The sequence below is a fragment of the Callithrix jacchus genome, chromosome 13 (genome assembly GCF_049354715.1).
Source record: "Callithrix jacchus isolate 240 chromosome 13, calJac240_pri, whole genome shotgun sequence".
NCBI classification, from domain to species: Eukaryota; Metazoa; Chordata; class Mammalia; order Primates; family Cebidae; genus Callithrix; species Callithrix jacchus.
Genome location: NC_133514.1, coordinates 48,689,878 through 48,792,703, shown reverse-complemented (window position 1 = coordinate 48,792,703; position 102,826 = coordinate 48,689,878). Strand labels below are relative to the sequence as shown.

Genomic DNA, 102,826 nt, shown 5'->3' with positions numbered 1-102,826 from the left:
GTTTACGTCTGAATTTGTTAAGAAATCCTGAGTGAGCCGAACACAACACTAAGAACACAGAAAGAAGCTCAATGTGTCGAATATACAATTTCCTTCTTTTCTTCAAGCACTTTTTTCTCAAACTATAAAGATCTTTAGAATTCCTAGAATTATCTAAGATCCCTTGAAACAAGAGAGCCAGAATCTATCTCCATTTCATCCTGAGCATAAAGCACTTGTAAATAAGCGGAGGCAGTGTCTGTGACAAATAAACACAAGATTATTTGAAGGCATAATTTTATTGTTTTCACTACTGGGAGGTAGGTAATCTCAATATAAGCATTATTTTTCTCCTTTCTTGAAATCTGTAAGCGGCATCCTGTTGTATGCACAAAAGGCTGTCTCAGTAAAATACATTTTTTTGATGTCATTGGTTTTGTTCTTATTCCTGAATAAATTATGCTCTAACCTGATCCATCTGTCATTTCAAATATCAATTTGCTTAGCAAACCCTTTTTGCGTATTTTATATAGGCGAATCTCAGTCACAGCTCCCTCCCCACCTGGTCCACACACCTCGCATAAATGCAGACATGAGTTTAGCCAGGTGTGGTGGTGTGCACTTGTAGTTCTAGCTACTCAGGAGGCTTAGGTGGGAGGATCATCTGAGTCAGGAATTCAGGACTGCAAGTGAGCTATGATCGTGCCACTGCACTCTAGCCTGGGTGATGGAGTGAGACTCTGTCTCAAAAAAATAAATATAAATGTAGACATTCATGAGACATGGGGCTGCTTCTGCTTTACTCCCAGTTCACAGAGGTTATAGGTGAATTAATCCCAAGTATAAGATGTACTGTAAATGAAATGAGGTCTGTTACATGTAGCAGACTATATTTACTATACATATTCTCAATTATTTAACTCAACATATTGGTACTATATTGTTAGCCTGCTATTAATACTCCAAACTCAGCAGATTACAGGGGTCCCCAATTAAACTATTTGAAGCTTGTTTAAGGACTAGGTTAGCAACATGCGAGAAACAGCATTTTTGTGTCATTCCTGGTGCCAAGTCATGCTACAGAACTTCCCACATCTTCAGAGAATTTTTTACGAGAGAATTTCAAATCACTCGAGCAGTCCCTCATTGTCTATAATCAGCTAAACACAAATGATTATGAAACTGGACGGCAACAAAACTCAAATGGACTGAACAGAAAATGTCCACGCAGAAAAAGCAAATTTTAGTCTCAGGATTATTAGTAACTTCTAAGAACCTCCAATTTATCCCTATTAGGAAATATGCAACATGAAAAGTAAAAGGAAATTGTTTTAGAAGAATTCCATGTAACACAAGATTTTAACATGGGCAGTCTCCAGTGGTTAAGAAGAAACAAGAAACGTGTTTAATATCTTAAAAAACAGCATTTGAATCTGCAAAAATGTGAATTATTTAATACTTAAAATATGTTAATCACGTCTAGATTTGAAAATGTGGCATCAATGTGAAGTAGGGCATTCAACCCTGTGTATCAGGAGACAGCAGTGCCGCCTGCCCAAGACTGCAGAGAACAGACACAGCTGCTGCTCTCAGCACTCTCCCGGCCCCCAGGAAGAAAGATTCCAATCACGGCATATTCATTTAAAAACTATTCTAATAATAATTAGACTCATCAACTGCAAAGTTTTTTTTCCCCTTTAAACTATTCTCTAAATTTGGCCAAACTAAGTACTTGATACAAAAATCCTGGCAAAGAGCAGGGGTCCCTGCGGGACTGTGTGGCAAACTCTGACATTCTCTTGCCTTGGCAGGTAAGTCAAAACAAGGACAATCTAAAAAGAGGCCATTCCCTCCTCCAATGAGCAATTCAAGGATTAGAACTGAAATAATCGCAGTTAGAGCATAGGAAACAGACACACACATACTCAAACATAGCCCCACCACCACAGCGATGCTCATAGCTGACAATGGCTGAATTTCATTACAAGCAAATGATCTGACAGCTCTGTCATTAAAAAAAAAATCAAGTAGAGGGCTGGGCACAGTGGCTCATGCCTGGAATCTCAGCCCTTTGGGAGGCCAAGGTGGGTGGATCATCTGATGTCAGAAGTTTGAGACTAGCCTTCCCCCTACCCCCCCAAAAAATCAAGTAGAATGCTTAAGTGAGGGTATTTCCCTTCAATGTAAGACAAAAATCAGCAGCCACAATTTAAAAATTTACTCCATAAGGAAATCAGCATTAATTCTGAAACTAAGACACTGGGAAACTGCAGTGGTTTGCTGCGGCAAGGACCGTGCCTACCCCAAGGAGTCAGCCAACTCCGTGACAACCTGACTCCATTTTTAGTCTCCCAAACCTTTTTCTGTTTGAGAATCATGAGCTTGAGTTGCTGCTGAAAAATACTTGATTTTAACAATAAATTTAAGGTGTAAAGATTTTGTTACCTTTCCGCTGAAAGATTAGTTGAAAAGGACACAAATGATTCACAATAAAGGTTTATGTTTTAGGTGATCACCACCAATACACACAGTTGAAAAGTACCATCACCCCATATATATTTGCTTTAAAAAAATTACAAGCTTCAGGTAAGAATAATTTTTAAAGGATCAATTTTTCATTTACATACAACCAATACATCTTATTTACATATAAATGACTAAATCTTTATTCTATTTTCTTCATATAAGGTATTTTAACTGGTAGGTAACTGTCCTATTCTGTTTTTATAGAAAGACTAAATAACCTCTTATTCACAGGCAGTTTGGATGATGCTAGTTTGTCTCCAAATTACATACTGAATACAGTTAAAACCTTAATGAAGAACATAAAAATTAAGATTCAGTATTAAGAGCCTGTTTTATGGGTCACATTGGTTATTCAAGGAGTCAGCTGCCATACCAGGCATACCAGCATAAATTACAGCTGCAACAAAACAGAAATCAAGCGTGCTTCTGAAGACCCTGAAAAAGAAGTCTGACTTCTAAGACATTACCTACTGCTTAATACTGTTATTGATGGGAAATTCTTATATTGGGTTCATTTTCTTTCCGTATAAAAACACTGATTTTTCTACTGATATTTAACTTTAAAAAGGTATTTTACTTCTTTAACCCTCAGAGAACTAGTATATTTCGGCAACTAACCAAAAAAAGGGAAAAAAATTAGACATGTATCTTTGCCTGGTTTCCAAAGGGTTAAAGTGCAGGAATTTTTCTATACTGTTATATAAGGCACTTATTCCACTTTTTTCTTAAAGGAAACTTTTTCTTTGGTTTCTTGTAACTTTTCAGTAAGTCTATCTTTTGTTTCTTCCATTTTCTCTGTGATAAGCTCCTTTGTCTCTTCCATCCTGTCCTGCAGATACTCCTTGACGGGTGGTGGTGTGGACATGTAGCCATGACTGCGCAGATACTTCACAGTGAAGGATGTTCCTCCCAGAGTCACGGTATACCGGGCAGGTGTTGCAATCTTAAGCAAAAGCAAACAGAGGCAAATCAAAACCTGTTTATTACCGCCATCTTAAGCAAAGACAAGTTAAAATTAAAATTAAAATTATTGGTAATAACCAATCAGCTAATCACAGAGCTAATGTAGTAACATCCTATATGGTTTTCCCTAACAAGAGACACTTCTGTAAACTCATTTCATGAATGTTTGTCCCCTACACAATCCAGACCCAGATAACAGAATCATAGCACTGATGTCCCTAATCGAAGGCTGTGTAAACCTGTGGGGCAGGTCACCCTGGAAATCAGAAGGAGGGCTCAGTATCACTAACAATAACAAAGAAGCACATGTTTCTATTCCTTAAAACCCCTGCCACCCTGCCAGATGCTTTCTATCTGGAGCTGAACTAGAACTGAACGTCTTCAAATGGGGAGAGGTAGAGCGTGAATCCGCTCTCTGCTGGATTTAGGTTAGCTTCACTTCAAAGTCCCTTTCCCTTGACTTTTCCAGACCTATGCTACCTTCTCATCACAATCTACCCTGAGTCTCAAATCCTAGTCAGTCATTTACATGAGGCCAAAAGTGGTAAAATGGCACACCTGCCGCAGACATACACAGGTTTAACGTTAATCAGAGCTTTAAGGACCAATGCTAAATAGAAGATGACTAGTCAAAGAGAACCATAAAAGCAAAAAAGGCTGCATCACATTCTGAGTCAAAAATGAGGCAGGGCGCAGTGGTTCATGCCTGTAATGCCAGTACTTCAGGAGGCTGAGGTGGGCGCGTTACCTGAGTTCAGGAATTCAAGACCAGCCTGGCCAACATGGTGAAATCCAGTCTCTGCTAAAAATACAAAAATTAGCCGGCTGTGGTGATGGGCACCTGTAATCCCAGTTACTTGAGAGACAGAAGCAGAAGAATCCCTTGAACCCAGGAGGCAGAGGCTGCAGTGAGCTGAATCGCACCACTTGCTCCAGCCTGGGTGACAAGAGTGAAACTACACCTCAAAAAAGAAAAATTATAGGTGTTGGCAGGTACAATAGCTCACACCTATAATCCCAGCGCTTTGGGAGGCTGAGGCAGGAGGATTACTTGAGCTGAGAAGTTCAAGACTAGTCTGGGCAATATAATGAGACCCTGCCATCTCTAATAAAAGGAAAAAAAAAGAAAAGAATAATTAGCTGGGAGTTGTGGCATGTGCCACTACAAGTCCCAGCTACCTGGGGGCTGATGCAGGAGTATTGCTCAAGTCTGGAAGTTCAAGACTGCAGGGAGCCGTGATTGCACCACTGTACTCCAGCCTGGGCAACAGAGCAAGACCCATTCTCAAACAAAACAAAACCCATAGGTGTGCTGTATAACAAAACTCTGAAAGAGCTGTCTGCTTTATCTCTAATTTCTCTCCTAAACTCACATTAAACAAGCTTTCACCTCTACCTCTTCACCAAAACTGCTTTCAAAGTCACAGTGACCTCTACAAAACTAAATCCAGTTGTCAATTTGGAATCAGCCCCTGGACCAGTGGAACCATCTGAGACAGCTTTCACTTCCCTTCACTTGGCTCCAGGTCCTCAATTTGCTGGGGCTCCTTCTAGTTCATGGCAGCTTCTCATTTTTGCCAATTCCTCCCCATTCACCCACCTCTGAACATGGTGTGACAACAATCAAGCCCTGGACCTCTTATTTTCTCCACGTATCTCACTCCCTTGGTTGTCTTTAGTGCCATCTACACATCGATGGTTCTTAACTTTAATCTCCAGACTGAACCTTTCCCCTGAATTCCACCTCCACTTGCATGTCTAACAGGATCTCAAAACTTAATGCAGACATGAGTCACTTAATAGGGATACGTTCTGAGAAATGCGTCATTAGGTGATTTTGTTATGTGAAACATCACAGTGTACTTATACAAACCTAGATGGTGTAGTCTTCTGCACACTCAGGCTACAAGGTATAGCCTATTGCTCCCAGGCTACAAACCTGTACAGCACACTACTGCGCCGGATACTGCAGGCAATTATAAGACCAGGGCATTTGTATACCTAACCTATCTAAATATAGAAAAGGTATAGTAAACATATGGTATTTGTAAAACATGGGACCTACGGGACCATCACTGTCTATGCAGCTCATAGTTAGCCGAAATGTCAATGGGTGGCACATGACTGCATGTTCAAAACTGACACTTGGATCTTCATCTGTCCTACTTCAAACCTGCTCCTCTCAAAGTCTTCCTCATCTCAGAAAATGGCAATTCAATTCCTCCAGTTGCTCAGGCCAAAACATTACAAGAAAGCTTCAATCTTCTTCTTTTTCCATAATTTATATCCAAATCATCAGAAAACTGCAGCAGCCATGACTTTAAAACATATCCAGAATCCAACTACTTCCTGCTACCACTTGGGTTCTGGCCATTATTGCCTCTCACCTCAAAATAGTCTAAGCACCTCAAACAAGGTCCCTTGGCTTTTCCCCTGATCCTGCCATGGTCTGTTAATATAGCAGCCAAAGTAATTTTGATGGAACAGAGGCAGGATGCTTAAAATTGTCCAATGGCTTTCTATGTCCTCAGAGTGAAGGCTGAAGTCCTTGTAAGGACCTACAAGACTGCCCTGATCTGATGACAGGCCATTCTCTGCCCTATTCACCGACTCCAGCCACACTGGCTTCCCCACATCCCTGAAATTCTCCTGGGATCCTGCAGCCTCAGAACCTTGCCTTTGGGGTTTTCTGTTTGGAATGCTCCTCCCCCTTGGAGGAGCAACTCTCTCACCTTCTCAGCAAGGGATGTTTTTCATCTCCCAGGGAAAAACAAACAAATACCACAAACACGCCTCCATCCCTGGTTTCCTTTCTTAGCACTTACCATCATCTATGTACACATACTATGTGTGCACATGCACTTTTAACTTTATCGTCTCCCCACCCCACCACCATTCTCTACACTATCAGCTCCACAAGGAAGGTATTTTCCACTGTCTTTGATTAGTTTATTCCCAGTACCGAGAATGGTACCTGGGCGTATTTCAAAGAGATTGTGAGGTAGTCAGCGCATACACCCTGCAGCCAACTGCCACCAGACCATTCATGCCATAGTTCATTTTGGGGCTTTGTCTTGATGATGCAATAAATCTGTGTTTGTTGTTCTATTTGAGAAACTGTGGGTTACAGATAATACACAGGAGAATCCCCTCTGTATCTCCTACATTACAGAGGAATAGTGAGGGGAAAACACCGCTGGCACTCATCTCCCTACCATGAAGCCTACAGCTTCATTTCCAACCCCAACTCTACAAACATGCACTGAGCATTGTATTCACCTACAGAACACAATACCGGGCGCAAGTGAAAAAGCAAGAAAGAAGACATGTTTCTGAATTCCTGGGAGCTCCTAATCAAATAAAGAAAACAAACAACACCTAGCACAGAGTGCGCTATCAACTGTTATGCTATGGGAGTGGCATAAAAGCAATTAAATTAGGGAAGGTATACATTATCATGGTAGTTTGACTTATTCAACATTATACCTACCATAACTAGAAACTTGATAATTTATTAATTTAATACACTTTAATGTAGAAAAACTCAACATTAAGTGTTAGCCTTCTCATCAAAATTATAATAAAAGAGGAAATCTACCAAAATTTCAAGGATGCTAATAAGGATGACAGAATAAAACAATGCTACTTTTGAGTAATGCTATAAAACTGTAATTCTTAGATATTCTTATACAACAGAAGTAAAATAAAATAACATCTAGTTTCTAAGTGTTTTCAACTTTCTTAGGTAAAAGTTTCATAGACTCTCATAAATATTTGTCAATTCAAAGAATGATATTAATATGGCTAAATTCCACAATTTACAGTGAATCTTCCCTTTCAAAATAAAAACACACAGGCACAGAAGCTATCAAGATGATGTCTGAATCCAGAGAATAGTTATAAAGATTACAACTTCTAAAATAAAACATATGTTGGGTTAAGATCTAACAAAAAACAGTTTATCATGTAAGACATAAGACAATTTGGATTAAACCTATTTTACTTGCTAAGAAAAGATGAGCTATTCTAAACAGTAAAATAAATGTTTAATTTTGCTAACAAGTCAGGTGGCACGCAGATCACTGAATAAGGAAAAACAAATATAATTATGCCTTAAAATAATCCTATCTCCATTTATCAATGGGAGCAATGTCCGACAGATGACCGCTACCACGAAAAAACACAAAAGCCTACCAATTATCTGATCACAGCAAGTTATGAATGATCTACCAATTTTTAAGACATTTCTTCCTAAAACCACATTTTACTTCCACTTTAAAATTTTGTTCTTTAAATTAGTCACCAGACACATCAGAGATGAAATACAATGTTTTAAGTTACAAAACAAGATTGAGAGCTAATGTGGAGTCTCATAGGGAAGTGAGCAAGTCACTGGTGAGGTCTGAGGAGCAATGGGTTTCTAACAGTACCCACCTTAAACATGGCATACGCTGTCAGTGCATTTCCACTCTGGGAGTTTTTCAGGATGTTTACCACACTGTCAGGTATCCCAATGAGTTCTAGAAAAGGAACGAGATTCACTCCTCTATGAGAAAAAAAAAAGGTTATTTTCATATATATAAACTTCAAGCTATTTTCCAAACTTATCTGAAAATACCAAAACTGCACTATAATTTTATTGATTACATTTTGCTTAAAAGTTGATTGTGCATTATCAAGCCCTTTAACTTCACCCTAAGAGAGCATCTTACTTGATGTACAATACAATATGCAGCATACACACAAATATCACATCATGCGGTATCTTACTGTCTACAACTTGTATTTGCTTCTGCATGTGGGCATCCCAGTTAGTATGTTTAGAAAAATAGAAGCATTTATTAGAGTAAAATTGACAGCTTTAAGTAAACTATGAGAAAGGATGAGAATCATTTGCCTGGTCTTAGTTTCCTCAACCTTAGATTGCTCCAACTCACATTTTAAGACCTAAGATTTTTACCTTTAAAATTACATGTAATTTTGTGTAAAATTGCATTATAAACGCAAAGGATATTTTAACATCACTTATTATTATGAGAATGTGTTACTATGCAAAAAAATATATGGTACTATGGGTTTGATGAAAACTTCAATTACTCTTAAATGATGCTTCCATTCTATTAACAGACTTAAGGCAGGTGAAGAAGAAATTACTATATATTGTGATAAATTTATGGAGGAAGGAGAGGCAGAGAAAGTCTCCAACCTGAGCCACAACTTATTTCCAGTTTCTGGATTATCAACATTCCTCATCCCTGGCTTCTTTATTTCCAGTTTCCTGATTATCAACATTCCCATCCCTGGCTTATTTCCAATTTCCAGATTATCAACATTCCTCATCCCTGGCTTCTTTATTTCCAGTTTGCTGATTATCAGCATTCCCATCCCTGGCTTCTTTATTTCCAGTTTCTTGGTTATCAACATTCCCATCCCTGGCTTCTTTGTTTCCAGTTTCCTGATTATCAACATTTCCTATCCCTGGCTTCTTTATTTCCAGTTTCCGGATTATCAACATTCCCATCCCTGGCTTATTTCCAATTTCCGGATTATCAACATTCCCATCCCTGGCTTCATTTCCAGTTTCCGGATTATCAACATTCCTCATCCCTGGCTTCTTTATTTCCAGTTTCCGGATTATCAACATTCCTCATCCCTGGCTTCTTTATTTCCAGTTTCCTGATTATCAGCATTCCCACCCCTGGCTTCATTTCCAGTTTCCTGATTATCAACATTCCCATCCCTGGCTTCATTTCCAGTTTCCTGATTATCAACATTTCCCATCCCTGGCTTCTTTATTTCCAGTTTCCTGATTATCAACATTCCCCATCCCTGGCTTCATTTCCAGTTTCCCGATTATCAACATTTCCCATCCCCGGCTTCTTTATTTCCAGTTTCCCGATTATCAACATTCCTCATCCCTGGCTTCTTTATTTCCAGTTTCCTGATTATCAACATTCCTCATCCCTGGCTTCTTTATTTCCAGTTTCTGGATTACCAACATTCCATATCCCTGGCTTCTTTATTTCCAGTTTCCCGATTATCAACATTTCTCATCCCTGGCTTCTTTATTTCCAGTTTCCGGATTATCAACATTCCTCATCCCTGGCTTCTTTATTTCCAGTTTCCGGATTATCAACATTCCTCTTCCCTGGCTTCTTTATTTCCAGTTTCCGGATTATCAACATTCCTCTTCCCTGGCTTCTTTATTTCCAGTTTCCTGATTATCAGCATTCCCATCCCTGGCTTCATTTCCAGTTTCCTGATTATCAACATTTCCCATCCCCGGCTTCTTTATTTCCAGTTTCCCGATTATCAACATTCCTCATCCCTGGCTTCTTTATTTCCAGTTTCCTGATTATCAACATTCCTCATCCCTGGCTTCTTTATTTCCAGTTTCTGGATTACCAACATTCCATATCCCTGGCTTCTTTATTTCCAGTTTCCCGATTATCAACATTCCTCATCCCTGGCTTCTTTATTTCCAGTTTCCTGATTATCAACATTCCTCATCCTTGGCTTCTTTATTTCCAGTTTCTGGATTACCAACATTCCATATCCCTGGCTTCTTTATTTCCAGTTTCCAGATTATTGACATTCCTGGGTCATAACCTCTTTATTTCCAGTTTCCTATTATTAACATGTTGCCACAATGGCTGTTGCTCTCCTGGACACTGTTAACTCTTCAGCCCTAAATCAGAAGGAGGACATTCACCTACATAAACATCAAATTTATAACAGACATCTAGATTACAGTTTCCTAGTTGTCCCAGTGTTTCCCTTATGGCTATTTTTCCTGCCTCTCTAGTCTCCTTTTCTCTAGAAGTGCTTCTTAGCACTCTATGGTGGAGGAGGGCAGGTTGTCTTTCTTGACATTGAGATCTATGAAGCATCCAGACCCGCTGCTTGGTAGGACATCTCTCAACTTGAGTTTGTGGAATTGTTTCCTCAAGATGAGATGCAGGTTAAGTATTTTCCCACAGGAAAACGACAGAGTGGACACTGTCCATCTCAGCACATCACAATAGGGGGCACATAAGGCCAGTCTGTCCTATCCTTGGTATTACAGAGTTTGCCTCTTGGTGAAGGCAAGGTCCATAGAGACCTCCACTGTAAAAGCTGCTTTCCTTATGTCATTAAGAAAGAGCATTGCCTGGATCCATTCTGTAAACTCTTAATTTATTTTTAATATTAATTAGGGAAAAGATGTCCTAGTCTGTGACTTCACCATACTACACAGTCAGGGAGCAACCTTAACAGATATGGCTGATTATCCTCAATAAAGGACTATTAAAATTACTTATCATCAGAAGTCAGAGGAAACCAGAACAACTTAAGGAAACCTTAAAGAGATAAATTGAAAAATAAACTATGAGTCCAATCTCATTTCTATCTTCATTCTTTCTTCTATCTGTAGTTTCAATTAATTTTCAAATCTCTTTCTAGATAACAACTAAATCTCATTAAAGTAAGGTTTAACAGCATAGCCATTACTCAATGAATTTAATCAAGCCACTAAAATAACTATGCATGGTAACATCCTGCCATAACATGCTAATTATGTCTTCTAGTACCAATCCAATTATGAAATTATTCCATTATTTCCTAATTCCAACTAAGCCCAGTATACTAAATCTATATATTTAGCAGCAATCATGAAGGAAAAAAGAACATATGGCCAAATATAAAAGTGAGTTATTAAAACAACCACCACCACCACCACCACCATTTATCACAAAGATCAGACAACAATGTTTTGGGAGGTGAAATGGGTATAATACTTAAGCCCCAGAGGTCATACAACAATGGACTGAGACACCAAGCACAAGCTGTGTCATCGCTGGCATGCATCTTTTGTCAGATGAAGTAAGCACCTAGTTCCACTTATTTCTAAACTGTTGAGTTGATGACTTTTCTTAAAAATAACTTCCATTTCCTCTGGAATTACTGAATGTGAAGTACTAATGAGGGTCTGATTCAAACAAACATCCACTGTTTGTCACATTCTACTCTGAAGTGCCCATGGTCAGCCAGGAATCTGTGCTTCAAAATCTGCCAGCTTTACAACTGTTTCCACAGACGAAGAAACACACAAAGGAAAAGCACATTCACTGTCTGGATAAAGTACAGTAGAAATCAATCAGGGGTTTGCCTTAGAGTGAGTTTGTAATTTTAGGAACTTGAGGTCTCAAACACGGCATCTAAATGCAGGGACCACACCATCACTGGTGAGCCACATTTGATCAACCAAAGCACTTCTAGACAGAAGACATCAGATCTCTGCAAGGCTTTGCCAGATAGGAACAGCAACGAAGCTTGGTTTAAAATAAAATATATTAGCACACACAATTTAGAACTCCCTGAAATAAAGTATTTCAAAAGCCCGAGAACTTCATCACTGTGTTAACTAAATATAGAATGACATTTTGCTCTAGGGTGCCTAGAAAGGCGTGAGCTGTCAGAGTAACTAAGACAAACACTGGTCAGTAATGTGGCATGATGTCAAATGCTCATCTTTCCCGCTACAAACTATTTTTTCTCCCTTTCTTTTAATAGTAAGTAGGCAACAAACAAATAACACAGAACTTTTTCCACCTAAAACAAACAACACTAAAATACAGACGCTTGTCAGGTGAATTGAAAATCTATATTTAGTATAACCAACTTCCATTTTTACAATACAATCATCCTACTGTGAAAATATTCTAATTCCTTTTTCTTTCATTCATGAGTTCAGTTTTCTTAAGCATTACTTGTGATTAAGATCTTCATTTAGAATAAATCAACTTTCAATTTTTGAAGGATCCAATAAAAACTTTAAGAAGGACTGTTCTGGAAAGCAACCCATCCTGCCCATTATAAATTTGCTATGTGATGCTATGACAGAATTGGCCCAGTGGTTGTGGAGGGCAGTAGTGGTGCTCTGGCAACCAGATTCCCATGCTAACAGCCCCAAAGCAAGGTGCAATGAGGAAGGGTATAATTTTAAAGTTGATAGTTGTACCACGATGTTTACATATAAGCATTCTTAAAAAAATAAAAAAGAAGGGGGAAGATAAAACTAAGAAAGTTGCATTTCACAGGAGATGACACAGTATAGCCCACAATTGCTTTAGGTGCCACACAGCATTATTCTGGGTCTACTTTTTTAGTTACAGAACTTTTACCAAAGGGAATAAGAAAAAGTAAAAGGAACAAAAGTATTCTTCTTAAAAGCCTAAATGAGAATATCATAGTCAATTAATTAAAAGCTTGAATTTCTCCCTTTAAGGCCAGCCAGGTGGCTGAATGCCTTGCCTTATGGGCAACCTGACAAGGACAAAAGAAACAAGTATTTTTCATGTCATCTTTCACAGACTGAATCATAAGAATCCTCCATGACTCAAAAAAGAAAATTTAATATGTGGAAATCTATTCATTACAAAGCAGAACTGAATGCCTAGAATAACTTTTGATCAAAATAGTGACTTTATGTTCTGTTAAAAAACTAAGGGCAGTTTTGAAGACTTCTATAAATATTAAATGTGCCCAAAAGTGTCATTAATAAACAAAGAAACAATTCCATAAAATATATACATAAGACTCTTCTGCAAGGAAAGATAAAATTCTTAAAGAAAATGATATGCAATGAAGAAGGATATAATTGAATAAAAGGACCATAAGGTAAAGATATAAAGTGAAACAGAACAGCATCAATTACACGAGATGAAAAAAAAAAATCCTCTTAGAAATTTTGTCTAGAAATCTATGTGATCCTGTATTTCCCCAAAATAAGTAGTTTCTATCTTAGTCTGCAATTGGGTGCTTCTAAGAAGTGAGCTTTATGTACAACACTAACCATGTTTTTTTAATGTCTTGATGTCAGGCTGTTAAATATAATCAAGCATTGAAAATCACTCAACTCTGGAAAGTATAAAATAATTCTCAATCCATCAGGAGAGTACTGAAGTGTCCAAGTCCTTCGTGCACACAAGGACACTGAGGAATGGGCACTCGGCCGACTAGTGGCAGAAATGGGCAATCACCAGTCCTGTGCCTAAAGTAGTGTGAAGCAAGCAACTTACCTTAAGGGAAAGGCACAGTATTAACAAGGGAGATTAAAATTGTATGTTTCAAAACACTGGGAGGCTAGACCTGCAAGCTTCACTTCTGATAAGAACAAAAGACCTTCCATTGACACTTACTGGACTTGCACAATATCAATGCAAACAGATTAGTAGCCAAGCCTTGGCACAATATTCTGAATTTCCCACCAAAACCATACAAATGCAAAATAGGTATCTTTTCACATTTATGAACATTCTAAGAAATATATAATTGTGGAATCATGCTGTTGCCAAATTTCTGAAATTTGATCATTTTATGTCTGTGGTCTCCTGAATGCCAGGATGAAATCTGCATATAGGAGTATGTGCTTTGAGATAACACACACCTAACTGGGTTTTTAGTCCAGGCACCACCTCTTACCAGCTGAGTTATTTTGGGAAAAGCTGAACTATTTTTACTTCTCCTTGCCTAATCTGTTTTCTCATTCATAAAAATGGGTGTAATTGTATAACTTGCTTTATATGGTTGCTGGGAAGATTAAACAACAGTTAAAAATTTCTGCAGATGCTTGCTCCAAACAGTAAGCAAATGTTAGCTTTTATTATTAAAATGTGAAAAAAGCTATGAAAAGTAGTTATCCTCCATTGATGAAAAACATTAAAGCATTTAAAAATCTTTAAATCTAAGGCTATCTGGGCCAGGCACAGGGACTCATGCCTGTAATCCCAGCACTTTGGGAGGCAAAGGCAGGCTGATCACCTGAGGTCGGGAGTTCAAGACCAGCCTAACCAACATGGAGAAACCCCCTCTCTACTAAAAATACAAAAAATTAGCCAGGCATAGTGATGCATGCCTATAATCCCAGCAGCTCAGGAGGCTGAGGCAGGAGAATTGCTTGAACCTGGGAGGCGGCGGTTTTGGTGAGCCAAGATCACGTCATTGCACTCCAGCCTGGGCAACAAGAGCAAAACTAGGTCTAAAAAAAAAAAAAAAACTAAAGCTATCATTAGTACAATTTAAAAGACAGGGAAAGACATTCAACTAAGCAAAAACTTACTTCAAGGCTGCATAATAAAATGTTCCAAACCAAACACCAGAAGTTATTAGATGCACCGGAATCAAAACTTTTCCATACTGTCTAAATGTTTTCTTGAATCGTTGATAAAGACTAATAGATTTGTCTTGTAAAGGATCAGTCTCTTCCTTTTTTTCCGGAGTTCCATGCGCTGTGCCACGGGATGAAAAATCCCTCCTGGATGAAACACACTGCTTCCCTTGCTTATGGTGAAGGACTCCTGGTTGGGGTGGATGAGCATCCAATGGCCTCCTTTCCTTTGCAACACACTGGGCAGCAGATAAATGCAACCATTGTTTTTGAGGACCTTGCACCAAAACCACTTTGGATTCAGCATTGCACAAAAGTAAAGGTCCCTTTACATTTTGACAGTGTCCAAAAAGACCAGCTTTATGTAGTTCCAAGCATGTCCTGCGTGCCAGTTGAGATACAATCCGTGACACAATCCATTGCATTTTGAAGAGTGTTGATAGGTTTCAGCTACAAAGACAAATTTTTAAAAAAATTAGATAATACTTAGGTTTCCATTTTAAATCAAATTCATTTGAAAATCAATCATTAACTATTAGGAAGTAAAAAGACAGACATTGCTACATAATCCACAGAAACTGATATTAGGGTATACAGTTTAAGCACAGTGTAATTTTAAAATCTCATTAAAGGCCAGGCGCGGTGGTTCACACCTGTAATCCCAGCCTTTTGGGAGGCCAAGGCAGTTGAATCATCTGAGGTCAGGCATTCAAGACCAGTCTGGCTAACATGGCAAAACCCCATCTCCACTAAAAATACAAAAAGTAGTCAGGCATGGTGGTGGGTGAAGCTGAGGCAGAAGAACTACTTGAACCCAGGAAGCAGAGGTTGCAGTGATGTGATATCGTGCCACTGCCCTCCAACCTGGGTAACAGAGCAAGACTCCATCTCAGAAAAATAAATGAAATAAAATATGTCAGGTGCAGTGGCTCACACCTGTAATCTGAGCACTTTGGGAGTCTGAGGCAGGTGCATTACTCGAGGTCAGGAGTTCAAGATGAGCCTGGCCAAGATGGTGAAACCCTGTCTCTACTAAAAATACAAAAATTGGCCAGGCACAGTGGCATGTGCCTGTACGCCCAGCTGCTCAGGAGGCTGAGGCATGAGAATGCTTGAACCCAGGAGGAGGAGGTTGCAGTGAGCTGAGATTGTGCCATCGTACTCCAACCTGGGTGACAGAGAGATGCCATCAAGGGTGACAGAGAGAGATGCCATCAAGGAAAGGAAAGGAATGGGGAATGGAAGGGAGCGACAGAGCGACATGCCATCAAGGGGAGGGGGAGGGGAAGAAAGGGAAGGAGGAGGGGAAGGGCAGAGAAAGGAAGGGGAAGGGGAAGGGGAGGGAGAGGGAAAGGGGAAGGGGAAGGGAAGGAAAGGAAAGGAAAAGATTGTTTCCTGTTATCTGTGTAAGAAAAAGGAAAAAAAAAAAAAGAACAGAAAAGAGAAAACAAAGTAAAATAAAATCTCATGAAAGACACCATCTAAATTTGACATGGTAAACTAGTCCAGCATGGGAATGTTTTGAAGCCTCTTATTCTATAAAGAAGTAGTGTAGTATAGTGGGGGAAAAATAAGATCTGGGATCTGATGCTTTGGGTACATAATTCCACATAATTCCCTTTCAGACTCCAAGCCCAGGTCCACTAGTAAAATGAAGATTACTTCACAGGATTGTTACCAGAAATTACACAAAATTTCTGATGTAAAGATGCTTCTGTAAACTAATGAGCATCATAAGTGTTAGTTATGAAAATGTTAAGATCTGATGAATAGTTGATATTAGTATTTATACTATAATGCCTTTGGACTAAGTTATCAAGTTATAAATCACTTATGTTATTGAATGGTGAGAAGAGATAGTCTGGTACTTATCTTCTTTTTTTCCCCACATATCAACAGTGGAGAGAAAAAAAAAAAGTATACAGTGATGTCTCACTATTTGATCTGGCATCAGCATAGAACAAAGATTTACAAGACAGCCAGGTACAGTGGTGTGGGCTTGTGGCTTCAGCTACTCGGGAGGCTCAGATGGGAGGACACTTGAGGCTACAATGCACGTGTGAACAGCTACTCCACTCCAGCCTGACCATACAGCAAAACTGCAAGTCTTTTTTAAAAAAAAAAAGAATTACAGAGACTTTTCCAGATAATTACTTAGACTCTTTAGACAAATGTTTTCCCAGTGGTAAATGTGATTACAGTAGCCATTCCCATATAGTTGATCAGTCCCCTTTTTTGAACATTGGGTGGTGCCACATGCCTCCCCACTCCCAGTGCCAGCTCTATCTTACTACTTCTAACATGTTGAAAATAGACAATCTTATTTAATTGTACACTAAATAAGGGTCAGTGAGATCTGAATTAGCACCCCAGTAAATTAGCACTCCAATAAATACAGATACTCCATCTTACATGAATATTCTTTATCTGGTACACAAAGTTGACTGGTAAAACAAAAACTGCCATCATATAAAAACATTCATTAGTGAATTATCCGCCTATAAAAATTAATCCCCTGACTCATCATCCTTCCTAATCAATAATTAACATCACTCCTAACAGACTCTCACAGATAATCTGACAACATGGTACAAATGAGTTGCTAAGTGAAACTGAAAATCTTGCAAAAATAAATAGGCTCCCAAGAAGTCTTTTAAAAAGTGATACTGGGGCGGTGTGTGGTGGCTCACACCTGTATCCCAGCACTTTGGGAGGCTGAGGCAGGCAAATCACAAGAACAAGAGATTGAGACGGGGTGGCCAACATGGTGAAACCCTGTCTTTACTAAAAATACAAAAATTAGCCAGGCGTGGTGGCACATAATTATAATCCCAGATACTTGGGAGGCTAAGGCAGGAAAATCTCTTGAACCCCAGAGGCAGAGGTTGCAGTGAGCTGAGATTGCAACACTGCTCTCCAGCCTGGACGAAGGAGTAAGACTCGTCTCAAAAAAAAAAGTGATATTGGAGATTAATTTCAGACAAAGCAGACTGCAAACATTCTTTCATTGTTAGTGTTAAAGAGGGGCATTTATAACAATGATAATGAAGACATATCAATCCTAAAAATGTATATACCTAACAAGAGAGGATCAAAATAAACAAGGTAAAAACTGACAGAACAGAAAGGAGAAAAGATGTTCACTTAGAGATGTCAATATTCCAGTCAGCCACCTTGATAAATCCAGCAGGCCGAATGTCAGTAAGGATATAGTTAAACTAAACAACAATGTTAACCAATTTGATTGAATTGACGTTTATAGAATATTCCATTCAACATCAGCAGAATACACATTCCACTCAAGTTCACATGGAACATTCAACAAGCAGACCCCATGGTGGGCCATTAAATATACTGTAACAAATTGCAAAAAATGAAAATTACGCAAAGTTGTGTTCTCAAATTACAATAGAAGTAAATTAGAAATCATTAACATAAAGACAGCTGGAACTTCCACCCACCCTCCAATTACGTGGAAATTAAACAACATACTTCTAAAAAAAAAAAACTTCAAATGTCTAAAAAGAAATTTAAAAATATTTTGAAGTAATTGAAAAAAATACAACTTAACAAAATCTGTGCAATGTGGCAAAGCAGTGCTTTGAGGACTAAACTTTGACCTTTTTCCTTCTACCCAAATTCCCATCTAAGGTATCTGGGGAGTCTACAAACCATGAAATTTCATCAGAGGGGTTTTATTTAACCCTATATAAATGGCTACTTTCCAACTTGTCTCTGGCATAACATCACGACAGATAAAGAAGGAAATCAAAATATTTTACCACAAAATATGTTTGCAATATTTTGAAATGACTCGGCAGAGCCATTTTCTTGGTGGAGAAAAACTGAATTTTTAAAGACTCTATAAACATAACCAGATCCCCGCCTCCAGGTCCTCACAATCCTGAAGCGATTAACTGAGTCTAGCAACTTTTAAAAGGTCTGAATAGGCAACATTTGCAATCTATTGTCTCTAAGGGCGGCCACCTTTGAGAGTTGATCTGTGTATTAAGAACCTTGGTATCCACAACCCTTTATCTTAATCCAGATGCTCTTTTCTATTGATTTCAGGTCTTCCAACCAATTGACAATCAGAAAATCTTTTAATCCAGTTATGACTTATAAGCCCCCATTTTGAATTGTCCTGGCTTTTCAGATCAAACCAATGTATATCCTTCATAATACTGATTGATGTCTTATGTCTCCACAAAACGTTTAAGAAGTAAAGCCAAGCTGTAACCCAACCACCTTAGGTATATGTTCTCAGAACTTCTTGAGACTGCCTTGGACCTTGATTACTTATATTTGGTTCAAAATAAACCTCTTTAAACATTTCAGAGTTCAGTCTTTCATCAAAAGCTTACAGGAAGAATGCACATATTAGAAAAGATCTAAACTCAATAAGCTAAGTTACCTCCTTAAGAAAATAGAGAAAAGAAGCAAGCAGAAAGAAACAATAAAGATCAGAGCAGAATGCAAGCAAGAGAAAAGGGAAACAAAAAATAACAAAACCAAAACCTACTTCTTTGGGGGGAAAAAAATGAGTAAAATTCATGTATCTCTAGCCAGGATAACTGAGAGAGAAAACAAATGACCAACATTAGAAATAACTACTGATCCCATTGACAATAAAAAATAAAGGAATATCATGAATAATTTTAACTCTAAGCTTGTGAGCAAAGAAATGATTTTATCTGAGGAATATGAGCTTTTGTAATTATCAGGCCCAAAGAGACATTAAAATGAGACCGAAATCACGCCTTACCTCTCCTCACCAGCCTTCCTCTGAACTATGCATTCACCTCTTGAAACTGTTATTGCCATAAGTACTATTAATTAACCTAATAATGCTATAATTCATAATCTATAGCTTAACAATGTATAGCCAATAACTAATCAATGCTAATTCTGTAAAACAGTGAGAATTCCTGACAAACAACTCTTTATTACTTCATTCCTGTCCCCTTTAAAAATCCACTTGTAACTGCTGTTAGTAAGTGTGTATATTCAGGGCAATTTGAATCTATGCTCCTGGGTTGCAATCCTCACGCTTTGCCCAAATAAACTCTCTACTTACAACAATTTTGCTTCAGCTTGTTTCAAAGTGACACCCACAAATTTGATAACTTAGATGAAATGAATCACGTCCTTAAAAAGACACAAACTGCCAAAACCCACACAAGGAGAAATAAAAGACTTCAATAACCCTATATTTATTATTCAATAGAGAAATGGAATCAATAATTAATAACCTTTCAAAAAAGAAAGAACGAAACAAGGCTCAGATGATTTGACTAGTGGATTCTACCAAACATTTAAGGAAAAAAACACAATTCAGAACACAAAGGCAGAGAAGACTTACTAACTCATTCCATGAGGCCAAAAGTACCCTAATACCAAAACCAGCTACATATAATCCAAGAAAGGAAGACTACAGACTACCTCTTATAAACACAGGGTAAAAATCCTCAACAAAATATTAGCAAGTCAAATCCAACGATGTTGAAAACAATCATACACCCTGACCAAGTGGGATTTAATCCAGATATGCAAAGGTAGTTCGACATTTAAGAATCAACTGAGAAATAAAAATGAAATTGTCATCTCCCAACTGACTGAATGGATCTCCTCTTGACCAGTGGGACCCTGGGGAAACCCTGGAAGCTCAGTTCAGGTCACACACCTGTTACAGGTAGTTAGGTACTGGGGGGCAGGAGGGGTTTCTGTCTCACCCACTAGGAATGTCAGGTGATGATTCAGCAATGATCACACTGCCTTTCTAAAAGTGATAAATTGGAAACAGGTGCCAGAGAGAGGCCAGTTCCTGATGGTCCACACCTGTTGCACTCAAGTGTTAAATGAATGCAGGCACCAGGAAAGCAAAAAGGGCTTCCAATAAAATCTCAGGTATTGGACAAGTGAGCCCGGGCATACACATTGAGACAAAATGGCCGAGTATGACCTTCCAGGGACACTCCAGAGGAAAAGGGAAGAAAGCCTCAGATAGACATGCATACAACTTCCTAAACACACTGCATGTGCTTACTTCCCAAGTGTAAGGAGGGCACTGTACATGCAGGTGGCCCACCCTAAGGGAAGAATCATGGGAAAAGTGTGCAAGACACTGGAAGTGGGCCAGACTATAAAGTCCTAGGATCATGGTTAAACACTGCACTTGCCCTTCATGTGCCCGCTTGGGTCTCTCCTAAGCATGCTTTCTTTCCTGTTCTAAATAAAACCTTTTCGAATAAATTTCCACTTCTTTTCTGAAACTTGCCCTGGTCTCTTTTTCTTCCTTATGCCCCTCAGTCAAATTCTTTCTTCTGAGGAGGTAAGAAATGAGATTGCTGCAGACCCCAACGAATTCACCACTGCTATCTTTTGGATACCTTTCACCAATAACACACCCTTCAATACGACCTCCCTTGCTTGCACCCCCCCCCGCCCCCACTAACTTCCAATAGGCTTCCTTCCCTAGGAATTAAATAGAAACCGGCCCTTCAAAAGACTCCACACTGATAATGCTGATTACTAGCTTATCTTCCCAGGTACAGAACAAAGATGAGAGCAATTATTCTGATACAGTGATATGAGCAGGAGGCAGAGAAATTCTAGGCAGATAGGGGCAGCCTCCAAGAAATATGGGATTATGTGAAAAGATCTAATATATGCTTGATTGGTGTACCTGAATATTATGGGGAGAATGAATCCAAGCTGGAAAACTCACTCCAGAATATTATCCAGGAGAACTTCCCAAGCCAAGCCTAGCTAGGCAGTCCAAATTTCAAATTCAAGAAATACAGAGAACTCCACAAAGATATTCCTCAAGAAGAGTAATCTGAAGGCACATAACCGTCAGATTCACCACGGTTGAAATGGAAGAAAAAAATGCTAAGGGCAGCCAGAGAGAAAGGTCAGGTCACCCACAGAGGGAAGCCAATCAGACTCACAGCAGATCTCTCAGCAGAAACCCTACAAGCCAGAAGAGAGTTGGGGCCAGTATTCAACATCCTTAAAGATAAGAACTTTCAACTCAGAATCTTATATCCAGCCAAACTAAGCTTTGTAAGTGAAAGAGAAATAAACTCCTTTGCGGACAAGCAATTATTGGGAGATTTTGTCACCACCAGACCTGCCCTACAAGAGCTCCTGAAAGAAATACTAAGCATGGAAAGGAACAAGTTCCAGTCATTGCAAAAGCAAACCAGTTGGCAAAGACCAAAAATGCAATGAAGAAAATGAATCAATTAATGGAAAAGAAAACCAGCCAGTAACAAAATGGCAGGATCAAATTCACACATAACAATATTAACATTCAATGTAAAAGGCCTAAAATGCCCCAATCAAAAGACATAGACTGGCAAACTGGATAAAAAGTCAGAACCCATTGGTGTGCTGTATTCAGGAAACCCATCTCACATGGTTTGATGGGATGGGTTTTGACCCATATAGACTCAAAATAAAGGGATGGAAGATTTACCAAGCAAAAAGAGAACAAAAAAAAAGCAGGGGTTGCAATCCTAGTCTCTGGTAAAATGGACTTCAAACCAACAAAGATCAAAAGAGACAAAGAACACCACATAATGGTAAGAGGATCAATCCAACAGAAAGAGCTAACTATCCTAAATAAATATGCCCCAAACATGGGAGCACCCAGATACATAAAGCAAGTTCTTAAAGACCTAAAACAAGATTTACACTCCCACACAATAATAGTGGGAGACTTCAACACTCCACTGTCAGTATTAGACAGATCAATGAGACAGAAAATTAACAAGGATATCCAGGATTTGAATGCAGAGCTGGACCAAGCGGACCTAATAGACATATACAGAATGCTCCACCCCAAATCCACAGAATATACATTTTTCTCATCAACACATTGCACTTACTCTAAAATTTGACCACATCATTGGAAGCAAATCACTCCTCAGCAAATGCAAAAGAACAGAAATCATAACAAATAGTCTATCAGACCACAGCGCTGTCAGACTAAAACTCAGGATCAAGAAACACACTCAAACCCATACAACCACTTGGAAACTGAACAACTTGCTCCTGAGTGTTGACTGGATAAACAATGAAATGAAGGCAGAAATAAAGATGTTCTTCAAAACCAACCAGAATGAAGACACAACTTACCAGATTCTCTGGAATATCTTTAAAGCAGTGTCAAGAGGGAAATTTATAACAATAAATGCTCACCAGAGAAGAGAGGAAAGATCTAAAATCAACACCCTATTGTCAAAATTGAAAGAGCTAGAGGAGCAAGATCAAAAAAACTCAAAAGCTAGTAGAAGACAAGAAATAACTAAGATCAGAGCAGAACTGAAGGAGACAGAGACACAAAAAACCCTTAAAAAAAAAATCAATAAATCCAGGAGCTGGTTTTTTGAAAAGATCAACAAAATAGAAAGCTAGCTAGATTTAAAAAAAAAAAAAAAAAAAAAAAAAAAAAAGGGAGAAGAATTAAATAGATGCAATAAAAAACGATAAAGCAGATATCACCACTGATCCCAGAGAAATACAAACTACCATCAGGGATTACTACAAACAGCTCTACTCACAGAAACCAGTAAACCAGGAAGAAGTGGATAAATTTCTAGACATTTGTACTCTACCAAGACTAAACCAGGGGGAAGCTGAAACCCTGAATAGACCAATAACAAGGGCTGAAGTAGAGGCAGCAATCAATAGCCTACCAACCAAAAACAGTCCAGGTCCAGATGGGTTCACAGCCAAATTCTACCAGATGTACAAAGAGGAGCTGGTTCCATTCCTTCTGAAACTGTATCAAACAATACAAAAGAAGGGAATCCTCCCTAACTCATTTTATGAGACCAACATCATCCTGATACCAAAACCAGACAGAGACTCAACTGAAAAAGAAAACTTCAGGCCAATATCCATGATGAACATTGACACAAAAATCTTCAATAAAATACTGGCAAAGAGACTGCAACAGCACATCAAGAAGCTTATCCATCATGACCAAGTAGGCTTAATCCCAGGGATGCAAGGCTGGTTCAACATACGCAAATCTAAAAATGTAATGCATCACATAAACAGAACCAAAAACAAAAACCACGATGATCTCAATAGATGCAGAGAAGGCCTTCGATAAAATTCAACAGCCCTTCATGCAAAAAACTCTCAATAAACTAGGTATTGATGGAACCGATCATAAAATGATAAAAGCTATCTATGACAAACCTACAGCCAATATCATACTGAACAGGCAAAAGCTGGAAGAACTCCCTTCGAAATCAGGCGCTAGAAAAGGATGCCCTCTCTCACCACTTCTATTCAACATAGTATTGGAAGTTCTAGCCAGAGCAATTAGGCAAGAAAAATAAATAAAGGTATTCAATTAGGAAAAGAGGAAGTCAAACTGTCTCTATTTGCAGATGACATAACTGTGTATCTACAAGACCCCATCGTCTCAGTCCAAAATCTTCTCAAACTGATAAGCACCTTCAGCAAAGTCTCAGGATACAAAAATCAATGTGCAGAGATCACAAGCATTCCTGCATACCAATAACAGCCAAACAGCCAAATCAAGAGCAAACTCCCATTCACAATTGCTACAAAGAGAATAAAATACCTAGGAATACAACTCACAAGGATGTAAAGGACCTCTTGAAGGAGAACTAGAAACCACTGCTCAACAAAATAAGAGAGGACACAAACAGATGGAGAAACATTCCATGCTCATGGTTAGGAAGAATCAATATCGTGAAAATGGCTATACTGCCTAAAGTAATCTATAGATTCAACACTATCCCCATCAAGCTACCAATGACCTTCTTCACAGAACTGGAAAAAACCACTTTAAACTTCATATGGAATCACAAAAGACTCCACATAGCCAAGACAATCCTAAGCAAAAAGCCGGAGGCATCACACTGCCGGACTTCAAACTATACTACAAGGCTGCAATAATCAAAACAGCATGGTACTGGAACCAAAACAGAGACATAATAGACCAATGGAACAGAACAGAGACCCCAGAAGAAACACCACACATCTATAACCATCTGATCTTTGACAAACCCAGCAAAAACAAGCAATGGGGAAAGGATTCCATGTTTAATAAATGGTGTTGGGAAAAACTGGCTAGCAATGTGCAGAAAGCAGAAACTGGTCCCCTACCTGTCACCTTACACTAAAACTAACTCCAGATAGATCAAAGATTTAAACATAAATACCATAAAAACACTAGAAGAAAACCTAGACAAAACCATTCAGGACATAGGCATAGGCAAGGACTTCATGAAAAAACACCAAAAGCAATGGTGATAAAAGCCAAGAGAGACAAATGAGATCTAATTAAATTCCAGAGCTTCTGTACAGCAAAAGAAAACATCATTAGAGCGAGCTGGCAACCAACAGAACAGGAAAAAATTTTTGCAATCTACCCATCCGACAAAGGGCTAATATCCAGAATCTACAGAGAACTAAACAGATATACAAGAAAAAAACAAACAACTCCATTCAAAAATGGGGCGAAGGATATGAACAAACACTTTTCAAAAGAGGACATATATGAGGCCAACAAACATATGAAAAAATGCTCATCATCACTGGTCATTAGAGAAATGCAAATCAAAACCACATTGAGATACCATCTCATGCCAGTTAGAATGGCGATCATTAAAAAATCTGGAGACACAGATGCTGGAGAGGATGTGGAGATACAGGAACAGTTGGTGGGAGTGTAAATTAGTTCAACCATTGTGGAAGACAGTGTGGCGGTTTCTCAAGGATCTAGAAATAGAAATTCCATTTGACCCAGTAATCCCATTACTAGGTATATACCCAAAGAACTATAAATCGTTCTACTATAAAGACACATGCACACATATGTTCATTGCAGCCCTGTGTACAATAGCAAAGACCTGAAACCAACCCGAATGCCCATCAATGATAGACAGGACAAAGAAAATGTGATACATATACACCATAAAATACTACGCAGCCATAAAAAACGATGAGTTTGTGTTCTTTATAGGGACTTGGATGAATCTAGAAACCATCATTCTCAGCACACTGACACGAGAACAGAAAGCCAAACACCGTATGTTCTCACTCATAGGTGGGTGTTGAACAATGAGAACACGTGGACTCAGGGAGAGGAGCATCACACACTGGGGGCATTTGCGGGGGGCTGTAGGGGAGAGACAGCAGGGGGTGGGGAGGTAAGGGAGGGTGGAGAGGGATAACATGGGGAGAAATGCCAGATATAGTATGCACCTAAAGTAAAATAAATAAATTTTAAAAAAAGGAAAAAAAAAGTAAAAAGGTTGTCCAAGTTTGTTGATAGTATTTTCTGGGTTCTTACTTTCCTACTTCCTAATGCACTGATGGCTCCAATGTTGTAATTTCTACTACATAATTCATCTCCTTCAGCCTGTTCTGCTTTGGGTGACTTTCTAATACCAGATTTGAACCACATAAACAAGCTGAATTAAGGATGCAGCCACTGCTAAATTCTTAATTTTCAGAAAAGATTAAATTATGCCCCCTAGTGAATTCCCATGGAAGTTCATAATAATTCCTTAATTTCCAGAGCAGTCTTAAAGGTCAAGTGTACCACTTTAAAAAAAAAAATCAATGATTTTTTTTCCACAATCACTAGATAAATCTATTCATTTACACATATTTATATCTTTGTATCTTTTCAGAGGATCCAAATTTAAGGCAAGCCATGGTTATTATCTGTAATGGTGACATAAACTCAGAATCTACAGTTCCCTTCCATCCTTTCCTTTTCCTTCTGGCAGGTCGCAATAAGAATGGAGGCTTTGGCATCAGAAAGACCTGAGGGCTAACATTTTCTTAACCTTCTCCTTATCAGTAAAATTGAGTTATTCTTTTATCCTGTGTCGTTTATGAGATATATGAGATAGTTAACTGTCTAGTACTTACTATGCTATACCAATAATTATTTGTTCTAGCTCCTGTCTTCATCTTCTCATCTATGACCTTGTTAAACCAAGCTTATATTCTTTCATCTAAACTTTAGTCATTATTCAATTTGGGTGACCATGCAAAATCCTACTCTAAGGGTAAAAAAAATTCTTTTTCTCTCTCTACTCTCACGCTCAGTATAGAATACTTCTACGACTAGATGTGAAGGAGTTTTCCTCACACACAAGCAATTCTCCAGAGGACACCAACCAGGTGTCTTATAATTCCATTTAATTCTGACACTGTCTAACTTGAGTTACAGTCAGATTCCACAGATCAAGGGCTCAGTCCCACAAGACTACTCCCCACTTCAGATGCAAATCACAAGCAGTAGGTTGTTACTCATACTTCTCAACATGCTATACATTCAGGTACCCACCTTGGGTTCAATTAATTTGATAAGCTTTCCATTGGAGAAACTACTCTGACAGAGTTAACAAGACTTACAAGCCAGGTTTTAAGCAGAATTATAGTTAGGCTCTGACCAAGATGCACACGCTGGTGCACTCTGGCCCACTTCCCTGCAGCTGCTGTGAGTCACATAGCATGCTGAACCACCCCGTTCCTCGCTGTTCCTATAGACAGAATCTCTGACACTGGCCCTTTTAACCTAAGAATTGCTTAAGGTGTTTTCCAGATCCTGAATTCCAGCAAAATGGCTGACACCAAACAGTCTGAAAACCCCAACCAAGGAACCAACTCAGCACGGGAATGTAGTTTGTTCATTACCCTGTCACACGACTTGTGTCTCTCAGTTCTTGATTAATAAACAATCCCCATACTCTAACCCATCACTTCTTCAGATGCCTTAAAATCTCCATCTCCAAACCTCTCAGGGAGGCAGATTTTAGATTCTTAAAGCAAACTAAACATGGCCTGAGAAGACTCTGTACTTCTGTATTTGAGTCCTTGTGCGTGAACTGTAACCTAGCTTAACAGGCAGACAAAATTGAACTTAGGAGTAGTTGAGTTTTAGTCAATCCCAGCAGCCGACCATACTTAAACCACTCATAGACTACTAAGTGTTTGAATAAGGCAAATGCCAACCATAGGCAATCCAGCTGTTTCTATACCTCGTTTCTGATTTCTGTACATCCTATTCCTTTTTTTGGTGCTGTGAGTCTGGGGCTGTCTGATTTGCAAATAATTCTTTGCTCAATTAAGCTCCTTTAAATTTAATTCAGCCTAAGTTTTTCTTTTAACAGATGGTGTCAATAGTGGGACCCAAAGTAGATCTTCTGACAGCCCCCAGGAGCACTGAACGAACAAGCAAGGTACCTGCTAGACCCATTTGTGTGCTTTGATCTCTCAGAGCAACTGGGGATCATGGTAAGTTCTTGCTCAGATTTCAGAGCTCTATGTATTTGTGTTTTGAGGTTTTGAGTTTCTTTGAGCAAATTTCTGATCCAAACTGGGTCTGGAAGTGACAAGAGAAATTGGACTGAGTTCAGAATTGGATTGGATCTGGTAATTAACTGGTTTGGATCCATTAGAGGTGTCTTATATCTGACTGGGTCAGAAAAAAAGTGGTAGTAAATAGTAATATTACAGGGGGTGTAAAATTTGGCTTTTAAAATTTGCAAGGATTTCTGTGTTCCACCCCTTTGTTTTATTTTTCTTGTGTGTTTAGGTAGGGAAAAAAAAAATCATTGGCTAAATTAATCAAGGGAACCTGAGAGTAAAGCCAACATTAGGTAAAAATGGGATCTGGCCAGGCATAGTGGCTCACACCTGTAATCCCAGCACTTTGGGAGGCCGAGACAGGTGGATCATGAGGTCAAGAGATAGAGACCATCCTGGCCAACATAGTGAAACCCTGTCTCTACTAAAAATACAAAAAAATTAGCTGGGCATGGTGGCACATGCCTGTAGTCCCAGCTACTCGGGAGACTGAGGCAGGAGAATTGCTTGAACATGGGAGGCGGAGGTTGCAGTAAGCCGAGACTGTGCCACTGCACTCCAGCCTGGCGCCTAGCAACAGAGCAAGACTCTGTCTCAAAAAAAATAACAAAAAGGGATCCTTAATTTCTGGAAAACTAAGTTCCTTCCAGCTTATACAGTAGGCACAGAAATCAGCAGTGTCTTACAGAGTGGCAAAATCTTACAGTGGAATGTTCTGAATAAACAATGAATTTAAGTGCATTTAAACATGAGGGCTCCCAGAAATAAAATCTGCTAACCTTTTAGCTTAGTTACTATCCTGATCCAAAGGAAACAGACTGCAGCACCAACTGGCTGACTTTGGATAAGTAATGGGGTACATTTTACCTCAGTAAAGGATGGGACTGGGTTAGAGGCTGTCCCTTCAGTAAAGTCTCTCTTGGTTAAAAATGGATTAAAGTGGACAGGGACCAACCGGGTACAAATCTGAACCTTGCCAGTTCAGTTTTGGCACCCTCATGCAGCTGGTTGGGCATCAACTTGCAAAATCAATAGACTTTTACCTGTGGTTCCACAAAACAGAAAAAGATGATTTTCCTTTGTGTTGCAGCTTGGCCCCCAGGGCTGTGGTGCAGCCAGCCCCGTCACAGGGCCATTCAGGGAAAGGGAACCCAGAAGCCTGGCATGCCAGCAAAAGAGTAAGAATTTCTTACCAGTCAGAGTTCTACCTCTGTCTCCCTGTGTAAACTGGTTGAATGAATGGTAAAAATCATTGTTTATCGCCTATGAAGTTTTGATTAATGCGAAAAAGGATTTATGACGATAGTCTTAAGCTACAGCCAATCTGGTATGCTTGCTTTATGTGTCTTCCTGTATCATTTGTCATAAAAACAGCTACCTTAGAGTAGAACACAGGCTTGAAACCCCATAAGCCCACTGCGCAAGACTGCCCAGCAAGCTGGTCAGTAACAAACTTTGCTGCAGGTCCCCGACAAACAAAACAACTGGATGAGGTCTCTACTTGTTTTATGTCCTTGGGACCTTGATCTTGTGACCACATGGCTATACTTTCTCTTGGTCTCTGCTTTCCAGGGAACAGGAATTTTAAGGTGCACATCATAGGTAGCTCTAAAAATCATCCTGAGTAGTTAAAAGCCTTTGCAAGCTCAAAACTAACTCCTCTAGACTCCTTCGGGAAAGGGCAATAGGGACCGTCCAGTGCTGTAGCTCAGTTGCTAAGGTTTTGTCCTGAAGTGACGACCTGGGTCCAATCCCCAGCTTAAGGAATGAGTCCTTTCTTGTGTGATATCTGTGTAACCGTTACCATTTGTTCATTCTCTCCCCCTCCAGGAACCGCTGAATTTACCTTTCTCAGAGTACCTGTGAGGTTGTTTTTGATAAAGTTTAAAAGCCAGCAGCATCAGCCATTTGGCCTGGCCAAAGTTGGGTGATAGAAAACTTAAAAGGACCTTTAAAAAAACAATGCTATGGTTAAAAGTCAGCTTAATTAAAAGCGGATATTCAAGCTCTAACAGCCTGGGACCCCTTGGGAAACACAGGAGGCGCCAGAGAATCCATTTTGAGAAAAACCTGTTTTCCTCATGAAACCCCAGGAATTGGAAGTGGATAGATTCCTTTCAAAATCTAAAGCTCTGCTCTGTTTTGCATTGCATTATCTAACATTTTTTCATTTTAGGGGTATCAGCAATTACTTCACATTATGAAAGAGCTTTGGGATGTAATAATTAGGTAGGAAATATACTTTTGTCTAGTGGCAGCTATGGGGAAATACTCAGCTCTGCACGTTTGGATCACAGAGGCATGCTTTTGGCCACCTAGAAAGTATGGAGATGTCCCCAATCCCACTGAGAGATAAGACTCCCATAGAGGGTGGGCTAATTACAAAATGGGCTGATTGGTTTTGGGTTGCTGTACAATTAAATGCATGGTAAAAGCATTGCACTGTCTTCTCCAACACTACCTCCCTCTCTTTTGGGGGACCCATAAAAATGGGACCCTTAATTTTGGGGGTCTGTTTTTGCCTTCCAGTTGTACCTGCTTATTAGGATCTAGAAACTGCATCTTGCCCTAGCTAGTTTTTCCAAGGACTCCACCCTAAAGCCAGAAATACAATTAAGAAACTTAGAAACTAGTAAATAAAAAAATCTTACAACTAATTTTCTTCCATCTGTATAGTTATATATATGTGTGTGTACAGTGTTTACATAAAAAAGCTCTAATTAATTGACTTAAAGAAAAACAAGTGCTTAAATCAAATATTTTGAAAGAAAAATAAAAACGCTAGTATTTTTTAGTTCACATAACTTTAGTGATTTTTGGGAAATAAAAACAATTTAAGATTATTGGTAAAATAAAAACATTTGGTCTAAATTATGCAGGTCAAATATTAGGTTTGCTAAATGCTTTAAGGTCATAAACTGCTTCTTTGACTTTTAAAAAAGAGATTTTCCTAATAAAGCAAAAAAAAAAAGAGAGAGAGAGGAGAGAGAGAGATTTTATATAAGAAACAATCCTGTATGGTAAATTCTTTTTCCAAAGTAAAATAACTGGTCGTTAAAAAAGAGGGCTGTTTAGGACAAGTCAAAGTCGAAGCATACCACAGATGGTCTAAGTTGCGAAAGGAAATGTATGCACCAAAAGTAAAAGCTGCTAAGAGTTACCATCATAACATGTAATTAAAAGTACTTAAAAAAACAGTTTTACATGCAAGGTGTGTGAGTAAAGTGAAATGTGTTGTTGATAAAAAATTATAAGAAGGCATGGGAGTGTACATTTTTACCTAGTTTGGAGGGTTAAGGGGTTTTTTAAGTAGGTAACATAACACTGAAGGTGGAAGGATTGTAAAAACTAATCTTGTAGAAGAAATTCTGTTTGTGAACATACTGACTAAATGTAAAGGGGTTACTATTCAGTTTTTCCCATAAATTAAACATTGAAATAAAGTACAATAGAGTTTTTTTTAAAAGCACTGATGTATTCTTTCACAAAAATTGTAAAGGATTATAAAAGGTTTATAAAAATCTCATTTCATGGTCAAACTGTTAAGCATAATATAAAGGGTTTTAAACCTTTAACATTTTTGATAGGCTTCCCCAAATCAAATTTCAGCTTCAAAATTGTGAACTCCTAACTTTGGGATACTACAGAGGGCCAGTGAAGCATCCAAGAGAGGTAAACACAGGATTATCCGACATGTTAAGTTACATGGGAAGAATTGCCAAAATAAAAAAATTATATTTAACCTTCTTCAAGTCACATTTTAGTGAATGATATTAACATATGTTCCAAAATTGTATGGGATTTCTAAAATTAATATGTCTGTGTATATGCTATTAATCATAACTACAGATATTATATTGTTATAGACCACAGAAATAACCACATTTCCTAGTCGACTCTCTTTAACTATAACTATTTAGAGTCATTTTCGCAGTTAATTTCTTAATGCTATTGCAGTTTCTAAAAACTTCATGAGCATGAAAAATCCTAGAATATAGTATCTTTCAGGAGATTCATGAAAGGATGGAAAGGACCCTAAAAAGCACTCTTGAATACAGGCTTCTAATAACCTTAGAATCAAATCATTTAAACTGGGTAAGATTTCCTGGAAATTTAATAAAAAGGCTTACTGGTTTATAAAACTGCTAACCAAAGTAGACGAAAATTAACTGAATACCAAGAAAATACTTTGCCGTATTTTCACATTAAATCAGCTGGTACTGAAATTGTCTAAATATACAATTGAAATGAACTCCATGGTCTAAATCATATTACCTATGACAACCCATCAGTTATCAGTGCTATGCACCTAATTTGAAAAAACAACTGGTATTCAAGAGGACATAAGTCTAATGTTAATTAAGCATGGACACATGGAGAACAAGAAGGACAGCCACCCCGTCCTTCTTGAGCCCTTACAGTTTTTGTTACTAAAAGTTATGCATTCCATGACTCATCATGGAAAATATAAAATAATTCAAATTAAATATATTGGTGTGATAACTTATAAACTGCTAAAACAGTTTTTTTTTTCTTTTCCTTTTTCTTTATAAGACAAAGTCTCACTCTGTCACTCAGGCTGGAGTGCAGTGGCATGATCTCAGCTCACTGCAACCTCTGCCTCCCAGGTTCAAGCGATTCTCCTGTCTCAGCCTCCTCAGTGGCTGGGACTACAGGTATGTGCCACCATGCCCAGCTAATTTTTATATTTTTAATAGAGACGGGGTTTCACCATGTTGGCCAGGATGGTCTCGAACTCCTGACCTCAGGCTATCCTCCTGCTTAGCTTCTTGAAGTGCTGGGATTACAGGTGTCAGCCACTGTGCCCAGCCTGCTAAAATAGTTTTATATCCAATGTTTAGTTTATCAAAACCACATTCCTGAGAAGACAATCAAAGCTTCAGGTATATTTGGCTACCTAATGGGTCATTTAAATATTTGTAAAGGGATTACATTCAACTGTCATTTTCAATGCATGTTTTCTGGTTGTATAAAAGCTTTCCCATACAAGAGGATCGATGTTATAACACTAAGTTACTATGCCACAGTGTATTTTTATGGTTCACTGAGAAAAATCAACCCCTTCACAATCTAGAACCTGAAGACTGGATTTTCTGGGAACATCAGAGAAAGACTGTCCTTCCCATCCATACTGCAACAAAATTTTGGGACCTTGTACTTTGGCTCTGTAATCTCACAACAGAGATTACTCTGGCTTCGTAATCTCCCTCCACAATCTTGGAACTGTATACCCACTGGAATCCTCAAGGTAAAGGCTAACCAGGAAAACTTCTCCCCCACAAAAAATGGCATCCTTGATGTGAACAGTTTTTCCCAAGATCACAGATCAAGAGTTCTACTATCACAAGACTGTTATTTTTTAATACTTTCCCCTTGTTTTTGCCTCTATGAACAGAAATGAAAAAGGGGGAGGTCTGTTGTGTGCACTTATGGGGTATACTTTTATCTGTATTTTGCAGTCAGCCTTATACATGGATAACCTTATGCCTTCATATATAAAACATGAATGCCCAATGTAGGTAAGAAACTTTAATGGTACATGCATTGCCTCATAATCAGTCAGAAACAGAACACTGATTCACTCCCCAATCATATCATGGATTAAAGAGAACATTGTCAGGAGGTCTTCACTCTTCTAGAAGGGCATCATTTGTTAGCTCCTTTTTCCATGGTTTGGAATAAAAAAGGCAATGATTAAAAATGTATCCCTCAAAAAAAAATTAAAACAAACAAACAAAAATTTATCCCTCATGATAGGCTTTATAGCAGTTTCTACTGTAATGTAGATGATAAAAATTCAGTTGTAGGGGATTAGCAAAAAAAAAAAAAAAAAACCACTTAGCTAAGTGAACAGACTCTTCATTTAGCTCATTCTTTGATCTATTTGATTTTAGGTGGTTTGGTTCACTGGGAACCTGGGTAAGAAGCTTACTCCAAACTCATGGTATTTATCCTCCCGATAATCATGGTAACAGTCTCCCTGGTGTGCTGCTGTATTCTCTCAAAGGTTTTAAATGTTTGCATTCAGCCATCACTAAAACGTCAAACGGTCTCTCTTCAACTGGAATGACAAGAGCAGAAAGGAATGTGCAGCTATGAGTATACCATAACCTATATATGACATGCTGAAACTAGAAACCCAAAATAACAACTGAGAGTGGCACTAAAGCCCCTAAGTTTTGGTCACACTCTCACCTAAGTGGGAACCAGAACAGAAGTGGGAATTTTTAAAATTATGAGAGGCCACTGTTTTGGACTGACCTCAGGCACTAGGACCCAATGGACCAAACCAAACAAAATTGGAGCAGCTCATGTTAAATGTGAAATAATCAAACTAAGACTTTAAGAAAACACAGATCTGAGACCAGAACAGACCAGGTTTTGTTTTTCTCTTATGAACAGGACATTCCAGCATAAGGAGGTACCCTTTACTCAGTCCTTGTTTCTGCCTTTGCAAAACTCACTGTCCTACTGTTTTCCAGTGGTTTTCAAAACCAAATAAGTATATTTCTGATGGTAATAGTGACATCAAAGACTAAAGTTTTGGTCAATCTCTGAAAATTAAAAAAATAACCAAAAGTAGGGAACTGTTAAAGCAAACTAAACATGTTAAAGCAAACTAAACTTCTATATTTGAGTTGTTGTGGATGAACTATAGGCAGACCACACTGAAAACCTAATTTAGGAGTATGTGCCTGTAACAACAGCTGAGTCTTGTCCAATCCCAGTGGCCATACATACTTCAACCACTCACGGACTGCTAAGTGCTCAAAATTGTGTTCAAATAAGGCAAACGCCAATCTGCAACCAATCCAGCTGTTTTCACACCTCACGTCCAACTTCTGTACATCATTTCCCTTTTTTTTTTCCTTTGGTCTGTAAGTCTTCCTCCACCACAATTTTTAGATGGCATTCTCTTGGGTGGGGCGCAGAGCCAAATCCTGCCACCCAACTACACCCTTCAGGGCCCAGTGCAAAATGAAAATGTAGTGCCCTTATTCAAATATCACAAGAATTTCTGGGCCTCACTATAGGTGTGTGAGCTCTTCCGAGTGCCCAGGAAAATGGCCCTGTGTGGACTGCATTTTGTGCCATTCCCGAGACTCTAAACCACTGTCTTCATTCCACATGAGAGTGGCCTGGTAGGCTATGGGTGCCCCTCTCACAGCCGCCATGGAAAGGCAGCATGGGAGAGCTGGTCACCTTTCTCAGCCTCAGCCTCTTCATCTGTAGACGCCATTGAGAAACCTACCCCACAACCGTCCTGCTGTGAGCACAAATGTTCCTGCCACTCAGAACCACCCTCAGACCAGCCAGTTGCCTTCAACCTGTCTTCTCCCTGGGGTTTGAGTTTGTCCCAGACTCTCCAGTTGCCGTTCTTTTCCTGCCCCTCACTGGGTGCCCTCATCATCTTCTGCCTCCCAAGCTCTGAGCTCTGCGACCTCCCTCGTCACCCTGCTGTCCCCAGCTTGGAATCTCGCGGCGCACTTCATTTATGTACTGGAGGTCTCCCACCTCTGGTTTCTAGTCTTGATAGAGTTTGGATGGTTGTCCAAATCTCAAAAAAAAAAAAAAAAAAAAAGGTAGAGTTTTTTCACTTTTTTTTTTTTTTTTTTCCACTGTATCCCAAGTGCCTAAAACTAAGGCTTACTGGCACATAGAAGGGATTCAATAAATGTTTGTTGAGGGAATAATTAGATGAAATTATTCCCTCCTTCCTTCAAGTCATTGACCCCATTTTCCTCGTATTTTTCTACTGCCATTCTCTTTCCTGTACCCTCAACTGCTCACTCCATCAAAAGTGCCTTTGCAAAGATTATAACAGTGAGAGAAATCTAACATGGCTGATTCCATCTTGCTGCTAGCCTCACTGGCTGGCTGTCTTCGCTTGTTCCTGAGTACAGAGCAAGCTAACCATGGGAGGAATTTATAGTTTAACTTTGACACCAAGATAATAGTCCCTCCCTAAAACTGATGCTCTCCTTGTTTGGGGACTGAAATTACCTTTGTAAAACTAATGAAAGGCCACAAAATTAGGATTATGGGAAGGGGCCCAAATTCTGATTAAATGTATGCATAGTTTCTTTTTTTGAGAAAAGGTCTCACTCTGTTGCCCTGGCTGCAGTACAATGGTGCAATCTCAGCTCACTGCAACTTCCACCTCCCAGGCTCAAGCAACTCTGCCTCGGCTTCCTGAGTAGCTGCGAGGTGTGCACCACTGTGCCCAGCTAATTTTTGTATTTTTTTGTAGAGACAAGGTTTCACCATGTTGCCCAGGCTGGTCTTGAACTCCTGAGCTCAGGCTGGTCTTGAACTCCGGAGCTCAGGTGATCTGCTTACCTTGGCCTCCCAGAGTGCTGGGATTACAGATGTGAGCCACTGCACCCGGCCTATATATGTAGGCATAGTTTCTATAATCCCTTACTGTTCAGGAGTCATGGGGCCAGAGGTCACAAGATCTGTGACTTCCCTGATGGCTCCTATAGATAACGTCATTATTGTAAAACCTAAGATTGGTCTTCTAAATTTTTGTGGTGGGGGGGGCAGGGGAGGGAATGGAGTCTTGCTCTGTCGCCCAGGCTAAAGTGCAGTGGTGCAATCTCAGCTCACTGCAACTTTCACCTCCCAGGTTCAAGTGATTCTCCTGCCTTGGCTTCCCAAGTAGCTGAGATTACAGGCACCCGCCATTGTGCCTGACTTATTTTTGTATTTTTAGTAGAGACAGGGTTTTCACCATCTTGGCCAGGCTGGTCTTGAACTCCTGACCTCGTGATCCACCCACCTCGGCCTCCCAAAGTGTTGGGATTACAGGCATGAGCCACTGTGCCTGGCCTGAAATATTATATTATACTGACCCCACCTGGACTTGTGACTCATGACTCAACCAGTCCTACTGCCCCCATCCAGAGACAGGCTGGGCACACAAAGACCATTTTCCACACCCCTATGATTTGATCCTCAAAGCAATCAGCAGCACTCATCCCCTAGTTCTCTGCTCACCAAGCTATCTTTGAAAAACACTAACCTCTGAGCCTTCAGGGAGATTGATTTGAGTAATGAAATAACTGTCTCCTGAGTGGGCAGCATCACATTAATAAAACTTTGTGTACTCCAACAGCACAGTCTCAGGGACTTGGTTTTGTCTGTGCAGCGGGCAGGAAGAACCCACTGGGCAATTATACCACTGGCTTCTTTCTTTCATTGTTGTACAGATATGCCATCAAGAAAGTAGGTCTTTATGTGGTATCTGCCCAATTTCTCTTCTTCCTGCTATCAGCAAATTTCTTAAAACAACAGCCTTGGCCTGGCATGGTGGCTCACACCTATAATCCCATCACTTTGGGAGGCTGAGGCAGGTGGATCACCTGAGATCAGGAGTCTGAGACCAGCCTGCCAACATGGCGAAATCCCATCTCTACTAAAAATACAAAAAGCAGCTGGGTGCGGTGATGGGTGCCTGTAATCCCAGCTTCTTGGGATGCTGAGGCAGGAGAATCCCTTGAACTCAGGAGGCGGAGGCTGCAGTGAGCCGGGATAGCACCACTGCACTCCAGCCTGGACAACAGAGAGAGACTCCATTTAAAAAAAAATCAAAAACAAAAACAAAAATAAAACCCCCAAAACCAGCCTCCTCTTTTTCCCTACCTCCCATACCAAAATGCTCCTATTACAACCAGCAATGAGCTTCTCTTCATACATTTCAGGCCCTTCATTCTGTTACACATAATTACCCTCACTACTTGTGTTCTACTTGTTTAAACTCTTTCAGACTTTCCTTTTATAATTCCATCTTCTTTCTTCTGGTGTTCTTACCATGGAAGTTCCTTCCTGGTCTTGATGATAGACTCCTTTTTCTCTTAAATCTGAATGCAGGCTCTATACATTTTTATCTGGGCAATGACCTTTATATCCATTAGGTGATGAACTCCCAATTAATGATTACTGTCTAGATCTTTTTCTGGCTCTCACCATCCACCTAAAAACTAGGACTTAGCCACCTGGATTGTTCAACATGTTTTCTATCTGGGACACAAAAGATACCACATGATACTCAATGATTGCCTCTTCCTCCTACTCCCCAAATATGTGCTTCCTTTGGAGCCCAAGTTGTTCAAGACAAAAAGCAATATGAAAGTCAGCCAAGGATCTTCTTATTCCCTTGAACGCAGCAATTTATCAAATTTCATAAAATCAGTACTTTGGAGAGTACTATGCAAACTAGAGAAGCTGTGTAAGAATGAAGAGAAATGGTCAAGAAGATGAAAATGACAAAAGTTCACAGATACACAAATTCAAAAGAGATCTTAGGTTCCTAAAACTGTAATTAGAAAAATAATGATAAAAAAAGACCAGAGACTGCAAAAACCAATAGGTTTAATATGTTTAAGGCAAAATAAAGTTCCTTACATGAACTTGTTTAAATTATTTAAAAAAATATATCCTATTAGGACACAGGGAAAAACAGCTTATCTTCATAGACCTAACTATCATGCTGGTCTTAGACTTTTCAGTTTTATTAAGAACCAGAAAACAACAGAGAAATTAACTGCAGAATTTAAAAAGAAAGCATGTGATCTAAGAATTGTAAGATAATTCAATTTGACAGACACGTTAAAGACATTTTCAAATATTTAAAAGCCCCCAAATCCCACATACATGCTATGATCTGAATATTTGTGTCCCTCCACATAGGAAGTCCTAACCTCCAAGTTATGGCATTTTGAGGTGGGGCTTTTGGGGAGGTGATCAGGTCATGAGGGCAAAGCGCTCCTGAATGAGAACAACAACTTTATAAAAGAGACTCAAGAGAGCTCATGGACCCTCCATCATGTGAAGTTACAGTGAAAAGACGTCTGTCTGTGAGCCAGGAAGTGGGCCTGCGCCAAACACCTTATCTGCCAGTACCCTGCTTTAGACTTGCCTGCCTCCAGAACCATGAGAAAGAAAGTTCCATTGTTTATGAATCACCCAGTTTATAGTATTTTGTTACAGCAGCCTGAACGGACTAAGACACCACATATCCTTCCTGAGAAAATCATTTCCATTGATAGAAGGACTCAAAAACAAAGAAGTTCAAAACATAAAAGCTGTGGTACACAAAGGATGATAGCAGTGTGCTAACCTGAGAAAGGACAGACAGTGCTTGTGGACTTAGAACAGGCAGGTCACCTTCTGGGAGAGCTCATTTGCCAGCCAGGCTTTCCTCCCGCCCATTTCTATCTTTGGTTGTTAGAAACCCGAGATGTTAACAGCTAAGATGCTCAGATCCTGAAGGGATGACTTGGTGACATTCTCATCTCTACTTAAATGTTCGAACTATACATCTATGAGAAAGCCTCTTTCCTTACAGCACAACTTTTTTTTTTAAATAAAAAATTTAACTTTTTTGATGTTAAAACCATTAACTTTTCCTTAAAGCATAAATTAACTTTTGCTGTTCTTGCCTAAGTCTACAATGTATGTTTGTATGTTAATGATAAATTAATTCAACATAACTTAACAATATAACATAAAATATCCCTGCCTGAGATAAGATTTGATGTTCTGCCACTATCATCCTTTATGACCTTTTGTCCAAGTTAGCATGATATTCTTCTCCACCTTCCTTACTACTGATTTAAAACCTTTTAACCTTCAAAGTACTTCTTAAAATTCACACCAATACTTAAATCACCCTATGTGTACATCTATGTACATAATCCCGAATAAATTTAAACGTGAATTAACACAAATATATTTGCAGTTTCTGAAGGTAACACCTGGTGAGTAAGCACAAGACTACCGATGTGTGAGGACAGAGGAAGCAGTTCCACCTCTTCCCTATCATCACAGTGAAAGGGCAACGATTCCTCTACAGTCATTTCATCTCCAACTGCCAGAGCCCCTCACTGCTTCAGTGGTTAGTAGCAGGAGGTACTTCACTATAAAACACACAAACATACACTATAAAACACACATGCACACATCCACGTTTGGAGACAGGATCTTGCTCTGTCACTTAGACTGGAGTGCAGTGGCATGATCATAGCTCACCGTAACCACCAAATCCTGACTCAAGCAATCCTCCTGCCTCTACTTCTCGCGTAGCATACCACAGCACCTGGCCTGAAATATTTACAAAGCATCTCCCAATTGTTCAACATTACTCCAGGAAATTTAACTCTTAGTTTTTTCAACTGAATTATAACTCCACTAGAGGTAAAACCAGGGGATTTTCTTCTATATCTCCAGAGTACCTAAAATCTACGAACGTAAAACAGTTATAAAAGAATTTAACAGTGGAACCTTTCACTGACCCCACTACCAAAGGGTGGACATTAGACAGAACTGTAACCCTTTTAGCACCTAGAACAAATCAGTATAATATGTTTTCACTGCGCTTAAGCAGTTTACAATCTAGTTATAAATGGGCAATTAAATATTCCCAGATAGGAGACATGTCAAACATGAGTTTTAAGTTTATAAACATACTGTGCATTGGGGGGAAAAAAGAAAAGGCTAACTGAACTACAGTGGTCAGCTGAAGGCTGCAGGATACCTTTGAAAGAAAAGCTTAAGAGCACTGGAGAAGATGGAAAGTCATTCTAGGTTAAAGTGGAAATGCTACTTGAAAAGGCATAGAGTGTCAATATGTAAAGATGGGCCTTTTCAGGGTAATAAGAAATGAGGCTAGAATTGTAGAGTATTTTTTAATTCCTAAGGAGTAACTGAAGTTTTGAGCAGGGGAGTGAGATAATGAAAGCAGGAGTAAAGAAAAGTTAATATACAGCAAGAAGGATAAAATGAACTCAGTTGCTTCTGAAACTATATTTTACTTCAGAGACAAATTTGCTCCAAACAATTAACTAACTGTTCAGTCTTCATTGACCTTGGAATTTGAACACAGGACTCAGCTGAGAACTAAACAGCATGAACTTAATTTAGATCCTGGGTTATTGCTTTCTTTATTACATGTAATTTTGCATTCTTTACCATTAGCTTATGCATACAACATTAAAGAGTCACCAAAAATGAGAGTCTGAACATCTGGATAAGAAACAGTTCGACATTTGAGCTACAGAGAGAAGTTTCAACAGAAAGCCGAGGTGAGTTCTTGGATGAAGTGCTTCCTTATAGCTTCTGGGGACTAATCTGAAGTCATCTAAATTTATTAAGAAAGCCATGATCTGAGGTGCAGTATTCTGAGGATTGGAGCTCTTGTTGAATCCGCGGAGAGAGACCCAATCGAAAAGTCAGCATCTACGCAGATGACAAGCGGATAAATCCACAAAGATGGGAAGAAACCAGCGAAAAAAGGAGGAAAACACCCGAAACCAGAACACCTTGCCTCCTAGAAAGGACCAAAACTCCTCACCAGCAAGGGAACAAAGCTGGACGGAGAATGACTGTGACAAAATGACGGAATTAGACTTCAGAAGGTGGATAATGAGAAACTTTTGTGAGCTAAAAGAACATGTATTAAATCAATGCAAAGAAAATAAGGAACTTGAAAAAAGATATGGGGAAATGATAACAAGAATGGATAACTTAGAGAGGAATATGAATGAATTAAAGGAGCTGAAAAACACAATACGAGAACTTCGCGAAGCATGCACAAGTTTCAATAGCCAAATTGACCAAGCAGAAGAAAGAATATCTGAAGTCGAAGATCAACTAAATGAAATAAAACGAGAAACCAAGATTAGAGAAAAAAGCGCAAAAAGGAATGAACAAAGTCTCCAAGAAATGTGGGACTATGTGAAAAGACCTAACCTACGTTTGATAGGTGTACCAGAAGAAGACGAAGAGAATGAATCCAAGCTGGAAAATACTCTTCAGGACATCATCCAGAAAAATTTCCCCCACCTAGCAAGACAGGCCAACACTCAAATGCAGGAAATACAGAGAACACCACAAAGATATTCCCCAAGAAGAGCAACCCCAAGGCACATAATAGTCAGATTCAACAAGGTTGAAATAAAGGAGAAAATACTAAGGGCAGCCAGAGAGAAAGGTTGGGTCACCCACAAAGGGAAGCCCATCAGACTCACAGCAGATCTCTCAGCAGAAACACTACAAGCCAGAAGAGAGTGGGGGCCAATATTCCATATTCTTAAAAAAAAGAACTTTCAACCCAGAATTTCATATCCAGCTAAACTGAGCTTCAGAAGTGAAGGAAAAATAAAATCCTTTGCAAACAAGCAAGTACTCAGAGATTTTGTCACCACCAGGCCTGCTTTACAAGAGCTCCTAAAAGAGGCACTACACATAGAAAGGAACAGAAAGGAACAACCAGTACCAGCCATTCCAAAATCACACTAAATGCTAAAGAGCATCAACATAATGAAGAATCTACAACAACTAACAGGCAAAACAGCCACTCATCAAAATGGCAGTATCACATTCACACATAACAATATTAACCCTAAATGTAAATGGACTAAATGTACCAATCAAAAGACACAGACTGACAAATTGGATAAAACTCCAAAACCCATCAGTGTGCTGTATCCAGGAAACCCATCTCACAGGCAAGGACACACAAAGGCTCAAAATAAAGGGATGGAGGAAGATTTACCAAGCAAATGGGGAGCAAAAAAAAGCAGGAGTTGCAATTCTCATCTCTGATAAAATAGACTTTAAAGCAACAAAGATCAAAAGAGACAAAGAAGGCCATTACATAATGGTAAAAGGATCGATACAACAAGAAGAGCTAATGATCCTGAACATATATGGACCCAATGCAGGAGCACCCAGATACATAAGGCAAGTTCTTAATAACTTACAAAGAGACTTAGACTCCCACAGAATAATAGTGGGAGACTTTAACACTCCACTGTCAATATTAGACAGATCAACCAGACAGAAAATCAACAAGGATATCCAGGGCTTGAACTCAGACCTGGAGCAAGAAAACCTGATAGACATTTACAGAACTCTGCACCCCAAATCCACAGAATACACATTCTTCTCAGTACCACATCACACCTACTCTAAAATTGACCACATAATTGAAAGTAAAGTACTGCTCAACAAATGCAAAACAACTGAAATCATAACAAACAGCCTCTCAGACCATAGTGCAATCAAGTTAGAACTCAGAATACAGAAACCAACCCAGAATCGCACAGCTTCATGGAAACTGAACAACTGGCTCTTGAATGTTGACTGGGTAAACATTGATGAAGACAGAAATAAAGAAGACAGAAATGAGAATGAAGACACAACATGCCAGAACCTCTGGGACACATTTAAAGCAGTCTCTAGAGGAAAGTATATAGCAATAAGTGCCCATATGAGGAGAATGGAGAGATCCAAAATTGACACCCTATCGTCAAAATTGAAAGAGCTAGAGGAGCAAGATCAAAAAAACTCAAAACCCAGCAGAAGACAAGACATAACTAAGATCAGAGCTGAACTGAAGGAGATTGAGACATGAAAAACCCTTCAAAAAATCAATAAATCCAAGAGCTGGTTTTTTAGAAGATCAACAAAATAGACAGACCACTAGTCAGATTGATTAAAAAGAAAAGAGAGAACAACCAAATAGATGCAATAAAAAATGATAAAGGGGAAATCACCACAGATTCCACAGAAATTCAAACCATCATCAGAGAATATTACAAACAACTCTATGCACATAAACTAGTAAACCTGGAAGAAATGGATAAATTCTTGGACTCCTGTGACCTCCCAAGCCTAAACCAGGAGGAAGCTGAAACTATGAATAGACCAATAACAAGGGCAGAAGTCGAGGCAGCAATTAAGAGCCTACCACTCAAAAAAAGCCCAGGTCCAGACGGGTTCACAGCCGAATTCTACCAGACACACAAAGAGGAGCTGGTACCATTCCTTCTAAAACTATACCAAATAATCCAAAAAGAGGGAATCCTTCCCAAATCATTTTACGAGACCAACATCATTCTGATACCAAGACCCGGCAGAGACCCAACAAGAAAAGAAAACTTCAGGCCAATATCCATGATGAACATACATGCAAAAATCTTCAATAAAATATTGGCAAGCCGATTGCAACAGCAAATCAAAAAACTTATTCATCACGATCAAGTAGGATTCATCCCGGGGATGCAAGGCTGGTTCAACATACGCAAGTCTATAAATGTAATTCACCACATAAACAGAACCCAAAACAAAAACCACATGATTATCTCAATTGACGCAGAGAAGGCATTTGACAAAATTCAACAGCCCTTTATGCTAAAAACCCTCAATAAACTTGGTATCGATGGAACGTATCTCAAAGTAATAAAAGCTATTTATGACAAACCAACAGCCAATATCATACTGAATGGGCAAAAACTGGAAGCATTCCCTTTGAAATCTGGCACTAGACAAGGATGCCCTCTTTCACCACTCCTATTCAATATAGTACTGGAAGTTCTAGCCACAGCAATCAGGCAAGAAAAAGGAATAAAGGGTATTCAAATAGGAAAGGTGGAAGCCAAATTGTCTCTATTTGCAGACGACATGATAGTATACCTAGAAGACCCCATCGCCTCAGCCCAAAAACTCCTGAAACTGATAAGCAACTTCAGCAAAGTCTCAGGATATAAAATCAATGTGCAAAAATCACAAGTATTCGTCTACATCAATAACAGACTTAAAGAAAGCCAAATCAAGAACGAACTGCCATTCACAATTGCTACAAAAAGAATAAAATACCTTGGAATACAACTCACAAGGAACGTAAGGGACCTCTTCAAGGAGAACTACAAACCACTCCTCAACGAAATCAGAGAGGACACAAACAGATGAAGAAACATTCCACGTTCATGGTTAGGAAGAATTAATATCGTGAAAATGGCTATACTGCCCAAAGTAATTTACAGAATCAATGCTATTCCCATCAAGCTACCATTGACTTTCTTCACAGAACTGGAAAAAACCACCATGAACTTCATATGGAACCCAAAGAGAGCCCGCATAGCCAAGTCAATTCTAAGAAAAAAGAACACAGCGGGGGGCATCACACTACTGGATTTCAAACTATACTACAAGGCTACAGTAATCAAAACAGCATGGTACTGGTACCAAAACAGAGATACAGACCAATGGAACAAAACAGAGGCACCGGAGGCAACACAACATATCTACAACTATACAATCTTTGATAAACCTGACAAAAACAAGCAATGGGGAAAGGATTCCCTGTTTAACAAATGGTGTTGGGAAAACTGGCTAGCCATGTGCAGAAAGCAGAAACTGGACCCCTTCCTGACACCTCACACTAAAATTAACTCCAGAAGGATTAAAGACTTAAACATAAGGCCTGGCACGATAAAAACCCTAGAAGGAAATCTAGGCAAAACTATCCAGGACATAGGAGTAGGCAAGGACTTCATGAACAAAACACCAAAAGCATTGGCAACAAAAGCCAAAATAGACAAATGGGACCTAATGAAACTCCACAGCTTCTGCACGGCAAAAGAAACAGTCACTAGAGTGGATCGGCAACCAACAGAATGGGAAAAAATGTTTGCAGTTTACCCATCTGACAAAGGGCTCATATCCAGAATTTACAAAGAACTCAAACAGATTTATAGGAAAAAAACAAACAAGCCCATTCAAAAGTGGGCAAAGGATATGAACAGATACTTTACGAAAGAAGACATATATGAGGCCAACAATCATATGAAAAAATGCTCATCGTCACTGGTCATCAGAGAGATGCAAATCAAAACCACATTGAGATACCATCTCACGCCAGTTAGAATGGCGATCATTAAAAAATCTGGAGACAACAGATGCTGGAGAGGATGTGGAGAAAAAGGAACACTTTTACACTGTTGGTGGGAGTGTAAATTAGTTCAACCATTGTGGAAGACGGTGTGGCGATTCCTCAAGGCCTTAGAAATAGAAATTCCATTTGACCCAGCAATCCCATTACTGGGTATATATCCAAAAAGACTATAAATCGTTCTACTATAAGGACACATGTACATGAACGTTCATTGCAGCACTGTTTACAATAGCAAAGACCTGGAATCAACCCAAATGCCCATTGATAATAGACTGGATTGGAAAAATGTGGCACATATACACCATGGAATATTATGCAGCAATCAGAAATGATGAGTTTGAGTCGTTTGTAGGGACATGGATGAATCTGGAGAACATCATCCTCAGCAAACTGACACAAGAACAGAAACTGAAACACCGCATATTCTCACTCATAGGCGGGTGATGAAAAATGAGAACACATGGACACAGAAAGGGGAGTACTAAACACCGGGGTCTATTGGGGGGAAAAGGGGAGGGCCAGTGGGAGGGGGAGGTGGGGAGGGATAGCCTGGGGAGAAATACCAAATGTGGGTGAAGGGGAAAAGGAAAGTAAAGCACACTGCCATGTGTGTACCTACGCAACTGTCTTGCATGCTCTGCTCATGTACCCCAAAACCTAAAATCCAATAAAAAATTAAAAAAAAAAAACAAAATCAAAAAACAAAAAATGAAACAGTTCATCATCTTGGGGGATATAATACCCCGTAACTGACTTAGTCATTCTCTTACTCTTAGAAACTTAGATTGTCCAGAGTTTTAATGTACTATAAAGAGTATCCTCATACATAACATTTTTGTCTATATTTTAAGTTCTTCGAGAAATTCCTAGTAGTATTACTAGGTTACTGGAGACATAATATATTGGTTATTAAAGATATGTGTGTGTATATATGTATACATGTATATTGGAGATATAACATACTGGCTATTTGTTATACACCCACACATGTATATATATATGTATACATATATATACACACACACACACACAGACATACAACTCCAATAACCAATATATTCTATCTCCAATAATCTAGTAATACTCCTAGGAATTTCTTGTACATGTATATATATATACATGTATATAGATACACACACATCTCCAATAAACTAGTAACATATATATAAAACCTCATACATATAAATATATATTTTTTAATATTTATTTTTATTTTTTTAGATAGCGTCTTGCTATTTTGCCCAAGCTGGAGTACAGTGGCTATTCACAGATATGATCCCCCTACTGATCAGATGAAAGTTTTGACCTGCTCACTTTCTGGATTGGGCTAGTTCACCTCTCTTTAGGTACTCTGGTGGTCCTCTGCTCCAGGGAGGTCACCATATTGATACCAAACTTCATGCAGACACCTGATCAGCAGTGCATACTACAGCCCAGAACTCCTGGGCTCAAGCGATCCTCCCGCTTCCACACTAGCTGAGACTACGGGGGTGCGTAACTATTTTTAAGGTACTTAATACAACAATTCTTTACCCCTAAATCTGGTTGGATAGATACAGCCTCAAAATAGTGGAGACAGGTTATATCAAGCTTATCCACGGTTGCACTAATACACAGTCGTCTATATTCCATGAAAAGTTTTGCCTACTCTACTACAATGACAAACTGGGCAGTCACTTTCATTGTACAGTGAGAATCATTATCATGGGTATGCTACCTCCACATAAAGTTGTTCTCATTACATTTTCCATATTCTGGACTTCAAGGTGTCATCAAGTTTCATAGAGTTACTACATAACAAAAATAATTTGTACATTCTTAATGGAAAAAAAGAATATTTTATAAAACAGCTCTGATATTTTTGAGTCCTAAATGGTATCAAACATTATATTCAATCACCTCAATATAAATAAATTCCTGTTTCCCATTTTGGCTAAATTTCAGATCCTATAATCCCCAACATAAGATGAAAACCTCGTAAAGTAGGTGCTATCCTTGTTTCTACTGTGGCTCAATGCTTACACAAAAACTTTACTTGAAACAATTTAGTGCAGTTCTATTCAACAGATCTTTCTGAAATGATAAAAATGTTCTATATCTGTGCTGTTCAACAAGGTAGCCACTACATACAGTTGCCTACACAATACCGGAAATGTAACTAGTGTGACTTAAGCACTAATTTTTAGTTCCAATTTTAGTATATGTGCTGCTGAAGCAAGCATGAGTACTAATTTTTCAACTTTATTTTAATCACTTTAAGTTACAAAAGTAACAAGTGGCTGACGGCTACTGTATTGGACATGGCTTCATAGTATACAGAAATACTTCCACTGTAAAATTTTCTATAGTTACAAAAAAAACCCTACAATAGATAAAACAGTTAATTAAATTACTGGTTAGACAAGGTAAGGGAAAGTGTTGGCTGCCTACTAAGCAACCACTCCCCTGTTCTCTCATCAGAGGCCCTGTTCTGCTCAGGTAGCTGTCTACCCACCCCTCAGCTTCAATGATGGATCCTGATAAAAGAATAGGGCTCATAGCATTGTGTGGCTGGCTGACTGTTGGTCCAGGGGTGGGCATGTGACTCATGGGAGTCCAAGAATTTTGAGGAGAACTTATATTTTATGGTTTGGGGACCTAATTCTCTCTTCTAAACTGGGGGTGAGAAAGGAACACAGCATACAGATTCTGGGGGTTCTAGCAGCCATGCTGCAACCTTGAATGAAGTGACATGATTTGGCTCTGTGTCCCCACTCAAATATCATTGCAAATTGTAATCCCTACATGTTGAGCAAGGGACCTGGTGGGAGCAACTGGATCGGGGGGTGGTTTCCCTCTTGCTTATCTTGTGACAGGGAATTCTCAAGAAGATCTGATGGTTTTTAAAATGGCAGTTTCCCCTGCGCCCTCTCGCCGCCTCCTGCTGCCTTGTGAAGAAAGTGCCCGCTTCCCCTTTGCCTTCCACTGTAAGTTTCCTGAGGCCTCTCTAGCCATGCCAAACTGTGACTCATTAACTCCCTTTTGTTTATAAATTACCCTGTCTCAGGTAGTATTTTTATAGCAGTGTGAGAATGAGCTAACACAGGGAGCCAGCCTGTGTTAGGACAAAGCTGATTTAAGAGTCTAATTGACTCAGAGTTCAGCATGGCTAGGGGAGGCCCCAGGAAACTTCAATCATGGCAGAAGGCAAAGGGAAAGCAAGGCACCTCTTCACAAGGTAGCAGGAAGTGCTTAGTGAAAGGGGAAAGAGCTCCTTATAAAACATCAGAGCTCATGAGAACTCACTACCATGAGATCAGCACAGGAGAAACTGCCCCCATAATTCAATTACCTCCACCTGGTCTCTCCCTTGACACATGGGGATTATGAGGATTATAATTCAGGATGAGATTTGGGTGGGGACACAAAGCCTAACCATATCACCTAGTTACCCTCCAAAGGCTCCACATCCTAATACCATCACACTGGGGATTAGGGCTTCAAGACAGGAATTTTGGGAGGGACAAACATTCAGTCCACAAAAGTAAGTCTATCATTCATAATTACTCTCTGCATATACCCCCAAATCTAGGCTGCTCTGTCTTTATCACATTAGTTTGGCTGAACCCTAATTGTGTCAAATCCAATCTGACACCTGTGTGTAAGCTGGATAAGAAAATAAACCATGCCGACTGATCTCAACTTAAACTCATACCTACTAACTTCCCTACTCCATTTACTTCCAACTCTCTTATTGCACACCTTATCTCTTTTCAAAGGTCCAATGCCTTCTTCTTATAAGAACTAATACTTGTCAATCACATACAATGTGTCTGTGTCAATGCACAACTGTAGTAAACTAAGCCAGACAATAATGAGATCTTTCCAGCCCTTACTCCACTCTTTCATTCCCAACCCAACACCCAATTAGAATCCCAACATATCACTCCAATGGCAAGAAAATCACTCATCAGAACCAAAAGAAAAGGAACTAAAGCTTTTATTCCCATGAAAAGCTTTTGTATATTTACAAGACTCCAGTCACTAGAAAACAAAACCATATACAGTCATGTGCCCCATAATGACATTTCCATCAATGACACACTGCATATATGGTGACAGTCCCATAAGATTATAATACCATATTTTTCTATATGTTTTCTATGTTTGGATACACAAGTACTTACCACTGTGCTACAACTGCTACACTATTCAGTACAATTACATGCCATATACGTTTGTAGCCTGGGACAACAGGCTATACCATATAGCTTAGGTGTGTAGGAGGCTCTACTATCTAGGTTTGTGTAAATACACTCTGTGATGTTCACACAATGATAACACTGCCTAATGATGCATTTCTCAGAATGCATCCCCATTGTTAAGCCACACATGACTATTCCTGTCCTGGAGCCTGGCTTGTCAGATCAGCACTCTTCCTCCCTTCTGGGTGCTTAAAAGAGCAGAAGGAGGTTTCAATGGAGATTTTCTTCTCCCGTTAAAGCCTGAAACCAAAAATCCCAAAGCAATTAAAAATTGAACTTGCATTTAGTTGAAATCTAGGCAATCAGAAAGCACCTTAATTTTGAAAAGAGGGAGAAAAAAAAGTAATGTCATAGATTTCTTTGTTAAATAAGCACAATAATGTACAGGCATGCCACAATGTCAATGCAGAAATAGTCTTGGGACACAACCCAAGGTGAACCCTAGTGAGCTACATCATTGTAGAATCTTCTCCCCTTGAGTGTGGGTGGAACCTGTCACTTACTTCTAAGCACTAAACAGTAGAAAAGATAGAAAGGACTCCATCTCAGCAGACTGGAGAAAGAGTCTCCCTCCTGCTGGCCTCGAGGAAACAGAGCGCCATATAATGAACTGCCTATGGACAGGGACGCATACAGGGAACAGCCTCTAGTTCCTGAGGGAGGCCACCAGTCAACAGGAACAAGATGGCACCCTCACTCATGTAGGCCAAAAGATGAACTCTGCCTACAACCGGAATGAGTTTGCAAAAAGATTCTTCCATAGTTGAATCTCCAGATGAGATTGTAGCCTGACTGACACTTTGAGATGCTAAGCAGCAAACCAGCTAAGATGTGCCCATATTCCTGACCCAGAAAAGCTGAGATAATAAACCTGTGTTAAGCTGCTAAATTTGGGGGTAATCTGTTACACAGCAATGGAAAACACAAGCCTACTCTCCTTTGGAAATCTTCCCAACCATGGCATGAGTCAGGATTATTTTCATCTTCTCAAAGTCTTTGTTACAGGGACTACAAAAATGGCAGGCTATACAGACCCTGAGTACAACTGTATAAAAGGGCAACCTTAGGTTTAGTCACAGTTGTCTAGACTTGAAAGAAAACTGAGAGGCCCCTTAGTACCATCCTTTATGTTTACAGATAAGGAATGCAAGGACATGTAATAGTTCATAACTTGTTCCTGGATTACTGGGGGGAAAAAAGAGATGTGTGTGGGGGAGGGAGAGAGAGAGAGAAAAGAACTGCTAGACTAATGGATTTCCCACATCTCCACAAATTGCTCATGTGTATAAATTGTCTTTTCCCTGAAAATAAAGGATTGAGAGCCTACCTATAAATTTCATTTCTATCTCCTACACTGAAAAATCAGGTTTAACACAAATTTATTGTTACTAACTAAAGCATGCTCAGCAATAGGAATTTACTTGATAAAGAAAATAATGCCTATGTTTGTTAAATCAAAAAAGGACATATGAGAAATTATACATATATTTTATACCAAGTAAACTGCAATAGCATCTGTTTCACCTTGGCTTTGGTGAAAAATACTCGTAACCTTCTCTGTGGGGTTAACTAGTTTTGTCAGTGTTTACTGTTATCAAATATATTTCAGAAAATGTGATTTGATCATCAGAGTACCAGAAGCCATGTTGTAATAAAGAGAGCACTTGTATTCTGGGTCCAATTTTAAAATATGTCTTTTTAAAATCTTGCATTTACAGTGATGAATATGGCAAGAAAAATAAAAACTTGCATTTAGAACTTGAAATAGGTCTGCTTTATTTTACATGGTGTGCCATACAAATAAACCTTTTCTTAACATTATAGATGACATTCATTTGGCAAACACTACATTGCAAGCCCATCACTGTTTATCTAATTCTTCTAATTTTAACAAATGACTCAAATTACTTAGCAGCTCAAACTATAACAAGAATTTCAGTATTTCGAATAGCAAGGAAGAGTTACTATAATCCATGCTTAGGTTAAAAAATCAAGGACTCCAAATAAAATACTATTTTAATTCAATTTATCAAGTCCAATAAGTTACAAAGGCAATGTAGAAGAAGTAGGTAAAAATGGGGAAGCCCTAATTTTGAAGTCTGCCTTGAAAATAATTTTTGGTTATCAATGAGACTTTCCAAAAGGATTCATCTTGCCATTGGCATCACAAAATCTGAACCACCCACCTCCTCTTTCTCCGGGAGTACCCCTTCCTAATCTCTGATGCTTCTTCCCTCACCTCCATTCTTTGTCCACTGCTGCACATGCTTAAAGCCCAGCTACCCTTTCACCCACAGAAGTTGTAGACCACTGCTACCATGGTTAATTCTCAGAAGTAATAAACTCAGAACTTGAAAGCACATAATGCCTACAAGACTGTTCACTATTTCAAACTTCTGCTCTGGTTTACATGAATTCAAAAAAATCACTCTATTTTTTCTGCTGTACCAAGACAAAAAAATTCTACAATCACACTTAAAGACATGGACTAATGACTTCACATGACACTGTATTAGCAGTTTCAGTTGTATTAAGAGAAGCTAAAAATGAGCAGGTTCTGGGCTAAGCACTGTATCATCTCATTTATTCTACAAAATCACTCCGTGAGAAAATTAAAACACAAATTTTGGTCATTTACTCAAGGATGACACAGTTAGGAAATATAACATAACCAGGATTTGAACACATGCCATCAGCTTCTGCTCTTAACTGCTGAAATACTCCAGTCATTTTTTTAGTCAGTTGCATGACTTGGTGGCCCATGGTTAAGTGTACAGTTTCTACTAAGCCCAGTAGCAAGCCCAAAAGCTGTTTCTTAATACAAGAGCGGTTACCTGCAAAGGTTGGAAAAGCTTTGCTCCAAAATCCTAAGGATCTACACTATATAATTTTCTCCTATAGGGCCTGCCAAAGGTTTCATATAGCATTTCAATCTGCCTCTGACATTTCAAGCACCATAAGCTCTGCTGGGTCATATGGCCTGAGTGGCAGAGCAATTTGCACAACAGCCTGGATCTGTTGCAGAGTTGCCTTTTGTTCTGGGATCCACTCAAAAGTAGCAGCATTTCAAGTCACTCAGTAAACAAGCTGAAATAGCACACCCAAATGAGTAATTTGTCACTTCCAAAATCCAAAGAGGACCACTAGATCTTGCTTCTCTCTTTTTGTTGTAGGTGGTAACATGCCCTACACCACACCAGTGGACCCCTGGACATTTCACTGAGGTGGAAGGCCCTAAATATTTGTTGGAATTATTTCCCACTCTGACACACAAATGTCTTACCAGTAAGTCTAGAGTAGTTGTTCCTTCTTGCCCACCAGGTCCAATCAGCATAATGTCATCAATGTGATGGGCCACTATGATGTCCTGTGGAAGGGAAGGGCGATCGGGGTCTCTATTTGTTTGCTGCAGCTGCTGTAATAGAGAACCACAAACTGAAGAGCTTACGCAACAGAAATGTACTGTCTCCAGCTCTGGGATTAGAAGTCCAAGATCAAGGTGTCAGGTTGGTTCCTTCAGGGGCAGTGAGGAAGAATTTCATGCCTCCTCGCTTGCTCCTGATGGTTTACTGAAAATGTTTGACATTTCTCGGTGTTCCTCTACTTCAATTTCACATGGCATTCTCCCTGTGTGAATATCTGTGTTCAAATTTCTCCTTTTTTAAGAACACCAGTCGTGCTGGATTAGGGGCCCAGCCTACTCCAGTATGACCTCATCTTATCTAATTACATTTGTAACTACCCTATTCCCAAATAAGGTCATATCCTGAGGTACTGAGGGTTAGGATTCCAATATATGAGTTTCTAGAAGACATAATTCAACTCATAACAAGATCCCTATGATCTAAATTACAACACAGAGTTGGAGAGTTGATATCCCCAAGGTAGGACAGTGAAGGTGTATTTCTGGCTTTGTCAGTTGAAAGAACACTGCCTGACCAGGCATGGTGGCTCACACCTGTAATCCCAGCACTTTGGGAGGCTGAGGCTGGCAGATCATGAGGCTAAGGGTTTAAGACCAGCCTGACCAACATGGTGAAACCCCATCTCTACTAAAAATAGAAAAATTAGCTGGGTGTGGTGGTGTACGCCTGTAATCCCAGCTACTCAGGAGGCTGAGGCAGGAGAATTGCTTGAACCTGGGAGGCGGAGGTTGCAGTGAGATCGCGCCACTGCACTCCAGCCTAGGTGACAGAGTGATACTCTGTCTCAAAAAAAAAGAAAAGAAAAGAAAGGAAAAGTGCTTTTGGTGATCTTTACTAATAGATACTTACTAAGAAAAACATTTAGCAGATCAAAACTGCATGCCAGCTACTGGGGATAGGTTCTCAAGCAATGAAATGACATCTGGAACAAAAGCTGCAATTAGTCACACTCAGTTAAGTTTATGATAATTCACTGTCATGTTCCAAGATCAATTTGTTTTCTGCACAGGCCAAATGGGAGAGTTGAATGGGAATATGTCAAGAATCACCATCCCTGCATCCTTAAGTGCACTAATCTCTGCAATTCCTCCGGAAATGTGGTATTGATTTTGGCTTACTATTATTCCAGGAAGAGGCAGCTCTAGTGGCTTCTACTTGGCCTTTCCTACCGCAATAGCCCTCACTCCACAGGTCAGGAACCAGTGCAGGGATTCTGCCAGTTGTTGAGTATGTCTATACCAGTTATTCATTCTGGAACTGGGGAAGTAACCACAAGATGAATGTGGGGACCCACTGTGAGGAGGACCTGGGTTAAACTTCCATTGACCACCTAACCTCAACAAGCCCCTACTGACACTTTGAGTGTCCTGGAATTAGTGTCAGTTCAGAGATAAGTGTTCAGTAATCCATGAGAAATCCGATTATTTCTTTTTCTCCAATGCACACTTACCCTGATAAACCATAGGTCCTTTTGGGAAAAGTTGGGGAAAAAAATTAACAGTATAAATTCTTGGCAGTACAATGGGGTCTTTCCTCAAAAGGATCCAGCCTCCCCTCATTCAAGGAGTTCTAGGACTGTAAAATGACTCAAATCTTGGAATTGATTGAGGGACCATAACTCTTTCTTTTGGTAATTCAAGTAAGGCTTCCATTCACTTGACCTGTAACTCTTCTGCTTATACAGATTACTTCAGAATTCAGTAGACTGCCCATCAAATTCTCTTCTACAGACCCATGACTACCTACCCAATGCTGTACGACTCTTGAGTCAGACTGTTCAGACTGTTGCTTTGACTCCACTGTACCCCATGATGGCAACACGCCCACTTAGTCTTTGGTATCACTGGTCCCTGCCATCCGGGATCCAACCATCCCTGCTGCAGTTAAGGACCCCAGTCAGTGGCAGCAGCTCATACTGCGATCTCAGATCTGCAGAGAAGAGCAATCCCAGAACTCTTCATGGACACCTGAGGAGAACCAGCAATGTCTTGCAAGGTAGCTACCTCAAGGGGAGGCTATTACAGGTTCACCAGGCAAAGCAGGGTTAACCTCCTCAAAAGTGAAAGAATTGCTTCTACTGGCAAAAAAAAAAAAAAAAAATTTATGAGTTCAACATCCCCAGCTTCATCAGGATGTTCCCATATGGCCCTATTCCAAATCTGAGGATCCCATTCTTTCCCAATCAATGCCCTCATTTTAACAGCAGACCAAGGTGAGGAAGGGAATTCAGTTTGCACTGTAATTCAGCCACCTACAGGACGAGACTCTGGGTTTGGTTTTCACCAACCTCAGCTCTGCAACTACAGGAGATAATGGGTTTTAGGGTAGACACAGAAACTTTCAGGTCACTTTTTTGGAGCTTCAATTGGGAATCTGAAGCCCACCCTTCTTTTCTTTCTTTCTTTTGAGACAGTTTCACTCTATCATCCAGGTTGGAGTGAGCGCAGTGGTGTGATCTCAGCTCACTGCAACCTCCATCTCCTGGGTTCAAGTGATTCTCCTGCCTTAGTCTCCCCAGTAACTGGGATCATCCTTTTCTTTTCTCACTTCATCCAGCACAATTAAGAGCAACCAGCCAAGATTATACTCACTGATTTGATTTAAATGTTCTAAGGTACCAAATATCTGATTGCTCTGAATCTTGTTGTCTGTAAGCATGAGTGGGAGTTTCCAATAGTGATCTTGTGCATATCTCTATTACCATATCACACTATGGACTATCAGAGTCCTCTTTTCTACTGGGAATACTCATTATTGCCTTTAAATCTGATCATGTTAGAAAACCAATTCCAGAAACACTATAATCAATTCAGAAAACTCATCCTTAAGATTCTGCTCACTAGACCCAATCTCAGCACCCAAATTTGAATCAGTCAGGGCTCTCCAGATATACAGAACTGATAGGAAAAAAATATAGATGTAGATAAAAATAAAAATATCTACAACTACATGTAGACAGATACTGAGATATTGGTATTTTAAGGAACTGGCTCACACAATTGTGGAAGCTAGCAACTTCAAAATGTGTAGGGTAGATCTACAGACAGCAAACTCAGGCAGGGATTGATGCTGTAGCCTTGAGGAAAATACTGTCTTCTTCAGGACACCTCAGTTTTGGCTCTTTCAGCCTTCTATTGATTGAATGAGGCCCATCCACATTATTTAGGGTAATATTCTTTAGTTCAGGTCAACTGATTATAGATGTTAACCACATCTTCAGAATATTATCACAGCATCACGCAGATTAGATTTGATTAAATAGGTAAACTGACATAATAAAACTAATCATCACACACAGCACACTTCTGGATTTCTCAACAAAATCTTATTTTTAACTGAAAGAACAACCCTTTAAACAAGAATATTTTATTTGCTCCAGAAAGACAATGAAATTTCAGCAGGAATACTCTCCTAAGTGGAACAGAGGAAGTCCTTCCTCCAAAACTATTTAGAGAAACAAAGTTTCCATGAAACACCTCTCTTGCCTGCCTTCGCAACATATTATCTTAGGAAACTACAACATTGTATCTACATTTTCAAAACAATCTTTATGTTTCAAAAGTATTATCTTCAATTCTACAACAGAAATCACACTTTAAAATTATACCTCTAAGAGATGTGCTCTCACTTCTTACAAATGGATTGAAATAAATCCTGCATGTCCTTTCCTTGTGTTGGTGGAGCTCACCTTCCAGCAATATAATCCTTATCTAACTATTCTATCTCTGGACATGATAATCCAGGCATTAAGAAGTATCAAAACACTTTCTGGGACGGGGGAGGTGGCTCAAGCCTGTAATCCCAGCACTTTGGGAGGCCGAGGCAGTAGGATCCCAAGGTCAAGAGATCGAGACCATCCTGGTCAACATGGTGAAACCCTGTCTCTACTAAAAATACAAAAAAAAAAAAAAATTAGCTGGGCATGGTGGCGCATGCCTGTAATCCCAGCTACTCAGGAGGCTGAGGCAGGAGAATTGCCTGAACCCAGGAGGCGGAGGTTGCAGTGAGCCAAGATCGTGCCATTGCACTCCAGCCTGGGTAACAAGAGCAAAACTCCGTCTCAAAAAAAAAAAAAAAAAAAAAAAAAACACTTTCTGAAAATCTAGAATTTGCTAGACAATTTCCAGTTCTGAGTATGACCTTCTAGCCGGCACTGTTTCATTATTAGCAGAGTCTGGCCAATCAGCCAGACTGCCTGAATCCAAATCCTGATTCCACTACTTAAAATCTGCATCATCTTGGCCAAGTTACTTAACCCTCTTCTGTAAAACAAAACACTCATAAGAAGTAAGACCTGAGCGGTGGCTCATGCCTGTAATCCCAGCACTTTGGGAGGTGGGCAGATCACACGGTCAGGAGTTAGAGACCAGTTTGACCAACCTGGTGAAACCTGGTCTCTACTAAAAATACAAAAATTAGCCAGGCGTGGTGGTTTGCACCTGTATTCCCAGACACTCAGGAGACTGAGGAAGGAGAATTGCTTCAACCCCAGGGTTGACACACGCCAAGGAAGTGGAGGTTGCAGTGAGCTGAGACCACACCATTGCACTCCAGCCTGGGCAACAGAGCGACACTCCATCTCAAAAAAAGAAAAAAAAAAAAAGAAAGAAAGTATTAAACGAGTACAAATGAAGTACTAAGCTTGACACACATACAGAATACACAGAAGGTACTAAAGTATTAGCTACTATTATGTTAATGTCCAGAAAACCAGAGATTACTCAGGTAATAATAATGGGGAAAAAATAACACCAATGGTAACTTTTAAATTATTTTTATCTGGCTCATTTACTTCTTACACTAACTACTTTCAAGAAACCTTCCTCTATTCTCAACAGAATTTACATGACTTCTAGTGTTTTATAAAAACTGAAAATATAATATCTATATATCACATGCACAATCCCATGGCGTTTTCATAAACACGTAGTTAAGAGGCTTTTAATCTAATGACAACATGTTTTTAAAAGTCAAAATTACACTCATTTTCTGTAAAACTACAATAGCAATTATCTCAAGAAACTTAACCATCAGAACCAGGGAACCTAATTGCCTGGTTCTAACGCTCGAATATGTGTATAATGGATTCGATCTCTAATACCTACTCCTTTGCAGTTGTCAATATTCATGAAATGAGATTAACTCTCAACCTAGCTCATTTCATATAATAATAAACGCAAGCAGTCATCTGAAATTGATGGCTCATCCTTATTTGTGAAAAATGGGCCTCATTCTTGGTTCAAAGTTTGTAAGGGGTCAACAACCTCACATGGGCTAACGCCCACAATTTACAAGTGACCAGATTGGAAAGTACATGCTGCAAATGCTGACTTCCCCCAAGCCAGGTCTATTCATTAGTATACCTGTGACTACTGACAAGAAGGCAGGCTGGTAAAGCACATTGTCAAAGCTGTTTTAAAGGGATCAATTTTAGCAAAGAGTAATTCAAGACGGATTGTAAATCTGATCACTGTTTTACACCCTTAAGGTGGGGACGTGTTGAGACACGACATTAGTAAGTACACGCATCAATAATCTATCCACAGGTAGTTTTGGCCCTAATCTCAAGTTAAAAGTCCTCAACTATGAAGCTTTCGAGTTTCAGTACAGTAGGCACTTTCACTTCCCAGTAGAAATCTGAGGTGATGGCCAAAAAAAAAGTCTGTTGTCTCCCCTAAACCACACCATGTCAAAGTTCAGCCAAATGCACCGTTACGTATTTTTCAAAAACAGGTATAGATTGCCCCTTTTCTCAGAATCTAACAGGAATGGTCTCTTGTGGCTTCCCAAATACAGCGGTAAGGACCGATGTACCAGTCCCTCGTAAGAAATGACTAATTTTTAAAACCACTCCGACCCCGGGCACTTCAGGTCCCCCTTCAACTGGCTCCAGAGAAAAGGAAGAGAAGACGGTGAAGGGTTACAGCGGAGGAGGCTGAAAAACAGTCCCAAAGCAAGATTAGCCAGGACACAGGCTCCACCCGGATGGGCGGGAGTGACCTCTCTAGGCCGCCGCGGGCGGTGGGGTCGGCATTGAGGACCACCCTAGTCTGGCGGGCGGACACCGCCACAGCTCGAGGAGCGGCGCACGCGGAGCAATTGCCAGGTTAGCGCCGCGAGTCAGCTCTCCGACACACGCCCAGGTTGAAGGTGCCCTCTAGACCCCTCCCGCTGTCCCACAGAGGTCTGGGGCCCATGCTACCTCTTAGGACGCTGAGGCCGCCGCCGCCGCCGCTTCCCACTGCGCAAGCTAGAGAACAACAGCTCCTTGGATGCCACGGTGGTGTCACTCAGCAGAGCAACCCGGCAGAGCGTGGGTCCAGGCGCCGGAACCCGCGGGGCTCAGGCGGACTCTCGCCCCCTACCGCCCCCGGCCCCGCCACCGCGCCCACTAGCAACGTGCTCGCCACCACCCGCGCCCGCTCAGCGCAGCTTCTGCCTGCCGCGCGCGGCACGTCGGGACTCGTAGTTCCAGCGCGGAGGACGTGCGTCGGGGCACTCTAGCCAGAAAGGCGCCACGTGACGCTCGCACTCCCGGAGGTGACGTAACAAGACACGCGTGGCTCGAGCCGCCGTTTCCGCAAACAGAATCGCGTTTGGCTGTGCTGGTGAGTGTGGCCGCTGGAACGCCGGCCCTTCATTTCTTTGTGTTTACCCCTCCGCAGCCGTGGAGGAGGAGGAAGCGGCACTCACACTCCTGACATGGGGTCACTTCACTTTAGCCCTGTGCTTCAGTACCTGCCGCGTGGGTTTGTTTCCTTGTGCCCTCAGTCCCAAGCAAAATGGGAACTCTTTGGGGTGGTTGGGCGCTGTTGATCCTACAGACCAAGCGAGCCCGGGGTGGGAAAATAAGTCCGAAGAGCTGCTCCAGCTCGTGCCCAGGGCTGTGCTGGGGAAGGGTGGAGAGTCCACAGGTTTGTCTTGAGCTGCGCCTCGGAAACGTGAACTAGAGGTTGAGTAAGAGGCCGCGCGAATGACGGAGGGGGTGAACTTGGCTGGAGAAGTTCTTTATCGCCTCTGCGCGCTTCTCAGGCCCGGTACTAGAGGTTGAGTCAAGCGGGCGGGTCGGGGCTTAGGGCTTATCCTGCTTGAGCTTTATCCTGGTGGCCCTGGCGGCCTGCTCTGTCGTACCCTGAGGAACTGAAATGACGCAGGGACATAGCTTGCTTCGGCGGTGTGACTGTGGCACGTCGAAATGTCCATGTGGTTATTTATCGCATATCCATCGATGTCAGTCGACCACCTCTCAATGGTTTCTCCTCGAGGATTCTGAGGGATAGCTCTCTTCCCTTTGGAGTATTTTAATTATTTCACTTTGAGTTTGGTTTGGGTTTTTTCCCCCAGTTGTTAAATTGATACATAGCAGTTGCAGATATTTGGGGGATAGAGATGATACTTTGTTACATGCATACAATTTGTAATGACCAAATCAGGGCAATTAGGATATTTGTCATCTCAAACATTTATTTTTTTCTTTATGTTGGGAACATTCCATTTTTTCTTGTAGGTATTTTGAACTATACAATAAATTACTGTTAACTACGTCCACCTGACTGTGCTATCAGGCACTAGATGTTATTCCTTCTGGGGTTTTTGTACCCATTAACCAATTTATCTTCTTCATCTTCCTCTTCCTGCTACACTTCCCAGTCTGTGGTAATCACCAATCCCCTCTCTACTATCATCAGGTCCGCATTATTAGCTTCCACATAAGTGACAACATGGTATTGTCTTCATGTACCTGGCTTATTTCATTTAACGTAATGATCTCCAGTTCCATCCATGTCGTTGCAAATGACAGGATTTCATTCTTTTTAATGACTGATTAATATTCCATTGTGTATATATGCCACCTTTTCTTTATTAATTTGTTGATGGACACTTAGGTTGATTCCATATCTTGACTACTGTGAATAAACTTGAGACTGCAGATGTTTCTTAGATATACTGATTTCCCTTCTTTTGGATTTGTACCCAAATTTGCAAAACTATTCATCTCGCAGGGGATTAACAACCAGAATATAGAAGAAACTCATCTAAATAACAGTAGTTCTATTTATAGCTTTTTGAAGAACCTCCATACTTTTTCCAGTATGTAAATTAATGATTGTGCTAATTTACATTACCACTAACACTGTACAAGTGTTCCCCCTCTTCTGCATCCGCACCAGCATCCTTTTTTTTCCCTTTGTTTTTTTGAGAGAGAGTCTCTCTCTGTTGTCCAGGCTGGAGTGCAGTGGCTTGATCTGGGCTCACTACAAACTCCACCTCCCAGGTTCAAGCTATTCTCATGCCTCAGCCCCCTAAGTTGCTGGGATTACAAGCACAGACCACGACGCACAGCTAATTTTTGTATTTTTAGTAGAGATGGGGTTTCACCAGGTTGGTCAGGCTGGTTTCAAACTCCTGACCTCAATTGATCTGCCCATCTCAGCCTCCCGAATTGCTGGTATTATAGGCGTGAGACACTGTGCCCGTCTCAGCATCCATTTTTTAAAAATCTTTCTGATAAAAGTCATTTTAACTGAGATTAGATGGTATCACATTGTGGTTTTGACTTGCATTTCCCTGATATTAGTGCTTGTGAGCATTTTTTAAAATATATACCTGTTAGCTTTTTTTTTTTTTTTTGAGATGGAGTCTCAGTCTGTTGCCCAGGCTGGAGTGCAGTGGTGTGATCTCCACTCACTGCAACCTCTGCCTCCTGGTTTCGAGCAATTCTCCTTCCTCAGCCTCCTGAGTATCTGAGATTACAGGCATGTGCCACCACGCCTGGTTAACTTTTGTATTTTTAGTAGAGACGAGGTCTCACCATGTTGGTCAGGTTGGTCTCAAACTCCTGACCATGTGATCCACCTGCCTCAGCCTCCCAAAGTGCTGGGATTACAGGCATGAGCCACCATGCCTGGCCTGTATGTCATATCATTCAGATCTTTTTCCCATTTGTAGTAGGATTGTTTCTTTTTTTCTGCTATTGAGTTGAGTTTCTTCTGTATTCTGGTTGTGAATCCACTATCAGATGAATGGTTTTGCAGATATTTTCTCTCATACTGTAGATTATCTCTTCACTCTGTTGCTTCCTTCACTGTGCAGAAGTTTTTAGCTTGATATAATCCCATTTGTCAATTTTTGCTTTTGTTGCCTGTGCTTTTGAGGTCTTACCATGAAAATCTTCGCCCAGACCAGTGTCTTGAAGCATTTCCACACTGTTTTGCAAGTAGTTCATAGTTTTGGGTATTAAATTTAAGTTTGTAATTCATTTTGATTTGATTTTTTCATATGGTGAGAGATACTGGTCTGGATTTCCCAGCACCATTTCTTGAAGAGACTGTCTTTTCCCCATGTACGTTCTTGGCACCTTTGATGAAAATGAATTGGCTATAAACGTGATGCTTGGTTTTAAACATTCGTACTCATTTTTGTGGTCATCTGGAATGCTGTGTCATTCATTTCTTCTGATCTAATTGATTATGTTTTTATGATGTCACATCTGTGATACCATAAAAGTAGATGATATAAGTAAAATTCATGCTTAAATCTCAATACTGTTTAGTTAATAATGATAGCTAAAGGTAAATCACATCGCTTTAATTGAATTTAAAGCCAGTTTGTATTAGGAAATCAATGGCAGAGAAGGAGAAATAGGAATTTGATAAGGCGGTAGCTGGTTTTTCTAGATAATGTTTTTTAAGTAGTTATTCTGAAAATTACTTTTCTGATTTGTTTTTGTTGTTCTTCTCTGATTCAGTTCTATTTGGCACCTCTTGGTATTTTGTTACCTCAAATGGTGGGTAGTGAAAGCTCGTAACCCTTGAAACCCTTACCCATTCATAGTGACTTGTTACCCATTCCTTTAAGCAACTTACTTTATTGTTTTTCTTTATTCTGAAGGCTTTTTTTTTTTTTAAGCACAAATACTTCCTTCATGACAAAGCTTTGTTTTTTTTGTTGTTGTTGTTTTTATGTGGGTTCTCACTTTGTTGCCTAGGCTGGAGTGCAGTGGCACAATCACGGCTCACCGAAGCCTGGACTTCCTGGGCTCAGGTGATCCTCCTCCTTCAGCCTCCTGAGTAACTGAGACTAAGGCGTGTTCTACCATGCCCAGCTATTTTTTGTAGAGATGGGGTTTTGCCATGTTGCCCAGACTGGTCTCAAACTCCAGAGCTCAAGCAGTCTGCCCACCTTGGCCCCCCAAAGTGATGGGATTACAAGTGTGAGCCACTGTGCCCAGCAAAAGCTTAACTTTTTTTTTTTTTAAAGACAGAGTCTCACGCTGTCACCCAATCTGTGCTCACTGCAACCTCTGCCTCTCAGATTCAAGTGATTTTCCTGCCTCAGTCTCCTGAGTAGCTGGGATTATAGGTGCCCGCCATCATGTCTGGCTAATTTTTTGTATTTTTAGTAGAGATTGGGTTTCACTGTGTTGGCCAGGCTGGTTTTGAACTCCTGACCTCGTGATCTGCCCACCTCGCCCTGCCAAAGTGTTGGGATTATAGGTGTGAGCCACTTCACCTGGCCAAAAGTTTAACATTTTAATAGTGGTATATACGCTATAAACATCTTGAAAATATAATTTATATTGAGCTTCTCTGTAGTAGAAGGTCAGTAAATTTGTTGAATGACTTAATAAATGAACCACCATGATTCTTGCCCAATAGATAGTTCAGTTATTTCTCTCTTTCCCACTTATGTAGGTCCAAGAACATATTTGAAAGAGACTTAATGGACATCAAACTGCTTGCTGAGTCCTGAAACTTTTCTAAAGCCATTTCTTCTCTCCACTTTCAACCTATTTGGGACACCCATTATGAAATATGGTTTCAGAAGTTCTTGCTGTAGAATCCCAAACTTTTTCTGTTCTTGCTGCTTTTAGTGTCCATAAGCCAAAATAAATATAACAGTTCTATTTATTAAGTTGTTTACCCCCAAAGAATTTAAAAGTATTTATGTTCTAACAACTTTCTGTCTATTAAAAAATTAATACACATAAATTGGGGGAGAAGGTAATGTTTGTGTTTTATTCTTGATTAGTCACAATTCCTTGCTAACAGGATGTGTGAACCTATTGGGTACTGTACGACTTCAAGCCTTGAAATCAGATTAGGCACCACCAACCTCATTTCCTGTTTCTCCTTGAATTTCTGTGATACCAAAGTCTGAGCTTCACAAAGTCACTGAAAGGTATGTAGTACAATCTATGTAAAACCTATGTCATTGGAACTGTGCTGTACTTAAACCTGGTAGTTTCTGTGGTTATCTTCCACATGTTAGGTCCTTTGGTGCCTGTTTGTTATGGTGCCAACCATGCAGTTTGGGAACCAGGGTTATAGGGTAAGGATCAGAACAGAAAGGGAACTAGTGCATGTGTATCTCCACTTCATTTGTCAGCTTTAATGCCAACAGTGACTTTTATGAGTAAGATTGTAGAACTTTGGAGGGATTATAATTAGTACTACCATATTCAGAAATTCATACATATCGATTAACATTTTTTAATATTCTCTCTACAATGAGATTTTTAAAACAAAACTCCTAGTTGGTCAAATTCTAGTTAAAATTGTTTTAAAGTCTTAGCATTAGTGTTTACAAGTAGTATAATTTTTTTTTTTTGCCATTCCAGTTTTGGTTCATGAAGTTACACCATCATTTCAAGTAATCATAATGGCGAATTCTACAAAAGCAGAGGAATATGAAAAGATGTCTCTTGAACAGGCTAAAGCATCAGCAAATTCTGAAACAGAGTCTTCGTTCAGTGTTAATGAAAACACAACAGCTTCTGGGACTGGGCTTTCTGAAAAGACTCCTGTCTGTGGGCAAGTAGACACAGCAAGAAAGAGAAAAGTGTTTGAAGATGATTTTGTAAAGGAAAGTTCTAGTTGTGGGGAAGACACTCCATCCAAGAGGAGAAAACTTGATTCCGAAATTGTCCCAGAGAAGAAAGATTATGGTGATGATGAAGACAATTCAGAGAAAAGAAAAAGAGAAACTGAGGGTATTCCAAAAGATGAATCTTCTACTGGAGATGGCACTCAAAATAAGAGGAAAATAGCACTTGAGGATGTTCCTGAAAAGCAGAAAGTATGTTCAGTGTCGTTTCTTTTACTCATAATAGAATATGTAAGTTTGAAATATGGAACACCTGTGGAATCATACTGGTTTTGACATAATAGCTTAAGATTTTTTTTTTTGAGATGGAGTCTCACTCTGTCACCCAGGCTGGAGTGCAGTGGCATGATCTCGGCTCACTGCAGCTTCTGCCTCCTGGGTTCAAGCAGTTCTCCTATCTCAGGCCTCCCGAGTAGCTGGGACTACAGGTGTTTGCTACCACACCCAAATAATTTTTGTATTTTTTTTTTTTGAGATGGAGTTTTGCTTTTGTTACCCAGGCTGGAGTGCAATGGCGCAATCTCGGCTCACCGCAACCTCCGCCTCCTGGGTTCAGGCAATTCTCCTGCCTCAGCCTCCTGAGTAGCTGGGATTACAGGCACGCGCCACCATGCCCAGCTGATTTTTTGTATTTTTAGTAGAGACAGGGTTTCACCATGTTGACCAGGATGGCCTTGATCTCTTGACCTCGTGATCCAGCTGCCTCGGTCTCCCAAAGTACTGGGATTACAGGCATGAGTTACCGCGCCCGGCCGAATTTTTGTATTTTTAGTAGAGACAGGGTTTCACCATGTTGGCCAGGATGGCTCAATCTCCTGACCTCATGATCTTCTGCCTCAACCTCCCAAAGTGCTGGGATTACAGGCACGAGCCACTGTGCCTGGCCAAGAATGTTCTATTTTTAATAGATATGGTCTTAAGACAGAGTAGGCTTTTAACTCTTATGATTTTTGTTAAGTTGCAACATCACCTGCTAATTAGATAAATTTTTTTTGGTTTTTGTTTGTTTTTATTCTCTAATGAGATCATCGTTATTTTATTTTAGAATCTTACTTAGCTAGAAATTTTTTTTTTTTTTTTTTTTTTTGAGATGGGGTCTTGCACTGTCACCTAGGCTGCAGTGCAGTGGTGCAATCATAGCTTGTGGCAGCCTCAACCTCCTGAGCATAAACAGTCCTCTCCTCCTGTAACTAGAAACCTGAAAGCTAGTTTGCTCTTTGTTGGTATTTTTAAAAAGACTTGAGTATGACATCCAAATGATTTACCTATTTTCCTTTTTTATTAGGTGTTCATCTACAGTTTTTTTGTCAGAAGTTATCAATTAAAGGGATAACTTTTAAAATCATACCTGGCTTAACATCTCTTTAATGTAATTCCTTAAACTGTTTTCAACTTTTTATTAATGTATTTAACATACAGTTTTAGTTAAGTGAATGCAAGTGCCTAATATTTAGCAAGGATATCATAGAGCAAGTTACTTTCTTCTGGAAATAGCACATTAGAAAGGAATTTGAGGCAGAATCTGGAGTTAGAGGAAAAGAGTACTTTAATGAGTGAATAAAATTCTACCATTGACCCTTATGAGGGAAGTCTAATAAGTGAGGCTTTTGTCATTAATGGAGTATGAATTCTTGTAACAGAGAGGAGCTTGTATTTTTTGAGACAGTCTCACTCTGTCACCCAGGCTGGAGTGTAATGGTGTGATCTTGGCTCACTGTAAACTCCATCTCCTGTGTTCAAGCAATTCTCCTGCCTCAGCCTCCCAAGTAGCTGGGACTACAGGTGCCCACTACCACACCTGGCTAATTTTTGTATTTTTAGTAGAAATGGGGTTTCACCGTATTGGCCAGGCTGGTCTTGAACTCCTGACCTTGTGATCCACCCATCTTGGCCTCCCAAAGTGCTGGGGATTGCAGGTGTGAGCCACTGCGCCTGGCCAGGAGCTTGTATTTTAAACATAGTTTTCAAACTTTTACTAGCCCCAGAACCCCTTTTTCTAGTGAAAATCTTAACACTTAAACCTGTTATATAAAATGGAGGAAGGATTTGCTGAAAGGCCTTTCAGTGTATCAGTGAGATTTAGCACTTCAGCTGAAAAGGGAAGGAGGAAGATCTGAAGCCCTTTACCTATCATGTCAATTTTACAGGATTCCTAGGGCCTCAGGAAGCACAAAATTGAAAACTGTTGGGTTATATGTAACATAAATAATGGCATTATCATAATAGAAATCACTAACAACTGAAACACTGAATTCTAATCTCTCTCTCTCTTTTTTTTTTTTTTTTTTTTTTTCATTTTTTTGAGACAGAGTCTCACTCTGTCTGCTGGAGTGCAATGGCCTAATCTCGGCTCACCATGACCTCCACCTCCAGGGTTTAAGTGATTCTCCTACCTCAGCCTCCCAAGTAGCTGAAATTACAGGTGTGCATCACCATGCCCAGCTCATTTTTATATTTTTAGTAGAGATGGAGTTTCACCTTGTTGGCCAGGCTGGTCTTGAACTCCTAACCTCAGTGATCCTCCTGCCTGGACCTCCCAAAGTGCTAAGATTACAAGTGTGAGCCACTGTGCCCAGCCCTAATCTCTTTACATACATTATTTAATTGTCACAACAGATTTATAATAATATAATTATAGCTTATTCCTATTTTATTCCCTTGTAGAAATACTGAACCCTGACTATCATTTATTGAACTGAATAAATTAGAACTCTGGAAGAGTACTGGGTTTATTAAAACATTGACACCAAAATTATACAGATGAAAGATCAAAATGAAAATTTTAAACCTAGAGATGTTTTTCAAAATAGGGGAATATGGTTTGGGTGTGTCTCCACTCATATCTCATCTTGAATTGTAGCTCTCATAATTCCCACATGTGTGGGAGGGCCCTGGTGTGAGATAATTGAATCAAGTGTGCTCTTCCCCATACTGTTCTCCTGTTACTGAATAAGTCTCATGAGATCTGATGGTTTTATAAGGGGTTTCCCCTTTCACATGGCTCTCATTTTCTCTTGCCTGCCACCATGTAAGACCTGCCTTTCACCTTCCACCTTCCACCATGATTCTGAGGCCTCCCCAGCTACATGGAACTGTGAGTCCGTTAAGCCTCTTTTTCTTTATAAATTACCCAGTCTTGGGTATGTCTTCACCAGCAGCATTAAAATGGACTGATATATAGGGGCACAGAAAACAAATCTTATGTCTAATGATAATGAGTGAGACTTCTGTGGTTAATTGCCATTACTTAGTGAAGTTTACTAATTCTAGTAGTAGTTTATCCATTCACAGGTCAGATGTTCTGAGGCTTATTTTTACCATGTTCTGATCTTTGATTTTTTCTATTTTCTTTTATTTTCAGAATCTAGAAGAAGGACACAGCTCAGCCGTGGCTGCCCATTACAATGAACTTCAGGAAATTGGTTTGGAAAAGCGTAGTCAAAGTCGTATTTTTTACCTAAGAAACTTTAATAATTGGATGAAAAGTGTTCTCATTGGTATGATTGTTTTTTGCTGTTTAGCTTGCAATTTTTCATTTTAGCTTATGTTTCCTTTTTTTCTCCCCCCTGGTTTAACCAACACCAAGCTACTGAGTTTTTAATTACTGTTCATTTAATTATCAAACCTTGATAGACTCACTCTATCAAGCTAGAGCCAAGACAAGGTCTTGAAGATAAATTCTTTTAATATTTATTTTTGGTTGATTGTGTAAGATTTTACTGAGTGTTTAATTGATTATGTTAATCAGGCTTTCAGAAGGCAATATGCTTTTTTAAGGCACCTTAATTAAGATTACCTAGTACTATTAAGTAATGATTTTATTTCACTGTGATAGTTTTGGAGCAGCTGCATATTGTTGGTTAAACATTCAGGTTTCATTAAGTCAAGAAATAGGCAGTATCTTGATTTTTTTACCTCTAGGCCTTCAGTTAGTTGATAAAGATCATGTGTATTACCCTGAGGATAGACAGACATTCAATTTTATTGAGCCAACATTTTATCTATGGAAACTCACCTCTGAAATTAAAATGAAAGTGAGCAGAAAAAAACATGATTCAGAATACAGTTCTTTTCAGTACCATAAGATAGGGTAAAAAAAGGAATATAATTATTGCTCTCTATATGAACTTTAAAAAGTCACTGTGTTTTAAAATTTTTCATAATAAAGATTTTTTTTTTCAAGCCAGTCAGAGAAGAAATGAGGATGCCTTCTTAATTATGCTGGGAAGAATCAAGTGGTTTTTCCTACTAGTTTTGATGATAATTTACTAATTTTCAAAGAGAAATTACCCATTCTGAGAAGTACTGGGAATAGGACTAACTAGGCTTATTTTGAACACATTCATTTGTTTTTAACATTCATATGTTAATATATGGTTTATTTGACTTTGCCGTGTGTCAGCTTAGGCTAAATGAGTGTTTGGGTTTTTTTTAGGATTAATGTAATGGCATTTTCAGCCTTTACTCACAAGGTTCTCGCTTGACCCCCATCCTAATTTCTTTTCAGCCTTTCTCTTCCTTCATTATCTTCAGTGATGCAGATAACTTATTGGATTTGATTATGAATTATTATTCATGTTTTCTATTGAATAACTTTTTTGAGTTCATATTTTCCATGTTGTTACGTGTATTATTTTTATAATCAGAAAAGAGGTATTTTTTTTAAAGGACTGGAGTCAGACTTGGCAAAATTTTCTCTCAGAATATACAGGGTATTCATTCTTCAGCTGTTCTAGCAGCTCTCTTGATGTATGCTTTGCTGTCTGCACCTGTCTTTAATGTCCTAATGCAGTCAGTGTGACCTGTGCCATGTGTTGTCTCTGGCATTTTCCTTTCTCAAGACTCATTCTTTGTCATTCATTGTCTTTCTTCTTGGTGCTTGTAGCTTGGTAACTAGACAGTTGTCTACAGTTCTTGAATGTGATCAAGGCTCTTCTGAAAGAGTTTCTTGATGATTTCCTTTCTCATTAGTCTTACTGTATAGAAACAGATTTTATAATTGCTGTTTTTTAATCTTTCAGTATTTTTATGCTATTAAGATTCATGGCAGAAAGTTAAATATTATGGAACACTTGTGCTTCTGTTGACATTGAGGTCCTGCAAACAGCGAAAGTACTTGTACAGGATATTTTAACCATCAAAATAGTATACACCTGAGCTAGAAAGTGTTAAGCTCAGTGATAAAGACAAGGAAAATTGATCTAGGATTCAATATTATATCAAATTTTAGAATTGTTGAATACTTAACTTGCCTGAGAATAATAAACCTTTAATTGCTGTTTGAACAATTTGTCTATTGATATTTGTGGGCTTACTGCTTTTATCTGTTGCTGTTAATATCATTTAGTAGACTGGGGTCTACCAAATTCTGATATTGCTAAAACTAAAAGACATAGTGCTTTTTTTTTTTTTTAAACTAGTTCTTACATTTCTCTTGGTAGTAAGCCTGACATCTTTGATAATAATCAAGCTCTTTTATCATTCCATAACAACATTTATTTACTTATTTGTATACTAAGGTAAACACCTAGCTATGGAAAGAGACAGCTACCAAAATATTATGAATAGTTTTTCTCATTGTTACTTAGCTTCTTCTCTCATTTTGATCTAGTATTGTGTTGTGTTGTACTAATTCGAATTCTAAATATCTGCTATTTAAAATTTATTTTTGAAAGTAACATTCAAAATCCAGCCTTAATTTTCCAAAACATCAGAAACATACTTTTTAATGATAGAAGATCAGATTAATCAACCCTTAGTCATATTTTTAGATACTTATCAAAAGTTACAAATCAACTACATAAATGGGTGTGTGATAATTTATGTTAATGTTGGACAAAGATAGTAGGTTAGTAGAGGTAACAGTTTATATTTGAGTAAAATTGAAGAAGAGGTAGTTTATTGTTACTGATTTCTCTCTTTTAGGAGAATTTTTGGAAAAGATACGACAGAAGAAAAAACATGATATCACTGTTTTGGACCTGGGATGTGGTAAAGGTGGAGATTTGCTCAAATGGAAAAAAGGAAGAATTAACAAGCTGGTTTGCACTGGTAAGATAAATAATAGTATGGGATAGTATAATTTGTAGTCAGGCAAGTGGAGAATAATGAGGATCATATCTAATTGCAAGATATCTGGGACTATGCATGAGATAGGGTTTTCAAAATAATTAGGGCCAAACGCTATGGATTACGCCTGTCATCCAATACTTTAGAAGGCCGAGGTGGATGGGTCACTTGAAGTCAGGAGTTTGAGACCAGCCTGGCCAATATTGTGAAACGCTGTCTCTACTAAAAATACAAAAAATAGCTGGGCGTGGTGGTACAGAGCTGTAATCCCAGCTCCTCAGGAGGCTAAGGCATGAGAATCACTTGAACCCGGGAGGCAGAGGTTGTAGTAAGCTGAAATTGAGTCATTGCATTCCAGCCTGGGTGACAGAGCAAGACTCCATCTCAAAAAAAAAAAAAAAAAAATTTAGTTGCAAGACTTTCCTCGTCATTTTATGATTTGATTAATAAGCTTGGGATAACTTTTCCTTCCCAAAAGGAATGAAGCTATCTAAGGTGATTGGAGTCATGTCTAAAGGGCAGAAAAGGTTTCCATTGGCTAAAATAGAACAATTTGAACATTAAAAAAAAAAATAGCAGTTGGACACATCGAATCAAGAAAAAACATTGTTCACCCTTGGAGGTTGCTAAGAAACTTACTATTCTGAAACTTATAAATTAAGGGGAGGGAATCAAACATTTGTAATCAGATGGTTGAAAAAGGCAATTCCTTTTTTTTTTTTTTTTTTTTTTAATCAAATAAATAGAGGAGAAATGATAGAATTAGAAAATCATTTTTTCAGTCTCGATGAAATGATAGCTCTAAGCAATAATTTATTTCTACTGCTGAAGCCATTAGGGGGAAAGTTGATAGGAATGTAATGAATGAATGAATCAATTACCTTAGCCCAGTGATCAGTCTTAACACTGAAGTGGGACAAGCAGACATCAGCGTCTTTCTGATGTGGTGAGTTAAAAGAGATATATAGCCCTACTACTGAAGTACTGCCTAAATTAGCAGCTCTCAAATTTTTTGGTTTATAAGCCCTGTACACTTAAAAATTACTGAGGATCCCAGAAAGCTTTTTTGTATGTAATTATGGTAAGTAGCTACTGATATTTTCTATATTAGAAATTAAAGCTGAGAATTTTGAAAATATTTTTTAGTTCATTCAAATAAAATTTAGTAAGAAGGCTGGCTTTTACATTTTTGAAAATCCCTTTAGAGTCTGGAATTTCAGGAGTCAACTGGATTCTCACACCTGTATCTTCATCCATTATGTTGTGATTTTATTTTGATTGATAAGTAGCTGTAAAATAAAGGAGTATTTAAATAGCCTTTTTTGATAATTGTAGATATTCCTATTTGTTACTACGTCAAAACTCAATAAATAGTAGTTTCTTAAATAGTAGTTACTATATGGAATCTGAAACCTTACTCATGAACTTTTTATACTGTATAACATTAAAATCCATTGATCTGTCTTGTACTTCCTGCATGATTTTGCAGTATTTGGAAAATATTGTTCACTAAGGTTATGCAGATCTTGTAATTGTTGAGAATCAAAAAATCACTGCCAATCAGAAAACTGTTGGGAAGAAGTTCGTCACACAGTGATCAGTACAAGTTTTTCAGGATTGTAGTTCTTGAAAGTCAGTTTTACTTTTGGCAACAAATACACTGTGCATTGTTTTCCTTTAAATCAGCAGTCCCCAACCTTTTTGGCACCGGGGGCTGGTTTCATGGAAGACAGTTTTTCCGCAAAAGCAGGGGATGGAATTCACTTCAGATTATCAGGTGTTAGATTCTCATAAGGAGTGTGCTACTTAGCTTGCCTGCCACTCACCTGTTGTGCATCCTGGTTCCTCACAGGCCATGGATCGGTAGTGGTTTGTGGCTCGAGGGTTGGGGAACTTTGCTTTAAGTGACAGGCTCACTTTGTTCATTTTCAAGAAAATGTGTGTCAGATAATCAAGTCTGCATAACCATAGTTTGTTAGTCATTCAAGTCAAAATGATTTTCTGAGAAAAAATATGGCCAGTACAGCTCAAAACTCAGAACAGGTATATTAGTACTATTCTTGAAGATGACTGTCAAACTTTGTTAGGTTGCAGAAATGTTTTGTTACTTCCAATTTCATCACACAACATTTTTTTAAAGTGTGTATTCAAGAGCCCAGGTTTAATAAAATTAATTTTCACTGCTTTATCAAGGGCATTCTTAAGTAAAACTGGCTTTTCCCCCCTACCTATTGTATAGTGGTGAAGAATACATCAAGTACTGCCAGTACTATTTAGTGCTGCTACTTTGTATTTGTGATAAGATCCCAGTGTTTTACCTAACGTTGCCTTTGCATCATCAGTATGAACCTTAAAACAGGGAAAAGGGCAGTCTGAGCACAGTGGCTCATGCCTATAATCCCAGCACTTTGAGAGGCCAAGGAGGATGGATCACTTGAGGCCAGGAGTTTGAGACCAGCATAGCCAACATGGTGAAATCCTGTCCTTTACCAAAAATACAAAAAGTTAGCTGGGCATGGTGGCACACACCTGTAATCCCAGCTACTCGGGAGGCTAAGGTATGAAAATCACTTGAACCCCAGAGGCAAAGGTTGCAGTGAGCCACAATCACACCGTTGTACTCCAGCCTGGACAATAGAGCAAGACTCTGTCTCAAAAACGGTGGGGGAGTGGGGGGGTGGAGGGGAGAAAAGGGCAAATAACATTTATTTATTTTATTTTTTATTTTTTTTATTTTCTTTTATTTTTTATTGGATTTTAGGTTTTGGGGTACATGAGCAGAGCATGCAAGACAGTTGCGTAGGTACACACATGGCAGTGTGCTTTGCTTTCCTTTTCCCCTTCACCCACGTTTGGCATTTCTCCCCAGGCTATCCCTCCCCAACTCCCCCTCCCACTGGCCCTCCCCTTTTCTCCCCAATAGACCCCGGTGTTTAGTACTCCCCTTTCTGTGTCCATGTGTTCTCATTTTTCATCACCCGCCTATGAGTGAGAATATGCGGTGTTTCAGTTTCTGTTCTTGTGTCAGTTTGCTGAGGATGATGTTCTCCAGATTCATCCATGTCCCTACAAACGACACAAACTCATCATTTCTGATTGCTGCATAATATTCCATGGTGTATATGTGCCACATTTTTCCAATCCAGTCTATTATCAGTGGGCATTTGGGTTGATTCCAGGTCTTTGCTATTGTAAACAGTGCTGCAATAAACATTCGTGTACATGTGTCCTTATAGTAGAACGATTTAAAGTCTTTTGGATATATACCCAGTAATGGGATTGCTGGGTCAAATGGAATTTCTATTTCTAAGGCCTTGAGGAATCGCCACACCGTCTTCCACAATGGTTGGACTAATTTACACTCCCACCAACAGTGTAAAAGTGTTCCTTTTTCTCCACATCCTCTCCAGCATCTGTTGTCTCCAGATTTTTTAATGATCGCCATTCTAACTGGCATGAGATGGTATCTCAGTGTGGTTTTGATTTGCATCTCTCTGATGACCAGTGACGATGAGCATTTTTTCATATGATTGTTGGCCTCATATATGTCTTCTTTCGTAAAGTATCTGTTCATATCCTTTGCCCACTATTGAATGGGCTTGTTTGTTTTTTTCCTATAAATCTGTTTGAGTTCTTTGTAAATTCTGGATATCAGCCCTTTGTCAGATGGGTAAACTGCAAACATTTTTTCCCGTTCTGTTTGTTGCCGATCCACTCTAGTGACTGTTTCTTTTGCCGTGCAGAAGCTGTGGAGTTTCATTAGGTCCCATTTGTCTATTTTGGCTTTTGTTGCCAATGCTTTTGGTGTTTTGTTCATGAAGTCCTTGCCTACTCCTATGTCCTGGATAGTTTTGCCTAGTTTCCTTCTAGGGTTTTTATCGTGCCAGGTCTTATGTTTAAGTCTTTAATCCATCTGGAGTTAATTTTAGTGTAAGGTGTCAGGAAGGGGTCCAGTTTCTGCTTTCTGCACATGGCTAGCCAGTTTTCCCAACACCATTTGTTAAACAGGGAATCCTTTCCCCATTGCTTGTTTTTGTCAGGTTTATCAAAGATTGTATAGTTGTAGATATGTTGTGTTGCCTCCGGTGCCTCTGTTTTGTTCCATTGGTCTATATCTCTGTTTTGGTACCAGTACCGTGCTGTTTTGATTACTGTAGTCTTGTAGTATAGTTTGAAATCCGGTAGTGTGATGCCCCCCGCTGTATTCTTTTTGCTTAGAATTGACTTGGCTATGCGGGCTCTCTTTTGGTTCCATATGAAGTTCATGGTGGTTTTTTCCAGTTCTGTGAAGAAAGTCAATGGTAGCTTGATGGGGATAGCGTTGATTCTGTAAATTACTTTGGGCAGTATAGCCATTTTCACGATATTAATTCTTCCTAACCATGAACATGGAATGTTTCTCCATCTGTTTGTGTCCTCTCTGATTTCGTTGAGCAGTGGTTTGTAGTTCTCCTTGAAGAGGTCCCTTACGTTCCTTGTGAATTGTATTCCAAGGTATTTTATTCTTTTTGTAGCAATTGTGAATGGCAGTTCGTTCTTGATTTGGCTTTCTTTAAGTCTGTTATTGGTGTAGACGAATGCTTGTGATTTTTGCACATTAATTTTATATACTTTTTTTATTAAAATATACACTTTGTATTTCCAAAATTGGGCTTATTAGTAATGTTAGGTTTTAGAATTCAGATTGGAATATAACTTTCTGCTTTTTAGTTTGAATAAGTGTTTAAAAATCATGTTAGAATTTTTCTAGCAGGAGTACCTATTGAGAAGCTTTTAGTTCCTTTTGAAAACTGATAGGGTATTTGCATCAGAACAAAGCCCTTTTATTTTAAAGGAAATAAAACCTTTTTACTGTTACTAAGGCTGACTTCCATGCTAGAGTTTATCAGTTGAGATCAAGGTCTAGATTTCTGGCATTCTGTCTTGATACTTACTAATATCCTTTCATCCTTTCAGATATTGCTGATGTTTCTATCAAACAGTGTCAGCAGCGGTATGAGGACATGAAAAATCGTCGTGATAGTGAATATATTTTCAGTGCAGAATTTATAACTGCTGACTGCTCAAAGGTACAGTTTCTTTGGTTGATTTAGTTTTTACATTTTTAGTTTGGATAAATAATTTGTTTTAAAAATCAACTCATTTTTTACTTTGTAACAAAAATTTTTATTCTGTTTTTTTGAGACAGGGTCTCGCTCTGTCACCCAGGCTGGAATGCAATGGCATGATCTCAGCTCACTGCAACCTTTGCCTCCCAGGCTCAAGCAATTATTCTGCCTCCCAGCCTCCTGAGTAGCTGGGACTACAGGCACATATCACCACACCCAGCTAATTTTTGTGTTCTTTTTGTAGAGACAGGGTTTTGCCATGTTGTACAGGCTGTCCTCAAACTCCTGAGCTCTAGTGATCTGCCCGCTTCCCATAGTTCTGGGATTATAGGCATGAGTCATGGTTCCCAGCCACCCATTTTTTAAAATGTGTTTTGAAACTTTAAAAATCTTGGGACATGCATTTTTACTTTTGACTGGAAATTCTGTTGTGATGAATTCCCTTAAATAATTCATTGAACACTTGTAATTTTTTGCTTTTAATAATTTGAATTGAAATTAGTTGCTTTTCTGTTTGTTTGGACAGCATTTATTTTCCAGTATTTTGAAATATAACTGAACTTATACTTTGTTTTGTTCACCTTATTAGTTCCCTAACATATCAGAGCCTGTTTATTTTTTTCTACCTTCCACCTGTTTCTGAATTTCTTGTAAAGATCTACAGAGGCACTTCAGGGGTGAAAGTCTCACCGTGAACTTTTTGTTCTTCATTGACTTACTGGCTCATTGAACTGTTAAAGATACCTTTAATCATACACATTTTGTTTGAAATTTGAAAGTGAAAGAAATAAATGGGAGTATACTGCCAGAAAGTTGTAATATCTTTAAAACATTTTTGCGTTTTTTAAAAAACACCAAAGGTCAGGTGTTGTTTTTTAATCCAAGTTATTGTTGAATGTCATTTTATTTTAGCTATCAAGTGATGAAAGGATCAACTTGAACTGTTATAATTTGATATATTTTTTAAACATGATTTCAGAATTCCTCGGTTTTTAAATACTGGGAAAAAATAGCCCTGGGAGCTATTTTATTGGTACTACTCCCAATAGCTTTGAATTGATGTAAGTGCTTTTAAATACATTGTGATTTATGAAATATTCAGTATTAAGTAGAATAATTGAGAATCAAATTATTCTATTAAACTAGAATACATGCATGATTTTCATGTGTTCTTTATTGTACACAATAAAGGATAATCTAAATAAGTCTAATCACAATAAAGGGAAAAGATAGGTTGAAGATTGTGAGGAAAAGGAAAAACCTAACATTCTAGAAATTAATTTACTAAAAAAGTGTTTAGTCTGTGTTGTAGTTACCTGAAAATCTTAACTCATTTTATTTGGTTTCAGGAACTTCTGATTGACAAATTTCGTGACCCACAAATGTGTTTTGACATCTGCAGTTGTCAGTTTGTCTGTCATTACTCATTTGAGTCCTATGAGCAGGCCGACATGATGCTGAGAAATGCATGTGAGCGACTTAGCCCTGGGGGCTATTTTATTGGTACTACTCCCAATAGCTTTGAATTGATGTAAGTGTTTTTAAATATATTGTGGTTTATGAAATATTCAGGATTAAGTAGCAAATATTTATCAGAGAGAGATTTTATAAAAATATGCTATTTTAAATAAATGTTGAACACTTTCATAAGATATTTGAGTAGACATTCAGAATTTAAGTTCAAAAGACAAATTTACAGATGAACTTTTAAAAGATCATCTTTATGTGTAAGCTAGAGACTTAAGTTACAGTGATAGACAAACTGCAGGTCAGACACATAGGCATAGAGACTTAACAGCTGTCATGAGACAGAATGATACCTACTTCCAGCTTAATTTTATTGGTGTGACTGTTAGTGATCTTTTAGTATATTGCTTCTTAAAATTAGCTTAGATCAAGAGAGTACAGTGGCTCACACCTATAATCACAACATTTTGGGAGGCCAAGGCAGGAGGATTGCTTGAGGCCGGGAGTTTGAGACCAGCCTGGACAACATAGTGAGACCTTGTCTCTACAAAAAAATTTCCCAATTAGCCAGGGATGGTGGCATGCCCCTGTAGTCCTTACTGGAGAGGCTGAGCCTAGGAGTTGGGGGCTGTAGTGAGTTATCACACCAACACACTCCAGCCTGAGAGAGTAAGATCCTGTCACTTTAAAAAAAAAAAAAAATGTAGCCCAGATCTAACTAAAAAGCTAATCAAATGTGCATCATGTCGTTTTTCACATGCATAGTCTGATCAAAAGAAGTCTAATCACAATTTTAATCTTTTTATTTTGTTTGGGGGATAACCTTGATAGAAGACGCCTTGAAGCTTCAGAAACAGAATCATTTGGAAATGAAATATATACTGTGAAATTTCAGAAGAAAGGAGATTATCCTTTATTTGGCTGCAAATATGACTTCAACTTGGAAGGTGTTGTGGATGTCCCTGAATTCTTGGTCTATTTTCCATTACTAAATGAGTAAGAAGTCATTAATCTGTTCACTCTTTTCTTTTTGTCTTAAGGGAAAGAAAAAGGGGGAAAAGCAGTATTTCTTTTACTTTTATTTTAAATGGGGGCCTAAGAAAAAGTACAATCTTATTTTTTCTTTTGTTTTTTATTTGTTTTTTAAAAAAAGACTAGCCTCACATCTAGGGAATTGGTGCCATAGGTCTTATATAGCCTAACTTAATTAGTTTTCCTTCATTCCTGGACTTTTTTGATCTTATGGGTGAAAAAGGGGGCCAGTTGCCTTCAGCTTGTGGCGCAAAATGCCTGACACTGCAAATAGCAAAAGTTTTTTTTTAGTGACTGCTGGAAACTTTGATGATAAACAATGAGTCTTCATAAATCAAAGATCTTCTTGTTGACAGAGACGAGTATTAAAAGTTGTTTGCATTTTACTATAGCTTTGAAATTGCCTGTGTCTCACAGGCAATGTTGATGATAAAATCCTGATTCAGGAATGTATTCTCCCATGTGTCTGAATTCCTAGAAGTCCTGACAAACTGTAGACACAGGAAAATCTGGTGATAACTGGGCCTTATCAGGTAAGGCTTTAAGGCCTTGTGACTACAACTTGGTTTCCAGAGTTTCCCTGATGGGGAGACTAAAAAAGTCAGCTTAAGTGTAGGCCATGTCATGATTGATTGAACTTGATTTTCTACTTTTTAAAACAAAAATCTTTGTTTTAAATATTAACTGAGTAAAAGAAGAAGGTTATTGTCTGCTTATTTTTGCTTGGTGATTATTTGATTTGTAACTCAGTCTGTAAAGTTAGGGCTACATTATTTTCAGGAGTTTTATAATAGCTTATTTAATAATATAAGAAAGCCAAGTAGTATTGTGACTGAACATGAGGAAAGTACTGTGCATAATTTTGTAAGTATAAACCATTTACAAAATTTAAAAATACTGATTTCATTTTAGTTTTTAATTTTTAAAACTAATAAACTTCGGGGAAATGTTATTGCTCTTCAACTTTATTTTAAAAAGAACTTAATTGTGGAATGTTGTTGAGTATGTTTAATATGTTAGCTTGAGATTTTAGTTAACTGACTTGGTGATTTTAGTATAATTCAAAGGAATAAAACAAAAGATTTGTTTTAAGTGCTAAGCAAGAACTAGCAGTCTTCTTTTTTTGTTTTAACTGAAATTGCCTAATGATGGTAAACCTAAGTCATCACTTTAATATCTGATTTTTTGAAAGATTATTGAAACAGTATTGGAGGAAATAGAATATGAAAATGTGCAGGGGTTTTTGAGATGCCTTTTTGCCATTTCATTAAGAAACTGAACAGAAATAAGTTTTTTATGTGGCAAAACCTATTCAAACTGGGTCTCAATTCTTTGAGTCATGTTATTTTTTTAGATTTAAAACTTGGTTTCATTTCTAAGGGCTTATTTTAGAGATTTACAAAAGAAAATGCACTGCCTGGAATAAAAAAATTACTTTTCTCATGTTGCCTTTCCAAGTAGGGTTAATTGAAGTAACAGAATCCTGCCTTATTTATATCTCTTATATAGAAACCTCAACAGCCCCTCAGCATTTGCCCTTACCCTATCTCCTCAAATGCCACCCTGTATACAAGCCCTCCCACCTAACTTTCAGGATTTCCTCCCTCCCTTCCACTCTTGTTTTATGTGCTGCCTGGAGTCATCGCCAGATACCCTCTTGTTGTCTACAGATACGTAATTATAAACTTGGCAAATGCAGTGAGGAAAAAAAAATACCTGAGAGTCTAACAGAGAGACCTAATATAATTGAAGATTTAAGGAAGACACTTGTAAAGTGATGTTTGAGTCAGGATCTAAAGGATAGAATAGTAGGTGGGCAGCTGAAGACTGGAGGGAAGAATGCTCCTGACAAGAGGACAGTGTGTGTGAGAGCCTTGCAGTGGGAACTCCAGGCTAGTCCAGGATGCTGAAAGAAGGCCCATCATGACCGATCATGGGGGATGTCCCAAAATGAGACAGCATTCCTTTACAGATGAATATCTTAGAGACCATCTTCTGGGTCCTGAGTGCATTGGAGCCCAGTGGAGAGTGTTAAGGAAGGTAGTGACATGACTCAGGTCCATATTTCTGAAAGCTTAATCTGGCTGCGACTGGAATATTCATTGAGGGAGAGTTAAGAATGGAAGCAGGGGACAAGCAAAATGAGTTTTTGGACTGGTACCACTAAGTGGTGATTGTGACTGAAGCAGCAGGATTGTGCCAAATGCAGGAAGTAAGAAGTGGACCTATTTGAAATTGATATTTTCTAGGTAAAGTAGAGAGGACTTAGTGATGTGTGTTGAGCACAGTGGGTAAAAGAGGGGGAGATGGCATGGATCATTAGATTGATTTACTGAAATGGCAGACACTGGCAGAAAAAGAGTAGTGATGTTCAGCCTTAGATGTGGGAAGTTAGAAAGTGCCAGTGACACATGCAGGTGAAGATTTTTAATAAGCAGTACAATCAGTGAGCGACTAGAGAGAGTTGAACTACAGATAGCTCAGAGGTGGAAGAGAGTAGGGCTCTGGGCCGAACTCTTCAGAATCTTGAAGTTTAAAAGTTGGGTTTTAAAAAAAAGAAACCTGCAAGTAAAAAGGAAAAAAAAAAAACACACAAAGAAGCAGTCCATGATGGGGAAAAATTAATAGTGTTTCTTGCCAGAGATGTCCAGAGATGAAAGTGAATCTTTAAGAAAGAAGTCAGCAGCTATTTTCAGTGCTGCTATGAGAGATCACGTAAAGTAAAATGGAACCAGTAGAAAAGAAGATAGCTCTTCTTCCCTATCTCATCGCTCCAGAGACTCTTTCATTTGCTTCCTGACCTATGTGTTATACTAAAAGAGCTATCTGAAACGCCCTGAGATTTAGAATGCATATTTCTTTTAGGTATGATATGTTATTTTTGATTCATTTTTTTATTACTCTATTGTGAATTTATAGGAAATGGTAGCTTTTTTAGTTAAGTCCAGAAGATGTCACTGTTGTACAAAAGTCAGTTGAGGAATTACAAACATTTTGGAAGCTTTTTCATTAAGTATTCTTTTTTGGACAGAATGGCAAAGAAATACAATATGAAACTAGTCTACAAAAAAACATTTCGGGAATTTTACGAAGAAAAGATCAAGAACAATGAAAATAAAATGCTGTTAAAACGAATGCAGGCCTTGGAGGTGAGTTTTTAGAAAAAATGTGAAAATTCCAGTCATGGTGAACTTGTTCGGCTGTTCTTGAGATCCTTGCTAGGCCATCTGGACATGAAGTAATTATGTGTATTACACTCTTCAGCACTTAGGACAGAGCTTGATGCAGAAACTGCATGATGACTGTTCAGTAAATACTTGATGAAAGAATGCTGTTACCAAATTTTGTTTTCTAGATAGTACTGCTTTAAAATAGGATTTCACAACCTCAGAACTGTTGACATTTTGTTCTGGATAATTTCTTGCTGTGAGATGCTGTGCATTGTAGGAGATTCAGTAGCATTCCTGGCTTCTACCCACTAGATGCCTTCTAGTAACACCCTTGTCCTCAGTTATGGTAACCAAAGAACTGTCTCCAGACATTGCCAAATGTCCTCTGGTGGGCAAAATTGCCCCAAGTTGAGAACCAGTTCTTTGCAACAGTGTCTTTTGGTTACAAGAGTAATTTAGAACCTTCCTGGCCAGTGTGCACACAAGCTCATACCATGCATAATTTCGTTGTACGGTAATTGTTTAGCAGGGTTCCAGTCTTTTAGACTGTATTGTTGCTGAGACCTCTCCTGTCCTAATGCAGCAGTGAAGGTATCTATGTAAACTTCAAGCACACAGCCATTGTTTGTTTTTCCTTTTTCTCCTTATCAGACAATATCTGGTCAGACAGACCTAAAATATTCAGTGAACATATTTTTTATTGATCAGTAGAATCATATTCATCAAATGGATATTAAACTTCTTTAGAAAATTTATTCAGTTTAAGTACTTTAAGCACTTAACCTTATAATTACTTCCATGAAGTAGGCAGAATGGTAACTTTTCACTTTTTTTCCGATTCTTTTTTTTTTTTTTTTTTAAATGACAGAGTATTGCTCTGTTGCCTAGGCTGGAGTGCAGTGATGCAATCAGAGCTCTCTGAGGCCTTCACCTTCTAGACTCCAGTGATTCTCCCACCTCAGCCTCCTGAGTACCTATGACTACAGGCATGTGTCACCACACCTTGCTTATTTTTAAATTTTTTGTACTGGTGGGGTTTCACCATGTTGTCCAGGCTGGTCTCAAACTACTGGCCTCATCAAGTGATCCTCCCGCCTTGGCCTCCCAAAGTACTGGGATTACAGGTATGAGCCACTGCACCTGGCCACTTCACATTTAAGTGGGCAGCCTGAGGCTCAGAGGATAAACGACTTGCCCAAGGCAGTATAGCTACTGACCTTTAGAGTTTCCTCAGTTTTTGTAGATGATACTCAAACAAAAGTCTCCTGTTGAAGTTGTTCCTGCACCCAGCCACTCCCACATGTCGAGTGGGAAGACTTTCTGTAAATTCTAAATTGTCTTTTGAGAGACATAATCAATAAAATGTTATATTTTTTATACTTTAGATCTAAGAATGTTTGTATTGGCTTTATCTTAGGAAGGTAGGCTTGTTTTGTTTGTCTTGAGGAAGAGGAGAAAACTAGCAAAACCATGTGTGAATAACTTCCCCACCAACCCCACACACACATGCATTACCTTTAGCATATTGCCTTTATTTGATGGTGTTTTGCGCGACAGTGATCAATTATTTAGCCTTTCTCAGCATACAGGTAATGAAATCACTTGTGTAATTTATGTCAAAATGTACTTAGGTAGTAGGGTATGGGGTAACAAGAATGTTATGGCATGTTATTCCAGTGAATAATGCAGTCCATGGTGGAAATTTTAGTATTACAGACACATTCCAAGTGCAGTGAGTATATAAACGACCTTTTGGGAAGAAAGGAGACTGGAAGAGACTGAAAGAGGGCAGGCAGAGAAACCTGAGAGCAAGGGGATGTTCAACGAAGTAGTACTAATGGCTTTCACATTTTTTCAACAATCTTTCTTCTCTCCCAGTACTGCCCTTGAGGATATGACCTGTTAGCATGGCTGTCTGGGGACAGAAACAGTAATAACATGCAGTTTGAAAATTTATTTGGTTTTCCTACTTCTTGACCAAGTCACTCTGATGGGCCTGTAAAGGACTTGGATCAGGAAAGGACATGACCAAATAAGAGTTAGGACACTAGTTGGGTGGCATAATGGAGGATGTTTTGGAGGGACGTTGAAACCAGACCAAAGGTGGAAAGAGCAGTCGGACACCACTGTTTTCAACTAGGTCAGAGGTTTAAATGGATCTATTTCTTGATATTTGCTGTAAAAAGTCTTCCTGAAGCATTCAGCTTTCATCTGGGTTCAGTACTAGACCCAATAAAACTTTTCTGCTTTCCTAGAGTGTTAGAACAGAGAGAAGAAAGAATGAAAATATGTAGGCCGTGGAACTGTAGGTCCCGATGCCTGTGTTCTTTTTTTCACCAGCAAACGTATGCTAGGGACAGTTCTGGAAAAGTAACCCCTTTTAGAGAAGACACTAAGATACATATGTTTTAAGATGTTTTGGGCCAGGCATGATGGCTTATGCCTGTAACCTCAGCACTTTGGGAGGCCCAGGTGAGCAGGTCACCTGAGGTCAAGAGTTTTGAGACCAGCTGGCCAACATGGTGAAACCCCATCTCTACTAAAAATACAAAATTAGCTGAGTGTGGTGGTGCATGCCTGTAATCCCAGCTACTCGGGAGGCTGAGGCAGGAGAATTGCCTGAACCCAGGAAGTGGAGGTTGCAGCGATTGGAAATTGTGCCACTGCACTCCAGTCTGAGCGACAAAACTGAAACTCCGTCTCAAAAAATGAGTTTTGATAAACAATGATGTTTTGCAGCTTTATAATCATGTTTTGGTTGGTCTTTCAAAATGGTCAGTAGAGGAAAGAAATGGTATCCAGTGATAAGCAGATAATCACATGGAGGATAAGTTGAAGAATAAGTTTACAACAAAATAGTTTGGCAGGCATTCAAAAATGAAGTTCTGAAGCTTTGTGATATAGTAAAACTACAGCATGTGGAATTAAAGTTTAAAAAATCTGACTGATAGTCTGTGTTCTTTATCACATCCCTGCGTTGGGATGTGATGCAAAGTAAGGTGGCTTGTGCTAATGTTATGGCAATCCCAAATAGCTGAACACTTTTAAAACAGTACATACATAGGTTAATTTCTAATGCCTGAACTTGCTGCAGGATGTTTATAAAGGAAAGAGACAAAGATATTGTAAAGCAGATATTCATAGATCATTTTCTTAAAAGTTTATTAGGGAGTTGTAAGTTTAAAGTGTTTCCTTTTTAGCTGGTTTGTTGCAGTAAGACAAAGAATTATAAATGAAGTATATTATTAAATATAAACTTTGTAGAGTAGATGGTTCTATTAACTTTTATGTAATTTATTGTATTTCGATTTATATGTATGTAGTTTGTCTTTTGACGGGGTAGTGGGGGAGACAGAGTCTCCCTCTGTCACCCAAGCTGGAGTGCACTGGCACCATCTTGGCTCATTGCATGTCCTCCCCAACTTCTCCTGACCCTGGTTCAAGTGATCCTTTCACTTCAGCCTTCTGGGTAGCTGGGACTGCAGGTACGCACCACCATGCCTGGCTACTACTTGTATTTTTTTTGTAGAGACAAGATGTTGACATGTTGTGCAGGTTAGTCTCGAACCCGTGAGCTCAAGTGATCTGCCTGCCTCGGCCTCCCAAAGTGCTGGGATTACAGGTGTGAACCACTGAGCCAGGCCTGATTTACATGTATTAAAAGGCATAATGCAAATACTATAAAGGGATATCACTTAAAATGGATTGAAAATAGCACTTGAAGTAATTTGAGTAAACATTTGGCCAGCATTCCCTTAAAAATAGCATGTTTTTCTGACCCTTCTTCAGAGTCTTATGTAAATATGGGAAATGTCTATATTTTGGAGGCTGGATTATTAAACAGGGTTCTATGTTGACTTGACTTTTTAATTTTTATTATTTGTAATTGCCCTTTATGCTTTTCATGGCTATTAAATCACTATTATTTTAATACTTAGCTCTTTTTATGACATTTTTAAGCTCTGTATTTGTGACATAACAAAGCCTTTGGCTAGCAGTAGAAAAGGTGCAAGTGTTTGCTGCTAAATGGTTTTTGGTGGTGACTAAATTATGTAGCTTATTCCAGCTATAAATATCCTAAGATTGTAATAAAAGTTGACCATAAGACTGTATGTGGTGGTTTACACCTATGATATCAGCACTTCCGGAGGCTGAAGTGTGAGGATTCTTTGAGCCCAGGAGTTTAAGACCAGCCTGGGCAACATACTGAGACTTTTTCTCTACAAAAAAAATTTTAAAAATTAGCCAGCATGGTGGCTTTTGCCTATAGTCACAGCTATCCAGCAGTCTGAGGTGGGAGGATCACTTGAGCTCAGGATGCCAGGGTTGCAGTGAGCAGAGATCCTACCACTGCGTACAGCCTGGAAGACAAGAGCAAGACTCTGTCGCAAAAAAGTTGCTGGTTTAAGAGAGGATTCCTCCTTTATTTATTTATTTTTCATATTTCAAAAGTATGTGTAGTTTACATTCCTGAAATAGTATTTATGGATTATTCTCCTAATTATGGTATTTCAGTGATTTAGTGTATTTCTGAATTGCAAATTTCAATGTATTATCGTAACTAGGACTTTTCATCGGTTTCCACAGCCGTATCCTGCAAATGAGAATTCTAAACTTGTCTCTGAGAAGGTGGATGACTATGAACATGCAGCAAAGTACATGAAGAACAGTCAAGTAAGGTTACCTTTGGTAAGTTTTCATTTTTGGAAGTATTTTATAGTGAATGAAAAAACATGCATTATGTGAAGACATAGGAAATTATTTCACTTGTTTACAATACTTGGGCTCACTGATTTACAAATCAGTTCTTTCCCCTAAGTTATGTTGACTTCTTATAACCACAGAATATGGAATAACACTTATTTCAGTGTACTGAGAATGGAGTACTATATCTGAGGCAGTGAGGATAGAGAAAAAATCTTAGTGTGCAAGTTGCCTGCTAATGTAGGCACCAATGAATCACAGCGTTTCATACATAGAATTCAGGGGTCCGGGAATTTAAATGGGAAAATATTACATCTCTTCACTTCTGTGTAAAAGTTTACATTTCAGAAATGATGAATACAACAGTACAACAGTACAACAGCTGCTGCTAAGACTTTGTCATCATTAGAAATTAAAGATATTTTCATAGCACATTTTTGCTAATATCTTAGGATATTGTTTTCATTTATCACATCTGGAAAATTACGTCACTAGAACTGCCAGTAGATCTTGTTGTTATAGTTAATGTGTGCAAAGCAACTCATTTTTAATATTTTGATAGCTACATAAATATAATTTATTTCCTTCGTGTGGTATGTATTTTGTTATTCCTTTGAAAAAAACACAAAAGTTGTATTTTTTCCACCAGTGCTTTTTGATGTATTCATTTTCCAAATTAAGAATATAAGATAGATGCATTTTCCAGTTATACACACACACTGTGCCCTCTTCACACACATTCACTCTTTGGTTGAGAATTCACAGGTTAGAGAATATGGCAAGAGGATTAAAGTGTGAGAAGATGGCTTTAAAAGTTAATCTCACTGATTTTTATGCTCAGATTATGATATGATTAACAGTGAATTCAATGTGTATTTTCAGAGAAGTTAGGGTCTTTTGGCCGTCTCTGCCCATTATTTAGAAATAAGCATATTTTTACTTCCGTATTTGTTCTAAAATTTTCTTTTTCTCTTTTGTAATTTTAGGGAACCTTAAGTAAATCAGAATGGGAAGCTACAAGTGAGTATATCATCAGCATAGGTTAACCGATAATTTCAAAGGTCCTGTTTCAAAGTGGTCATTAAAACCTGAAAAAAGGCTGGGCGCAGTGGCTCACACCTATAATCTCAGTATTTTGGGATGCCGAGACAGACAGATTCCTTGAGCCCAGAACTTCAGACTAGCCTGCGTGACATGGCAAATGCTCATCTCTACCAAAGATATGAAACAATTAGCTAGGTGTGGTGGCATGTGCCTGTAGTCCAGCTACTCAGGAGTATGAGGTGGGATGATTGCTTGAGCCTGGGAAGTCAAGGCTGCAGTGAGCTATAATCACACCACTGCTGCAACACAGCGAGACTCTGTCTCAAAAAAAAAAAAATCTGAAAACTCTGAGTTTTTCTGGCACATTTTAGGTTGTGTTTGTGTTTACACACACATACCTGCGTTTCTACATATGTCTAATCCTTGCTTGCACAGCTGTGTAGTGCCAAGAGAAGATGCATTGTACACAGGGTCTTGCTTAGCATAAACTTTAGTGAGCATATGTAAACATTGTCATTGTCTGTTTGTTACTAAGGAGCCATCTCTATTTGAAGTGTTTACTTCAGATTTCTAGTGAAATTTTTGGCTTATAGAATACTTGCATGTTTTTTTTTATTCTGGCCACTCTGATGTGACAGTGAAGGCATAATACTAGAACACTCAATGAAACATCCATGAGTAGGATGTGTTAGAGGTGTGCACAATAGGGGACAAGTGTGGTGCAGAAATATTCTGAAGTGAAATTTCTGTGTTTAGAAGAGAGGCCAGCAGCACAGCAAATCTGGGAAGGCCTATTTCTTCAGCAGTGGGTGTTGAGGAAGTCAGGTCACAGAGTCTCACTGTTACTATAGGAATCCCCATATATGGTTGTTGTTGATCTTGAGGCACAAGTAGTCATTAAGGACAATCTATTTGATAAACATTACTGATTTACATGAAGTTCTGTGAAAGGTAAAGTAAAATAAAGATGTTAAATCTCTATCTACCTTCTAGAAGTGTACATTCTAATGGAAGGAATAGGCACAAATAAACATACTACTAGGTGAACTTTTAATTGCTAATGTTACTGTAGTGGGGAACAAAGGTGAAGGAATGCTTAATGAAAACTAATGAAATCTGGGAAGTAGTAATAATATTACTGAGTGTTGAACATGTGCAGGCATGTGTAACTCATTTCATCCTTATAATAACTCACATGGTGTAACTCATTTAATCCTCACAACGACTTTATGAGTAGAGTATTATATCTCCTTTCACAGATGAGAAAACTAACAACTTAGCTAAGGTCACAGAGCTAACCTGTGGTTAGCTTACCTAAGTGATCTGTCATCTTAACCATGGTTTCATGGAAGCCTGGCAAAAGGAAAATTTAGTAAGACTTCCTGAGTTGGATAGAGAAGAAAAGGAAAGGAGTCAAGCAAGACCAGTATTTTGAGGCTATTTGTCTCTGAACATTGGTACCATTACTAGAAATGGAACTGGAGGGTGTTTTACACATATGATCATCCTTGACACACTGGTAAGCATTTGCATAAACTTGATTTTATTACTTTTTGCCTGCAGTGGAGATTGGTTACCTGTCTTAGATACCTGCTAGTCCTAAAGTAATAAATTTTGATCAAGGGTCATCATGATGGTGGTACTGGCTGTGGCTTAGAACTGTATTTTTATATTATTAAGTGTGGACTTTAGTCATAATGTACGAATGAAAAATTAGATGGCCCCAGACAGTTGGAAGAGATGGGCTGGACGTGTAAAAAGAGCAATGGCCAAATTGCAGCTAGGATATAGCACCCCAGGATTGTTTGGCTCTTTGGTGAATTGCACTGTTCTATGCTAGAGGACTTTGTGTGTTAGAGCGTATCTTGCATGGCATCATGAGTCAGAAAGGCCCAAGCTACACTTTAGACTTCTATTGGTCTGATCATTAAGCTATCACCAGAGCCACATCTCCTCTAGAAGATAGCTTTAAATGAGAAAGGAGAGAATTGCTGTTGATTCATTTCTGGAAGTGGAAGTGGTTCACGATTTGATTTCTTTTAAATCCCAATTGAAATGCCTGCATAGAAGGCCTTTTATACAATAAGTGGGACTTTTCAGGAGTTTCAAGTTAGAAAGAAAGTTACTAATTATGTATTGAAAATCAGACTCTAGCACATTAGCGGTTTCAAATAACCCTAAATGAAGACAGGACAGGACTGAAGGGTTGTTTGCAATTGGTATGGGCATGTTGGGGGTGGGATTTAGCAGGGCTGGACTGCACAAAGGTCACACACAGTAGGCGACAGCATGAGTTATACTGGGCAGCTGTGAGTGCTGATGTGCTGCAAGTGCTGGAGACTGCTTTTTCTCCTTACCTTCTGGCAAGAGCAGCAGGCTTGATGAACACCCTTTCTGTTTTCTATTCCATCACTGTGCTGCTAGCCACACTTCATTTCAAGTAAAAGAAATTGGAAACTGGCAAATAAGGAGCAGAGAATAGCCTGACCAAAGTAGCATGTTGGAAAGACTGCTGTGGTATTCCTGTACCAGTTGGGTTGAAAGAGCAAGAAGCTGGAGTCTTAGGAGGCTATCAAGCAGTTGGCTGTGTTCATCTACCCTCCCTTCAAAAGTCATCTCAAGGAGTGAGAACTCCAGCTTAGATGGACTTGATCTTGACTCACTGTTGAGTATCCTGAAACATGCCCCAGACATCCTTGTGATGTTTTCAGTATTTGTCACCTTTTCAGGTATTTTCTTGCCTGAAAATCTATTGGCATTTTATTAGAAGATATACAGGCATAACTTGGAGATGTATCTCCAGTGAGCAGTAGGCCTCACTCCTTGAGATGACTTTTGAAGGGAGGGTAGATGAACACAGCTAACTGCCTGATAGCCTCGCAAGACTCCAGCTTCTTGCTCTTCCAACCCAACTTGTACAGGTGTACCATAGCAGTCTTTCCAAAATACTACTTTGGTCATGCTACTCTCTGCTCCTTATTAACCAGTCTCCAGTCACTATCTTTTAGTTTGAAATGAAATGTGGCTAGCAGCACAGTGATAGGACAGAAAACAGGCAGGGGCCTGTTTATCATAGAAAATCAAAGCATGCTCAGCCATGAAGTCATCACCATTATAAGAAGCAAGTCACTGAGATTGTTTAGTCTCCCAGTACCTATAAAACTTATGTTTACACTATACCGTTGGCTATTAAGTGTGCAGTAGTGTTGTAGCTGAAAACAGTGACCATACCTTAATTTAAAGCTACTTCATTGGTAAAAAATGCTAATGATCATCTGAACCTTCAGCGAATCTGAATCTTCTTTGCTGGTGAAGGGTTTTTCCTCAATGGTAGAAATACTCTCAATGGGTGGTGGCTGCTGAAGGTTGGTGTGGCTGTGGCAGTTAAGACAATAAAGTTTGCCTCATTGATTGACCATTCTTTCACAAAAGATTTCTCTGTAGCATGCAATGCTGTTTGATAGCGTTTTACCCACTATAGATCTTATTTCTAAATTGGAGTCACTCCTCTGAAACTCTACTGCTACTTTATCAACTCAGTTTATGTAATATTAATATTCTAAATCCTTTTTGTCATTTCAACAATGTTCCCAGTGTCTTTACCTGAAGTAGATTCCATCTCAAGCTCATCCATGAGAAACAGCTCCTCATTTATCCAATTTTGCTCGTGAGATTGCAGCAATTCAGTCATATCTACAGGTTCCACTTGAATTCTAGTTCTCCTGCTGTTGCTGTCCCATCTGCAGCTCCTTTCTCCACTGATGTGTTGAACCCCTTGAAGTCATACATGAGGGTTGGAATCCAGATCTTCTAAACTCCTGTTCATGTTGATATTTTGAGCTCATCCCATGAAGCATGAGCATTCTTTTTTTTTTTAACTGTCAGTAAGAAATTTACTTGTTTTTAAAAAATCCAAATGCTGGCATTGTCCAGAAAAATTTAACAGATTTATTTATGATTATTATAAAGTTGAACTGCTGAAACTTGTTCACTGAAACATTTTAACTTGCATTAATGCTTTATGTCTCCTTATTTATATTAAAAATTCACGCACAAATGAAAATGCAAAAACCCGTCAATACCTGATTTCTGTCCCCTGTTTTTCCAGTCACAATCATGTATTCTTAGGTACCTTTTGACCCCATGGGGAAAAAATTATCTAATGTTCAGAACTACAAATAACAGGAAGAAGAGAATTTTTTTTTTTTCCTGAGAATGAAATATTTCCCATCATAGTGGATTCTTAAGCACGTTCTCCACATATGCGGTGTGCTAGCTGGATGTCTTGGCATAATTGTTACGTGTTTGGCATGGATAGCACAAAGGTTGGTGTCTTCAAAAACGCCAATGAGATAGGCCTCACTTGCCTCCTGCAAAGCACTGACAGCTGTGCTCTGGAAGCACAGATCTGTTTTAAAGTCCTGAGCAATTTTTTGCACCAGATGCTGGAAGGGAAGTTTGCAAATCAGAAGTTCAGTGGACTTCTGATAACATCTAATTTCACAGAGTGCCGCAGTACCAGGCCTGTAACGATGAGGTTTCTTCACCCCTCCAGTAGAGGGTGCACTCTTGTGAGCGGCTTTTGTAGCCATTGGTTCCTGGCTGCTTTACCACTGGTAGATTTGTGGGCAGTCAGCTTTGTACGAGCCATGGTATAGAGACCTCTTTACTTACCCTCCTTCAGCTGGAGCTTGGTGAGTGAGAGGCAGCACTGGCATTGGAGAGCGACCAGCATGAGCATTCTTAATGGTATCTAGAATGGTGAATCCTTTCTGTCAGGTTTTTAATTACTTCAGATCCATCAGAGAAATCACTATCTATGGCAGCTATAGCCTTACAAAATGTATTTCTTAAATAATAAGACTTAAGAATAAAAATCACTCCTTGATCCATGGGCTGCAGAATGGATGTTGTATTAGCAGGCATGAAAGTAACATTAATCTCCTTGTACGTCTTTGAGCCATTGATCACCACCTGCAGAGGTCTGTCCTGCAGATCCTGACTCATGGTTGTCAACTGCTTTCAGAGGGCGATTACAGCTAACCGCATGACTCCCTGTCCTTGCTTATATTTATTCAGTATAGTTTTAGTAACAGAGGTTCTAAGTCAACATGCTTGTGGCTAATTAACATGATTAAAAGAATGGTTTTACAAATGATAAAAGGTCTTGGTTACTGGACCCAGAGTAAACGCTATCAATAGGTAATTCCCCTTCAACCTGCCCCTGAGACTGCCATCCAGCACAAGGTTTACGTGAGTAAACAAATTAGAGACAAAGGGATGTGGGGTAAACAGACTTTAACTGGGGAATCTTTTATTGTCCGTAATCTTTTACTCTATGACTTAAAGTTCCAATATAATCTATAACTTTCCCTAATATTTCCCTAATATTTTGCAAGCCACCCCAAGTGAATCCCAACATATCTTCATCTGTCCTCCTGGGTGAACAGGCACATTGCCAATGAACAGTAATATTTTGAAAAGAACTTTATTTTTCTCAGCAATAGGTCTCAACAGTAGGCTTAAAGTACTCAGTAAACTGTGATGTGAACAGACAGGCTGTCATCCAGGCTTTTTCCATTTATAGAACATGAGCAGAGCAGATTTTGCATAATTCTTAAGGGCCTCAGGATTTTTGGAAGGATAAATGAGCATTGGCTTCACCTTAAAGTCACCAGCAGCATTAGCCTCTAATAGGATAGTCACCCTGTCTTTTGAAGCTTTGAAACCAGATACTGACTTCTCTCTACCTATGAAAGTCGTAGATGGCATCTTCTAATAGAAAGCTGTCTCATCTGCATTGAAGATCTTTAGTGTAGCCACCTTCCTTGAGGATCTTAGCAGGATCTTCTGCATAACTTGCTGCAGCTTCTACATCAGCACTAGCTGCATCATCTTGCACGTTTACATTATGAAGGTGGCTGCCTTCCTTAAACCTCATGAACCAACTTCTGACTTCAGACTTTCCTTATAGTTTGCTCATCTCTCTCATCCTTCATAGAATTGAAGAGAGTTAGGGCCTCTGAATTAGGCTTTGGATAAAGGGAATGTTGTAGCTGGTTCATCATCTTTGCAGACCACTCAAACTTTTTGTGAAAATCAGTAGGAAGGCTGTTTTCTTATTCCAGTGTGTTCACTGGAGTAGCACTTTTATTTTAAGAACTTTTATAATAAAGTTCTTAAACTTTATTATTAAACACTGGGCGCGGTGGCTCATGCCTGTAATCCCAGCACTTTGGGAGACCGAGGCGGGTGGATCACGAGGTCAAGAGATCGAGACCATCCTGGTCAATATGGTGAAACCCCGTCTCTACTAAAAATACAAAAAATTAGCTGGGCATGGTGGCGCGTGCCTGTAATCCCAGCTACTCTGGAGGCTGAGGCAGTAGAATTGCATGAACCCAGGAGGCGGAGGTTGCGGTGAGCCGAGATCGCACCATTGCACTCCAGCCTGGGGAACAAGAGTGAAACTCCGTCTCAAAAAAAAAAAAAAAGAACTTTTATTATCTTAAGAGCTTTCAGTTCACTTTCTTCACAAGGCCCTACAACACAGTAATTGGATAATTAGGTGAATTGTTAACATGTCATTTTATGTATGGACCTTTAATTCTAGTTTTCTAAAGTATCTTTAATATTTTTAATTCTGTTTTTCTTTGTTATAATTTTATTATACTTTTAATCTAGTTATACTTTTATTTTTCTTACCTTAAACTGATTTTTTAGAGCTATTGAACTGGTTTTCCCATAGGCTACAATGTCGTAGAGTATTATTGTAGGCAGATAATTGTTTTTGAGTAAACATATACATCCCATGTCTGCCTAAAAATTATTCAAGTAATAGAGGAACTCTTAGAATTAACAGGGATTTTTCTCTTCAGAAGCTGCTTGAGAGCCTAAGAATTTTCACCAAATTATGAACAAGACAGAGATTGTTTTGTTTACTGTAATCATATGATAAACTAAACTCTTATTTATTTCCTCTTTAGGTATTTACTTGGTGTTTGCCTTTGAGAAGCAGCAATGAACATGTATGTAGTAGTCCCTGAGTGGCTATGTTCTGTCCTGCACAAATTTGAACAACCCATCTCAATATATTTGACATTTCTCTGTTGATTTTAATTCTGAATGTGCAGGATGCTTCCAGAAACTCCAGTGTAGAAATTCAACATTTTCTGTCTGTGACAGATGAACTTTTGCATGTGTATATAAGAATGAGTCGGAACCTCTGTCGTTAAAAATCTATTTTTAAGTAACATTCTAAGAATTCCATTTGCCTCTACAATCTTAGCTCATAAAAATTATAATATGATTTGTTAAAGCAACTAAACTCTTTCCACAGTGCTCAGATTTGTCCCGTGTGTGTTTACAGTATTAAATTTATTGCAGTTGTAGAATTGGTCAGAGAGCATTTTCATAGTGTGCTCATTTCTATCATTTTATTACATAACATTTTTCAAGATTTAATGGATTGCATTCTGTACAGTTGAATATAAGTGTTCAATATGTATTGCTAAAGTTACTAGTTTAAAACTCAATTTCAGACGTTCATAAAAGTTAGCAAAAATTTTAGCAATTTGTTACATTTTGAAATAATCATTAACATACTGCAATTCAGGAGCTGGTTAGAACATTTTAAGTGGCAGCATAGAATTTTGGAATTTTGGGGTTTTCTTTTGAGATTTGTTACCATAGCAATTAATGTTTCCAGTTATCAAGATTGTGATTAGACACATTTACCTTTCTTCGTTGAACAATGGTGCCATAGTTATTTTTCTCAAGATTTAGTGAAAATCCCTTTCATGTAAACATGTGGCACATTTTTTCCAAATTTGTGCATGGAACTGCTGTAGGAATATTCTCACCAACTGATGCTGTGTACCCACTTCAACCCAGAAATAAGCAAAACCTGTTCCTCTGTTACAACCTCAGCACTTTGCACTATAGGAACCATTGTTAAAATTGTCACTTGTGTAATTGACTGCTTTTCCAAAACTGGTCTCTATGTGAACTGTTGTCCTTACTTTACACCACCATTTGGAAGACTTGCCAGTTTTTAGATGTAGATATAGTGAAAAACTTCAAGAATGAAGCAGAGTAATTGAGCATTCTTTTTTAAATTATTAAGTCATGGTTTACAAAAACATTACTTTCTGTAGTAATTCACAGTACTTGTTTTAAAAACAGAGTGTCTTCATTAGTTTACATCTATTAACTGTTCATGGTGTTGCAAACTTTTTAGCAAGAAAACATGGGTTTCCACACTATATTTTGTGAAAAATTTAGCCACCAGTGGTACAACCCTGAGCAAGTCAAAGAAGCTTCCTGTGCCTCAGTTTCCCTGTGTGAAAAGCAGGCAGAGTGAAAGCTGCTCCACCAGCCCCCATACTTAGCCTTATGAGGACATGTAAGTGCAATTTGTAATAATTATACATTGAATTTCAGGCCAAAAAAAAAAGAAAACATGGGTTTCCTCATTTCAGTTCCTTCTGCAGTCTGTCAATCTCCAAACTGTTACCAGTTTACAAAAATAAGTCTTTTTGCCTTAAGTCATTTGGGAAATACATAATACTGCATCTGACTGGTGGCTGCCATTAGCTAGGAAGGGTTAGTAAATGATGTCAGGGAGGTGAGGAAAAGGAATCTTCCTTTTACATATTCAGGTTCATTTTTATTCTAGGGCAGTGCCAGGAAGTATATTGATAGTTTGGTAGGTACAAGAAAAGCATCATCATTATTTCCTCTATTTACATTTACTGGTCTTAATTAGCAGGTAATAATACATGTACTTTTAGCCTCTTTCAGCCTGTTCCACTCCCTGGGTGATTTGGGGGAGAGAAGAATCCTCCAAAGGATAGAGTAGCCAACAGTAATACAAAGCAGAGAGAACAGAAAGGTAGAGTTCCTAAAACCTTCAGTGAACAGAAAGGAGCAGAGAGTGAGATCAGATCTGAGAAGGTGCTCTGGGTACTGAGGCCACTGTCATTGGCATGGGGGAGGCTCCCTGTAGCCACACCTGCAGGCACTATGGTCAGGTGTCCACCTTCCTCCTTGAGCTTTGCCTGTCTGTTGCCTTATCAGTTCTTTCATCACCACCCTCAACCCCACCCCCGTCCCTGTGTCTCCTTGCTACAATTAAGTTTCTGGACATTGACTTAATTATTAGGAAAAGGACTAAAGGTATCCCCTGCCTATTGTCTCCGATCACCAAGGTGGAAGGGAGCTGGTAGGACTCTTCCTTGACACACACTGCAGTCTAAGTGTTTGGTTTTCTATGCAGGACTTATGGTAACAATTATGGGGGGTCGGGGGGTGTGGCTGTTGACCGTTGGGCCAGGAAGAGCACCTGTTGCAGCAGGCTTGGTGAAGTGGGGCACTCCCAGACCTGCCATGCAGTTTATCCTCTGATAATGGAATTAGAAATGAAGGTCTAATCAGCTATTGGTGGGAATGATGGAATTGGAGATTGCAATGATTGATCTGGGAACACGGCTGGATTGTGATGTAACCAAGGGCCTAGAATATACTTGAGAAAGCACTAATGGCTTGTGTTGAGGGAGAGCAGCTGGCAGTTTTTAACCACATCTGAGGAGCCATGTTCTAACCTGTGGAAAGTATTGCAAGCATGCGAGAGTGACAACCTCTGCAGAGTCACTGCACCATTGAGCTTGGCCCTCCTGTTCCTTCAGTACCCAACAAGGCGCTCTGGGTCCAGGGTGACTGTCCAAAGAAATTGACCTTCAGCCAGAGAAAACATTGGGTGGAGACTCTTGCTTATGTTACTGCATTCTTGTAATGACTTAAAGGAAGATTGCCAGTACAGTGAGTTTTGCAGCCTGCTCCCCCACCCACACTTGGAAATTGAGGGAGCATGACCACTGTCTGACTTCACATGTTAATAGAGGATAAGTGTAGAGTTGGGAGTATATTGATCAGCATCATAGAAAAGCAGACAAACCATGCTCAGCCATGAGATGGCCGGGTTTCCAGTTCTGTTAACTCTCGGGAATTTCTTCTTCAGCCTTTTAGCTTAGTGCCATTATGTCATTTTGATTTGTATTCAAGTACTCTTCAAGTATCACTGTGGTGAAGGTTTGGCCACTTGTATAGGTCTGACTGCAGGGCAAAAATGCCAGTGTGAATAGTCTAGCTACCAGACATGGTTTTTGTTGAAAAACTGACTTTCTGTTGTCTACCTCAGGCCTTGTGCATTTGGGTTATCTCTAGCTAGTTACCACACGGGGTTTCTAGGTTTGCAAAATAGAGGCCAAATCCAGGGACCAGGCCCCAATAACAGAAGTTATACCAAAATGCCTGTGGTACTTGATGGCCTGTTGGTCAAATAGGAAGTATAAGTGTGTGATGTTAGGACCTCCCTAGTTGCTGGTATGTCAAACACTACCCACTTAAGTGTTTTCATTCCCCACCCTCTGAGCGACATTCCTAATTCTTTGAAGGCAACTGGTGCAAAGCCTGCTACACTTATGTAATGATATTTAGCACATACATATGGTACTGGAGCCCAGGGCACTGTCAGTACTTCTCCCTCTTCTGCTTCCCAGTTTGTCCTCTGTCCCCATGTAGGCCTAAAGCCACCCCACTGCTTAATGCCTACCCTTAACCACAATATTGAGGAAGTGCAGGACATCTGCACAGTTTGGCTGTGGAGACTTTTGAGCAAGCCCTAAAGTCTCCTGCTCCTTAGACTTCTCCTGGGTTGTGCTTTCTTGGGGACAGCGTACTAAAGACAAAGCTGAGCTGACAGCTAATGTTTATTAGCCTCCTACCTAAGTCAGTCACTTTGCTAAATGCTTCACCTGCGGTAATTTATTGTGATTGTTATAACATTTCAGTGAGCACCATTATCCCCATTTTAAAGATGAGGAAACTGAGTCATAGAGGGTACAGACTTGCCCAAAAGAGAGCCAGGATTTTCACACCCACTCCCCAAGTTGGGCCTGCCCTCCAAGTGCTTGTTATATACCTCCAAGGGTGTCAGCCCAGATGACTCCTCACCCATCCACCACCTGCAGTTTGAAATGTTAACTATTAGAGCCCCATCCTTTTTGTTACTTAGATGTTCCCTGGGAGGAGTGTTTATTTCTGAGTAAGGGGCTTTGTTGAGAGAGAGGGATATAGAGAGCAAGAGAGCACTGGAGTGCATTGGCAGGAAGCAAAGATAAGACCTGAATTTCAGTTTGGTAGACCTCTTTTAGCAGCCTGACCTGTAGCAATTCTAGTTTAGTCTGCATGATAGGGAGAAGGGTTCTCTTCCCACCCTCACCATTTGCAAGTGGCAGGAGCTGAGAATGCGAATGTAAGAGTGTAGCCAAGGTGAGAGGCTGCCAGAGGAGACTTTTTTTCAGTTTTCAGTCGAGTATCCAGAGGCAAATAATTTTGTTTAACTTTTTATTAAAGTATAACTATAGAAACACATCAGTGATTTTTCACAAATGGAACACGTGCATACAATCAGCACCCCAGAAGTCCCCCATCAGATTCCCTTCTGATGTTAACTAACTACCTCTCCAAGGGAAACCACTATCCTGAGTTCTAAGAGCATAGATTAGTTCTATCTGGTTGGGGTGGTACATGAATGGAATTAAGCGTTATGCATTCTTTGTATCTGGTTTCTTTCCCCCAGTATTATGTCTGTGAGATTTTTGTTGCATGTATTTGTACATGGTTTTTCATTCTCATGGTTGTATAATATTCCATCATGTGAATAAACCACATACTATTTATCTGACGGCTGTTTGGTTCATTTACCATTTGGAAACAAGTACTTATCCAGATATTCTAGTACATGAATTTTTGTGCATATAGGTACATACTTCTGCTTAGGAATGTGCCATAATTTGAACGTTTGTCCTTCCAAATCTCATGTTGAAACTGGATCCGCAGTGTTGGAGGTGGGGCCTAATGGGAGGTGTTTGGGTCAGGGAGGTGGGTCCCTGATGGATAGGTGAATGCCTTACAGTGGTAGGAGAAGTGAGTTCTTGCTCAGTTCCCAAGGACAAGTTAATTGTTCCCAGTTACCAACAATGACAGCTGGTTGTTTAAAAGAGCCTGGCACTTCCCCCGTCTTTTGCTTTTTCTTGCCATGTGATCTCTACACACCAGCTTTCCTTCCACCATGAGTGGAAGCAGCCTCAGGCCCTCATCAGAAGCAAATGTTGGAGGATCTCACCGGGCTTTTGTCTTCTGTGCCTACCTGTCCACTGCTCAGTTACTCTCCACCACTCCTTTGCCTTTGCTCTGTCACCCTGTTACCTACAAGAATTGGGAGATGTGTAGGGAAGATACCAATACACTCCAGAACCAGGAAGGGGGAACAAAGGGGAAAACTAGAGCATTGAAGATCAGTACAAATCTGAAAGAGTCGGGGAGGGAGCCAAGATGATTGACTAGATGCAGCCAGGAAAAGCATCTCTCACCAAGAGACCAGACCATCAAGAAAACTGGCGCACACAGCAGATCTTTAGAAGGTGTTGAGAATGGACAGGGAAAATACAATGGGCTTAAGGGGAAGGAAGCTAGAAACATTGCCCCATGCAGGTAAGCACTAGGATTTGTTCCTGGTCCCCAGTGGCTCCTGGGGAAGGGGTGAGTTAAACAGACGAGTGACCCACTCTTACAATGGACCTCTGGAATCCTAGCTGCAGGAAACCCCACAGCCTCCACACATTTAAGCTGACAGGGAGAGTTTGGAGGGGTGGCAGGGAAAGGACTCCAGCCTGTGCAGAACCAAGAGAGTTTGGCACAGGAATGGCTACAACAGAGCACAGCCAAGGACACCCATCCCCTAGGGCTCATCACAGCTCCTCTGGGTGACTTTGGCCTTTGTCAACTATCAGACCTGGACAGAGTAGGATGGTGTTGCCCTTGGGACAAGGCCAGTCTACCTGAGTGCCCTTGCTCCCTTAATCTGCTGGCCTCTCTGGGAGTTCCTGCCTGGCCATGCCCACTTGCAGTACAGCCACAGATGCCCAACCAGAGTGCTCGCCAGTGCCTGCCAACATAGCTTTATGATTATAGGCAGACCATACTGGTGTGAACACACCCACCCACAGCCTCCTCCCACTACAACCTCCCTGTACCACTTTGCTGGCACCCATGGGCAGTCCTCACCATCATGCTCCCAGCCATACCCCACCTCTACTGACACACACACACCCTACTGTGCTGCCACTTATATCACAGTTAAACCCTGAAGGGCATCAAAGAAGATAAAAGCAGGCTGGACGTCGTGGCTCATGCCTGTAATCCCAGTGCTTTGGCAGGTCAAGGCGGTGAATCATGAGGTCAGGGGTTCAAGACCAGCCTGAACAACATGGTGAAACTCGTCTCTACTAAAAATACAAAACAGGCAGGTGTGGTGGCAGGCACCTATAATCCCAGCTACTCAGGAGGCTGAGGCAAGAGAATCAGAATCACTTGAACCCGGGAGGTGAAGGTTGCAGTGAGCTGAGATTATGCCACCACACTCCAGCCTGGGTGACAGAGCAAAACTTTGTCTAAAAAAAAAGATAAAAGCAAAAAACCCTATCAAAAGGACAGCAACTTCAAAAGATGAAAGGAACATCAGCATACACAGGTGAGAAAGAAACAGCACAAGAACTCTGGCAACTTAAAAAGCCAGAATGTATCCCTACCTCCAAACTACCACATTAGTAACCTAGTTCTTAACCAGGCTGAAATGGCTGAAGTGACAGATACAGAATTCAGAATCTAGATAGGAACAAAAATCATTGGGATTCAAGAGAAAGTCAAAACCTAATCCAGGGAGTGGAAGGAATCTAATAAAACAATATGAGCTGAAAGACCATTTTAAGACAGAAGCAAATGAATCCACTACAGCTGAAAAACTCACTGCAAGAATTTCATATCAGATTTATTAATAGCAGAATAAAGTTCAGGAAAGGATTTCAGAGGTCCAAGACCAGTTGTTTGAAACTCAGAAATAGGAACAAAGGTTAAAAAAGAATGAATAAAATATCTTGAGAAATCTGGGACTATATTAAAAGACCTATGACTCAAACTATGTTTCATTGGCATCCCTGAAAGACACAGAGTAAGCAAGTAACATGGAAAGCATATTTGAGGATATTGTCTACAAAAAATTCACCACTGGTGAGGTCAACAGTCAAATTCAGAAACTGCAGAGAATCCCTGCAATGTGCTATACAAGATAACCATCTCCAAGACACATAGCCATCAGATTCTCCAATGTCAACATAAAAAAATATTTAGGAGGGGGGACTCAAGATGGCGCGGTGAGAACAACCCAGGATTGAAGCTCTCCGTGAATGCGTGGAGAGAGTGACTCAGGGCCGCATTTCCACACGGATCTTTGTTGCCCACAGAACGGGGAAATTCCCAGGTATAAAAGAGACGCGGGATGCCAGGCAGAGGTTTTGGCGGGTGCAGCCAGTGGCTGGTGCAGCCGGCAGCCGATGCTGTAGCGCAGCGGTGCTACACAGTGCTCCGCACAAAGCGCACTGGTTCGGGTGCCCTATTGAACCAGCAATATGAGACTTGAGAAGGCTGAACTTAAGACTGAACGGAACTTGGACAGTGAGCCAGGCCAAGAGATTCCAGGGAAGCAGCGTTTCGGGTAGCGCAGTGGGAAAGACAAAACGTCGATTCCAAACACCCCGGGTGGAGAGGTTCCCTGAGAGCACAGCTGAACCCAGGATGGTGCAGCTCCGAGTGGGAGGGGCGTCCACCATTACCAAGGCAATCCGCTCCTACTGAGGTACACGCCCATTGCTGATACAGCCTGCCATTGCTGAGGCAACCTGCTACAACAGAGAGACTCTGCAGCAGGGCATAGCCTGTGGCAGCAGGGCGGAGACCGCAGCAGCAGGGCAGAGCCTGCAGCAACAGGGCGAACCTCACACCAGCAGGGCGGAGCCTCGGCAGGCAAAT

The 102,826-nt window shown here is 39.5% G+C and overlaps 2 protein-coding genes across 12 annotated transcripts; one reads left to right on the top strand and one right to left on the bottom strand.

Moving 5' to 3' along the window:
• Positions 1 to 262: 262 nt before the first annotated feature.
• Positions 263 to 59,855, bottom strand: MIMS1 (mitochondrial inner membrane scaffold 1). Of its 8 annotated transcripts, XM_078347674.1 has the most exons (7): positions 59,621 to 59,855; positions 54,268 to 54,340; positions 53,277 to 53,408; positions 33,942 to 34,070; positions 14,570 to 15,067; positions 7,903 to 8,014; positions 263 to 3,448 (listed from the first exon to the last, which is right to left on the bottom strand). In XM_078347674.1, the coding sequence occupies exons 5-7, from the start codon at positions 15,040 to 15,042 to the stop codon at positions 3,215 to 3,217; spliced, it is 819 nt and encodes a 272-aa protein (XP_078203800.1). In that variant the 5' UTR covers positions 15,043 to 15,067; positions 33,942 to 34,070; positions 53,277 to 53,408; positions 54,268 to 54,340; positions 59,621 to 59,855; the 3' UTR covers positions 263 to 3,214. The 8 variants fall into 8 exon arrangements, with proteins under 8 accessions (XP_078203800.1, XP_008977685.2, XP_035126373.1 ...); XM_008979437.4 differs by lacking the exon at positions 33,942 to 34,070; XM_035270482.3 differs by lacking the exon at positions 54,268 to 54,340.
• Positions 59,856 to 59,989: 134 nt separating this feature from the next.
• RNMT (RNA guanine-7 methyltransferase) lies at positions 59,990 to 99,644 on the top strand. Of its 4 annotated transcripts, none has more exons than XM_008979435.5 (12): positions 59,990 to 60,026; positions 64,470 to 64,599; positions 65,039 to 65,496; positions 68,666 to 68,801; positions 71,230 to 71,355; positions 76,330 to 76,442; positions 77,831 to 78,012; positions 78,780 to 78,944; positions 82,012 to 82,129; positions 86,738 to 86,839; positions 87,841 to 87,874; positions 94,885 to 99,644. In XM_008979435.5, the coding sequence occupies exons 3-12, from the start codon at positions 65,080 to 65,082 to the stop codon at positions 94,920 to 94,922; spliced, it is 1,431 nt and encodes a 476-aa protein (XP_008977683.1). In that variant the 5' UTR covers positions 59,990 to 60,026; positions 64,470 to 64,599; positions 65,039 to 65,079; the 3' UTR covers positions 94,923 to 99,644. The 4 variants fall into 4 exon arrangements, with proteins under 4 accessions (XP_008977683.1, XP_017819325.1, XP_035126368.1 ...); XM_017963836.4 differs by having other exon boundaries at positions 64,450 to 64,599; XM_035270477.3 differs by having other exon boundaries at positions 59,990 to 60,163.
• The last annotated feature ends 3,182 nt before the right edge of the window (positions 99,645 to 102,826 follow it).

What these genes read in the sequence shown, in the direction of transcription:
- MIMS1 (XM_078347674.1), bottom strand. Translation starts at nt 15,042, where the DNA reads ATGCAATGGATTGTGTCACGGATTGTATCTCAACTGGCACGCAGGACA. An exon ending in TTTTATTATGCAGCCTTGAA is followed by an intron (nt 8,015 to 14,569) that starts GTAAGTTTTTGC and finishes TTTTTCTCATAG; the next exon opens with AGGAGTGAATCTCGTTCCTT. An exon ending in CAGCGTATGCCATGTTTAAG is followed by an intron (nt 3,449 to 7,902) that starts GTGGGTACTGTT and finishes CTTTTGCTTAAG; the next exon opens with ATTGCAACACCTGCCCGGTA.
- RNMT (XM_008979435.5), top strand. Translation starts at nt 65,080, where the DNA reads ATGGCGAATTCTACAAAAGCAGAGGAATATGAAAAGATGTCTCTTGAA. An exon ending in ATGTTCCTGAAAAGCAGAAA is followed by an intron (nt 65,497 to 68,665) that starts GTATGTTCAGTG and finishes TTTTATTTTCAG; the next exon opens with AATCTAGAAGAAGGACACAG. An exon ending in TATTTTCCATTACTAAATGA is followed by an intron (nt 78,945 to 82,011) that starts GTAAGAAGTCAT and finishes TTTTTTGGACAG; the next exon opens with AATGGCAAAGAAATACAATA.